Here is a 116377-nt window from a genome sequence, read left to right on the forward strand (position 1 = left end):
ACCACTGAGGGAATGGTAGAAAAAGACTCTCTATGCTTTATATATCTAGCCAAAAGCTTCCCTGCTTTGTCCCCCGACTCAAACTATGACTGTCTTGCCCTGAATAGCTAAAACGCCACCTTTCGTGACAAAATAGTATTATATATGTACAGTATTTCAATCGGGTCAATTCTCAAGTGTTGCCAATATTAATAATAATGTTAATTAATGATCATATAACTTTTTCCCTTTTTTATTAACATATTAGTTTCTATTTCACAGTTTTACACTAAACAAAGTCATCCCTAACAGTTGAGCAATCTACCAAAGCTTTGCGAATTGGTTTGATTGAGTCACGAATCGGACATCACTAGAATGAACCTTTTAGGTGAAAGAATCGTTCTAGTTCGCTTCCATTGACCAACTCACTGAGACAGTTTAAATGCACCACAATATGCTGATTACTCCCAAAAATCAGCTCATTTTAAAAATCAGACAAAGCAAGAAATCTGTGCTTTCATGACATTTGAAATAATCACATTATTCTCTGCTTTTGATGTCAAACTGTGAAGAGGCATGCGCACAACTTATGCACACATTGGATAAGCCGGAAAGAATACCAATTAAGGTGTTTACGTGCAACACAAAATCAGCGTAATAGGCAAAAATGTACACTAGTTGATCGGTCTATTCTTAAGCCATTTATGACCTTACACCGATAAAGGGAAGCTGTTTAATGTGTTTACATGACCACACAAGTTGCCATCTTATTAAGCATAATCAGTGTTAAAATGTGCAAGTAAAGAGGCTTAAACAACTTATTGTTGTTAAATTGATTCAATGACTCATTTATTTCACAGTATACACATTTCTACTAGCATGTAGCTAATGAAACCTACAGAAATGGTTACTGAACACATCAGTGAAAGAATCTCTTAGTGAACGATTTCTAAAGACTTGATTCGCTGAGATGAATTAAAATACCCATAATATCCTTTTTCTTCTCTCTCTCTCTCTCTCTCTTTTCTCCCAATTTCAATCCGAGTAGCGGAGGATGAATCTCAGTTGCCTCCATGTCTGAGTCTGTCAATCCGTGCATCTAATCATGTGGCTTATTGAGCGTTTTACCGTGAAGACGTAGCACGTGTGGAGGCCCACGCTATCCTCCACAGCATCCACACACAACTCACCACGCGCCCCACCAAGAGTGAGAACCACATTACAGTGACCACGAGGATGTTACCCTAAGTGACTCTACCCATCCTAGCAACCGGGCCAATTTGGTTGCTTAAGAGACCTAGCTGGAGTCACTCAGCACACCCTGGATTCAAAGGCTTTCGAGCCTCACCTCACAGGCTGAAAACCCCTGATTTAAAACATAATGGTAAAAAGTAAAACAGTGATTTCTTTATCGGAAATCTTTTTTTAAATAGGCTTTTGGTCACTAAATGTATTTAGGTGAAAATTAAATCTGGAAAGTAGCAATTAAAGATGAATTCCTTCATGAATTGATTCCTTTGGATTCCTACATGATTTATGATTTTTTGTTAATGCTTAGATTCTTTGTAAATTGTGTAATTTATTATCAGACATAAAAAATTATTTAGAACTGAATGTGGGATGAAACACTTTTGTCAGTGCTTGTTAGCACGCCCTACTCCCATGCCAGAAACATCAGTTCCAATCCCATTCGGAGCGGGTCGAGCAGGACCAGTTACACATGCATTAAAAAGTTACACCTGTTGAGAGGATTGGGGGTTATGTATTTTTTTTTTTTAGAAAGCACAAGCTCATTGTCAAATACGTACTCAAACATTAATGTTTTTGTTTCGCTCAAATGGATTATCCTATAAGTGAATGGATTGGAAACACTTTTAGTCTAGAGAATCTGGACCTAGAAATGTTCCTTAGGTTTCGTTAGGTTCACTTACTAAACACAGAGGCAGGAGGGGTGACTTTAATTTCCTGCCATCTTTGAAAACTTAATCAAACGGTTATTTAAGAATTAAAAACTGCCATGCTCAGTCAAATGCACTGGCGCAGGGCCTAAATATATACTGTAAGCCACACTGGCACTCATTAGCTTTACTGAATCACTTTGTTTTAATGACTCGTCAACAATAAATATATACAACCGTGGTTAAACATGCTCTAACTTCACATGCACACACATTCATTGTTGTGGGCTAACAGCACCGAATCACATGTGTGCAGCCACACATATATTCGGCTGCGCTCACATTCAATGAAGTGCATTAACACAGCCAGATGTTTCTTTGTCCCCACAGCTTCAATCTCTCTTTTTCTCGCTTGCGTCCCCCCAAACAATCTACGCAGTGTGTCATGGTAATAACGGTCGTGTTGTTCAGGTCAAACAGAGGAAAAAGGAGAGCTAGAAAAAGAGAGAGAGAGACAGATAGATGCTCCAGCTGTAAGTAAAAACAACAAAACTGCATTTGATTGGGAGGGGGGGTGGCATGACACAGGGTCATTGTTTGTAAAGAGGTTGCGGATAAAGAGACGAGAGAAACAGATCACTCAGCTCATGCAGTGATAAATGATGGCATTACACCTCATTCATTTACAATCCCTCAACCAATAACACTCTTTACAACATGACTCATATGATGCCACACTGTTTTTAAGATTGAAAGATTAGGAAACACTGTCGAACCAGGAATTTATGTAAGATAAAGACATAAAAAGTCAAGATGTTACAACAAATATATACATTTGCCTATTTACATGGTACTCCAAGGTAGCTTACTTCACAGAAAACCATTATATTTTCGTGGAAGTGTCCAAAATTCATGATATTATCATTGTATGTTTTTTTGTAAGTGAAGCACGACATAAAAAAATTATGTAACTTATGTTATCTCTTATGGTAAAGTCAAAACAATCATTAAATTAGAGATAAAAAGGTTAATCTAATAGACTGTATCTAATGGAATATTCAAGTTAAGCTCGATCAACAGAATTTGTGGCATAATATCAATTACCACTCAAATTAATTTAGACTCGTCCCTCCTTTTCTTTAAAAATAAAATACAAATTGATGTTAGTGATGCACTAACAATAGAAGTCAATGGGGCCAAATTCTGGAGGGTTTAAATGGCAGAAATGTGAATCTTATCACTTTAAAAGTTTCACATAATAATAATAATAATAATAATAAGTCAACGAATGACAGCATGTACAAATCTATAAAATTAAACTAAGTAATGAAGTTATGCAAATTATAAAAATAATTTAATTTAACATTTTCTTGCGCAATTACTTTTCATTTTGAAAAACTGTGTTTTGAGCGTATGTGTTTTTCCTCTTGTGCATCTCGTTCCGCGTGCCCTGGTTGTTCACTCTGGGAGCGCGCGCACAGCGCAAGTGAGGGCGGGAGCGCGCAGAGAGGGATGCTGAGCGCGCTTGACGGCAAAGTGGCTCGAGCGCAGCAAAAACCCTCACGGGAGTTTCTTTAACGATTAAATTATTCACCAGCATCTGGTTACGCAGTCGAAATAATTTTGTAGTGACTTGTCGTGATAACACATAAACGAACTTATCGGGGGAAACTGGAACATGCATCCGCCTGACATTCAAAGGTAAAAATCTCCTCAGGAAAAGGTGGGTGCGCGGAATTTAAGGTTTAACGCAAGCAAACGGTTAAATTAGCTGTAGAAAACAGTTATATGAATTGACGAAAGGTTGTTGATATCGAAACGAGCTGGGATTGTCCGTGGTTTGTTTTAGTAAAGATAATTGTGCGTAAAGTTGTTAAACTGGGATGAGAGTTTGAAGCGCACGCGACTCCCGCCGCTCCCGCGCGCCGGAGAATCGATCCTTCATGTTCATGGAGTTTATAAGCGGGAGCCGCTAGAATGGACGTGATCGATGAAACGGAGGCCCTACAGAGATTCTTCGAAGGTAAAACTAAAGTTAATGGATCTTCTATGGATGGGACAGTTCAAGAATATGGAGTTGTACTTGTGCCACAATTCTGCGCGCACAAAATCATACTTTGAGCGCACAAAAAATGTTCTGCGTGCGCAAGAGAGTGGGTGGGAGAAAACAAAATGTAACAATTCTAAGCAAATTCACATTCAAATTTATTCTAGCGCAAAATTGATTTTCGTTCGCTCAAAATGGATTTATCTTTGCAAGTAGATACATTGCTTTACAAAACTGAGATGAAGCACGTGCAAAATAACCTTTTGTGGGCTGAAATTATCATCTTTTGCGTGCAGAATGTTTTTTTTTTTGCACTCAAAATATAATCTTGTGTGTGCAAAATAACTTTTTTTGCACTCAAAATATCATCTTGCGTGTGCAAAATAACTTTTTTTGCACTCAAAATATCATCTTGCATGTGCAAAATAACTTTCTGTGCGCTACAAATATCATCTTGTTCGTGCAGAAAATGTTGTGTGCTCAAAATATTATCTTGTGGTTGCAGGAATGTTTTTGTGCGCTCAAAATATCATCTTACATGTGCAGAACATTTCTTTTTGCACTCCAAATATTATCTTAACCGTGCAAAATAAGTTTTTGTGTGCTCAATTTCATTTTGTGCGTGCCGAACATTTTTGCGCAGATTATTAAAATATTATTTTGTGTGCGCAGAATTGTGGCACATATATAACTCCATACTAAACAGGTAGAATTGTTAAAGTAACGATTGCTCATGTTCACTTTTGACAGCACATAAAATGTTAATTAATAAAGTTTATAAAAATGTTGTGAGAAATAAGTTTAGATAGATTTTTCCATGCACCTGAATGGGAACTCAAGTCTTCACATTTACAAAGTTACAAAAAGGATTTTCAGAGGTAGCCTAATAAAAAAACATCTTTTGTTTTAAGATTCTAAAATGTAACCAAATAATTCTTTATTAACCTGAACACAGTTTACGTGATTTATTTTTAAATGAACAGTGTTAACCATGCTGTTAAAGCTCAACAATTGCTTCCAAGCCTCAGTTGTTTGCATTTCACCAGTTTCTGTTTACATGAAACCACCACATGTCCACTGATAACGTTTTTGTTTAAAGGCATGTGGTTCAGTCATCACTAGTGTAATTGATTTAGAAGTCTTAAATGTGTCATGCAAGGGGTGGGGGGGGGGGGTGGGGGGGGGGCAAGAGACACGAAAGGCTTATGGTGATCCATCCCAGAGGCTGGACAGTCAGAACACGGTGAAAGGATTTTGGAAAATGTGTAAGGGCCAAAAGGTGGAGATGATGTACGGATGCAGGGAGTCAGGGATGGAATCCAGAAAGGAGGATGAGGAGGAGGGGATTGAGGAGAAACACTGGGCAAGACAGTGGAATGTGATAATGGTGTGTTTGTAATAGTTAAAGGGATAGTTCACCCAAAAAATAACATTATGTCATTATTTACTCACCCTCATATGATTCCTCGTGTTATTGTTTTATCAGTGGAGCACAAGAGGAGAAATTCTAAAGAAACTTCAGCACTTTTCACTCTTTTTCATGCAACGTTCATCTGTCAAGCTCCAAAAGGACAAAAAAACACCATAAAATCAGCATTAACATCTAGTCCACAACTCGTATGGTGTTCAGAAGACTGTAAATATATTGCACAAGTTGTATGTACTACTTTTAGCTGAGTAAATAATTACAGATTTATATATATATATATATATATTTATATATATATATATATATATATATATATATCTAAATGCTGGTTTTACTTCTTGATTTGCATTTATAGTTTTGTGTTGGTGTGTGTGCGTTGTTTTGCGAGTACACCACCAAAATGCTATTATATTGAGGGAAAATGTATGAAAGGATTGGTTCACCCTAAAATGAAAATTTAGTCATTGTTTACTCACCGCTGTGTTGTAATAACCCGATATGACTTTCTTTCATTTTCTGAACGCAAAGGGAGAAATCGTGAACAATGTTGTGCTCAGTGATGTCATACAATGGCAGTTTATGGTGACCACCTCTTCAAGCTTCAAAAGACCACAAAAGTATAATTCAGAAGTTTAATAAATTATTCAATGAAACTCATGAGTGTTATGAAAGTATACGAAAAGATTTGGTATGAAACAAACCAAAATCAAAGGTATTATTTAGTGAAACTGTTCACTGACATTTGATCTCCTGCGTTCATGATAGAGCATGAGAGCAACAGTTCACACAGCCCCCTCGTGGCTTTGGGACGTTCAAGCAAAAACTAATTTTATCTAAAAACAGGTCCTCCATAGCAACAACAAAACACAAAAGTATAATTCAGAAGTCTAATAAATTATTCCATGACACTCTTGATTATTATGAAAGTATATGATAAGTTTGGGTGCGAAACAAATCGAAATCTAGTGTATTATTTAGTGAAAATGTTCACTGACCGTTGATCTCCTGTGTGCATTCATTAGTTCTCGAAAATCAAACAGAAACATAGAGGCGACAGGCAGCCACAGTCACACTGTGTCCAAACCTGATGGCAAACGACATGCAATAAAAGGTACATTTTCTTTTTTTATAGAGTTTTTATCCTAACCAGCAGTGACGAGCGACAGCACATGCTATCCATTGCTTGTTTTCTATTTTCGACATCGTGCGTGTAGCTCCATCCACTGTGATCCAAAATAAAATAAAAAAATAAGGCTGGGCATAGAAATGCATAAATTCTTCAACTACAAACTCTTCAGACATGTTTAGTAAGTTCTGTTCTCTGTTTTGTGCAGCTGTGTTGTGTTCTGTTGTCGCTATCGCTGTGGATTACCTGTTTTTAGATAAAAAAAGATAGTTTTCACTTGAACGCCCCAATGTCACGAGGGGGATGCATGAACTGATGCTCTCGTGTCCTATCATGAACACGCACTAAATAATACATTCAATTTCGTTTTGTTTCTAACCAAATCTTATAGGATACTTAACATATACTCATAACAATCATGAGTCTCATGAATAATTTATTAGACGTCTGAATTATACCTTTGAGTTCTTTTGAAGCTTGAAGAGGTGGTCACCATAAACTGCCATTGTATGACATCACTGAGCACAACATTTACTCACAATTTCTCCCTTTGTGTTCAGAAAAAAAAAAGAAAAGTCATATCAGGTTATAACAACACAGCGGTGAGTAAACATTGACTGAATTTTCATTTTTGGATGAACCATCTCTTTAATTTCTGAAATAACTGTACCTTTCATTAATAAACAAAGGCAATGGATTGGTATTCGTGGATTCAACAGTATTTATTAAATTATTAAAGCATTGAAAACTAGTTAATCTATGTAGTGCTTAGGTACATATTATGTATTACATGTGATGTGTTGCCTAGACAATAAATTAGGTGTAGTCGTTATACATGCTTTTTTGTCACTCAAATAATAACAAATACATTTTTTATTAAATAAATTGTGGCATACTTTGACTCTCCGTGCAAAAATTTGTAATCAATTTAATAAGTAACTGGTTGCTTGACCAACACACAATGGCTTTCGTTTTAACAAACTCTTAACAGGTGCTTTATTAATCTGCTGAAAAATGTATAGTGAGTCATGAAATATGATTTTGATCTGTACACCATAATGTCAAACATACGTATGGTCAAAACATCATACAGATCGGAAAGTTTGCTTGTTCATGAAATAAACGGAATATAAAAACAGCAGATGCCCACAAAAAAACGAAACGGGTTCAAATATAATGTGACGCATAGTCAACAGCGTAGATTCAACGCAGAAGTATAAATAGCCAAAGGCAGACACAAAGAGAAAAGGTGACAGATTAATGAATATACTGTGTATGTGGAAGATGTTGGCAAGAAATTACAAAACTGAAAAGAAGAAACTTGTTGTGTGTGCTGTTATGAAAATTTGTCCCTTATCGTTGTCATATTTTAACTACATATCTAAAAATGGCAGCACTGCACTTGGCAGTTACATCACTGACATTTGTGAAGCAATGATTTATTGTCTTCTGCTTCTTTTTCAACTCTTTCCTCTTTTGTCATCTTCCGGAAGTAAAAATCCCATTCTTTGTTTTCTGTTTAGGGGAATTGATTATTAACAATAACTATAAACCTTTAAAGACAGACCTGCCGTGAGCTGCAAGGTTGTTAATCGATGGTATGTGCTTCTGTTGAAGCTCTCAGTCCATGTTATTTCCTCTTAATTCTTTTAGAAATCATGTTTAATAGCAGAATAGCAGTAAAGAACTACACTACCCATGATCCTGTGGGGAAACGATCTAGCAATCAGAGAATCGCGGCGAACAAAGTGCATCAAAAGAGCTGTGCAGCGACCGTCAACTCTCATGAATACTGTAAATGACGCAAACGCGTCAGACTCCCTACACTCTCCCTAAACCACTCATTTATTTGTAACTATCTGCTATTATGTAATATAAAATGTATTGTTTTAAATTAACAATAAACAACTTTAAATCAATAGTTTTATATTTTTCCATAATTTCTAGTCACTTATGTCATGGGATTGTAGTTTATTCCCTCATTAAAAACGTTAAGGACACAGTCTTGTACCTTTGTGTTTTAAATTTATTTTTTGCTTTATATCAAACTTTGTAATGTTGTGATTCACCTCAGAGCTGGTTGATTTGGTTCATCGCTTAGAACTTTGCTATGAAGTACCATAAAATGAATAGGAAAAATACTTCCGAAACCAAGATGGCTGAAAAGTTGGCGGGCACCATTTCAGACATTTTCTTTTTGTTTTCATTAGAAAGGCAGGACGCTTGGTTAACCCCACTATTTTACCTTTTCTTTTGTGTTATTAGAGTGGCGGACTAGTTGATCTCATTCTTAACCGATAAAAGCCCAGTGTTGGGCAAGCTACTCAAAAAATGTAGCTAGATAAGCTACCAACTACTCAACAGAAAAATGTGTTAAGCTAAGCTAAAAGCTGCACTTCAGAAAAAGTAGCAATTTACACTACAATCTACACACCAAAAGTAGATTGCTACATTTAAGCTAGGCCTACTTCATTTTTTGGGGCCTGGTAGCTCAGCGAGTATTGACGCTGAACACCAACCCTGGAGTCGAGAGTTCTAATCCAGGGCGTGCTGAGTGACTCCAGCCAGGTCTCCTAAGCAACCAAATTGGCCCGGTCGCTAGGTAGGTTAGAGTCACATGGGGTAACCTCCTCGTGGTCGTGATTAGTGGTTCTCGATCTCAATGGGGGCGTGTGGTAAGTTGTGCGTGGATCACGGAGAGTAGCATGAGCCTCCACATGCTGAGTCTCCGCGGTGTCATGCACAATGAGCCATGTGATAAGATGCTTGGATTGACAGTCTCAGAACCCAGATTGAGGTGAGTAACTGCACCACCATGAGGACCTACTAAGTAGTGGGAATTGGGCATTCCAAATTGGGAGAAAAGGGGATAAAAAAAAGCTACTTCATTTTTTTTCCACCGCAGATGCACAGAGCATACTGTCATAAACAAAGCACCTAAAAGATGTATTCACACGACGTTTATCAAAGCCATGGTACAGTATATTACGGTTTAGTGCAGAACAGTATACAAGGATACATACAATAGGTGCAAAACCTATGTGCACATAAAAGAAACAAACATGTCAATTCATATTTAGACATGCTACCTATACAAACCCATGTGATCAACATGTAAAATTACCATTTTTACCTTTTATTTTTATATATTTATACTACTACCTCTACAGACCCAAACCCATTTAAACGTAATTTAATTTGGACATTTCTGTATAAAAAAACTGTATGTTCTGAAAGCTTTTGATAAGAGGCCAAATTCCTATGTGTGTGTGTGTGTGTGTGTGTGTGTGTGTGTGTGTGTGTGTGTGTAGCACATCTGGGCAATAACAATGTGAATTCTGATGGTATCAGATGGTATTACCATGGTACTTTGATATACAACTATTTATACACCATTCTGTAGTTATTTGATATATGATTACCATATTCATATACTATTGTATTTACAATAAGGTAATTAAAAAAATACCATGGTACTTCGCTATATTACCACTTTAATATGCCATTGTATTAACATGGTGCTCCCAGTTAATGGTACATGTCTAAAAACATGGTAATGTCTTGGTACTTTAAGTGTTTTTGTGTTGGCTAATAAGTGTTTTGATTCTCTTTTGGTTGGAAAATGTCTTGCAGAAGTCGTTCACAAGCTGCACATGTATTGAACTTAATAAAGACTTTCTTCATCACTGGCAAATGATAGGATGTATTTGTAGGTTTGGTTTCCATTAATTGATTGTAGATCCACTGCAACCATTGATTGTAGAGTGGTGCAATGAGAGAGAGATTGTTTACGGTCAGCTGACCATCATGTGTGTTTGTGTCTTTGGTTTCAGTTTTACATTAAACTATTATTTATATTGTCAAGCCGGTTCTCGCCTCCTCCTGCCCCGTCTAAACCCCTTTACAATATTCTAAACTAATTATGCAAAAAAACAACACTGATCTTGGATCGGTATCGGCTGATACTGAGATTTCCGATATCCGAATCGGATCAGAAGAGAAAAAGTGGTATCGGTGCATCCCTAGTTGTGTCCAGCTGCTCTTCCAATGTTTTTATAATATCGTTCTGGGAAACAAAGGCACCAGATGCTGGTTTATGTGCACATAGGTCTGTTTATGATTTACTTGAGTTTTTGAACAGCTCTGAGAACTCCGTGGCGAATCAGATAATGTTGTTTAAGATTCAGTTGCCTGTGCTTTTCTGTTATTTCAATGTTGGGACACTGTATGTCTGTGCATATACATTTGTGCCATTGAATTGATTGTTGCCTGCCGTTTTAATTTCTTGATCCTGATGAATGCTGAATGGGTTTTTGCACTGTTTGTGTGTGTGCGTGTGGGGGGGGGTGAAATGGACATCCATTGTGAAGTACAGCAACACAAAGCACAAAAGACAAGGAAGATCGAGCTGTTTGTCTGTAGAACTAATCTGACCCTCATCTGTCCACAGTGGAAAATTTTATTGCTCAGAGGTTACTCTTTCATAGCTGAAGAGACTACATTGTTTTGATTCGTTAAACTATAGAGCCTTATAATGAATGAGGAAAGCAGAGCTCAGATAATTTGGTTTTGGAAGAAATTATTAAGAAATATTTCAGTTCATATTGAGACTTCTGGTTGCTGACTGTTGTATCTTGGCAATCTGTAACGCTTGCGTGGAAGGAGGAGAAGGCAGACGGGAGGTGTGGATCCAATTGCGGCTTTATTAATGAACAAATAATAACTGTACAAACACGGGAAAAATAAAAGGTCCACAATGGGAAAAGGAAACTAAAACACGGGGAGACCTCGAGCGAACAAGATACAGGAGCAGCGAACATGAACAAACATCAACATTCAAACAACGATCGACAAGGACTGAACAAAGAACCAGGGTTTAAATACAAGAGGAACAAACAAGGGAATGAGGGACACCTGGGGGAAACAATCAGGGAAGGAGAAGCAATCAGGGGAACACCAATCATAAAAAGAAACTACAGAGGACTACAAAGACCAAACAGGAAACAGGAACTAAACTAAACTTCAAAATAACAGTACAAAACCAAAAGACAACAGTGAACGTGACAGAATCCCCCCTCCTAAGAAACAAGAAAATAGAAAAAATTAAAAAAAATTCAGGGAGAGAGGGGCTAGAAAAGGGGGAAAACAGACAGACAAAAGGGGGCACAAGGGGCACAGGGACAGTCCAAGGAGGCACAAGGGGCAATCAGGCAGTCCATAGGGGCATAATGGGCAATTAGGCAGTCCACGGGGGCACAAGGGACACTGAGACAGTCCACGGGGGCCGAGGGGGCAGGCAGGCAGTCCATGGGGGCGAGAGACGGGGCCAGGGCCAGGTGGCCTGGGGGGCGTCCACCGGGCAGGGACAGTTCCAGGAGACCAGGGAGGTGGCCACAAGGCAAAGACCGGTTCAGGAGGTCTGGGGGGCGTCCGCTGGTTTGGGACAGGTTTAGGAGGCCAGGGAGGCGGCCACAAGGCAAAGACCGGTTCAGGAGGTCTGGGAGGCGGCCACAGGACAGGGATGGGTTTAGGTGGTCTAGGTGGCGGCCACTGGGCAAGGGCCGGTTCAGGGGGCCTGGGAGGAGGAGTGGCCACTGGGGAAGCTGGCGGAGCCAAGGTGGACTTCTGAGGTGGAGCAGTCGTGGCCTTGGGTGGCGGCGCCGAAGGAGGCGTAGACAAGGATGCCGGAGACCCTGGGGGCGGAGCAGAGACAGGCAGAGCCGTGGCAGACTCAGGCGGTAAGGCCTCGGGTGGGTCAGGAGGTGGAACAGTGTTGGGCGGAGCCAAGGGAGGCGATGGCGCAGAAGGCTCAGGAGGTGGAGCTGAAGGAGACTCCGGAGGCGGAACCGAGGGAGGTTCAGGAGGCGGAGCCGAAGGTGGCGAGGGCGAAGAAGACTCTGAAGGCGGAGCCAAGGGAAGTTCAGGAGGCGCAGCAAAGGGTACCTCAGGAGGCGGAGCCGAGGAAGGCCTAGGAGACGGGGTTGAGGAAGGCGGAGCCGAGGATGGCTCAGGAGGCCCAGGAGGCGGAGCCATGGGAGGCTCTGGAGGCTGAGCCGAGGAAGGCTCAGGAGGCAGGGCAGAGGAAGGTGGCGCCGTAGGAGGCTTAAGAGGCGGAGACCTGGAAGGCTCTGGAGGAGGAGCCGGGAGAGGCTCGGGAGACTCCGGAAGCGGAGCAGAGGGAGGCTCAGGAGGTGGGACTGAAGAAGGTTCTGGAGGTGGAACCGAGGGAGGTTCAGGAGGCGGAGCCGAGGGAGGGGGCGCCATAGGAGGTTTCAGAGGCGGAGACCTGGAAGGCTCTGGAGTCTCCGGGAGCAGAGCCATAGGAGGCTCGGGAGGCGGAGCCGTAGGAGGCTCGGGAGGCGGAGCCGTAGGAGGCTCGGGAGGCGGAGCCGTAGGAGGCTCGGGAGTCTCTGGGAGCATAGCCGAAGGAGGCTCCGAAGGCGGAGCCCTAGAAGACTCGAGAGACTGGAGAGGCGGAGCCCTAGGAGGCTCGGGAGGAGGAGCCCTGGAAGACTCAAGAGACTTGAGAGGCGGAGCCCTGGAAGGCTCGAGAGGAGCCCTAGGAGGCTCGAGAGGCACTGGCTCTAGGACGGGCACGACCGCTGGCTCTTGGACGGTCCCGGCTACTGGCGCTGGCTCAGGGACGGTCGAGGCTACTGGCGCTGGCTCAGGGACGGTCGAGGCTACAGGCGCTGGCTCAGGGACGGTCGAGGCTACAGGCGCTGGCTCAGGGACGGTCGAGGCTACAGGCGCTGGCTCAGGGACGGTCGAGGCTACAGGCGCTGGCTCACTGACCTCTGAGGTGACAGGCTCTGGCTGGTTGACCGTGGTATGCTCTGGTACACTGTTCCTGGTTGGCGTGGCTTCAGGCTCGCTGGCCGTGGCAGGCGTGGGCTCAGGCTCGCTGACCGTGGCAGGCGTGGGCTCAGGCTCGCTGACCGTGGCAGGCGTGGGCTCAGGCTCGCTGACCGTGGCAGGCGTGGGCCGGGAGGCGGAAGCCCGTCTTCTCTTCCTCCTCCGGGCAGACGAAGTGGACCGTGCAGGCTCATGGGGAACGACAGGCATGGGGGTTGGCTCGATGGCAGGTGGGGCAGGCATGACAGGAAGCGCCACGGACGACTGGAGAGTCACCACAGTGGGAGGAGAGGTTGGGTCCTCCTCAGCCACACCCACAGTGAATGGCGAGCCGCAGACCAGCAAGGTCTCCTCCACGAATGCCTGGAGAGTCCAACCGCGTGTCGCCGGTGGTAACCGCTCCTTAAGCAAACCGTCCAGATTACCCCTGAAGAAGGCCACAAGGGAGGATTCAGGGAAGTCCGCGACACTCGCCAGTCCAATGAAGTCGAGGACGTGGTCCTCTATAGGTCGGCCTTCCTGCCTCAGGCTGAGCAGCCGGTAGTTAGCCTGCTGGACCGCTGGATCCATTGGTGGTCGATCGTTCTGTAACGCTTGTGTGGAAGGAGGAGAAGGCAGACGGGAGGTGTGGATCCAATTGCAGCTTTATTAATGAACAAATAATAACTGTACAAACACGGGAAAAATAAAAGGTCCACAATGGGAAAAGGAAACTAAAACACGGGGAGACCTCGAGCGAACAAGATACAGGAGCAGCGAACATGAACAAACATCAACATTCAAACAACGATCAACAAGGACTGAACAAAGAACCAGGGTTTAAATACAAGAGGAACAAACAAGGGAATGAGGGACACCTGGGGGAAACAATCAGGGAAGGAGAAGCAATCAGGGGAACACCAATCATAAAAAGAAACTACAGAGGACTACAAAGACCAAACAGGAAACAGGAACTAAACTAAACTTCAAAATAACAGTACAAAACCAAAAGACAACAGTGAACGTGACACAATCTGAGAAGAATTTGAGACATTGAGATATCTTCTTAAACTCTAGAAACTAGAATTTTTCTCAGGTTCTCTCAAGAAAAATCGGAGAACCAGGTGACTTTAGCAAAAGTCTAGGAGGAATTATTTATTAAATAAAAGATTTTAAGAGTCAAATAAAAAAAGATTTCGATTTTTTTCCCTCTTTAATGGGTTGTCAGATCTATTTTAATAGTTTAAATACATTTAAATTCTGCTCATTTATATAATTTCAGTGATCATGAATAATAGACTAATAAAGTTGTCCTACAAATTTGAGCATTTTAAAAATCTACAGTATTTTAAATCACATGTAACTAGTTCAGAGAAATGTACAGTTGAAGTCAGAAGTTTACATACACCTTATCCAAATATATTTAAACTCAGTTTTTCACAATTCCTGACATTTAATCATAGAAAACATTCCCTGTCTGAGGTCAGTTAGGATCACTACTTTATTATAAGCATGTGAAATGTCAGAATAACAGTAGAGAGAATTATTTATTTCAGCTTTTATTTCTTTCATCACATTCCCAGTGGGTCAGAAGTTTACTTATAATTTGTTTACTATTTGGTAGCATTACCTTTAAATTGTTTAACTTGGGTCAAATGTTTTGGGTATCCTTCCACAAGCTTTTCACAATAAGTTGCTGGAATGTTGTCCCATTCCTCCAAACAGAACTGGTGTACCTGAGACAGGTTTGTAGGCCTCCTTTCTCGCACATGCTTTTTCAGTTCTGCCCACAAATTGACCTCAGATTGAGGTCAGGTCTTTGTGATGGCCACTCCAATAACTTGACTTTTTTTGTCTTTAAGCCATTTTGCCACAACTTTGGAGGTTTTGCTTGGGGTCATTGTCATTGGTCATTTGGAAGACCCATTTGCAACCAAGCTTTAATTTCCTGGCTGATGTCTTGAGATGTTGCTTCAATATACATATAACACATAATTTTCCGTCCTCATGATGCTATCTATTTTGGGAAGTGCACCAGTCCCTCCTGCAGCAAAGCACCCCCACAACATGATGCTGCCACCCACATGCTTCACAGTTGGGATGGTGTACTTCGACTTGCATGTCTAACCCTTTTTCCTCCAAAACTAACGATGGTCATTAAGGCCAAACAGTTCAATATTTGTTTCATCACACCGCAGCAAATTTCTCCAAAAAGATCTTTGTCCCCATGTGCACTTGCAAACTGTAGTCTACCTTTTTTATGGTGGTTTTGGAGCAGAAGCTTCTTCCTTGCTAAGCAGCCTTTCAGGTTATGTTGATATCCAGGGCGGCTGTGGCTCAGTTGGTAGAGTGGGTCGGCCATTAATCGCAGGATTGGTGGTTCGAATCCTGGCCCACATGACTCCACATGCTGAAGTGTCCTTGGGCAAGACACTGAACCCCAAGTTGCTCCCAATGGCAGGCTAGCGCCTTGCATGGCAGCTCTGCCACCATTGGTGTATGAATGGGTGAATGTGTCACAGTGTAAAGCGCTTTGAATACTGTTAAGGTTAAAAAGGCACTATATAAGTATAGACCATTTACCATATAGAACTTGTTTTACTGTGGATATAGATACTTTGGCTGCGTGGTCCCATGGCATTTATACTTGCCTACTATTGTTTGTACAGATGAACGTAGTACATTCAGGCATTTGGAAATTGCTCCTAAGGATGAACCAGACATGTGGAGGTTGATTTATTTTGATTTTCCCATGATGTCAAGCAAAGAGTCACTGAGTTTGAAGGTAGACCTTAAAATACATCCACAGGCACACCTCCAATTTAGTATCAGAAGCTAATTGGCTAATTGTCTTGGCTTGACATAATTTTTTGGAATTTTCCAAGCTGCTTAAAGGCACAGTTAATTTAGTGTATAGTTAAAAAAAAAAAAAAATATCTGATATTCTTAAAAAAACTTGACACACAATCATGAGAGTCTAAAGGGTCCTCTGTTTATCTATGGTTTTATGAGAATAATAATAAAAGATTATGCCAAAAAATATTGTACTTGCTTGTTTTGAGTATTTGGGGGTTAAATCCCATAAAAATATCCCATTGACCCATAAATTAATTTTGACTTCTCGCTGGTCTCAAGCCAACAGATAAGTTTGAGATGAATGACATGACATTCTCACCGTAAACAAACATCCCAGATAAGCATCCTCTGTGTTTTCTTCAACCGCTAGGATGGATTGAGGATTTGAGGGTGTTGAAAGGAATTCTGAGAAACGGTGGCTGGCTTCTGTACGGTCAGTACTGTGAGGCAAGCATGGGATATTTTTCACAGATATTTACCTAAAGATAACTGGCACCGAAATCTCCAGTGACATAAGAACACTCAGAAAGCATATGCCCCCTCTCTGAAGCACTGGACCATTCCTGGCATACCAAAAAGACTTTAAAAAAAAACAGAATGAGGTGCGAGTAAAGTTTCTTTTCCCATCACTCGCTCGTGCCTACTCCATTAGTGTGAGAGTGTGCAGACAGGGCGAGCGAGAGAGATAACAGACTTAGGCTCATACACAAATGCACACAGATGGACGAACACACACACTCACACATGCTGTGGGTGGGGTGAGATAAGGGCAGGGCACAGGTCATTCTAACACACACACACACACACACACACACATACACACACATTCATTTACACAATAATCTGGGGATAATAACACATGCACTGTTTTGCAGAGCCAGTGTGTTGATACTCCAGCGTTGGAGGAGTTTATGTTAGTACCCACTCATCAGAAAGAAAAATAACAAAACAAATCTCTTTAATTGTTTCTCCTAAACAGCAATGAGATTAAGTGGAGTGCAAATGTAGAGTTAGAGCTAGTCTCCATCTCAGATGGTTCTCCTGAGAAAAAAACTTTTTTTTACTATTTTATGATTGCTGACTTCGTTATTGGTCAATCTGATCTCAAATTGTTCGCACTTATCTGTCGTCAAAACAGTACGTTCTTTTAGGTATGCATGCGAGTAGTATTAACATATTTCGGACATACTTCATCTGGGGACATCTGCATCGTCTCGTGACCTGAATATATGACGTAATAACAACAACCGCGAAAACTGTCTGCTCTGGTTTTGTTAAACAAGCACCATTTAAACACAAGGAACAATTATCTTGGTATATATAGATAGCACTTACAGTTTTGTATGACGTCGGAGAGATTATGGGATCGTTAAGTGTCTAGTCAAGGGGTTCTCAACGGGGGCGGTACCACTCACATTTTTATCTAGACTTGGAGTATATCAGTTGGTTATCAATTATACAGTTGGTACGCATTTGTACCGTGGTTCCTCTGATTTTGAAGTCTAGCGACGCATCTGAAGTATCTGGTTTAGCAGCGTCAAATACACAGGCAGAGGCACAACCTCAGCTAATGCACCTTTATGACTGTAGATGAATACAGCTCAATGGACAGAGCAGCGCGAGTGCAAAGCTCTTAAAGCGCGAGCTCTTAAACTTGCAGCTTTGGGAGGGTCAGTGAGAAGCAAGGCGTGAGAAGTGGAAACCATTTTAATCACCACCCTTGAATTTACTATAGTAACTAATATTGTCATAGCACCACTTCAGCTCTATTAAATTTGTCATAGGCTATATTAGTGGAGTGAGGGAATATAATACATTTTTGTTACAGCTTATAAATATTTGTATTTTGTTGAGGAGGGGAATGGTTTGGCTGTTGAGCATGGTCTCTCTCATGTAACTTTGTATTGCTGTCACCGGAATGCATTGTTTTTGAGCAGCCAGGCCTGTAACATTCAGATACCAGTTCCTTTACGGCACGGCAAACATTACACACTTTTCACATTTCAGGTGACCGTGATCCGTTTCCCACGTTCTTCTTCCTTGAGTGATTTGTTTGCTGCTTTTAATGCTTGAACAACAAATTCAGTAAATGAAAAGTAAACATAGACTAGAACTTACATTTTCCAAAGAAACTGTGAGTGGTATTTGTCCATGCATGTTGCTATATGGTTAGGTTTCTAGGGTGTTGTGGGGGTGGTTGATTCAACACATTTTGAGCTTTTTTGTTTTTGAAAATAGGACAGTTAACCTAAAGTGTGTGATCGCACCACACCAGATAATCTGACTGCTGACTCTGCATGTTAGTGGGGATTATACAGGGGGACTGGGGTTAAAATAGGGCCAAGATCTTGGCAGTTGTGATGTGTGTGGGGCTGTTACCCTGTTACGCCCCTTTAGAGAATTTGAGTGATTCGTTGGATTCCTTGTCTTTATTTGACATTCACACGTTTTCGTCTTTCTCACATTTTCTGACAGTCTGAAGACGTTCTTTGCTCACTACTCATTTCTTCTCGGTCATTCTCTCTCTCGTGTTTGTGGTTCATTTGTCAGGTAGGTAAGCTGCTCAGGTCGGCTGGTGTGTTCAGTGCTGGTGGGCGACTAGAACTCTGTGTGGTGGCCTGGTACAGCTCTGTCCCATGACTGAGACCTAATCCTGCATTACAACACACACATGCACACACACATGCACACCGGTAACCCTGTACCCACCAGTTCTGAGACAGAAAGGTGTATGCTGTTTGGAAGGATATGAGAGACGTCCTGGGTCACATACACCCATCTTCAGATTTGTATGTTTGTGTCCATCCTAAAACACAATGCTGTGGCTTCGACCAGGTACTTTCTCTCTCAATCTTTGTTGTCTTTTCTTAATGTTTTTTACTTTTGCGTACTTTCGTAAGTGTATTAAGTATTAAACTTTGCAGTGTAACATACAGTCACAGTCACAGCTTGTGCTACACTAATAAATTATACCTCAAATATTTTGGCTTCTTGAGGAGTGATCGTACTTACTATTATAATCCTGCTGAAGGTAAATCAGGCAAGAAATATCCCAAAGACATTGAAGGTGGGATCTGAATTATATCTAGAGACTAGAGTATCATAGCTAATTGGAGGTGGGCTTTGTTGACCTGGGCCAGTAAGAAACACCCTAGCAACTCACTAAAAACTACACCTTAGCAACCGCATAACAAAGCCTTGGCAACTAACATAAAAAATAATATAAAACTTTTTTTGAGGGATTGTTGAAATGTTCAGTAACACTTTACAGTTACTTTTAAGTTTCCATTCGTTAACATTAGTTAATGTGGTATCATGAACAAACAATGTACGATATATTTTCTTTACAGCATTTTTAATCTTAGTTAATATTAGTTGATAAAAATACAATTGTTCATTGTTAGTTCATGTTATTTCATAGTGCATTAACTTATGTTAACATATTCTTTTGATTTAAACAATTTATTACTATATTATATGTTGAAACTAACATTAACCAAGATTAATAAATACTGTAAAAGTATTGTTCACTGATAGTTCATGTTAACTTGTGTTGTTAACTAATGTAAACAAATGGAGGCTTATTGTATAGAGTTAACATATTGTCTTTTCCATCCAATACCAAATACTACTAAGGCTAATATTGACAATGCAATACTTCTCATTTAAACACTATTACTCTATTAAAAATGTATTCTATTAAATGTGAATTTTTTTGGTAAAATGGGCAATTTTAAATCATTTTTTTAAAAGCCGTATTTCGTTTTACAATGATAGGCCTAAACGTAAAATTATTAGACTTCTGTTTTGTTTATCATTTATTAACAACAATTACAGAACATTATCAATGTTTTAACAACTTATAATTTGAATAAACTTCACACAAACCCATTATAGCCTCATAAACGTTGCACTAAAATTTGTCATTAATTAAGCCCTGATACTCATGTTTTTCTGTAATTTCCTCAATTATTGACCAAATAAAAACATCAGCATATCAGTCATAAGAATTAAAACGGCAATATGAAAAACAAATGGTTTATTTATAATTAATTATGTACATTTATTATGTGAATGAAGTTTTATTATAATGTTTTCAGTGAAATGAAGATACACCTATCAAAATCAATGAAATCCAAAAAGTAAAGCATGTTGAATTGCATATGAATTTGTAATATTCTATCTCATTAATTTATCCCATGGACGAATTGACTTTAAATGATAACTCATAAATATTTAAAGACAGACCTACCGTGAGCTCCGAGTTTGTTCATCGATGGTAAATGCTTCCGTTGAAGCTATCCGTCTGCGTTATCTCAACTTTATTGATAAATATCGTGTTTGATAGTGGAATCCATGGTAAATAACAACATTACCCATGGTACAACAGAGAAAGATCCACGAATCAAAGAACTGTGGCCAACGAAACCCACTAAACGTCCCTCAGAGGGACCACATGCTGCCATGACGCACTGTGAATGACGTAATCGAGTCGGTCTCCCTTCACCCTTAAACTACTTGTATGTTTGTACATATCGGAATATTTTGCAATAAACGCAAAATACAACCTAAAATCTAAAGTTTCATATAGTCCCATCAATATTTATTCAACGACATCATTCGCAGTGCTTCATAAAAGATGGTATGTACACAGTCTTGTACCTTTGACTTTATGTCCGATAAAAAAATGTTTTTCCTCAAAACAAAGTTTGTGATGTTGTGATTCTCCTCGGAGCTGGTTGGTTTGGTTCATGATGCACAATTCTTTTGTGAAGGATTTTATTAAAACATAAAATACTTCAGGAACCCAGACGGCTGAAAAACTGGGCGGTCACTGTTGCACTTTAAAAAAAAAAAAAAAAAGTGCATCCCTAATAATTGTATTAGAGGTGTCAATACTTTAGGATCCATGTGCAATGAACGAAAAATACAACCCTGCTGATTGTGATTTGCTGTCATGTTTGAAATGCTGAGACACTCCAGTAAAATGTCCAATAGAAAATGTATTTTCAATTTAGTGACAGTATCTGTGTGTGTGTTTTGTCTGGTATTGATTGGGATTTTAAAGTGCTCTTGACATCACTGATATCAGTTGTGTAACTACCGGTACTTTAGGACATTCATGTTTTCATCTGTAACTCTGTGGAAACTCAAATGAAAGTTGTGTTATTGATCACACTGATGGTGTGTGTATATGTCATTTGTCTCCAGATGTGTTTGTGGGTGTGTGTCTTTCTGGGTAGTGTTTGCCATTTGATAATGTAGTGGACTTTGCTCTATCATACTTTACTTTGGTGTAAATTAGAGCTTAATAATTAACACACTTATAGAAAGAAATACAGTGTGTATGTGTGTGAACAATGCAGAGGGAGGTTATAAGAGATATATGGAGTAGGGGATGTATGGTATAGCGTTAATGAGCTCTCCTGGGAGTGTTCATTGTTTAGTCGACTCTTTAATAGCTCATAATCAACTGTTCTTCAAATGAAACTTCCCCATAACACTGGAAAATCCAAAAAAAGGAAGGGAAACCAATCAATATCTTTTCAAACAGAAAGTTTATTGAGTCTTTCGAACCTGTAACTAAAACAGCAAACGTGGGATATTAATAAAGAATTAAACTGACCACACTCGCGCAAACATCTCATCTTGCATTGTTATCATGTGGACAATTCCGGCATTCAGTTGTTATCCAAACCCCCTTCGTTTTGCTTCAAACCCCTCCACCAGAGAAAACAGCAGTTGAAAACTCACTCTCAAGACTGAAATGTGTTTTGTCACACAACAAACCTCTGTCTGTTTACGGCCACAGCTGGACACAGTCATCATTATCTCAATGCATCATTAATCACATGATTTACCTCGTAGACAGACAGCCCACCTGAGTCCTGACTGGATCTGGTGTCTCTTGTATGTTTGAGAGTCTTTACTACAGTCAGAATTGGGTCAAACAAAGCTATACATTACTGTAATTAGATTATGCAATATTCATTTGAACAATATCAATATTAAATTTACTCAATGTGGCAACCCTCTACAATGCAAGTAAATAACTCACATATTTGAGGTGTGTGTGTGTGTGTGTGTGTGTGTGTGTGTGTGTGTGTGTGTGTGTGTGTGTGTCAGATTTGAAATTTAGAAGAAAAATGTGTAAAACGATCCTCGTAATTATTACAGTGAAAAATGTAAACAATGTCTCACTGGCTCATTTACATTATTAAAGATTGTATTAAATATTCTGAATTATGAACTGAAGCAAGGTCATGCATTATTGCCTGCTGTTGCTATTTTACAACTTTTTAAAGTCCTGCATGTGTAGTTCAGTATATTCTTTGGCTAACAGTATATACAGTGACAATTTAAATCATTCTGTGTTTAAAGGTGCATTTTGTCAAATGCAGAGCTGCTGTGCACGTGTGCTTTATAACGTGTATCACTGTATGCTCATGCTGCATTAATCAAGCACGCGAATCCGCAGTGCGAAAGGCATGTACACATAATGCTGATGTTTAAATGGATTTTTATGCACTGATGTATTACAGCATTGATATAAGAAAATGTATATTTAGAGGGCCTGGGTAACTCAGCGAGTATTGATGCTCACTACCACCCCTGGAGTCACGTGTTCGAATCCAGGGTGTGGTGAGTGTCTCCAGCCAGGTCTCCTAAGCAACCAAATTGGCCCGGTTGCTAGTTAGGGTAGAGTCAAATGGTGTAACCTCCTTGTGGTCGCGATTAGTGGTTCTCGCCCTCAATGGGGCGTGTGGTGAGTTGTGTGTGGATCGTGGAGAGTAGCATGAGCCTCCACATGCTGTGAGTCTCCGCGGTGTCATGCACAATGAGTCACGTGATAAGATGTGCGGATGACGGTCTCAGAAGTGGAGGCAACTGAGACTTGTCCTCCGCCACCTGGATTGAGGTGAGTAACTGCATCACCATGAGGACCTACTAAGAAGTGGGATTTGGGCATTCCAAATTGGGAGAAAAGTGGATAACCAATAAATAAAAAAATAAGAAAATGTATGCTTAAGAACTGAGGTCAATAGAGCTCGTAGTTACAGAATCACCCCGAAACTGACCATTACATAACAAACAAGCCAGCTTTATTCTTATCACCACAACTTACCGCAACATGTTTTTTAAAAACATGTATCTGTAAATTTGTATGCTGAAATTTGCATTTGCTGCTCAAAACAAAATTGTCCCTTTCAAAAATCTCTAAATAAATGACATGTTTATTAACACTTATTGAAATAAAACCAGTAATGTAGCAACAGTAACTTAGCCCATTGTAACGAAGTAAGAGTACATTGTTTTCATTAGAATTTCACTGGAGTAAGAGTAAAAAGTACCAACTTTGAAAACCTACTTTTAAAAGTACATTTTCTCCAAAAGGTTACTCAGAAGAGTGAATGTAGCCTGTTACTTCCCACCTCTGTTCATAAGTAATGAGTAATGTAAAAAAATATATATATATATTTAATTATAAATATATACATGCTTTTCTGTATTGGGACAGTAAAAAAAACCTTACTTTAAAGACTTAAGATTGAAAAACAAAAGATGCATTGTACATAGCGATTACAGCGTAAGCTATTTTACATCTCAGGTCTCTAAAAAGGCTTTGAAAAAATAAGTCAACATGAGTATATAAAGCTGAACAAATTTTAAATATTACACATGTAATACATTTATAAACTAATTGCAATCTAAAAAGGTGATCAGTAAGTCATAATTGATCACTGTTTTGCAGTGCCTTCTCCAACAATGAACAGCTGAACAGCTTAAATCAAACAACTCACGGTTATAAAACTTATCAAAGCTTTCTTTACTGGACAGTACAGAGCATTTGTTTCTCCTGTTTGTTTTATCACCCTCTTCTCTCTCCTCTACTCCTCCTCACCCCCACTCTCGTCCTGTCAGTCATCCTTGCAGCCGTTATCAGTGCTGGCATGGCAGATTTACCACTAGGGAATTGAAACATCTGGATCTTATTTAGTAAAGTTATCCCCCTCCGTTCCTCTCTGCCCTCCTGGCACACATAAAATTGTCCAAGCGGAGAGCCCAACTGCAACACCCATCGAAACATTACGTCAATGTCGCTTTTTCCCCTCAATACAGCCAACACTTCATTTAGACCGATGGGGTTTTGCTGAATGGTCGCTAAGGTTAAAAACACTCAGGACACTTTAGCAACCATTCAGAAATACCCTAGCAACCACCCACCCCACAGTAAAACCCTAGTAACCACCCAGGACACCCTAGCAATTTTTTTTTATTATTATTTTTTTTATAATTCCCTAATACTTTGGGATCTACATAAAATGAAGCTGTGAAAGTTTAGCGTGCATCTGGACTGTGATCTGTGTAATTTTTCCTCTCCTCAGTCAGGCGCGAACTGCGGTGCTGCTCTCGCGCGTCATTAGTTTAATATGATTTCATGTTACGTTAAATGAGATCAAATGACTATACGACAATAGATTTTTCTCGTCATTTTTTTATTATCGACGTTGTTGATAATGTCGACTAATCGTTTCAGCCCTAATGCAAATGATAATATGCTTTTAAACTAATCTGCTTTGGTTGCTTGATTTAATCCGGCTGTCTGTCTTTCAGGTGCTTTATTAAGTTTAATGTGTTTCCTCCTTTCGTCAGAAAATTGCGAAAGCAGCGTTTACAAATAGGTTTTGGCATCTATGATGTTTCCCTTTTCATCAGCCTCAAATACAAACAATTTCCAAACCTGCTTTTTACACTTTTCTTTTCAACAAGATTCAGTTGAGACTCCGCAGCAGCAGCTACTTTGCTTGTCACCATCTTTTGCTTGTTGTGAGTGTTCAGATGTTCCCGACTCTGCATGGGTACCGGGTAGACCCGGTACTCGGTACTCCGGTTGCTATGGTGTTTTGAGTGGTTTTTACTAGTGGTCGACCGATATATCGGTGAAGCCGATAAATCGGCCGTTATTTTGAATTGTTTAATTATCGTAATCGGCGATAAAATTTCCTGTCTGGCCGGTTTGTTTGTTTTTTCATTTTGTTGTTATGTGCCATCATGTTACTACAATAATAGACCGGTGTGCACCACAGTCTCATTTAAACGGTCTGCATATCAGAGCCACGTCAGAGATGTTTGAGCTCATAATATTAAAGTGCTCGCCTGTTTCATTCTCCTGCTCTCTCATCAACAGTTCCCTGTAACAATGAACTGTCTTGTCTAATGAAAAAAATGCAAATATCAATAAAGCTAATATCATATACCATCTGAAAATATGTGCATATCTTGTTTAAACAGATGTAACCTAAATAAAACCTCCCAAAACTTGAGCAAATCCAGCGTCATGTGGAGCGCTCATTTATTTACCTCTAAATCACATATTCTATCAGCCTCTTCTCAGCACTTCCCTGTCACTTTTAACTTTATTTTCCAATAATAAAAGGCAAATATCTATAAATCTTGTATTATACACCATCTGCAATTATGCAGAAATCTCATTTTACATTTATGCATTTGGCAGACGCTTTTATCCAAAGCACTTATTACAGGGACAATCCCCCCTGAGCAACCTGGAGTTAAGTGTCTTGCTCAAGGACACAATGGTGGTGGCTGTGGGGATCGAACCAGCAACCTTCTGCTTAGCAGTGCAGTGCTTTAGCCCACTACGCCACCACCACTCGTCATTTTTACGTGTCATATCTTCCTCTGAAGCACGTATTCCATCAGCCAGAATAAAAAGTTCAGGATCAGGATCAAAATTTCCTCTGATTTACAAATTATGATGATGCATGAGCGCAAGTGCAACATGTCTTATTCACTATGCACTGTATTGATTTGATTCTGTATTTATTTTGTTAACGTGTACATGCCATCTATAGTTGCTGGACTACTGTGTGTACTGTTATTTCCTTCTTCCTTATATATTAATAATTTCTTCATATTTGAAAATACATTTTTAGATTAGAAGTTAAGGTTTTGTGTGAAATTGAGTAAATAAGGAGTGCTAAATAAGAGTTTATTCATTATTTAGCAATTTTATGCTTGTTATTTACTATATTAAATTGTGTGATCTATCGGCATTGTAGTCTCTCTGCATATCGATATCGGCCATTAAAAAAAAACATATTTGTCGATCACTAGTTTTTACTATGTTGTTGCTAGAGTGTTCAGGGTGGTTGCTAGGGTATTGCTGTGCAGTTTGCTAGTTTTTTCGGAGTGTTTTTTATCATGTTGCTATGTTGCAAGGGTGTCGGTTGCTAAAGTATTCTGAGTAAGTCATGACCACAAGTACTGTAGATTTTATTTGCCTGTTTGTACAGCAGACAAAAATCCTCCAATCGCTTAGTAAAATAATAGCATTCCTGTTTTTTATGTTTTAACACACATAGTAACCAGTGTGCTGTGGTAAATAGTGCCGTCTGGGTTGGGGATATCCACTGTGGAGGGATTTGAGCCTTTAAGATCTCAGCCTGTGGGAGGGAGATGGACCAGAGAGTTTTCCCAACACTAACATTGGAATTCTTTACATTTCGACTTCGTTAGTGGCCTAATCTATCAAAGAGAGAGTGGAGAAAAAAAGAGAGAGATCTGGGGTTTAGTGGGTGTGCCTGACTGTTCCTCCACCTGACCCTGGTCCGTTCCCCCTCCCATTCTCAATCCTTCTCTCACTTCTTTGTTACCTTGTCTTGCTCTCTCGTTCAGTTCTTGATTCTGTTGTAAAGTTGGATGATTTTGTTTATTTATTTGACTAGTTGAATGTTTAAAAGTACAAATATTAACTCAATTAATGTGAGACCTGCTATAATAATTATACAAGAATTAGAAAAAAATAATATTTAATAATTATAATTATGATAAGTAATATTTAGTTTTTTCAAAAAAATATTTATTTGTTCTAGATCACATAATAAAATATCAAAGATCATATGTACTACAAAGATATTTTGCCTTAGTGTGCACGGTCAATCGGCTCTGGTGCGAGTGACCTTTAGCAGATGTTGCAATGGATCGATTAGGTCATGTGGGGGAGATTTCGAGAGATTTGGTCAAGAGGTGGAGAAAAGGGTCATACAGAGAACTAGAAATAAGTTAGGATAAAATAACTTAATTAAAAGTTGTCTTCTGTATTTCAATGGGTTGTGTACATGTTTGGAAATTTACTCTTAAGTATGACATACTACTTTCAACATACTCTGATTAGAGATGCACTTATTTTAATCTCACATACTATTTAGTATGTTGTCTTGTCTCACTCTCTCTTTCTACCTTTATAATTCTTATTTATTTTTTCTCTTCAGGTCATGATATTAACAGCTCTTTGGAGCCAACAAACATTGACACCAGTATCCTGGAGGAATACATCAGCAAAGAGGACGACAGCACAGATATGTGAGAACTCCTTGTGTGAAACATTCATCGTTTGTACCACTCCGTACCCAACTCTCATTACCAAATTGTTTGAAGGGATATTTCACCCAAAAATAAAAGTTCTGTCATCATTTACTCAAATCTAAATGTTTGGCAGAATGGAAAGAACTGAGATTTTTTACCTTACAGTTGTTTCACAGAGGTTCACAGTACCCCAGGACCCCAGTATCTCTCGCCCCAGGCCGGGGCATCCTCTTCAGGGGGGGTAGGGTGTGGCGTGAGCCCTCCCATCCCCCTGCGCCAGGGTGCCACCCCATCTCTTGCACAGCACTGCCAGATCCCCTACCCGACTCCACCCCTGCTGGGCCTCCTCAGACACAATTACCCCTGCCTTGGGCAACAGCAGTGTCAAACGCCCCAACACCAACAGCAGGCTGTCAAACCAGACCATCGCGGACAGTACGCCCCAGGGTAAGATATTGAGAAGTTGTACTGTATATCGGATTTAATCTAAAACCGAAAACGAGACAAATGTAACTCAAAGCTTAATTGACATTTGAGAGAGGGAGGATGTCTTTTCTTATTTTTGTTGCTACTTGTGGCCACACCCCCTACCAATCTTGCCATTCCTCATGCCCCACCCCATCAATATGCCACACCTCTTTCTTCCATGTGACCTCAGATAAACCTTCACAATACAAAACAAATGCTGAGTAAGACAGAGATGGGGTGAGCTGTGAATAAGCAGCGAGACATTTGAATCCGTAATGCGGTTGAGTAATTTACGGTAGGTCAAATTGAGCAGGTAACAATATGTGCAATCAGGCTTAAGATTTTTCCTTGGTAAATGATAAACTCAGGCAAAACAATCCCATAGATGAGTCATATCTAGAAACTACAATATCAGAGAGACTTGATGGTGAACTCTTTCATGCCAGTAAACAAACACCTACTAACTACCTAGAACTCCCTAGCAACGGAATAGCAACAACCCACAACAACCTACCATAACCTACCATCATGGCGGCTAGTTTTGTAAAGACAAGCACCACTCACATCTTTTTTTGAAAATGTAAAAATTTAGTTATTTTTAATGTTATTATTGTTTTTACAGAACACTACCTGAGTCCCCTCCAGACTCCAGCTCAGAGCCATATTCCCCCCAGCAAGCCAACGGTAAGTTCAGTCCACCTGAAAAATGTACTTTGGATCGGACCATTCTGCTTTCAGTGAAGGGGTGTAGTTAAATAATCAAGGTTGGAATTATATATATATATATACATACAGTATATTAGAGCTATTAGAATTAACGGGTTAACACATGCGATTAATTTATAAAGTTTAACGCGCTAATTATTCTTAATCACAATTAACGCATTATCATTAATACAGCAAAAACACTTGTTGTAAGGGCTGAACCTTTGCAATGTGTCCGCCCGGAGTCATTACACTGATACACATCACAAAACACAACAGCAATTCTGAGTCAATGATCAAGTGAAAGGAAGGAAGAATAAGAAAGGAGCTCTTAATGCTATTTGATGTACAAAACAAGCCCAGATGGGACTTGTGATAGAAATTAAGTATATTTCAGCCTAAGTCACATTTTAATTACCACAGAAGCAAGCCAAGGCTTAACTATCACCAAAACGCAGAATATCATTTTTGTCTGCAAGCGCTTTTCATGTGGAGTTCAAATCGGCACTTGAAGCTGGCGCAAATCAAGAATGCAACTTCACGATTGCTGTAAAAAAGTGGATAGCCACAGTCTACTGGCAGATTAATATTGTGGAGGATGAGTTTAATGCACATTGCAATGAATACTCAACCGATAGGGGACTAGTTCTTTCAATTAGTCAAACTCAAAAGTTATTCGAATTGGTGATATTTTTGTGGATTTCTATCTTTATACTGTGGCTTAGTTTGGAAATGTTTATAAAGCATTATATTGTTACAAAATCTTTTTTTCTAAGAAGGAAGTAAATAATTTTTACAGGAAAAGAAGTAATAGTCAAATTTCAGCACTTTCAAAATCTGTGCTTAATCGTGATTAACTACAAAATATTATGTGATAAATTGCAAATCTAAAAATGTAAATCGACTGACATCACTAATATATATATATATATATATATGTATAAACTATAAAAACAGCATATTCAATTTTGGCTTGACCTCCTGAATTGACTAACAAAACTTTCTGAAGGTTAAGTACCCTTTATTTAATAGCTTTAATTAGAAAAAGAACAAAAATGCGGCTTCCTTTTTAAAGAGTTTGTGGAAAGTGACACATAAGGTCTTACAGGCAGATTTAAAAAACTAGAAGAGCATAAATTAATCGAGCAATTGACAAAAAAATTTTGTGCCTCTTTATTCTTTGGTCCCAGATCCGCACATGCTCAGGACAATGACGCCCGAGAACATGTGTCACATGACCAGTCCTCCACCTCTCCCCACACACCCCCACTATTCCAGTATGCACCGGGACATGTACCTGAAGCCAGAGCCCATGATCACGCAGTATCCGATCGGCCCTGTCAGCTGTGGGGGCGGAGACATGCAGCAGAGTCAGATGCTTCATCAACTCCTGCAACATCCACAAACACCAGAGTAAGAGAAGAAAATCAGTAATAGTAGGAACTTTGCTCAAATGTTTCTTTTAAAATTTTAGAGACAAATGAGTCAATGGTTGACATATAGTAAGAGTATTCAGCTATGATATTAAAGTCTTAGAAGCAGGAGACTTAAGCAAAGGTCTCCATTTCCTTAGATTTAATCTCATCGCTGTCTTGGAGTAACAAAAATAGATTTAATTTGTGATTTTTTTCTTTGCATGTTGAGAGACAGAGAGTCGAGTAAATGGAGAAAAGGTCTAGGAGTATAAGAGTGCAAAATTCCACATCATCCTTTACAAGTTCTTATTGTGCATGTCCTTGTTTATCTAGTGGACTTCCTGTTCATCCGGCAAAGAAGAGAAAACACTCAGAATCTCCAAATAGCACTGTCAACTCTCAGATACTCACGGGCATCATCAAACAAGAGCCAGGTACACACACTCTTTACATCCAGAGTAACTAACTAATTTCTCAAATGAGTAGCGCTGTAGTGTCACAAAACACTACACATCGCACATTATATTGCGCACACAGCAATGAATCCGAGGGAGTAAACAAACACACTCTCCTAAACCGTTCTCTCTCTCATGTAGCGCTGCAAAGTCCAGTTCAGGTCAGTTCGTATGGATGCTTCATGTAAATGTTCCCATTACAATAAACATTTCACCTACTGTATATTTAGCTTTGGGAACTCCAGTTAATTTAATTAATAATGCTTCATGTCAATGAACAAGTTCACATAAATGATTCACTGATTCACTTGAGCCCTGCGCTGCCTTAAATGGACTTTGCCTTCTCTTCCGCAGGAAAATGTTTCAATAATTGCTGGTGTTTATCACCATATTTTGGCTCAGTGATATAAAATAGTGTTTTCTAGATTTATTCATTTATATTTACTATAAATGTATATGCTTAATTTAATGTTGTCACCCTATTTAAATAATATCATAAAATGTGTATGTATTTCAAAATATTTTCTTCTTTAATTAGTTTCAATGTTGTTAGGTACTTTTTAATAGTAACTTGTAGTGTAGCTAACTACTCTTTAAAAAGAGTAGAATGACTGTAGTTTTACTACTTTAAGCTACATTTACCAAAGCTACAGTTTCAATGTAGTTTCCTCAACACTGTATACATTGGTGATGAGTTCTATGAATTCTTTAACTGCTTTAAAGGAGACCTATTATGCCCCTTTTTACAAGATGTAATATAAGTCTCAGTTGTCCCCAGAATGTGTCTGTGAAGTTTCAGCTCAAAATACCCCACGGATCATTCATTATACCATGTTATAAATGCCTCTTTTTGGGTGGAATCAAAAACATGCTGTTTTCGTTTGTGTCTCTTTAAATGCAAATTAGCTGCTGCTCCCCGCCCCCTTTCAGGAAGAGGGATGTGCCATTTCAGCTCGCGATTCGGTTACTACAGCAACAACAAATCAGAAAAATATGACTAATAAATACCGTAGTACATTCGGAAAGGCGATTTGCAAACATTCTCAAAATATAAAGTGCGATACTTACATCTTCAGTATATAATACTGGAACACGAACAGTTGGTACTGATCCATGCTTGAGAATAATAAAAATGGAAAATCCTGCTTTATATTGACACCCATTCACAAAGCAGTCCGGTGTAAAATTATTTGCACAAACATACACACATTTTTGAAAAAACAAAAGTTGTCACTTTTACAGCCAACAACAGAATACTTATGACACTTACGAAATATGGTGGAGTCCGTCACCAGTCGTGGGCGTGGCCTGCTCTAACGTGACAAATACCGTTCATTTTGACACACAGTTTTTGATTAATACAAATATGAGAAAGAGGAGTGGGTGGACTTTTAACATTGTAGGGTTGGGTACACACACTGCAGACTCACATTTATGAACAAACACCATGTAAAAGTGAATTTTGCATAATAGCTCCTCTTTAAACCTTATGTTGTGTTTGGTCATTTTGACCTGGACAACTTTTTTCTTTTTTTTTTACTTAAATCAATTGGAATAAAATTCACATATGGTATCTGAAAACACAAAAAAAAATTTGGTCTTTGGTCGGTTTTATTTCTCTTTGTTGCACTTGTTTTGTTCCTGGTCCATTGACCGGCCATTGGAAATGAATGGATTATAATACAAAATACAGAAGTATTAAGTGTTCAGGAGCATCCCAGTCCTTTAGATGAGCACATATGTGGAAGTGTATTTGCACACGCAAAGTCCTCGCACATGTGCACACACACAACATACACAAACACACTCACACAACATGTGTTGAGCGCCCTTTTGTGCATCGTGCCCATGTACACTCTTTGAGGAATACTTCAAGATTTTCTCTATTATATTATGTTGTGTTTAGGCTCGTTTGAATCAGGATAGTCTGTTGTAAGTTACAATATGTAATTGTCTATGTAATATGTATGTTTCAGGTAGTTATAAGGAAAAACGTGACAAAAAGACACTGTTTTATTATGTTTATATATGTCTATGGGAATATCATACACTAATACCCACTGCAGTTTGGCCTCTGAGTGAAACAAATTTGCTCATTGGATTCTACGAATTGAGACCTCTCCAACGATATATAAGACATGGCTTTCTCATCTTTTTTTATATAATTCAATATAATTGTTGTGATAACAAATTTGCTAATGATGAGAATGAAACAGTTCTAATTTGTCAGCTAATTAAAAAGCATTATTTCATAATTCTTAGGATCAGCTGTATGCACTGTAAAGTCCAGATACTTGGCTTTAAAATTACACCTATTTTGTTCAGATCAAGCAAGTGTTTATTAATTTATTATATAAATATTATATATTTTTTGTTTTCCGCTGGGAAAACACTGCCCCCCCACTAGCCCGGTATGAGCTCAGTTCAATGAATCCTACCAATAAAAAATTTATATTTTTATATATGTTAAAAAAAGGAGTATGCACTCAAATGAACACAACACTTAACTGTTAACTGTGTTGTCATAGATACAGCCAGTCAGTAATTAGACCGATCTAAATCTCACAAAACTTTCAAATATGCAGACAATAGCTGAGGAGTTTAATTCAGTCTGATCTGTTAATCAGTTTGACCAAATCACTCAAATAAAAACGGCATAGTGTGATTCTGTTTGTTGTTGTGTGCAACCAGTGAGTACAACATAACACAAGATTGTTTTCTGTTCATTAATTCATGTCTCATCAACTTCAATTCAGACTGCACAAAACAGCTAAAATTAAAAATTGTTGTAGATTCAGATGGAAACACTTTCTTACACATACACACAAAACAGGATTGACACTAGATGACGTTTGTGTTCATGTTTTCGCAGGTTTGATGGAGGATGCAGAAAACTCATACCTGGATCCAAACTACCAGTGCATAAAGTGGCAGCCGCACCAGCAGAACAAATGGACTCCATTATACGACAGCAGTGGAAAAGAACTGTGGGTGCTACCCTGTTCTTACACACCTCTGCACCGAGATTTATGTCAGAGAGAGGAATGAGACATGTATTCAGGGCGAGAGTGTGTGAGTGTGTTTGGGATGGATTTAACGGGGCATAGGGAGGTATCAGGCAGTACTAAAAAGAGATTGAAGAGAGCGAGATGGATGGTAGAGGTCAGTGAATTCCATTGAGGTGAACAGTGTGTAGGAGTGAGAGCAAGAACAGAGATTTGGCTAAAAGAGAGAGAGAGAGAGAGAGAGAGAGAGAGAGAATGATCGTGAAGAAGTGGCAGTGATGCAAATATAGGTTTTCCGCACAGATAAAAGTTTCATTTGTTCAATTTCTCATAACTTTGGTCATTCTATAATTGCTACGATAAACTGAAAAAATGGTGTATAGCTTTATTTCATAGATAAAAAAACATGATCAAACTAATATCAAAACATTGATGGAAATGTATTTAATTACTATTTTTTTTTTTTAGATTAGCCAATCACACTCAAAACTGCCCAACCACTTTTTCAGCTGTCTTGGTTCTGGAAGTATTTTTCCCATTCTTTTCTTCCATAGAGGTTTAATAAAATCATTATAATCCTTCAAACACTGATTTGAAGCAAAAATGTATTTGAAAATCTGACAAAAAGATAAAGCTAAGACAGTGTATTTAAAGAAGTCGTATCGTATTGGATTACAAAAATGCAAAAATCTGTGTTACATTGAGGCTTTTACAATGGAAGTCAATGGGGCCAGTTTTTGGATGGTTTGAATGCAGAAAAATTAAGCTTATCATTTTAATAAAAGCACTTGCATTAAATCTTCTGTTAAAACGTGTGTATCATTTGAGCTGTAAAATTGTTTATATTGTTTTTATGGTTAATTAAGGGTTTTAGGGTTTATAACGTCACATCGTTATGTCAACAAAGTTATAAAATTGGATATAACTTTACACAGAAAAGGTTAGCAAGTGATTTTATCACAATAAAATCAAGTAAACACATATTTTTTACGTCTTGTTGCTATACTTTTGAAACAGTGAGTATTTTTGCATTTACAGATTGGCCCCATTGACTTCCATTGTAAGTGCCTCACTGGAACAGATTTTTCCTTAATTTTTTGGTTGAAGAAAACAGGGTTGCTGCAGAGTTTTTTAAATCTAATTTAAACATTTTAAGACTTATAAGGATCTGTGGGAACCCTGGAAAAGCAGGGACAAGTCAAAATAAATCTGAATGCGGTTGATTGAGCTTAACTTGTATTGAGCCCGGAATATTCTTTTAACGTCTGTAATGAGGGAAAGAGTTACAATCACACAAAGCATTGTGGATGATGGAATTGAATTACAAACTATTTAAAAATATGAAACTATAGATTAAAATTGCATCATGGGAGTGGACCGTTGATGCAGAACTCTTTAGAAGCACTTTGTTCGCCACAGTTCCTGTTCTTGGTGGATTGTTTACCCATAGGATCACGGGTAGTGTAGTCAGATACTATTTAGCAGAGACAGGCCACCTCTATTAAAATGAATGGGAGAAACTGAAATACCCAACGGATGTAAAAAGGAAGTCCCACCTTACAGTTTAAAGAGCCATCGCAGTGGTGAATAGAGAGGACCCAAACATAAGATGGCAGATAAGGGCTTTTATTAACAAAATAACAGAAAACAAACAAAAACTACCCCAGAGGGGAAAACTCAACAGTCCAAGACAAGACAGTCCGGGACAAGACAGTCCGGGACAAGACTGGCTGGGACAAGACAGTCCGGGACAAGACTGGCTGGGACAAGACTGGCTGGGACAAGACAGTCCGGGACAAGACAGTCCGGGACAAGACAGTCCGGGACAAGACTGGCTGGGACAAGACAGTCCGGGACAAGACTGGCTGGGACAAGACTGGCTGGGACAACAGGAACTGACAAACAGACACCTGACAGTGAAACATTCACATGAACATCCACAATAAACTGGCATTGCACAGAAAGCACATTGAGGTTACATTGGGAAGAATACAAGGAGATAATAAGGAATAACCGGTGGGAACAATCAGCTAATAATCAGACAGGTAATAAGACAAACGAGTGGGCAGAGTTATCACTGAAGACAGACAAGAATGCACAAGGGATTCAGAAAACAAACCCAAGTGAATTCACACAGCACGAGACAAAACACAAGTGCCTGGACTTAGCCACAGAGTAAATAAACCAAACCTACCAAAGTTGCTGAATCCAGACAAAAGACATAAAACAGACATGGAAACACTTACATTTCAGGGCTCATCCACAAATAGAAAAAATCCAAACCTAAGGGCAGAACCCTGACAACCCTGTGTTGTCAGATTTTACTGCTGATTTGAAATATGTACCTTGAACAGCCGTTTTTGAGATTTCGGTCTTTCCCCATTCAAGTCGAAAGGAGGTGTACTTTCATGACAGGAAAGAGCTTCTCAGGAGCGTTCCAAAGATGACTTTGGAGTTCACAGCAGGTCTGTCTGTAAAGGTTGATCCTCATTTTTCCTGAGCAACAACTGGGCCACGTCATGATGATTCTAATTGCCTGTTTTCGGATTCTGGTCTCGAGATACAATGTAAAACTAACTGAAACGAGCGATCCAGATGGAGAACAACAACCATTTAAATGCTCAACTTGTGCAGTTCTTGGCTATCATAACAACTCGAAGTAGTTAATGATATCAACATAACTAAACTCGGACCATCGCTTCATGTCATCTTCTCAGATGAAAAAACGGTCATCTTGACTCTGTGAAGTATCGGCACTCTAGAGCCACGTTTTTGTTTTTAAATTTTGACGATTTCTAAACATTTTACCTGCTAAGAATAAATGCAGATGTGGTTGAAAACACCGGAGACCGGAAATTGAAAACTGCCAAACCGTGGAACACTTCCATGTTCAGGAAGTAATGGATAATTTAATGTTAAAAATCTATTTGCCTATTAAAAAAATGTGTCAGATTTGTACTTCTGGAACCAGACTGTTGCGCTCAACTGGAAATTAATAATTAAAAATAAATAAACACATGCCACACTTTAATACATTGACAATATAATCACATAAGTTATTTAATATTAAAAATATACAATATTAAAACATTTATATATCATTTTGTCCTGAGGTTCAATGTTTAAGTATCTTAGTCTCATGTTCTTCATCTCTTTTCTGCTTTTAATGCAAATTAATTTCTCTCTCTCCAGTCCGATGCCTACCTACAGAGTGGACGCAGATAAGGGTTTTAACTTCTCCTTGTCTGACGACGCCTTTGTGTGTCAGAAGAAGAATCACTTCCAGGTGACGGTGTACATTGGAATGCCGGGAGATCCCAAATACGCGAAGACCAGCGATGGACTGCAGCCGATCGAATGCTTTTACCTGAAACTCAATGGCGTCAAGGTGAACATTTGTACAAAACGACACAAAAAGTTCATAATTATATAGACCTTATTCACAGCAGCGCCATCTTTGATTTTTGACGAGAATGACAACAAGGCTCTGAGGGATAGACGTACAGTTTTTTCAATGGGTTGTACTGCAATTTAAAGTGTTTCTGGATCATTCCATGGACAAAAAAAAAAAAAAAACATATTTTCAAGAACATTCAATAGACATAAAACTTCAGACAACATGAGTTGTGGAAAATCAGATGTGATCTAGGAGCATTTTACAGCTTTATACTGTTCGTGCCACTGAATAGATGTAAGTTTATCCCTCACAGCCTTGTTGTCATTCCCATTAAAAATCAAAGATGGCGCTAGTGTGAATAAGTTCTGTAAGATCATCATAAATAATTGATGAATATTTACGGAACTCGGAATTGTCAACATTTTATAATTCTACTTCCAGTACTCCTACTAAAAGGTATATTACTGTAAATGTTGTCTATTTTAACATAATACATTTTATTGTGTGTATTCCAGTTGGAAGCGATGAATCAGGCCATTAACGTGGAGCAGTCACAGTCTGACCGCAGTAAGAGACCCTTCAAACCAGTGCTGTAAGTGTCTTTTAGCTATTTCTGTGAAATATTAAATTTGAACAGTTTTATGAATGTGGATTTGAGATGTCATGTGATATAAATGTTGACCGGTTGTTTCACAGAGTGACACTGCCACCAGAGCAAGTTACAAAGGTAACCGTGGGTCGCCTGCACTTCAGCGAGACCACATCCAATAACATGAGGAAGAAAGGCAAGCCGAACCCCGACCAAAGGTACGAAATATGATCTTGAGAAGAAGAAAAAAACTAACATTTAAAAGAATATTCAGAGTTTATTTTTGTAGCATAAATCCCCTTAAACTCGATGGACCCGCTGACGGGTCCAAAGGGGGACGCTATGTCTCAAAACAAGTTTACACTTACAATATTAAAGTCTCTGTATACATAAGTTAGGCATATGAGGTATCATTTGAAAGCTTAGAATCTGAACTTTTCAGAGATAACATAACTTCTGCATTTATGATACATAAAATAACAAACCAAGGCCTCAAAACAAAATATGCTATCCAGAAAAAAGCATGCTAAACAAATCATCAGAAAATATGTTTTCGACTATTGATGTTAAAATGTTATATATATCACCACAAAGGAGAGGATCTCAGCTTTCTAATGTCCTAGATTGAACTTCTAGTCCACTGAGAGGCCGAGATATTCAATTAAATAACAAGGGTGGTGCTTGAACTGAAAATTAGACTGAATGTCTATGTACGAGCACATCCGTGAAGGCTAAAACATTTAATATCTGTATATTGTGATGTAATGTGATAGAGAAAATGTATTTTCTTGCTGCCATCTAGTGGAATAAAATAAGACTTTTCAAAGTGAAGTAGAGTGAACAGAACCAGAATTATGTTTACAAATTAGGATAACAAAAAAATACCCCAATGTTTTAGACCAATGTTTTGCAATTAGTCCACAGTATGTGTGATTTGTGAACTTTTATTGTGAAAAATTGTGAGCCCAAAAATGCACCATAGTAAGGGGTTAAGAGCTATTGACAACATCTGTGGCATGCAATCGTTTACCACCAGGAAATGTTTTCTCATCCTTCAGTTTTTTTTAAAACGTTAGGAAAATGCATACAGAAATGAAATCTTAGCAGGCGAACACACAGCACCACGAATAAACTTTTAAAACATAAAAAACAGGCCTAATACCAAACACTTAATCCTTCACATCTAGCTGTAAAATTAGTCGCTCTTCAAAAAGATAATTTTAGACTTTATAAGACTAAACTTTATAGCTCAAATAACTAAATGTTTTACTAAAAAAATCTTGTATGTGCTTAAACAAAAATGCAAGCTTCACATTTCAGCTTATAACCACTCTGAAATACTCCCTGCTAGGCCTTCATTTGAACATTTTACTGTAAACACGTTTCCCATTCGCTTTTACAATCTGAGGGATGTTCAAAATACCCCAGAATATTCATTTAAAAACAAAAACTCTCATGACGTTTCATTAATAAAACATTTAAATATATATTTTGCGTCTGTGTGTGTAGGTACTTCATGCTGGTTGTAGCTCTTCAGGCACAGTGTCACAGTCAGAGCTTCACGGTGGCTGCTCAAGTCTCTGAGAGGATCATCGTCAGGGTAACCGCTGTCAGTCTGGTCGTGTCTGACCGACCTCCTCCAATCACAGCCTGTCTCTGTGTGTCAATTATCAGACTCTGACCAATCACTGTCACTGTATACAGGATTCTAAAGATTAGCATTTTCTTGTCTTATTAATTAAGTGTTTCTGTGTAATCGATTTTTATTAATGTTAGTTAGAGATAATAGAAAATACTGAAACAGATGTTTGCAAAATGATTATTTGAAGCTGAAATTAAAGTAACAACTTGCTTTCTCAGCTAATATACTTACATTATTGTTCTATCACTCAGCCCCTTTCTTTCTTTTTTTCTTTCTTTCTCTAGGCATCTAACCCAGGTCAATTTGAAAGTGACAGTGAAGTGTTGTGGCAGAGAGGGCAGCTGGCAGACTCAGTGTACCATCACGGCCGGGTGGGCATCAACACAGATCGTCCCGACGAGGTCCTGGTCGTCCACGGCAACCTGAAGGTCATGGGTTCCCTTGTGCACCCTTCTGATATTAGAGCCAAGGAGAATGTGAAGGAGGTAGATTTGTATTTTTGTGTATGTGTCTCTATTCATGTACACCCACATGTGATAATTTGCACTTTGCTGATTTCTTTCTTTAGTTTTTTTCTGTTTGTTTTTTTTTCTCAGGTGGACACCACCGATAACTTAAGGCGGATTTCCCAAATGAGGCTGGTGCATTATCAGTATAAGCCTGAGTTTGCAGCCACAGTGGGCATTGATGCGACTGCTGAGACTGGTACTGTCACCACAAATTATAATCCCAGTCCCAATAGTTCCGGAATATAAGGGTGAATCTCACAAAATAATGTAAAAATGTGCCTCGGTCACCCCAAAAACAGCTGGTTTAAGATTGCTTTAGCTGGTTTAAGATGGTCTCCCAGCCTGACAAGGTAAAAAGTGCTTAAAGACTCCTCTGAAACCAGACGGCTGATCTGTCAACCAGTTTTTTTTTATTCTTTTTTAATGTAGACTTTTTTTAGTCACATAAATTTCAATACATTTTTGCATTATAGTAATTAGAATGTATTGTATGTGTTTATTCCTTTGATTGTGGGATGAAATATGACCTGGACTTTTTTGTGACATTCACCCAAAAAGTATTTTTTCAGATACAGTTTAGAATGTAAGAAACTTTAACATAAATTTCACACATAAAGTCCACTTACAATCCACTCAGGCAGTGACAGGTTAGTATGTGTGTGCCATCAGGGGTGATTGCTCAGGAAGTCCAGCAGATTTTGCCGGAAGCTGTGAAAGAGGGCGGAGACGTGTTGTGTGCTAATGGAGAGACCATCCAAAATTTACTGGTTGTCAATAAAGTACGAGAACACACACACACGCTCATACAGACTTCAGCACACTGATCGTTTCATGAGTGTGTTTGTAATTCTACAGGAGAGAATCTTTATGGAGAATGTGGGGGCAGTGAAGGAACTCTGCAAACTCACCGATAATCTGGAGACTCGCATTGACGAGCTTGAACGCTGGAGCCGAAAACTCGCTAAACTGCGCCGGCTGGACAGCATGAAGAGCACCGTCAGTGGAGGCACAGTAAGGTGTGTGTGTATGTGTTTGTCTGTTTGTGCACTCACAGGTGGATTTGTATGAGTGTATTCAGAGTGAGGTCTAAAAAAAAAATTGCTCTTTATTTTCTAGCCTATCAGGAAGTTATTTTAGCAGAACAGGAAGTGGCCCACTCAAGAAGAAAACAGCCAAGCCAGGAAACAAGGTATGATTTTAAACATATTTCACTGTTAAAATAAAAAGTATATAAACACAAGAATTGGTTTGAATGGGATGGGAATCAAATGGAATAATATAGAACAGAATGGAATGTATTCGAATAAGATGGAATAGAATGGAATTTGGTTTAGGATAGAATGGTTTGAGATGGAATGGAATAGAAAGTAATAGATTCAATTTGAATGGAATGGAATTGAAAGTAATGATAATGCCAATATTAGTTATTTATATGCAGTGCAGGTCATGGTTTAAAATTAGTCAACTAAGTAAGTGTTAAAGTCCAGTGTTTAAAAAAAAGATGTAAATTGGGTGATGGGGCAGTTTATAAAGTAGGTGACAAATATACTAAAAGCTGGGTCCAAACTGCCGTACTGATATTCAGACAAATAATTCTTAGAGGACGGAAGTCAATTGGCTTTCTCTCATTTCAAGAATGGTTCACCGAATGGACAGGGTGACGGTATTTAAAAAGATGTCATTTAAACAGTTTGGCATATTGGACACTTTTGGTAAGAAATGGGACAGGCATTTTTTCTTTCTGGAAGGCTCTCAGTGTGGACCATGTGGAGAGAAACTAAATTATCATGCTAATGTGGTGGTGGTGTAGTGGTCTAAGCACCATAACTGGTAATCTGGTAATCAGAAGGATGCTGGTTCGAGCCCCACAGCCACCACCATTGTGTCCTTGAGCAAGGCACTTAACTCCAGGTTGCTCTGGGTGGATTGTCCCTGTAATAAGTGCTCTTTAAGTCGCTTTGGATAAAAGCGTCTGCCAAATGCGTAAATGTAATGTTCTACCTGCTCCGTACTGGACTTGAACCAGTGTCTCCAGTGTGAGAGGGGCGGGTGCTTTAACAAGGAGGCTAAAGGCTACAGCCTAGTGCACCTCTTGAGGTCAGGAGAGTGGGGTTTACACACTGCACAGCTCTCTACCAGCTGGCTCCTGTTACATGTGCATTGTGTAATTTAGGTTTTGTTGAGGGACAGGGTGTTGTTGGGGGTGGAGGGGAAATAATTAAAGATGATTATATATATATATATATATATATATTCTGTTTTTTATATACAGTATATGAATAAATAAAAAAAGTGTTAATAACAAAAAAGATGACATGGAATTTAAAGTGAGGAATGGAGTGGAATAGATTAAATTAGAGTGAAATGAAAAGTGATGGACTGGGATGTGATGTAATGTGATGGAATTGAATGGAAAGTAATGGAATGGAATAAGATGGAATGGGATGAAATGGAATGGAAGTGATAGACTGGAATGTGATGGAATAAGATGGAATGGAAAGTGATGGAATGGAAAGAGATGGAATTGAATGGAAAAAATGGAATGGAATTGGATGCAGTGGGATTAGATGAGATCGGATAAAATGGGATGGGATAGGATGTACGGAGTGAGCTTTAAGAAATAGAATGGAGTGGTTGAGATGAGATGAGATGAAATAATTGTTGACTGGTGTGCTTTTGCAGACGTCCGTCCCAGAGCGGGGCTGCCTGAGTCTCAAATTAATGCAGGGCACCATCCTGGCACTGGTCATCATCATGGCATTTAGGTGAGAAACTATAATTTCACCCCAAATCATTATTACAATAGTATTTCATGCTCACTATCATCTCGCTTTGTCTCATTCCAAAGTGTCATCTCCATGTCCATCCTATATGTGCTCAATCTTCAACACCGTGGAACCATAACTGATGGCGAGGGGTATGTACACACACTCGCAAACACGTCATGTTTTTTCTGTCTCTTTATGCCTATATACTCTTGTTTTATCTCCTTACTCATTCTCTCAGTGTATTTCCTGTTATTTGTAGCTCTTCACCCCGCTGCCTTCTCTTGGTCTCTTGGACGCCCTTCCTCACTGCAACTGTCACATTCTGTCCATCCTTCTGTCTGTGGTACGCTCACCACTCCTCTTTCTCTCTGTTCCTTTGTATCACTTCATCCTCCTGTTCAGCACGGAACGATTTCATTCTGCATTTTAAAAGATTTTATGAGGAAATCTCTGACTTTGGTTTGCAGAATAGGTATCTTTGCAAATCTGAGCACAGTTTTAGTCATTGTTGAGATCCCTTTTGAAACTCTAGAGGAGATGTGAGATTACTGAGGTCTTTTTTCTCAAGAGAAGCATCAGAGAAGTCTCCATTTGCTCTCCATTTCACCTCATTGCTGTCTATGACAAACAATTGAGATATTGAAAAAAAAAAATTCTATGGATTATTAAACAGGTCTCGTTCTGCTCTGGGATTGGCTCATCAGGCTTCTTTCTCCCCTCCCAAAGTAACCACGTCCACTCTTTCTCCAGGTACCAGAACAACACACACAAATAATGCAAATAATAATTATTTCTATATGTACTCTATACATATTCGCCCATACATTATTATTATTTTCAAAGTTGAATTGAAGTTTATTGTTTGTACACAGAATCAACCTCTCCATCTCTGTCCAATCACCCAGCCTGCTGCCCTCCGACACCTGCGACAACCAACCAATCAGCCACCATTAGTCTGTTGCCAAGCAACAACCAATCCACACCAGGTACGACAACAACACCAGACAAGTTTAAAATTATGACAGATCCTCTAAAAGGACTGGTTGGAGAGTTTCTTCATTAGAAGGTTTCACTTATTTTTTATAGGCATCGATATATTGCGTTCAGTTCATAATGTGTGGTCAATGTTAATGCTGTTAAAGCTATACAAAAACACATGTAGCTTGGAGGTGCGTTGACTTCAACATCTGAATCACTGAATCAGTTTCATGTATGAATCAGTAAATCAATATGTTGAAATAATTTTGGTCATATTATTTGAGTTCTCAAAAGCTGCTCTGTGCTGCCCGTGGCTGCTCTTAAGCCAGTTATTGTTGATTTATTTTTATAGTGGAAGAACTCATTCAAACATTGCTGCATCCATCTATATTAAGTTTATATACAATATCCTTTTTCTCTCTCAGACTCAAGCACAGCTGTCCCCACCCAGGCCACTATTAACAAGAAGGCAAAGTCACGGCCACTGGACAAAGACAGCCGGAATAAGAATCGTCTGAGTCACACGTCTGCACCTCTATTCCTTAACAAATCCAAACGGCCCCCTCAGCCACCAGAACTAAGCGGAGCCACCAAACGATTGCCTGGAGGACAACAGCCACCACCCAGAAGACAACGCAGTTTAAACACACAGGGTACTCATATTTGCGTAATCTGTGTAAAAAATATTCTACATGAACTTTTTTCCTTCAAACATCACTTGTATCATATTTTATCTCAAGCATGCGATTTACTGACACTTTTGTCAACTTGGTTAACAAGTACACAAACTTTGGAAAAAAAAAGAAAAACGTATTAGGCACAATATTGTTTGTTGTGGTGGAAATGAAGCCACAACTGTGGGACAGTTGTAATTTTAGTTTATAAGTAATAAGTTTCAAACATGATATATATTTTTATACTTAATTTTCATAGTTTAATATTGAAAGTTCTGGGATTAGGAAGCACCCACATATACAGGTCCAAAAGCCTGAGAATACTTGTGAAACTGCTTAATTTAATCAATAAAAAATTGCCTTTCAAATCATATTGTTAGCATAAGAATTTGAGTAAAAATATTAATTGAAAATTTGCATGAATTTCAGCGTTAACATGGTCATTTGCTTACCTTTAATGAGTGACCTAGAACTGTTCTTTGTTTTAAATGTTTAAAATCTTTGTGCTTAAAAATGTTTCATAATTTTAAGGTTTCTTAAACTTTAAGGTTTAAATTAAAAACATCATCATTGTGTTCTCAGACATTTTGGACCTCATAAAACTTTAAAAGTTGCAAAGTTTACTTTGTATTAATGGCATTTTACATGCAGATGGAAATCCACCAGCCTGTCTGAGCAAACTGCACATCCTCGAGCCGGATCAGGAGATGAGAACACTCGATTGTTCCACACCTGAGAGCTGCAGGTGTGTGTTTTTGTGCTAGTGAAGAAATCATAAACATAATGTGTGCCTGTTTTCTGTGGTGTTTTCATGGGCCCCTGATATTAATCACTGTTTGTGTTGCTTGACAAATAACATGAACATTTTTAACATAAATATTTTAGGGTAAAAATTTAAATGAATGTATAAGGGAAAGTACTGAAATATATATATATATTAGGGCTGTCAATCGATTAAAATTTGTAATAAAATGAATTACATGGTGTCCCGATTAATTGCGCTAACTAACAATAAAGAGGAAAACAATTTCTTTTAGAAATACCTCTAAATTACATTCCCTGAATTAAATGGAAAAAAATACTTTTTATTAAGTTTAATTCAGTAAAGAAATTCACTGCAAAAAATCCCCTTGTTATCACATGTTTTTGTCTCGTTTTCCATTTTAAAATGTTTAAAAATCCTTAAAACAAGATACATTTAATTAAGAAGCAACATATAATATATTAACACTTGCTTTAAGAGAATGTAGAAGTGTATTTTGTATATAAGTGTATATTTTACTTGGTTATACTTCTGTGAGTGCAGTAAAGACAAAATATATTAATATTCAAGATCTATTCTCTAAAAACAAGTTTAAATATCTTATATGCTGCTTCTCAGGTGAATGCATCTTTTTAAAAGGATTTTTAGATATTTGTAAATATTTGTATTTTTAATATTATATTCAACATTCTCATAAAACAATTCCTCTGCAGTATAGCTGCTAAACATGTTGATGTTTTTTTAAAGGAGTTTTATATATTTAAATTGGAAAACAAGCCAAATCAAAAACATATTTTGTTGCTATGTATAATGGGGCGAAGACTTCCTCTCTCACCGTTCTGTTCACTTCAATCCATCTTTAACTCACAAAAAAAAAAAAAACTCTTGGTGGTGGCGTAGTGGGCTAAAGCACATAACTGGTAATCAGAAGGTTGCTGGTTCGATCCCCATGGCCACCACCATTGTGTCCTTGAGCAAGGCACTTAACTCCAGGTTGCTCCGGGGGAATTGTTCCTGTAATAAGTGCACTGTAAGTCGCTTTGGATAAAAGCGTCTGCCAAATGCATAAATGTAAATGTATTAATAAAGCTGTGAATGGACAATGTTCTTCATGATAAGAAATGCACAGTGACACATATATTATGATTCAATAAGTCGCGAGTCATCACGTTATATTCCAGCTGCATTAAGCGTTCGTGCTCGAGGAACGAGCGCCCCGTGACAGTGTCTAAATCAGCCGGGTGCAGTTTCAATCTCTCCCCCTTAGATCGGGACATTCATGCAACTCATAGAAGAGGCGCTGACCGCACAGAGAAATGCCAGTGACGGAGTTTGTAGTTATTTACATGATCTGCTTCCATATTATTTGATCTTTAATAAAGCTATAATGCATTAAATATAACTGCATTAAATATGTAACACCAGGGGGTTTCTTTAAAGAGCTCCGGCTCCACTTATGCCACAACGAGACTGCATTTACTTATTTGTTATTTCTGTATAATTTCCTCATACTTTGGGATCTACATCACCTTAAGCTGTTTGGAAATTTTAGAGTGCATCTGGACTGTAATTCTTCCTCTCATCAGTCAGGAGTAAGCTGCAGAGTTGCTCTCACACATAATCATTATTGTTTAATGTGACCTCGTGTTACATTAAATAAGATCAAACGACTATTTGACAACGAAAATTTGACGACAATTGTTTATTGACGACGTTGTCGATAAAGTCGACTAATCGTTTCAGCCCTCGTTTTCATATGAAAACTTTTAGTGTGGTCGTGGCCTAGGAAATTGCTAAAACTACCCATGTGAATTCTGTGTTGGGATGTTTAATCAGTGGTAAATGTAGAAATATGATATGTGTCATACTAATTATTGATGTTTTGTATTATTTGCTTGTAGCTTCACAATGTTTCCGCGTGGTGAGAGAAACTCATCTGTGTCGCATGTTACAGTACACATGATGTAAGTACAAGCAGACACGGTGAATTTGGTTCCCACAATGAGGTAAAAACCTGCTCCACCTGTACTAATACACTACTTGAAACATTGAGATCTCTTGTTCTTCTTAAAGCTCTTCTGAGGTTGTGTGGGTATGGCAGTGTGGAGCCACTAGGGGGCCTCTGTCCGAATCACCCAGAAGCTACTTTATTACTAGAGCGGAGCGCTTACACAACGGTGAGCTTATTGTTTTTAATTTAGAAATAAATTCTCTCCCTAAAAAAGCTACATTTGACACGTACATAATTTTCTGGTTTACAGGGAACCAGTCACCTGTGGTCACTTCCTGTTATGCCGTTCCAAGAGGTCACCTACCATTTCCAAGTGTCACGCTCTGTGAGTGAACCTCAGACGTCTCTTACTTTTTCATAGTGTAATAACCAGATGAGACATGACAAATTCCCAGCATCAAAGAATTGATGAGAAAACAAAATGATGTGTGAAGCCACAAAATCACAGCCAGTTATAACACACACATAAAGTGTTACTGTCATTGTATGTTTTTGCTGTCATCAGAGGCTCTCAAACCGTTCAAGAGGTCAATAAAAATGGTTTGACATGAAGCTTTAATGTAAAAAATGTTTAGTTCATTCCGACAGGAGGATGTCCACCACTATTAACCTTATGTGGTTCAGTTGAGAGCATCATCAGCATCATATGTGAAACTTCTCACGTAAATCAAGACTGTAAGAGTAATACAACTAATACAACCTCCCTTGCAACTGGAAGAATCTTCAAAGTAATTGATAGACGGCCAGAAGAAGGTCTTTGACTAGTGCTATAAGCTAAGACAAGACTTTTTCTATTTTTTCTGTTGTGTTTTATACTCACCTCCAAGCTACATGTGTTCTTGTATAGCTTTAACAGCATTAACATTGACCACACATTATCAACTGAACGCAATATATCGATGCCTATAGAAAATAAGTGAAACCTAAATTATAGAGTTCTTCTAATGAAGAAACTCTCCAACCAGTCATTTTAGAGGGCATTGATTTTCACTAACATTTCGGAGATGGGGTGAACAGAGCCAGATGTACATGCTTAAGTATGCACGATTAAGTATGAACAACAGCAAAAAAAAAACTGTGTAAAAACTAACCCTGATTGTATGTGATTTAACTGTATAACTTCTCTGTTCACAGAGTAAAACTGGATGTAGCGGAGAGGAAGATGATGTCGTTACACCCCAGTTCACTGAGTACCGTTTCCACATTCAAACCACATGCTAAAGAGCTTTTACAGCATTTCTACTTCTCGTGTGTGCTCGTATCGCCGCCCCAGATTCAGAGACTGTTTTATCTGGGTGGACCGATAAAGACGTCTTATCTCTGTTTGCTCTTTAAAATGCATATTTGTACAAGACGAGAGGAAAATGAGCATATTTAGTAAATATTTGTTGTTTTCAGCACACAGAGATCACTTAGCCTTGTTTCGCTGAGATATTACAGCTTATATACACACTTACATGTTAAATGTATATTGATTCGCCAAGATATAATATAAACAGGTACCAGTGTGTAGTCGTGAGGTGATGTTTTGCAGTTGTTGTTGGATATTTTTAGGTTAACTCTTTTTTTTGGAAATTAGTTTTTTGACATTGATTATATACACACTGGAAATGGCTTTAACTGAACCAACAGGCTCATTATTAATTAATAATTATTCATTAATGTTATTTACCTCATGTTTTGTCATTTCTAATGTAGAGTCTGTTCAAAATATATGTGTCCACTGGAGCCAAAACGGGAAAAACTGGCATCAACAATTAAGAGATACAGAAATGTCATAAACGATATGGAAAGTGAACATATTGAAAAGTTAGCTACTGTAGTAAATATATCAGGTCATCTCAAAAATTAAACAAGTAACACCATAAATAAAACCACTGGATTTCTCTAGCTTGCAAAAACTGGAATTAATTCACACTGGAATCTCGCTTTGAAAGTCAAAAGCACTGGATCATCGTTATCATCATTTTAGATAAATATACGCTCAATGAAAAATGTCAGGAACCACATTGAGTTTAAACAATGTTACTTTATTCGTTACGTTCCTAACCTGCTTTTACACTGTATATTCTTTCAATTTCTACCTATATTTTGCATACTTAGAAGGCCTATTTACCATATGTAGTATACAATATATACGTGAAAATACATCTTTGAAACAATATATACAGTAGCAGTGTAATCTTGTATAGTTTTATAAATATTTGTTTTCTTAACTCTAATTGTAAACAGGCATGTTAACATTAAATCACTGTTGCTCAAAGAGCAAAACAGCTCTAAAAATAATTTGTTAGACAACTTATCAGCTTCATTAAACCAAAGCCAGTAGATTTACTTTATTTCATGGTCATTTCTACTCTTTTTTTTATTTTTGAAAAATGTTTCCCTTCTTTATTTTGTAATCCAGCACTATGTACATTTGGATTCACTTTTTAGTATTTGCCTGAATCGTATTCTTGTATAGATAACGTTTTGATGTCATAGATTTTTATGAAATACTTTAAGCAATAAGGTAAGCCATAATGAAGTTGTTGTGAGGCTGGATGATATGTGATTATGTTAGTCGTGTATTCACGGTGAAATAATGAACTGAAACAGAGAAGTGAAATTTTGTGCACTAAAATTACAATTTTCCTAATTTACCACTAATGGATAATGATTTTGAGTTTTAAACAGCAGGAGAGGAAAATAAAAACATTGGTGATGATTATCTGAAATCTATATATATATATATATATGGGGTTTTTTTAAACAACAACCTCACATCTGAATAAAGCAAAAAAACAAACAAAAAAACATGTGAAAACACAAGGAAGCACTTCCAAACTATGCACTGTAAATAGTTTTCTAATGTTTTTTCTGTGGCATCTAAAACAATGATAAAATTCTCTGTAATATATAAAACTGGTGAGAATGTCGTTTGGTTTTTATTGTTAGTTTGTAATAACTCATATTTCCATGATCCTTTAATTATTTTCTTTTCACTCTTTTACAGACATATTATGGTTAGTTTTAATGACAAGTAATTTGACTACAATTATGGTATTAATCATAACACTTTAGATTGAAAAACATTTAATGTTTTATTTAAAACATGTTTTACAAAAATGTTTTGTTGATATTTGGATGTTAATCTGTGGTATAAAATGTGATACCACCAATGGGGCAGTATATATATATATATACATTGGTGGCCAAATGTTTGAAATAATGGACAGATTTGGAAGGAAATTGGTACTTTTATTCACCAAAGTGGCCTTCGACTGATCACAATGTTAGTCAGAACATTAATAACGTTACTATTACAATTTGAAAGAAATGTTCAGATCTTCTTAAACTACTTCAAAGAGTTCTCATCAAAAATCAACAATGTGCAGCAATGACAGATTTGCAGATCTTTGTTATTCTAGCGGTCAGTTTGTCCAGATACTCAGGTGACCTTTCACCCCACACTTCCTGTAGCACTTGCCCTTTCACCCCACACTTCCTGTAGCACTTGTCATAGATGTGACTGTCCTGTCGGGCACTTCTCACGCACCTTACAGTCTAGCTGATCCCACAGAAGCTCAATGAGGTTCAGATCCATAACACTCTTTTCCAATTATCTGTTGTGCAATGTCTGTGTTTCTTTGCCACCTCAAACCTTTTCTTTTACTTTTTCTGTTTCAAAAGTGCCTTTTTCTTTGCAGTTCTTCCCATAAGTCCTCCTGAGTCTTCTCTTTACTGTTGTACATAAAACTGGTGTTGAGCGGGTAGAATTCAATGAAGCTGTCAGCGGAGGACATGTGAGGCGTTTATTTCTCAAACTAGAGACTCTGATGTACTTATCCTCTTGTTTAGTTGCACATCTGGTCTTCCACATCTCTTTCTGTCCTTGTTAGAGACAGTTGTGCTTTATCTTTGACTGTAGTGACACCTTTGTATGAAATCTGCAGTTTTTTGGCAATTTCAAGCGTTGTTCAGCCTTCATTCCTCAAAACAATGATTGACTGATGAGTTTCTAGATAAATCTGTTTCTTTTATGCCATTTTTGACCTAATGTTGACTTTAATACATGCCAGTCTATTGCATACTGTGGCAACTCAAAAACAAACACAAAGACAACGTTAAGCATCATTTAACAAACTAAATAGTTTTCAGCTGTGTTTGATATAATGGCAAGTGATTTTCTATTACCAAATTATCAATTTATCATGATTAATCAAGGATAAGGTGTTGGAGTGATGCTGCTGTCTAGATTTGATCATAAATTACTTTTTCCAGACAGTGATGATGCTGTTTTTACATCAGTAATGTCCTGACTATTCTTTGTGATCAGCTGAATGACACTTTGATAAATTAAAGTACCAATTTCCTTTCGAAAACAGCAAAATATGTTCATTATTCCAAACTTTTGGCAGCTATATATATATATATATATTATTATTATTTTTTCAGTTGTCTGTCTTATGTTTATCTTTAAGGCTTAAAGCCCAGTAAGCACTAAAATATATTAAAAGAAAAATCGAAATTGTCCATTTACTAATGTGTATATCTTCTAGAGCATGTTCCCTGCTCCATTCTCCAGCTTTCTGAAAGCCTCTTTTGTGTCATAATCATTTTTAGTTCGACTGCATAATTTGTTTCACTTTTTTTCACATGTATGTGATGCCATAATACAAATGGATGCAAGTATGATGCATAAATTAAATAAAAGTTTTTTTCTGGATACTAAATGAAAATGAACTTCCTTGTATTATGTGTTATATATAATTCATATTCAAATATATTATATCCGCCGATCATAATATGTAATTGTGATAATTATTATAATGTAATAGTTTATTAATAATAATAATACAATTTATATATTAAATATAATATACATTAATATATATTCAATCTATGTATTTACAGTTGTGGCCAAATTTCTTTATTTTTCCTTTTGATCTTTCATTCAAAATATTCACAAAAATATATCTTCTAATGGAGATCAAACAATTGCAAACACAACACAAGTTTTATAAAAAAAAATATATATATCTTTTGTCAAATATATGTGACAATTATTGGCACGCTTTTATTCAATACTTTGTGCAACCTCCCTTTGCCAAGATAACAGTTCTGAGTTTCCTCTTATAATGCATAATGAGGTTGAAGAACACCTGGCATTCATATTCAGAGGACCATGTTGGTGGACTCTCCTCTTCAGTTCACCCCACAGGTTTTCTATGGGCTTCAGGTCAAGGGACTGTGATGGTCATGGTCAGTGAACTATTTTTGTGTTGATTTTGATGTGTGTTTTGGATCATTTCCTGGTGGAAGATCCAACCACGGGCCATTTTAACTTGGCAGAGGCAGCCAGGTTTTGATTTTTGATCTGTTGGTATATGATAGAGTCCATGATGCCATGTATCTGAACAAGATGTCCAGGACCTCTGGCATAAAAACAGCCCTACAACGTTAAAGTTTCACCACCATATTTAACAGTGGGCACGAGGTACTTTTCCATATGGCTACCTCTCTTTTTGCTGCCAAAAAGCTCTGTTTTTATTTCGTCTGACCATAGAACCTGGTCCCATTTGAAGTTCCAGTAGTGTTTAGCGAACTGAAGCTGCTTGAGTTTGTTGTTGGATGAGAGCAGAAGCGTTTTTCTTGAAACTCTATCAAACAACATGTGATGTAGGTGACGTCTGATTGTAGTTTTAGAGACATTCTGACCCCTAGAACCAACTAATTCCTGCAGTTCTCCAGTTTGTGATCCTTAATTTAAAATATGAATGTGAATACACTTCAGATATATTTTACTCATAAGAATTTCTAGGGGTTCTAAATATTGTGGCAAACGTGTTTTGATTTAAAATATTTGATTATTAGATTTTCCCCCCTTTCATTTAGATTTTTGTGAATATTTTGAATGAAAAATAAAAATAGTATAAAGATATATTTACCAAGGGTGCCAATATTTTTGGCCAACACTGTATATCATAATATGTCATTGTTATAATTATTGTAAATAATGTAATAATAGTTGATTTATAATAATACAATTTATAAATGACATCTAGTATACAGAATAGTATTATATATTATATTACAAATATTTGACTAATATATTAATATCTATTATAATATGTAATTGTAATACTAGTAAAACAATCTTTAAATTATAATAATAACAACATGTATTTATTACATATACAGTATATTGTTATATATTATAAATATATTATTATATATATCTATTATAAAATTTTATTGTAATAATTATTATAAACAATGTCACACTAATTAAATTAATAATATGAACAATATATTACATACAGTATAATATATTTCATATATAAATATATACTTAAAATAAAATATCTTGATATGTAATTGTAATAATATAAGTAATGTAATAATAATTGAATTATAATAAGACAATATATACAATTCAATATATATATTATAAAATTTATGATTAATTTTAACATATATTCTATCTATCTGTCTGTCTATCCACCTGTCTCTCTGTATATCTATCTGTTTGTTTGTCTGTCTGTCCATCATATGTCTGTCCGTCTGTCTGTCATCATCTAATTTGAAACGTCGAGAGGACTTTTATTTTGTTTTCTATGATCAGTTCCTCCTTTTCCGGTCACGCTGCAGTTACGTGGCTGTTCCTGCTCTTTCCGGTCGGACAGATTCTTCTCTTTCTGTCACACAATGGTAAATTACACCGGTTTCTACAGCAATGTATTGTATTTATTAAACGTCTGCATGTCCAAATACTCATTTTGATGAGAAATAAAGTGTGCAGTATTCGTTTGTATACAGTGTTTTGTAACGTTGTGCAAAAGCTGCAGTTTGACAGCATTATATGATTCACTGTCTTGCACTATTCGCAGCCATTAAACTTAGACATACATTTGTATGTTGTACAAGCTTTATAAAAAGTCTGTACAGAAAGAAATGTTTAACTAACAGCTATATCCAGTTTGTATCTGCTTTGTTCCTGTCATCACCTTCCAGTTGTACTCAGAGTTTATATGTGTCTGTAATAGATGTAATATATATATATATATATATATATATATATATATATATATATATATACATTTTTTTTATTTATGTTTATATATATATATATATATATATATATATATATATATACACACACACACACACACACACTCTCTGTCTGGACAAAAAAATAAGTCACTGTTTGGATTTAAATAATGGTCTGATCTGGGGTTGCTTCATTTGGTCAGGTTTAGGCTCAGCAGTGTTATGCAGCAATAAAATGAAGTCAGCTGACAACCTGAATGTACTGAATGACCAGGAGAGTCGAACCACTCCAGCATATCCCAAAGATTTCAATGGGGTTAAGGACTCTGTCGTGGTCAGTTCATGATTCCTCATGCTCCCTGAACCACTCTTTCCCAATTTGAGCATGATAAACCTTGCCATTGTTGTCCTGGAATATGCCTGTGCCGTCAGGGATTAAAAAATCCATTGATGGGATATCCTGGTCATTCAGTACATTCGGGTAGTCAGCTGACTTCATTCAGACAGTGCGTAATGTTATATCTCTATATATTGGACAGGCCGATAAATCAACAGATTTTTGGCTTGTCAGTTCTAACATTTTCTGTTTTAATGTCAATTTTGAGTACATACGGTGTAAATTAAATGTTTTATTTGTCTTGTGTTTGTCTCGTTTAATTAAGTACTCTTGATGATGCGAAAATAATGTTATTCTGCAAACTTGGTTTAGGTTTTTTTTCTTCAAAATCCTTAAAATGAGACTTTCACGCTAGATCCACCAAAATTGGTACAGACCTTTAGACTATTCAGGAATAGGGTGCCATGTCGTTTCGTAATGATCGGACACACTGTTTTCGCTCAGCGGACAATCAAACATCACAAATGTAAACAAACCCACAAAAGGCCTTTGATCTGCTTAAAGTCATTCTAGCGAGTCGGTCCACTGTCGGGCATCTTTGGAACGCTCTCGGGAGGTTATTTCCAGTCATGCCAGTGTATCTCCTAACTATTTGAATGGGAAAAGACCGAAATCTCCAAAACGGTTGGTCAAGATTACGAGCAATGACATATTTCAGATCAGCAGTAAAATCTGACAACACTGGTATCATAAATGGTGCTTCTTCACCACAGATTATGCTAAAACATGCCATTTTCCTGGCTTGTATAGCTAATGCACCTATGCGTTCTAGAGTTGATTGACAGGCGATGTCGGTTTCTAAAAGGTGATTGGCTCTTTAACCTGTAAGGCGGGACTTCCATTCTACATCCGTTAACTGTTGTGTGCTCAGAGCCTTTTAGTTGAGCATTCCAATTTCTTCCATTAATTTAAATAGAAGTGGCCCGTCTCTGCTAAATAATCTCTGGCTTTCAATTGTCTGATGTTTGATCAGAGCAGATGGGTGAATTCATGGTATTCTCTGTGCTGTATGTGTTTTGTGCAGGAGTTGGAAGCCATGACGAGATACACCAGCCCGGTGAATCCGGCGGTGTTCCCTCATCTCACTGTAGTGCTGCTGGCTATCGGCATGTTCTTCACAGCCTGGTTCTTTGTGTATCCTTCAAATGTGTTTTCCAGGGAGCTTAAACCTCCTTGGTATTATCCGTCCCAAAGGCATCTCCAGTGACCATTTTTGGGAGACTTCTGGATTTCGTGACCTCGCTGCATGTTCATGTTGGATCACCTGAGACAGATGTTCATACCAGGTGTAAACAGGGTCTCTCAAAGTTACATTTCTGTATATTGAATCACAGAATTACATTTTTTAATCTCATCAGGCATCTTGTGAAAAGCCTTTAAAGACGTTTAGATTTGCATCTTTAACACTTTCTCAGATATGAAGTCACATCTACAAAATACACACGAGACGTGTACAAAGAGCTGCTCATATCTCTGGTTGCGTCTCTCTTCATGGGCTTTGGCGTTCTGTTCCTTTTACTCTGGGTCGGCATTTACATCTGAAAGTGAGTATGTACAGCATGAACTGGGTCAAAATGTACATCAGCATTCAATCAATTTAGCTGTTTGTCTTACTGTTTCAGTAGTCAAGCTGTAAAGTTTGATTAATTGAATTTATACTCATAGTTGATAGAAATTCGTTGTTTTTAACTTGTATTTATCATGTTGTTTTTCATGATAACTTGTGTTTGTCAGGTTGAGGAAAAGACGACTGCATGTACAGTTAAAACATTCCGGGTTGATCCGAGCATTCCGGGGACGAGTGCTGGAATCTGGGGTGGAGTTTGCACTGGCAGAATGGCGGGATTGTGGGTTAATATTGCACCAATAAAATCAGTTTTTGTTAGAAAACCAAAAATGGTTCTGTGCTTTCATTTTATTGTATCATTGCGAATTCATACATTTTCCTTTAATGGAATTATATTTTTGTCTGTATGGATTTATAATTAATGGAAATCTTACAAATTTTCCTTATTTTAACTTTCATCCATAATGAACCTCACTTTGAAACTGTATCTTGTCAGGCGACACGTAGTTAAATACATTGAAGCTATTTATAGGGAACCATTTATTTGATCAGAATATATCATATTAAAAAGGAATATTCCGGGTTCAATACAAGTTAAACTTAATCGACAGCATTTTTGGCATAATGCTAATTACCACAAAAATAAAATTAGGCTCGTCTGTCCTTTTATTAAAAACCCCCCTTCAAATTTAGGTTACCCTGAGGCACTTATAATGGAAGTCAATGGGAAGCTTAGGCAGAAATGTGAAGCTTATAATTTTATAAAAGCACTTACTTACATTACATGCTTTACATTGTGAATTATTTGAGATTTTAAGTCGTTTAAATCATCGTTTTAGGGTTTACGGTGTTATGTCGTCATGGCAACAAAGTTGTAACCTTGGATATAACGACACCCAAAAGTTTAGTACGTGATTTTCTCACACTAAAATCATGTTAACACACATTATTTACGTATTGTGGCCGAAACTGTGTATTTTAACATTAACGGATTGGCCCCATTTAATCCATTGTAAGTGTCTTTTTAAAGGAGGGACGAGTTGAAATGACTTTGTGTGTTAATAAACATTATCCCACAAATGCTGTACATTGAGCTTAACTTGTGTTGAACCCAGAATGTTCCTTTAACATAAAAACACGGCGAGAATCGCAAAGTTGTTTTTGTAAATGCTGACAATTCTTTGGCATGTAGGTCCATTGAGTTCTGTTATAGAGGTCCTGATCCTCAACAATATATAACAAAACAATGAACACACACACATAACTAATAAGGCCAACCTTTCCTAAAACATCTACTTCATAAGTTCCTTATGGTTACACACATAATAAGAAGGGTGAGTTGGCTCTGGGTGCTATTTGTGTCCTGCAGGCTGTTTGTGGTGCGTAAAATCCCAACTTAATCCGAGAGATCAGAATAGAACAGTCTGTCATCGTAAACATCCACGTCCGTCTCTGAGCTAAAGCCGTGAAATAACCTGCAACTATGAACAACAGTGAGAATGCAACATGACCATTCTAGAACAATTTTGATTGGAGTACCGCTAAATGTGTAGTTGTTTCAGCATGCATGTGCATGTATCATAATATTCGATTTTCACTTGTAAAAATGCTAATTATTGATATCAGGAATGTAATTACTACTAGTAATAGTTGATATCAGAAGTTACATTGTCACAAGTAAAAACGTTAATGCTTGAAATCATAATTGATGTAATTTAAATTCAATTTAAACTAGGAAAAGCCAAAAAAACTTTATATCTTTAGCTGCATTTTTACTAGTAGCATTTTTAAAATGATCTCCCATTAATTCCTATTTAAAACACAATTAAAGATGTATCTATAATCATTTTGTACTAGTTGCAATTCCAATTTCACATATCAGCGATGATCTTCTTATTGGTAAAAATTATAATTGTTGATATAATTACGTTAGTAGTAAAAATATAATTCCTGATATCAACATGTTAGATTTGGTATATGGAGTGGTGGTGGCGTAGTGGGCTAAAGCACAGAACTGGTAATCAGAAGGTTGCTGGTTCGATCCCAACAGCCACCACCATTGTGTCCTTGAGTAAGGCACTTAACTCCAGGTTGCTCAGGGGGGATTGTCCCTGTAATAAGGGCTCTGTAAGTCGCTTTGGATAAAAGCTTCTGACAAATGCATAAATGTAATTAAATATATCTTAAAGGGGTTTTTTACTAGTTACAATCAAATTACAGATATCAGAAATGAACATTGCCACTAGTGAAAACCAATTTATATATTCTAATTTTAAATTACTATAATTATTTTTACTAGTAAGAACTGCATAGCTGATAATGTGAAACTGGAATTTCAGCTAGTAAGAAATAAATGTTGCATATCTGTAATTGTGCTTTGAATACGAGTGAATGATCATTTTGAAATTCTACTATAAAATGACAGAAATTGAGAATTCGAGTTTGTACTAGTTAAAAATGTATTTCCACAATGACGTCATTTTCTTTTTATCAAGAATGAAAGTTTTTACTTTAGCAAATGCAATTACTGATATCGAAAATTAGCATTTTTATTAGTGAAAACTGAATTTGTTGATATCTATAATTCACATACTGCACATGATTAAAACTCAATTCGGCTTGCCATACAAGCATGCACAAATCTGTCCAATGGAAGATTTTATTATAACGTCAGCAACGACACAAAATAGATGTACAATATTTGCCAGAAAAAGAACATTATTACAGCATTCACATGCGCTGTCGCAACTGCACAGTTTATTCGCTTTCCGTAATGTTTACCATAATGACTTTACCACGAGGCACTTTGTTTACACTTTGCTGACATCTGTATAATTTGATTAGTTTGCTGAAAATGCACATTTACAAACAAAATGTTAAAAACTTGTTGACACATATAAAATTAAACCATAAAAACAATGGTGATTCCTCAAACCAAATCACACTCCACTTCTCAAAAGGCAAACTGAAGTTTATGAAACCTTTCTTGGGTCGTCTGTGCAATCAAACCACTGTAACTAGCCCAGACATAACAACATTGGCTCAACCAATGGTGCGAGTTTAGGGTGGGGCTACCTGCTAGACTGACCAATGGCAGATTGGGGGAGTGTTATAAACGGTCATTGTTTTGCAATTTTATAAGGTGCACTAGCGGCACATTTCAGCTTCAAAGTGATTGTAAAGTCTTGGAAAAGCTACAAACATCTTTGTATGCAAGAGAAACACGTGCTGTCATCTATAAAAAGACAATACCTGTATTAAAACTGCTTGATGAGATTTAAAGAAATTCAAATGACAGTTTTCACCTCGACGTCCAATGATCGCACCAATTTCTTGTTGATCCCAACATCGGTTATTTCAGAGATGGGATTAAATCTCCATTTGTTCTTCTGCTCAGAGGCTTCTTCCTTTGCAGTTCAGCCGTTTTTTAGTCTTTTGTTTTCGTGCTCAAAGGGTGTATTTAGTTTTCCTGAAATTCCTGGTCATTATTCAAAGAATTGTAAAAACAAGTCACTTCTTTGACGTTTACGGTCGTCAGTAATGTTTTTCTTGTACCACACTGTAATATCTCCATTTTGGCTCAAGTTTAAGGAGTTTCTCACTATCTGAGCTCACTGTCGCGCTTTAGCGAATGCGTCGCGTAGCCACGGGGAATCTTCGTAAAGTCTGGGGTCTCCCAGGTACTCGGTTGTGCGTTTGTAGAAGTAGTAATACAACACAGCAGCTGGAGATACACAAAAACAACACACAGTTATTTTGTTTTTTTAAAATGATATTTAAAACCCACAACTGAATACAAATATATACGAATATGTTGGAAATTTGACATGCTCCTATTGATGAAGCATCAGAAATTTCCAGTAGAACAGATAGATAACAAATTTTCTTTTATTAGAAGAGATGTTATATATCTCTTAACACACAGAAAGGGATTGAGAGGTTCTTGACGAGATTAAGCGTGACCTCTGTGTGAAATCCAATTCAAGGTTTGGCTGACACATGCCGGCTTACCCAGTCTATGGAAGACAAAGAGAACCTGCAAACCATCCGTCCATATGAAACGATTGGACTCCATCCACCTCAGGTTCTGATGGGGAAAAAAGCAGTACATAAAAATTACTTCTATTATTCTAAAACGTTTTAAGGCCAAAACATAGTCTACGCAAGTACGTGAAAGTTGACGATTCGATTTTGTTCGTAGTTTTGTTCCAAAATGTGTCCGACCACAATTCATAAAGCAACGCAAGTATGCGCTGCATTCTCAACGTTGCCACAAGGGCCGCTATAGCGAGATTAGATCGAACTGACTGCTTCAACGGTGAGTTTTTGCTTTAAAGTCAACTACTGTCATGGTGAAGCAACAGTTTGAAGAGAATATTGTTGGGCAAATAAGATAAAGTCAAGAAGGAACTGTGGTTTGTTCCCACCACTGTAACGACCGGAGTGTTTCGGCCTTAAGAACTGACCTGTACAGGATCATCTTTACATTTACATTTATTCATTTGGCAGACGCTTTTATCCAAAGCGACTTACAAAAGAGGAAAAAATAAGCGAATCATCTTAAGGAGACATTTGTATGGAAAGTGCCATATTACAAAGTTTTACTAGCATCAGAATAGTAATCAAAACAGATTTAAGTGCAACAAGAATTATTATTTTTATTTATTTTTTTGTGACTGGTTAAGTGCTCTTGGAAAAGATGTGTTTTTAGCCATTTTTTGAAGACAGAGTTGGGAAGATCATTCCACCAACGTGGTATGATGAAGCTGAAAATCCAGGAATTGTTTTGGTGCCTCTTTGTGTTGGTACAACAAGGCGATGTTCCTGGCAACAGGCTTCTGGCAGTGTAGATCTTAATAAATGATTTTAGGTATGCTGGAGCAGACCCAGTGACTGTTTTGTATGCCAGCATCAGAGCCTTGAATTTAATGCGTGCATCAACCGGCAGCCAGTGGAGAGAGACAAAGAGTAGTGTAACATGTGCTCTCTTTGGTTCATTAAAGACCAGACGTGCTGCTGCATTCTGGATCATTTGGAGAGGTCTAACAGCACATGCAGGAAGGCCTGCAATGAGAGCGTTACAGTAGTCCAGTCTAGTTATGACAAGTGACTGAACAAGCAGTTGTGTGGCATGTACAGAGAGGAAGGTCTGATCCTTCCTGATGAGTGTAAATCTACATGATCTTGCAGTCTTTGAGATGTGGTCTGTGAAATGTAGCTTGGTTACCCCTAGATTTCTATACCCTTTGGACTCTATATTACCCATTTCAAAGTTCTGGATTTATATTAGTTCTATATTATACATATATGTGTTTGTGTACACACCATGACCCAACAGTGAAAGCAGATGCTGAAAGTCAGGTAAAGTGCAGACAGCATGAGCAGTGCTCTGAATCGCTCCAGTAACAGGGACACCAGTCCCACCTGAAACACGTATGTGTTAAACATCATGAGAAGAATGATGATCACGTTAAACAGGATGCCAATGTCCTGGATTCTGCAGAAAGAGAAAGAGCAGATGGTTAATAAAATCGTGTCTTTTTCCCCTGCGTATATAACATCAGTTTACAAAGACTTACATGTTTCATCTAAAGTATGTGGTAATGGAGAGCGTTTACAAAGAGATATGTTTTAAGTGGAAGAAAATGGCATCTAGCGAAATGAAAACGTTTTATTGTAGACGTGGCCTGAAGCTATACTGTTTTGCCAGTTGTTTTTGTTCGATTGTGTGATATACTATTTACTTGCTCAGTAAATCCACGTCCATACTAATACGTTTTCGTTTGAAAAACATTGATTCTCTTACGAGAGGTTCTCTCGTATTGCGTAAGCTAGCTTACGCTACGGGAAAGATTCATCTTTTCTGAGATATTGAAGCCAAAAAATTATCCTTAATTTTTGTATCCATTGTCAACGCAGTGCGGCAGCTGCAGACCTTGAGCGGGCTAGCTAGCGAAGCTCATAGGTTGCTCTGCGGCAACTGCTGCAGCCTATAGACGAGCTTGGGCGTAACTCGCATCCAATGAGAGGCGTCCCAGGCTCACTGCATCAAAGCCCGCCAAAAAGGGCGTGACTAGAGTGCATATAAGCGTAGTTCAGTAGGCTGGAACCCTGATTTTCATCTCTTCAGCGAGCTCTCCGCATCGCTGACCTGGAAGCCGCGTCGCCGTTTGAGGGGCATCTAGCAAGCGTGGGCAGCGCTAGAAGAAGCCGGCCGCCTCAGCCACCTTCAGCCATCCTGCGAAGCTACGCCATCCGACGACGTATCCTTTTATTAAGCAAGCTAGTTCTCAAGAACTATTCACAAAAGAGTACGAGCGTCTTTTCAAGATGCCTCGCTCCACTTGCGCCTCATGTCGCCCTTCTCAGCACAGGAGACCGCCACATCATCTGGCGCCTCTGCCTGGGACTGGGGCACGCAGAGCTCGCCCTCACTGAGGGCGGATGCGATTTCTGCGAGGAGCTACCGATGTCGACCCTCGCGGGCTCGACTCGGCGATCAAAGCAGAAACCGCCACGCCTTACCCTCAGCCAGCGAGGAAGAACGCCGCCACAAAGGCTGCCGGAAACTGTGGTTGAAGCGACTGCCTCGCCGAGCCTCTCCCTCGAGCATCGCTTTCACCCTCCCGCCCCGGGACGCGCAGTTGCCGCCGAGCGGCCGCACTGCTGCCATCTCGGATGACGGCCGGAGGATAAGGGCTGCTGTTCCATCATGGCTTCGGACAGCGAGGAGTGGACAGGCTCCCAAGCCTCCTCCTCAGCCCAGGAATCCAGCAGGACCCGCGCCGAGTCGAAGGGAGTTAACACGCCTCCTCACACAGGCCGTCGACCGCCTCGGGCTCGAGTGGTCACCGCCCCTGAGCAGGCACCCAACAGACTTCGACGGCTGCTTTCTTCAAAGCCATCGCCGCTCTACACCCGCGGCCGGGCCGCTCCCTTCCTGCCGGAATTACATACGGAGCTTGCAAAGTCGTGGAACGCTCCGTTTTCAGCCAGGACCCGTTCACACGTCTCCACCTCTCTCGCGTCGGTGGACGGCGCCACTGAGAGAGGCTACTCCTCCATCCCCGGTCGAGGACTTCGGTAGCAGCACACCTTTGTCCGCCCTCGCGAGATGGCGTTCCAAGCCTGTGCTCCGTCTAAGGCCTGCAGAGCGACTTCCGCCTATGTTGGCCGCGCCTATTCCGCCGCCGGCCAAGCGCATCTGCTCTGCACTCAATGGCGTTTACAGATCCTACAAGCAGACCTTCTTCGGAGTGGGATGAGAAAGGCAGGCACCCAGAGGCTGTTACTGATCTACTGGCCGACAGACCTCGCCCTTCGGCTACCAAAGCTGCAGCCCAAGCTCTAGGGAAGTGCATGGCCTCGCTGACTGTGACCGAGACACTTATGGCTAACACTAGCCGACATGGGAGAAGCAGAGCGCTCCACGCTCCTCAACGCACCGCTCTCCAACCGGTCTCTTCGGCTCCGCGGTGAGTGGCATTGTTGACCGCTTCTCAGAAGTCCAGAAAGCCACCCAAGCCATGAACCTCTTCCTGCCGCGTCGCTTAGCTCCTCTGCAGGCCGCTCACGTGATCAGCCTCCTGCACGAGCCTCTTCACAGCCCCAGTTCAACAATCTCAGACTTCTCAGCGCCGACAGGGCGCCGCCCTTGATCAGGCCAGACAGCCGCCGAGACCGCCGCCTCGCTGGCCTCGATCTAAGGTAACGCTGAAACCCGAAAGCAGCCGAAGTCTTCCTAACTGTGTTGAACAAACGACGGCTCAGTCCTGCCGCGCCGGACCACTGTCAAAGCTTTACCCCTGTCAGTCCCCTTCTCTCAGGCTACTACAGTGGTGAATTTAGCAGCCAACAAGCCGGTGACACTGCCCGCTTGCTCAGACTCAAACGCCGCTTTCACGGCTAATCCAAATAAATCTTGTAAAGAGCAAACATGTCTTATGTGTAGAAAAAGTGCCCACAACCCAGTGTTCGCCTCTACACACAAGCATAACACATCCCGTGCCCCTATCAGAGCACGCTCTCATAAAGCGGTTACTGAACCGCCGAAGGCCAGAGTCAATGAAGGCGCTCACAAATGCGCAGGCGCTACCATTCTCTGCCCGCTCTGTCACACCGACCAGCCCTATGTGTAGAAAATGTGCCCACAATCCAGTGTTCACTTCTGCACACAAGCACTGCATGTCTCGTGTCCCCACCAGAGCACGCCACATAAAGCGGTTACTGAACCGCCGAGCGCTAGAGTCAATAAATGCGCTCACAAATGCGCGGCGCTACCATTCTCTGCCCGCTCTGTTACACGCCAGCAACCATTCCTCTGTGTGTAAGTCCCGCGCTCATGACTATGCTTAGCGATCACGTAACAGATGTGACTCTTTCCCCATTCATTCCAATCGGAAGTCACTCACAAAACAGCCTGTTCATGCTGTCTCGCGAGCAATCATGCATGAACACACTAAACGCGCCACACATTTTGTTCAGCTCTGTGTGCGGCAATCAGAGCTTAATTGGCCATTCACCCTCTAGCTGCTACGCTTCAAAGCGTGGGAAGCTATTCCAGGGATATCCAAGTGGGTGTTAAGCACAATACAACAGGGCTATTTGCTACAGTTCGATCGCCGCCCTCGCTTCAGAGCGCGCTCGAAACCACTGTGAACACGGAAGCAGCGTGCATGCTTCGCTCAGAAATAGCAAGCCTTCTGTGCAAAAGGGCCATAGAAAAGTGCCACCCTCTCTGAGCTGAAGTCGGGCTTTACAGCCGTTATTTTCTTGTTCCCAAGAAAGACGGCGGCCTCAGACCCATATTAGATCTCAGGGTTTTGAACAAGGTGCTTGCAAAAAGACCGCTCAAAATGCTTACAATCAGGAAACTCCTCGCGCGATGTGCGCCAGGGGACTGGTTTATTTCTCTCGATCTGAAAGATGCATACTTTCAGATTCAGATAAATCCCGTCACAGGCCATTCTTGAGATTCGCTCGACGGCCAGGTTTATCAATACACCGCCCTTCCGCTCGCTCTGTCCTTAGCACCTCGCACTTTCACAGGCGCATGGATGCGGGCGCCGCACTCCTCGCGGAGTCAGGGTTTTGCAATTCTGAACTATTTGGACGACTGGCTGATTATGGCTCAGTCACATATGGAGCTTCTGTCTCACAGAGCAGTTCTCCTCAGCCATCTGAACAGTTTGGGTCTTGCAGTCAATTGGACCAAGAGCTCACTACAGCCCAGTCAGACCATTTCCTTCCTGGGAATAGAACTAGACTCCGTGGCAATGATCGCTCGCTTATCTACACAGCGCACGACGCCGTGTTCAGCTGACTAGCCACATCTTTTCAGATGAACAGCCTCACGCTCTGAAGAAATTCCAGAGAGTGCTAGGTTACATGGCCTCAGCCGCAGCAGTACTTCAGCTGGGTTTACTGCACATGCGCCGCTTCAGCATTGGCTAAACACCCGCTGCCTCGCCGGGCTTGGGCCACAGGCCGCCAGCCCATCAAGGTGACTCAGACCTGCATATCAGCTCTGCAGCCCTGGACAGTGGCCGAATGGTATCAGCGGGAGTGACAATGGGAGCTGTATCTCGCCGAAAGTCATCTCGACAGACGCCGCCCAACACGGGTTGGGGCGCGGTCCGCGAGGGCTCTCCGGTTTTCGCCTATGGTCAGTTCAGGAAAAGCTCCTTCACATAAATTGTCTGGAAATGATAGCGGTCGAGTACGCCGCGGCGCTTTCTCCCGTCATTCAGGGTCACCACGCCCTGGTCCGCTCGGACAACAGATCTGTGGTATCCTACCTAAACCGCCAGGGCGTGTCAGATCCAGGAACCTCTTCCATCTGACAAAACGCATACTGAGTTGGTCCCAGTGCCACCTGCGCCGCTGAGGGCTGACGCGACGTGCCAGGCCACCTGAACGACGGCCCGGACAGACTGTCCAGAGACAATATTCCCCAGGGGAATGGTCCCTGCACGCTCAAACAGTCCAGACGCTATGGCACCTATTCGGCAGAGCAGAGATAGACCTCTTTGCGTCCAAAGAGAACTCTCACTGCCCAGTATTTTTCTCGAAGCGAGGACGCCGCTGGCCCAGGACTGGCCCAGACGCTCGCTTACGCTCTTCCCTCCCGCCTCGCTATTGCCACAGGTAATGCAGAGGATCAGGGAAAGCGCCACTCGGTGCTCCTCATAGCCCCGCGTTGGGAGAATCAGACATGGTTCCCGGAGCTTACGCAGCTGTCACTGACAGCGCGTGGCCCATCCCAGTGAGAGCAGATCTCCTCTCTCAAGCTCGCGGCACAATCTGGCATCCCCACCCAGAGCGCTGGGCACTGCATGCGTGGTGATCAACGACTACCCGCCGCTCTGCCAGAAGGAGTAATAAACACCATCATACACGCTAGAGCCCCTTCCACGAGAAGACTCTATGCGCCAAAATGGTCTGTGTTCTCAAAATGGTGCACCGACAGAGACCTGGACCCACGGACATGTGGGGTGTCGTCGCTGCTCGTGATTTCTACAAGAGCTGCTGGATGAGGGCAGATCCCCATCCACGCTCAAAGTGTAGTGGCGGCCGCTGCGGCGCTCGCTGAACCCCTGCACGGCCAGTCATGGGGTAAAACGAGCTGGTCATCCGCTTCCTCAGGGAGCTAGAAGGATGAACCCCCACGCTTCCATCGGGTTCCTATCTGGGATCTTTCTATAGTTCTCGAAACTATGAAAGCCCCCTTTCGAACCACTTCAATCCGTGGATTTGAAATACCTTTCACTCAAAACCGCTTTTCTGACTGCCCTGTCATCAGTCAAACGTGTGGGAGACCTTCACGCTGTCTGTCAGCCATGCGTGTCTTGAGTTTGGACCAAGTGACTCCAAGGTCATTTTAAAGCCTAGACACGGCTATGTTCCCAAGGTGATCGGTACTCCTTTCAGAGCACAGGTCATTTCCTATCGGCGCTGCCAGCACCTGATAGCGAACGCGACGCCAATCTCCTTTGCCCGGTCAGAGCACTGAGATTGTATACTGCACGCCCGCTGCTTTCAGACGCCCGAGCAGCTTTTGCTTCGCTCGAGGGCGCACCAAAGGTCTCGCCTCAAACAGACACTATCTAGATGGATAGTGGACGCTATTGCTGCTGCATACGCGCCAAAGATCTGCCATGCCCGCTGGGCATTAGGGCTCACTCCACTAGAGGCATGGCATCCTCGTGGGCATGGTCCAGCTGAATTTCCATTCACGACATATGTGTGGCAGCGGATGGACTTCCCTCCACCTTTGTCAGATTTTACAATATGGAAGTGCCCGCCTGCAGGCAAAACTACTAGCGGTTTATCACGCCACAGCTCCCCTGGTGAGCTGCACTGATGGGACACATTCCACACAGACCGCACCGCCGCCTGTCGCTCCCTGGCCCTACTATGTGCTTATGTATTACACAATCAATGACCCGCATTCTTGCCGCCAAATATTATTTCCCCACTCATAAGGGCTCCCCGGTCCCCCTTAATTCCCTGGGGCTCATACAGTGGATGCTTGAGCAAGACGGCGCTGACAATGGGTCTCCGTAGCGTAAGCTAGCTTACGCAATACGAGAGAACCTCTCGTGAAGAGAACGTATCGGTTACCTAACGTAACCCTCGGTTCTCTAGATGAGGGAACGAGTATTGCGTAAGCCGCCGCGTCTCGCTACCACTAGCTTACTTTTCGCTTCAGTCAATGAAAACCAGGGTTCCAGCCTACTAACCACGCTTATATGCACTCTAGTCACGCCCTTTTGGCGGGCTTTGATGCAGTGAGCGCATGGACGCTTCTCATTGGATGCGAAGTTCGCCCAAGCTCGTCTATAGGCTGCAGCAGTTGCCGCAGAGCAACCTATGAGCTCGCTAGCTAGCCCGCTCAAGGTCTGCAGCCGCCGCGACTGCGCTGATAATGGATACAAAAATTAAGGATAATTTTTTGGCTTCAATATCTCAGAAAAGATGAATCTTTCCCGTAGCGTAAGCTAGCTTACGCAATACTCGTTCCCTCATCTAGAGAGAACCGAGGTTACGTTAGGTAACCGATACGTTTTCTTACATTATCTCATCCATACTGTAAAGTACATTTTTCTCCACTTCAAACGGAGCGTTTCGATAACAATCTACATAACCATATGTACCATACGGAGCGCAGATGGACAGACAAACATCAGTTCAGTGTATACCGCCCTCAATATGTTGTCGGGTAAAAACAGAACATTTGACCTTACACGGTGTCTAAAAAGCGCAGTGCTCCTGCACTAGACGCCAAAAAAAACAATGGACGTGGCACAATGGTTGAAAACGTCTGTCTAGCAAAAATGTACATAGAAAAACAATAGAAAAAGAGCAAATGGAAACAAAGACGTGTTAGATATGTTTCCAGTTGAAAATGTTGTTTTCCGTTTCTGACGCCATTGTTAAAAGTTATTTCCTCTGTATTATTTAAACTCACCAAGCACTTTATTGGGCACACCTGTCCATCTACTTATTCATGCAATTCTCTGATCAGCCAATCGTCTGGCAGCAGTGCATTGCATAAAATTATGCAGATACAGGTCAGGAGCTTCAGAACAAATTTGATCTCACTGGTTTGGACTGTGGCATGATTGTTGGTGCCAGACGGGCTGGTTTGAGTATTTCTGGGATTTTCACACACAGTCTTTACTCAGAATACTTATTGCAGATATAAAAAAATCAACAATACATTGATACAATTCTTTAAAAAGGCATGGTTGCTGACTTTTTAGAGGCATAAATTCCATTCAATGTATAAGTGTTTTTGATTCACTGAAAAGAACCGGCTCATTAATGGCACTTTTCCACTGCATGTTACGGTTTCACTCGAATCTACTCGACCGCTAGATGTTAGCTGCTAGCTCATTGTGCTGCATAAAGCAGTTGTTGCATGGTGATTTTACACAAGTGTAACAGTTAAATTGGCCTGGTTGTTTTCAAGCAGAGTATAGAGTTACCGTAACAAAACGTACCATCCTCCATCGTGGCTGAGTCCAGGGCTCTCACTCCCATTGCTCGCCAGTGTAGATAGCGTTAATTTGGTTGAACTACTTCCACTTTTTCTTGATGGTTCTGTAGTAAATTTGACGTTTTTTTTAACTTTTCCCTACACTGTTGGTAGGTCCGGTGGAAGCCGTGTGCGCCAACAGCTGAGACACTTCCTAAAATCCTTTTTTGTTTCGCTTTTGTGCACCTCGCTTATTGACCACGCCATGGTTTTGCACACAGCCATTTCTTTTACAATTCGAAAATGATCGCGTGAACAAATGATACCGCTATCGCTGTAGCTAACTTTAAAACTAGCGGTTGATGTCCCATGTCACAAATCCAGTGACGCTGATAGTGACGATTCTCTCTGACCAATCAGTGATCTCCAGGGTTTTGATGTCATATTTAGTGTCGGCTCGGCTCGCTTGGAACCTCGACCGAGGTGGTACTAAAAAAGTACCAGGTACTATCCACAGTGGAAAACCCCCAAAAAGCGAACAGAGTCGAGTTGTAATGTGCAGTGAAAAAGCCCCATAGGAGTAATTCGTTCAGGGAATCGGACTACACTGGACGCGCTGCGTGTTTCCCGCTGCGGATTCCTTGGGGCAGCGCTGGCGCTGATTTGCATAGCAGTAAACACTGTCAGAGTAATTTGGTTCGCATCTGCGAAAATATGAACGTGCGAGAACCGTTAACAGAACCGAACGTCATGAAAATCAAACAGTTCTGGTACTTTTTTTATTTTATGGAACCGGTTCTGAAAGAATTGGTTCTTGGTTCCCAAACCTATAGACTAGCATAGAAAACTTTTATTTAAATAATGGCACGGCAGATTGTTTATAGACTTGCACATCAAAAGTAGTGAATATTTCACAGACATACAGTACATAAAAACTCACATGAACAGCACCAGCTGGATGACCGGTGCGGCCCTCAGGAGTTCACTGAAGGAGTTGACGAACAGGTCAAAGGTCAGCAGTGCTAGCTGGATCAGCAAAACCAGCGAGTAATTATTAGTCTGGAGCATTTCTGCAGCGAACTGGACCTCTTCGACCCAGACAAGAACTCACAAAAGACAGGTAACTCCAGAATAAACCAGCACACAGCGGTGCCACAGCACTCCTCTATAGAACACACATCAGACAGCGAGATTATCTCGTAGTGACTGTATGAAAAGCACAGGGAGGAAATTCCATCTTATTTCCTGCTTCTCCATGAAAAACAGAAAGATATCAAGGATAATTCCTGGAACTGTTGTGTAGACTGTTTGATCCAGGTGTCAGCCATGCTGGATTAAAAGATGAGTAAACCTGAGGATCTTTGGATAAATATGAAGTGTTCTTTTGAGAGCGCAGAATTCTTCATAAGACCGTTTTCACATATTGTAGATCTTCAGCCATGTTGCACCTGTAGGGAAGACAGAAATGTTTAAAATCAATAGATATAATGTCTCTCTGTCTGTCTGTCTGTCATAATGAACGTTCTATCTATCCGTCTGTCTGTCTGTCATAATGAACGTTCTATCTATCCGTCTGTCTGTCTGTCATAATGAACGTTCTTATCTATCTATCTGTCTGTCTGTCATAATGAACGTTCTTATCTATCCGTCTGTCTGTCTGTCATAATGAACGTTCTTATCTGTCTGTCTGTCTATCTTAATGAACGTTCTATCTGTCTATCTGTCTGTCTATCTTAATGAACGTTCTATCTGTCTATCTGTCTGTCTATCATAATGAACGTTCTGTCTGTCTGTCTGTCATAATGAACATTCTATCTATCTATCTGCCTGTCTGTCTATCATAATGAATGTTCTATCTGTCTGTCTTTCTGTCTGTCTGTCATAATGAATGTTCTATCTGTCTGTCTGTCATAATGAACGTTCTTATCTATCTGTCTGTCTTTCTATCATACTGAATGTTTAATCTGTTTATCTATTATACTGAATGTTCTATGTATTCGTCTATCACATTGAACATGCTATCTATCTATCTGTCTGTCTGTCTGTCTATCATATTAATTGTTCAGTTTAATCTTTCTAATCACTTTTCAAGCCATCTGGAGAAAGTTTATATGGATTCCTGAGAAAGTGTGCTGTGAGTCAGAGTCTTTCAAGGTGTTCTCCAGGAAGAGCAGCAGCAGAGGTTACTCATGGGATTACAGTTTAATATCACTGAGTACTGAGGGAGCTGAGACGTTCTTGTCCTGTCTAATCTCTGTCCACAGACTCTAAACATAGAGATTACTTTATAAAACAACAGATTCTCTAATCATGTGTGACTTTCACTATAGAAGAACTACAGTATGTGACAGCACTGGTGTGTTGGATGTGGGCAGGTTGTGTACAATGACAGAGAAAAAGTGATTAGTTGCTTCACAGACTCAATCCAATCCAGCACTGTATGAACTGACGATGATTAATATGCTCAACATGAGATGGTGATCAAAGATCTCTATCTATTTATAATATTGAATATTCAGTCTGTCTATCAATATATGATATATATCAACACATTGTTAAATGCATAACAGGAAATCCTGAAAAGAGGGAGACATTTTTACTCTAAAATCAAATGAGGTGCTTGATTATTCTGCTCTACAGGAGATTTAACCAGCTAATATGCTAACTGCTAACCAAACAGACAAAGCATACACCATATATATTAACATTTCTTACCCGTATGAGACTGCAGTATTTTTGTCCCTGAAATATCCTGGAATCCGTCTGAATCGAAAAATCGTCCTGATTTCCCGTGATATTAAATGACCTGTTCTGATTGAGGTAATAACAAGAGCAACAGAGCACGTGCGCTGCCGCGTCTCCCATGGCAACGTCGCGAGGACTCGCTTACCGTAATGAATGAAATATAAAGGGAGGTGTGTTCTGTCTGAATCATCAGAAGAATACACCTAAAATAATAATAATACAAAATGTGACCAAAAGTCTCTGGACACCTCCAATTAATCGGCACGAGCCCCAGTTAAATTTGTCTGACGAGGCATATCACCGTATTCCGACCAGAGAAACATTTTCCTTGACAATAGAGCGCAACGGTCTGGTTCCCGGAAGTAAAAAAAATCCCATATTTTTTTTACATAGTCGAATTGATTTTTAATAATAACTCATAAGTATTTAAATACACACCTAGCTCCGAGGTTCTTCGCCAATGTTATATGCTTCTGTGGAAGCCATCAGTCAGTGTTATTTCTACGTAATGTTTTAAAAATCACGTTTGATAGTGAATTCCTTATGAATAACTACATTACCCATAATGCAGCAGAGAAAGATTCACCAATCAGAGAACCGCAACCAACTAAACCCGCGAAACTTTCAGCGCTACCGTGTGCTCCCACTGTATAACGTAATCCAGTCGGTCTCCCTTCACCCTTAAACTACTTATATATTTGTACATATCGGAATATTTAGCAATACACTTAAAATATATTGTTTCCTAAAATCAATAGTTTTATATATTTCCATCTGTTTTTATCAGATTAAGTCATTTGCAATGCTTCATGTGATTGTAGTTCATGGCCTCATGAAAGATGATTAGTACACAATGTTGTACTTTTGTCTTTTAATACGATTTTCATATCCTTTTTTGCTTTAAATCAAAGTTTGTACCTCGAGTTCACAACACTTTTATGAAGTTTTTTTTTAAAGTCTATGAAATATACATAAATATAAATATATATAAATTAATGGGGAAAATTACTTCCAGAACTGCCACGGATGAAAAAACCACCTGGGTTCCAGAAGTATTTTCCCCATTCATTTCTTCCATGGACTTTTTATAAAATCCTTCATAACAGAGTTGTGAGCCATGAACCAAACCAACCAGCTCAGAGGAGAATCACAACATAGGCCAACAAAATAAGGCTGGGCATATAAATGCATCAATTCTTCGACTACAAACTCTTCAGACATGATTAGTAAGTTCTGTTCTTTGTTGTGTGCAGCTGTGTTGTGTTCTGTTGTCACTATCACTGTGGTTGACCTGTTTCTGGATAAACAAAACAATAGTTTTCGCTTGAATGCCCAAATGTCGCGAGGGGGCTGCGTGAACTGCCATGTCAGGAACGCGTACAGGAGATCAACGGTCAGTGAACATTTTCACTAAATAATACATTAGATTTCAGTTTGTTTAACACCAAATCTTATCGTATAGTTTCATAAAAATCATGAGTCTCATGGAATAATTTATTAGACGTCTGAATTATACCTTTGTGTTCTTTTGAATCTTGAAGTGGTGGTCACCATAAACTGCCATTGTATGACATCACTGAGCACAACATTTATTCACAATTTCTCCCTTTGTGTTCAGAAAAAGAAAGAAAGTCATATCGGGTTATAACAACACAGCGGTGAGTAAACAATGAATGAATTTTCCTTTTTGGGTGAACTATCCCTTTAAGTTTAACCTCTGCAGGTTCAGCTTTTGAACCAATAAAGGCATGAAAATGCTTTTTTTATTACAATGATTACGGTAATCTAAGAAGTTTGTCTCTCTACTGTCACCTGGGGGAGGAAAGAGTTACTGATTTGTTAACTTTATAAGACACCTGCCACTGTCTGCAACAAGTGACACGCCGAACACCTGAGGAACAGCGTATCCCTGGTTTGGTGAGTATCGTTTCCTTCTTTCATTTATTAGATTTATTGCTCTATTTACTACATTTAACAAGAGTTTCTTACGTTTTAAGGTCGTCCAGTATTGCTTTTACGAATTCAATGCTGGTAATGCTGACATATGGTTTAAATTATGGATGACACCAACATGATACTTTGTCCAGACTTAAGACATCGATTTTACTATTCATTAACCGTGTGCAGTAAAACTCTATTAGATCACAACAGTATATGTGTCCTTTTATGGTCCATCTCCTTTACCATGGTATATACATTGGAGTACCATGTATGCACCGTGGTATAGTAACATGGCAATTGGTAGTAACACATTGATTTAGTGCTGTTATATCAAAGTGCATTGGAACCACCACAGTACTGTATGTAAGTGCTCCCTATCCTGAGGTCACACAATAGTAATGTATGAAACACTAAAAGTAAATTTACAATACTCTTAAATGTTGTAGTTCTCTTTAAATTCAGTTATTGCACCTGTATTCACTGATAAAGTGTTTACTTCCCAGGTTTGCCGATTCACCATAACTGATTAATTATTTAACTTGCCTCGTTGGAATTTGGCTCGACTTTTCTTCTACTTGATTTAATGGACCATGTTGGAAAAATAAAATTAAGTATATAAAGCAGGCTCAATTCTGTTTGATTTCTAACTAATTTCCAACTTATACAAACAACATAAGAGAATGCATGTGTGAACCGTTCAGATGTTTCTTATCTTATCTGACATATGGTTGTCAGACTTTATCTCTCAGGTCATTTTCGTGTGTAGTTCTAGTAAAGAAAGTGATGCTTATACTACCTTGAGTGTCGCAACTTCTCTATGACTTTATTGTAGGTTTAAATATGTCATGCACACACAGTATGTGTTGATGTGTGTACACAGTATATCTCATGTACCAAATCAACAGGTCTTGTGTTAGCTGAAACAGTAGCCCATAACTGCATTACATAACGAATATCTAGATGAGGTTCAACCAAAGTATTATTCAAGAAAGTTCTTTAACTGTTGGGTTCCTGATTGTAGTCTTTCCAAACTGATTCAAATCACATTTGATCACTCTTGAACATATCCGCACTAGGCCGGTGTTGTTCCGACCATAAACCAAACCCTAATTCATTAAGAAAATATTCCATGTTGCATGTGATCTGTGGTCATTTATTGTGCATTTCCCCTGTGCTCAGACCTCATCCGCGTGGGCAACACGAAATCGTGATTGCTGGTAAGAGTGCAGCATAATGCCTATGTAAACTGAGCTAAAGACTTTATTTGCATCTCAATTTGTTTCTGTACACACTCCCTCTCCGCACATACACAGTCATGTCACATGACTCCATCCTGTTCTGCTATGCACATCCTGGAGATCTGCAGGCAAGAAAACAAAAACATAGGAAATTGTGTATGTATGCTGCCTTATTTGGCAGGTTACCTCATGTAGAAGTTTATTATTTGCTTGGTTGTAGAAATGACCATTGTTTGCGAGTTCACGTATTTGTTTATGGCCTAGGAGGGAGTGTCTCTCCAAGCTTGTTCATGTCTTAATGCCAAATCCATTTATCTACAGTGTGTGAAATGTGTTTGTTGCCACCATATGCAACATGTTTCCTATGAGAGTGCTGGTTATATAACACTTTGTCACCTTGTTCGGCAGGTACATATCAACCTGAAAACTTCTACTGTCCTCTTAATATATTTTGTGACAATTTTTTTAAATCATTTTCAACTTCACTGAGTATGGGTATCATATTTATGGGAATTGACTTAAACTGATATAATTTTCCATGACAGTTTATTAGCCAATGTTTGATATCATCGCCACTGGATATACATCGGTATTGGCCTATAATTGTGCCAGTTTGGCCGATTAACAGTAGTTTGAAGTTTGCATGTCATAAGCCTTATCAATTAATAATGAGAAGTGTTCAACCGATATAACGGGCAGGCAGATTAATAAACCGATATTTGGCCATTTTGAGATTATCGATTATAATCGAGTTATAACTGTGCCTCATTGGCTGATTAAGAGAAGTTTGTCAGGTTCGAAGTCTGTCAACATCCTTGTCAATGGATAATGTATGGAGTAAACCGATATATCAGCTGGCGTATTAATCAGTCGACATTTGGTCATTTTGAGATTATCGACTTTATAACTGTCTCTGATTGGCCGATTAACAGAGTTTGTCAGTTTCTAAGTCTGTCAACATCCTTGTCAATGGATAATGTATAGAGTAAACCGATATATCGGCTGGCGTATTAATCAGTCGACATTTGGTCATTTTGATATTATCGACTTTATAACTGTCTCTGATTGGCCGATTAACAGAGTTTGTCAGTTTCTAAGTCTGTCAACATCCTTGTCAATGGATAATGTATAGAGTAAACCGATATATCGGCTGGCGTATTAATCAGTCGACATTTGGTCATTTTGAGATTATCGACTTTATAACTGTCTCTGATTGGCCGATTAACAGAGTTTGTCAGTTTCGAAGTCTGTCAACATCCTTGTCAATGGATAATGTATGGAGTAAACCGATATATCGGCTGGCGTATTAATCAGCCGATATTTGGTCATTTTGAGATTATCGACTTTATAACTGTCTCTGATTGGCCGATTAACAGAGTTTGTCCGTTTCGAAGTCTGTCAACATCCTTGCAAATAGATAATGTATAGAGTAAACCGATATATCGGCTGGTAATTAATCAGTCGACATTTGGTCATTTTGAGATTAACTTTATAACTGTCTCTGATTGGCCGATTAACAGACTTTGTCAGTTTCGAAGTCTGTCAACATCCTTGTCAATGGATAATGTATAGAGTAAACCGATATATCGGCTGGCGTATTAATCAGCCGATATTTGGTCATTTTGAGATTATCGACTTTATAACTGTCTCTGATTGGCCGATTAACAGTTTGTCCGTTTCGAAGTCTGTCAACATCCTTGCAAATAGATAATGTATAGAGTAAACCGATATATCGGCTGGTAATTAATCAGCCGAAATTTGGTCATTTTGAGATTAACTTTATAACTGTCTCTGATTGGCCGATTAACTGTAGTGGTCATTCCACCTAGTGTTTGTTCCAAAATCTACCAACAGATTTGCTAATGCATAATGTGCATTTTCTGTTTTTAAATAGTTTTTAGTGAATTTGGAGTTAATATTTGTGCAAAATAAGTGTTCAATTAAATTCTGCAATTTGGTGGACATCTAATTTGCATTATATATGTGGCATTATGTAATCCATCCGCCACCCTGCTATCTAGATATTGGTCTCATCCAATAAAACAATATTTATTCAACTAATGAACTTTTTCTGTTTTAAAAAAACAATCATTGTATTATCAGCTTTTTAGAAATCAGCATTAGAAATAGTTATTAAAAACCCATATATATTGGCAGTTAGGATTGATGTCGTAAGGTTTTCTGTGCAGAAATGGAGTAGGTCACTTAAACAGGCTGGACATTTACCAAGGGAGGAGTTCTGTTTTCTTTAGCTATCGTTCGAAATCACAAAACTATCCATGTGATCACAAGTGCTGCACAATATTAACACAAGCACAGATGTATTTTAGATGTGTCGTGTGTGCGGGGAATTCCAGCCAAGTAGATAGAGCATCTCAGTTTTCCACCTGTTGACTCGTTTGGTGTGATGCCTTGTGACTTAAAATCCACAATTGTTCAGGACTTCGAGGAGGGGAAAACCTCCTCTAAGGTTCTTGGATTGAACTTTACATTTTTTTAGCTCACCTTAGTTAGTTTAGATGGATGATCTGCTGGACAACCAGCTGGTGAACCTGGTTTTCAGGTTGGTTAGGGCTGGACCACCTTAGACCATCAATAAACCAGGTGGCATGTTCCAGAAACCAGCTTGACAATCTTAAGCTGGTAGGACCTGTTTTTTTTCCAGCAAGGAATTTCAAGAGGTCATGACTTCATGTACAGTTACAAACAATTGCTTTTATTAATCTTTCTAAAACTTAACTAAACAATGAAGGGGTAGAACCTTTTCCCAGAAATTGAATACATCTAGTATAGAGATCACAGTTTATCTGATACACCCCTTGATAGTCCCATGACCAAGGTCGCAAAACATCACACCTGTGTAAAGAATTATTCAACTTCCTGGTTAATGTTTATTTGGAGTTATTTTATGAGGCAAGATTTTTAGTCGTCCTCCCATATTCTACTTATAAAGCTGATTATTAACCAACTGACTTAAGTGGCAATTTAATGAACTAACCACTGTAAAAAAGTAAATATTGGATTCTTCCTTTCCATCTCTCTCTCTGTAGTTATGTCAGGCTGGTTAAAGGACGGGGTGGTATTGGAGGGGACGGGGAGTGGTCAGATGTCCCCAAGCTCCAGACAGCAGAATCCCTTGCCAAGTCGGATAACGAGGTTATCATCCAGCAGCACGGGGAGCAGAGAACCCTCTCCTGGCTCGGACAGACAGGACAGTATGAGTAAAGCTAAAGAGCTCTTTGAACTCTGTGATAAAGAATATAAAGGATTCATCACAAAGAGAGACATGCAGGTAAGACTAAACAAGGCCAGTGAAAAAAAAAAAACTTTCAACTGCTTTTATTTTCAGCAAACTTAACATGTTGTATCTTTTAATGTTCCTACAAATATTTACAAAACTAAGACAAACTGAACAATTTGGACAGAAATGGAATAATGTGTCCCTGAACAAAGGGGCGGTCAAAATTAACAAAAGTAACAGTCAGTATTTGGTGTGGCCACCAGCTGCATTAAGTTCTGCAGTGCATCTCCTCCTCATGGACTGCACCAGATTTGCCAGTTCTTGCTGTGAGATGTTACCCTACTCTTCCACCAAGACACTTGCAAGATCCCAGACATTTATGAGGGATCGGCTGTCCTTCCTCCACAGATCTTACTAAATATCTGTGAAGACGATGTGTGCCGTGTCTTTCGGAAGCAATGGTCAAGGAAGCCTTCAGGCCCAGATGGCGTCTCGCCAGCGTGCCTTCGTTCCTGTGCTAACCAACTGGCCCCCATCTTCACACAGATCTTCAATAGATCACTGGAGCATTGTGAAGTCTCATGCTGCTTAAACCAACTCCCTGTTCCCACATCTATCTGTTAGTGGATTACCAGCTTTCTGACGGACAGGCAGCAACTTGTTAGGCAGGGAAAATTCACTTTCACCACCTGTACCATCAGCACTGGTGCCCCCCAGGGATGTGTGCTCTCCTCACTACTCTTTTCCCTCTACACCAATGACTGCACCACCAAGGATCCCTCTGTCAAGCTCCTGAAGTTTGCAGATGACACCACTGTCATCGGCCTCATCCGAGATGATGATGATGAGGTTGAACGGCTGGCTGTCTGGTGCAGTCATAACAACCTGGAGCTGAACACACAAAATGGCGGTGATGATTGTGGACTTTAGGAGGAACACCCCAACATTGTCCCCCCTCACCATTCTGAACAGCACTGTGGCAGCAGTGGAGTCATTCAGGTTCCTGGGCACTACCATCTCACAGGACCTGAAGTGGGAGATACACATCGACTCCTTTGTGAAAAAGGCCCAGCAGAGGTTGTACTTCCTTCGCCAGCTGAGGAAGTTCAACCTGCCACAGGTGCTGCTGATACAGTTCAACTCAGCAGTCATCGAGTCTGTCCTCTGCACTTCAATATCTATCTGGTTTGGTGCAGCTACGAAATCAGACATCAGAAAACTACAGAGGACAGATTGGACTGCCGAGAGGATTATTGGTTGCAATAATTCACCCTAAAGTCAATGATCTAACATGTTATGATATTAATAATGCATGTTGCTTACCCTAAAATAAAGGGGCTCATTTGTGAATGAAGTGTCTAGAAGGGATTCGGGAGATTACAGGGGGCTTTATCTCTGTACTCCAACCAGGTTAAAACAGAGCATTACACTAAGGAAGTTTCATTATCACAATAGGGCATTAATGTGAATGACAAAATAAGTAACATTTTATTACATTACAAATTAGATTAGAAACATAAGAAATGTAAACAATAAATATCTTTTAATTTAAACCCTTTGGGGGGGTGATTGCGTGATTGTATTACATACCGCTTGTCAAGCGACCGGATCATGTTTTTAAAACCCTCTTTGGTAAACGTGTTAATTGGTACCATGTCTTTCGCAAGGTGAAATGTTACTGAATCTGTTTTTTTTCTCTGCCGTTTGGAAACTTCTCGTATGGTGTAACACTGGCAAAGACATCTGAAATAGATTTTAGCTTTGGACGGCATTTAGATCTGGCTTTGCACTCAACATACAAAGATTTCTGGTGCTGACTTAAATGATCAAACAAACTGGTCATGTTTCCTCGTGTTGTGGCAACAATAGCAAGACACTCCGACAAAGTACCTGTTTTTGGTCAACATCATCCTGTCTGTAGACAAAATATTTCCATATAACTGACAATGCATTTTTTTTGCCTGTTCCTCGCTCATCATTTCATCAAGCGCAAGCAGAGCCTGAACGTCAACAACGTGCATCAGTTAACGTTTAAAAAAAAAAAAATCATAATAAACTGTGTATCTATGAACCCATATATCGGAGTAAATTACGTAATATCATTTACATTTACATTTATGCATTTGGCAGACACTTTTATCCAAAGCGACTTACAGAGCCCTTATTACAGGGACAATCCCCCCGGAGCAACCTGGAGTTAAGTGCCTTGCTCAAGGACACAATGGTGGTGGCTGTGGGGCTTGAACCAGCGACCTTCTGATTACCAGATTACCAGTTATGTGCTTAGACCACTACACCACCACCACTCACATATATCAGACACATATAATGCTACTTTTCCTATTGGAAAAAAATACTGTAGACTATGTAGTAAGATAAACATCGCACGTTCTGCAATGTCGATGCTGAAACGATATATCGTGCAGCCATACTTTATATAACGGATTTGTAATAGATTTGCACTACGTGTGTGTATGTGGGTATGTATGAAGGTGAGTGTATGTACGTATATGTATAATTATTTATTTGTATTATTCTTTTTAGTTTTTTGTTTTTAATTATCTATGCTGCTGTTTTTGTATTGTGGTACACTGGAAGCTTCTGTCACCAAGACAAATTCCTTGTCTGTGTCTGCATACTTGGCAATAAAGCTGATTCTGATTTATTGCCCTGGTCACATCTGCAGTCCTCATGCCTCCATGCAGCATGCTTGAGGCACGTTCAGTCAGTCGAAAGGTCTCTGTGACCTTAATTGTCTACCGTCTGTAAGCTGTTAGTGTCTTAACGACCGTTCCACAGGTGCATATTCAGTAATTGTTTATGGTTCAAGGGACGTTTCTATTTTTGATGAGTTTATATATATATATATATATTAGTTTCAGGATGTAAACATAGCTGATTTGTGAGGTCATATTGGTGACCATATGAGTATCGGCCAATATTAGCATTTTTCCTTTCAATTATCAGAATAGGTTTGATTGGGCCAATATAGGAAGCAGATAATGTCAGGGCTTATTTTTTATTTTTTTAAACAAATAGGAAATTTGACTTCGAAAAAATACTTTACTAACAAAATAAACAGTTTTTCATCTCTTTTATTGTACAAGTAGTGCTCAACCGTTATGGGTTTTTCAATTACCGATATCTAGATTTCATGGTGGCCGATTCAGAGCCAATATATTACAGTTATTTCACTTTAGTAGCATATGTGAAAATATGTATATTAACACGTATTTTCCACAATATTTACTCAAAATGAATTAAAAATAATCCCAATACTCTTGAAATGGTCAAAAATCGGCCATTTAATTGGCAAATCTATCTCTAATTTGAACATTTTGCCATTTGATGCCTTTTGAAAACCGCCCATAAAATACAAATAAAGTTGTCTGTATCAAGCAGTATATACTTCTCTGTGTTTTACACTCATTATCATGTGTTCTCTGTGTGTGGGCGTGCATGTGTGTGTTCGCTAGCGGTTACAAGGAGAGTTGCCTCTTTCTCCGGAACAGTTGGAGTCTGTGTTTGAGAGTCTGGACCGAGACCGGAATGGTTACCTCACCCCCCTCGAGTTCCACACCGGCCTAGGTTAGTGTGTTATTGTGTACTGTTTCACCAGCTGCTTTTAAAAATTAGTTGGCAGTATACAGTACATACTGTGAAGTATGCAGGATGCTAGTATTCCATACTTAAATTGCTTCTCTGAACTATCTCAGGAGAGCTGGTTGGTTCTGGGACTCATGAGAGTTCTGGGGCGGAGGAGAGATTGAGGAGAGAAGAGGGAGAGAGAGCCATGGATCGAAGAATGGAGCCGGCGGAGATCCGATTCGCGCAGATCCTCATGGAGCTGGGAGCTGATAAACTCTTTAAAGAGTGAGTTAATAAACGCTATTGTCACCAACACCATGTAACATAAGATAACAGATAAACTGTGCTTGTCTATTTGAACTTTAGATTATTATATTGCCTTCACAATGCAAACATGCTCTCTTGAAATTATCCAGGTATTCAAACTAAATAATGCCTGTATATCATTCAAACTTTAAGACTTAAACTGTTTTTAACTTTCAGGCGAGGCTTTCTCAAGCAGACATAAAGGCTTGACAACCTTTTCTCTAAGATTGTTTATTCGAGTGATTGCTTGTCTATGTGTGTGTTAGTCAGTGGGAGTTGTGTACTCTTTGGTGTGAGCTCCAGAGAGACAAACCTGAGCTGTTGGAAGTCTTGGAGGAAGTTCTCTCTAGCACAGTGTCTCATCTTCAGGATGCACTCAAAGAGAGAGACAATTTAGAACAGACGCTACGCAGGTCAGTCCTTACTGATGTCCTCAGACCACATTCTGCTCAGCTATACCTTTTGATGCTCATTATTGCTTGTTTATGTCCATGAAGATCTGAGATGAATGAAGCAGCTCATTTGTACTCTGAGACTGAAGTGTTTAAATGTCCTGTAGGAGAGAAGAAGATCATGACAGAGTGGTTCGGTCCATGTATGAAGACATGGAGAGTCAGTTAAAAGAAGAGAGAGAGAAACGACAAGCTCTGGTAAACATACACATACATACTATAAATATTGGAGCACAGGTTTAGGCTTTGATTTATATTCAACATGGGAAATGTGGTTATTTTGATTCGAGAACAATGCTTGTATTAGAGGAAATGATTATTATAGAGATGTGATGATGATGATGGTAGTAATGATAATGATGGTGATGTTATGATGATAATCCTATTTATGATGGTGATTTTAGTCATGATGTGATGAGCATGATGGTGATAATTATATTGATGATGGTGATTACAGTCTTAATGTGATGGTAATGATCATGATGTTGATAATGATACTAATGATGGTGATTTTGGATGTGATGGTGAGAATGATATTGATGGTGAGGTTGGCCATAATAAGATGGTGATGATTTTGAATTATGGTGATTGGTTATGATCTAGATGGTGATAATGTAATGATATTATGTTGATTATGGTAATGATGTGATTGTGGTTGTCTTGATGGTGATAATGATATGGATGATGGTGATGGTTATGATGGTGAGTTTGGTCATGATATGATGGTGATGATTTTGAATGATGGTGAAGATGATGATCATGACGGTGATAGTGTAATGATATTGATAATGGTGATTATGATAATTATTTTGGTCATGATGTGATGGTGATGAGCATGATGGTGATGTGATAAAATATTGATGATGTTGATTATGGTCATGATGTGATGGTTATGATGGTGAGTTTGGTCATGATGGTTATGATGGTGAGTTTGGTCATGATGGTTATGATGGTGAGTTTGGTCATGATGGTTATGGTGATGATGATGATCATGATGGTTATGATGGTGAGTTTGGTCATGATATGATGGTGATGATTTTGAATGATGATAATCATCATGATGGTGATAGTGTAATGAAAATGATGATGTGATTGTTATGATTTTGGTCATGATGTGATGGTGATTAGCATGATGTTGATTATGGTCATGATTGCGATGATGATATTAAAGATTGTCATTATGATGGTGATTTTGGTCATAATGTGATGGTGATGATTATGATGATGATAATGGTATGAATGATGGTGAAAATTATGGTAATGTTATGATGGTGAGTTTGGTCATGATATGATGGTGATGATCATGATGGTGATAATGATAATAATATTGATGATGGTGATCATGATAGTGATTTTGGTCATGATGTGAAAGTAATAATGATGGTGAAGGTTATAATGGTGAGTTTGGTTATGATATGATGGCTATAATTATATGATGATCATGGTGATGTAAAGGTAATTATAATGAACATCATGGTCATCCTGATGTGATGATTGTGTTGATTTGATGGTGATGATGTGATGTTTGTCTGTGATGAAGGACAGTGTAAGGCAAGGAGACAGGAAAGAACAGCTGCTGCAGGAACTAAGGACCCGAGAGCAGGAACTGGAGTTCACACTCACCAAACAGAGAGAGGTACAGACTCGTCATTCACTCAACACATCTCATTTATCAGACTTGAGGGAGTTCGGTCTTATCTCACCTGTGTGTGTGTGTGTGTGTGTGTGTGTGTGTGTGTGTGTGTGTGTGTGTGTGTGTGTGTGTGTGTGTGTGTGTGTGTGTGTGTGTGTTCAGCTGGAGAGTAGGATCAACACTATGAGCAGTGATCAGGCTGACACTCGTGGGGAGTACCGCAGATTGCAGAACCTCAACCAGCAGCTACAAAATGAACTGGATCAGAATCGAGAGGAGCTGCAGCATGCCCTGAGTCAGCTACAACAACTGCAGAACAACATCAAACACCAGCAGAAGGGCAAAGAGAGGTATGTGTAAGCTCCGGCCATTTCAACTGCGTGTCATAATCAGGTGCACTGTGATAAATCACATCTCTTCCGTGTTAGTCTGTGCAGTCGCGACTGTGACAAACTAGTGACGCAACTTTCTGTTTCTGATGTGTGTTGCTGGGTTGCTCCGTCCACAGTGAAATCTCATTGGTCCAAAATCTTGCTTTATCCTACCTAACTGTATATTAACCATCACATGTTTTAATTAGCTGTGAATTTTGTCACTTTGTGCAGCATTTGAGCATTCAGTGAGGATAGAATAATTACATTAGAGACTTGTCATGTCCTGGTTAGGATATCATATATTCGACACAATCAATCATTTGAAAATATTTCCTGCTACTAGACGTATTTATTTTTCACATTTGGCTGTTTATGTCTCCAGAGAGGTCCTGAAAGTGTCCCGAAACATGCAGAAAGAACGAGAAAGCCTGATGAGACAGCTGGACCTGCTCAGGTAAGGTTATCTGACTGTCCTGATCACACCTTTAGCATGCAGTGTGATGGGTGTTTAAAATATAGGGTGTGTTTTATGTTTTTATCTGGGAGATAAGGCCACAAGACTGGCACATTTTAGCTTATCACGGCCCATTCGGCTCGTTTCGCGGCTGACCCACCGGCCCACTCGGTTCTCCCGATGGCCAGTCCGCCCCTGATTGGCCCCAAAGTGAGTCGGCCCACTGGGAAAACGCCTGTCAATTGGCCAGTCAAAACAGAAATGAATATATCCTATAAGGAGCGTTTACAACAAGGATTAAATCCGGTTTCATGAATGTGAGACGTTGATAGTCTTTCTAACTGATAACTAGAGTTGTTATCGGTGTTCAGAGGCTGTTATCTCCAGTGGATAAGAAATCCAAAATATAACTATAGCTCTGTTGTAAAGCCTAGTGAGCTGCCTTGCTGTTTACTTGCTACACAGGCAGCTGCCTTCTAAAAGCAACATTCTAACCATATTGGAACCTTTACAAGTGACTGATTTGGAGCACTAAATAGGTAGCAAGTTGAGGTAGCATCACATAAATAGCACTCCACATGTTAGCATGTTGCTAAGCTAATGACGTGGAACTCCGATCAGTGTAAAATACACCACACACTCAATTATTGAGTAAAATAGTACATTTTTCATTAGTTGAAACAATTTTCAGTATCGAATGAAATGGAAGAAATAGAAGTATATTTCTAATCAACATTTCTGCTATTTTGGAACGGAGGTTATATTTGCTCTCTCTCTCTCTATGTCTTAGGGATATGAACAAGCGCCTTCGGGATGATAAAGATGCCCACCAAGCTCAGATGACGGTTAGTCTAAAATATCCCTTCATGAACCCTACTCCTTACCCACCATGCCGCTGTGTGCACGCCTCCTCGCCGTGGGCACGCTCCATTTACCCGTATTGACCTTCGCCCTCAACATGTCCATGTAGCATATCCCACATCACACAAGTTCGGACAGTGCAGCTAAATGTGAACGGATGCATTCACGTAACCATATGTAAATATCTGGGTTTCCGCAATCCCGTGTTCTCATGGGAATTCGATTGATTCTGGATGACGGCAGCCACACCTTCTTATGGAATAATACAGAAGTCTGAATTCATAAACATTTTTGTATTTGCCATATGCAGCTGTGTTTATTTTGTTAATCTGGAAATGGGCTCTTAAAGGAACAACAACAAATGACTTTAAGGAAACTTTGAACATAATAACGTAAGTCATGATGGAGCTCATGTGGAACATTTGAAACTGTTAGTAGGGAATTTGAGCTGCTCCTCTCGGAATAAACGGGATGACAGCGGGAGAAAGATGTTTTCCATTTCGGTCTGTTACTGTGATTCAATTACAACCAATTAAATGTTAAATTACAGTGTCAGTTGGGACTTTGTTTCTCTTTATCATTGTGATCTCTATTAAACAAAATAACTTCCTGTATGAAAGAAAAAGAAAGAACGTTCCCTTAAAGAAAAGTACTGGTCATATTTTCCCTAAAATTAATAGAGAAAAAATAAGAAATCAAATTTTGCCTATTTTAAAGATTTTTTTTGTTTTGCATTGTAACATTGTAACATTATTTCTTAACTATCATATTACAAAATGCATTGCATAATATAATTTCTTTGTTTTTTTAGGTGAAATTTGACACGGATAATTGTTATGCGATTCATCTAAAATAAGAATGAATTGCCAAGTTAATTACTTGGTTGTTGACCAGTTACATGTAATCATGTCAGGACCCTGAAACAGGGCAGCTTACCTCATTACCTCTTGTTTTATGTCTTTTTTGTAACTTTTTTTTTGTAATATAGTACAATTTTGTTTAGAGGTTTCCTCTGTATTTCTTTTGAAATGAACAGTTCTGTCAAATGACAGTTTATGTGTTTTTCTCTGAGTGACTTGAGAACAAAATGTAAAGATTTAATATAGAGATGAGATAAATCTGAACAAACATGTTATCAATCATTGTGACATTGAACAATAAAAACACTTATTCATTTTGATGTGTCCTCCTTCAGAATGATCTACATACATTGATAACTTAAGTTAAACTTGCTCATTTTACTTAATAATGTCTGTTTAATGTACATAAACAAACACCCAACCCTAACCCAGTTAAACCTGATCATTACAATATTCTGATATAAATATTATATTATTAAATGTGTCATTATTATTCATTATTTAACATAGAAAAATCTACAAAATTATATCAAACATAAATAAGCTACAATAACATCTCATATCTCATCACATGTTTCTCAGACAGCTAAAGAGAAAAGCCCTTTACAAAGGAAGGAATCCATCCTAGGAGACTATTTCCCGCTGAGAAAATCCACTAAAAGGTTTGTAACTGAACCTGTAAAATACTTTTATATATATATATCTATACAGTATACAGGACTGTGCAAAAGTTTTAGGCACTTGTGAAAAATGTTGCATGGTGAGGATGTCTTCAAAACTAGTTTTCATTTGACATTTAATGTCATACAAAGTGTAGTAAACATATAAAAGCTAAATCAATATTTGGTGTGACCACCTTTGCATTTAAAACAGCCCCAATTCTCCTGGTTACACCTGGACACTTTTTTCGGCTGTCTCAATTGCTTCTGTCTCTTTATGTAATCTCAGACTGACTCGATGTCCAGTGGGGGTCTCTGTGGGGGTCATGACATCTGTTGCAGGGCTCCCTGTTCTTCTATTCTAATCATTTCTATTTGCAAAAGTCATGTTTGAGAGTCTAACATTTATATTTATATAGCTGTATTCAAATGATCTTCTTTCTCATTAATATTAAAGGCAGCTGATGAAAACCTCACAAGATGAGCCAGAAGATGCTTCGTTAAACGACTCCAGTCCGAAAAGACTCTCTATAGCCGAACATAAAGAGGACACAACAACCAGTCCATCAGAGAGAACCGCGGTACTGATCTCATTCATTTTTTACTAGCTTCTTTCTCTCTTTCTCTCTCTGTCTTAGATGCAAATGATGCACCTCAGACATTTGCCTGACAAAGATGACACGTTCTGTAGTTTCACTTCCAAACACTACAAACGATGTCTGCCAAAGACTCTTTAGCCCGAGCCGGAGCACTTGTATTAACGTAAAGGGGTGATATTGGAACAGCCAAAATGGCGGATGTAGAAACGAAAGTCCCGCCTTACAGGTAAAAGAGCCAATAACCTTTTAGATACAGATATCGCCTGTCAATCAGCTCCAGTATGGGCATGTGCATTAGCTAGACCAGCCAGGAAAACAGCTTTATTAGCATTATCTGATGTAAAGAAGCACAATTTGATGTCAGATTTTACTGCTGATCTTTCCTTATTCAAGTAGATAGTAGCTGTACTTTTATAGCTGCCTGGCAGCGTGCCAAAGATGGACGCCTAGAGGACTGACTTGCTTAAAATGGACTTTATTGTTCTGCTTATAAATTCAAGATCTTATCAATACAAATACACATTACTGATTCAGCTTTTGGTTTCCCAAGAGTCTATTAATTCTTGGAAAAGCTTTCTGAAAAATGTATTTCTCCTACAGAGTGTTATAAGCGATCCACAGCGTGTGTTTAAGGTGGTGTTTTTGGGTAATTCTGGAGTGGGAAAGAGTTCCTTCATCCATCATTACTGCAGCGGTCAGTTCCCCAACAACATGGCTTCAACTGTGGGTGAGCTTGTGTCCAACTGTGCCCTGACTTTACCTTACTGCCTTTTGTATGCTGACGAGTCATGTGATGTCTGATTGACAGGGATGGATTTCCAGGTGAGGAGCGTAATGCTTGATTCTACACCTGTCGCTTTGCAGCTGTGGGACACTGCAGGACAAGAAAGGTCAGACATCTTTTGCAAAATATGGAAAATTAAAGGTAAAGCGTGTATTTATTTGCCACTATAGAGGCACCAAATGGAAGAAAATAGTAGGAAGGGAACTGATTTGGAGTGAGGGGTTAAAAACTAGCAGGGCTTGGTGGCGTCAGCCTAAAAGGAAATGTATTTCAGGGGCAGAACCAGTTATTGCATTTTGATTAGGGATGCGCCAATGTATCGGCTACCAATATTTATCAGCCAATTATTGACCAAATTAAAACCATAGGTATTTCAGTAATAAGCATGAAAACGCACATATGGAAAAATGCTTTGAAACCAGCAGACTATGACTTCTGAGATATCTGTACGATTCGCGGACGTGTAAAAAGGCTCCATAATGCGTGGAGCTGCCGCTCTAAATCGCTCTCTTATAAGGCACCTTTTCAGTTAGGATGCTGCCATAGGAGACGGCTGCCTATGTAGGCAGGAGACATCAAGGCACCTCACCAAGTTGTGGAACAGACCTGATGTTTGTATCTTGTGTTTATACTTTTAGTGTATTTTAATGTGTATGCACTGGCTTCATTCACTTCCGCTGGACGTTCCTGAAGCTGCGTTCTCACTGCCAGCGACACACAGCGACAAATTACCTCATCTCATTCATTTTCAGTGAGTGCTGGCGACATGAGCGACGGCGACCGTTGGCGAACGTATGTGGGCATGTCTAGTGACGCGACAAAGTTGAGAAATGTTTAACTATATGCAAATGAAGAGCGACTTTTGGGAGCGACAGCTAATACGAGAGAAGACAGTAGAGCTCACGTGATCCTAATATTTTAATAATAATATTAATTGTAAAGAAACAGTGCTGTTTAGACTCTCCATACACACACTAGCGACCTAACCGCCAGACACTGGCAGTGTGAACGCAGCTTTAGTGTAACCGTGATTTTTGCTTTGTTTTAAAAAGGGTCAAAATAATTGTTTTGATGTTGTTTAAGCTTAACTTGTTTTGAAAAGGAAATATTCCATTAAGGAAGTAAATAGGGTCCATTTTGATTTCATGTTGTCTTTAACAAAAAAAGTGACACCTTTTATGTATTTAATGCTTAAAGGTGCTGGAAGCGATTTTTTTCATGGAGAGGTATGCAAACAATTGTCCTATACTCACTGAAGATATATATATATATTTTTCTCCCCAATTTGGAATGCCCAATTCCCAATGTGCTCTAAGTCCTCGTGGTGGTGTAGTGACTCAGTTGCATCTTATCACGTTGCTTGTTGAGTGCGTTACCATGGAGACATAGCGCGTGTGGAGACTTCACTCTACTCTCCACGGCATCCTCGCACAACTCACCACACGCCCCACTGAGAGCGAGAACCACATTATAGCGACCACGAGGAGGTTAACCCATGTGACTACCCTCCCTAGCAACCGGGCCAATTTGGTTGCTTCGGAAGCCTGACTGGAGTCACTCAGCATGCCCTGGATTCAAACTTGATTAATAACAGCTATGCTTGAATTCACAAGCTCCTTATCGTGTCGCAGGTGACTGAGCCAAAACCCTGATATCACACGTATGTCACCCAGACATTTACATCTGGAAGAAATATTTGTAACATTGTTTGCTCATCTGCAATACATCTATAAGACGTTTCCAACCTCTCGGATGCCAATAAGATATTCATGAGATGTCTTTGGGACGTTTATGATTTAGAATGTTTGTAAATCTGATCTTTTTAAGATGTTTAATAGACGTTAAAAACAATTTGATATTTTCCAGATGAAAAGATCTAAAACAGACATCTTGGAGATGTACGTGTGCTTTCTGGGAAGTGTCCCAATGTTCAGTGGATGAACACCCTTGCCAGTGCCTGAATTCATGTTCACGATATACTGATTCACAAGCTAGGGAACTGATTGAGACACACCCAATGTGTCAGTGGACAATGTTGGCTCATTCTCATTGTAATGTAGATGCAACGAATTATTGAAGCTTAATGGCATTTTTAATCCATGTTGTTCATAATATTTGCCAGTTGAGGGCGCTATTTTGCTGCTGTTGTTTTTGACAACCATTTTTGCATGATGTCAGTCTCCATAAAGCTAATTTGGTATCTTTGGAGTGCGGGTTCTGGAAAGAAGGGGTGTGGCTATTTCAATGGCTCAGTCTCATAGACTGTAAAAAAGATGGACGACGCCCCTTCGCTCTTTTCCATTGGTGAGAACTGAAGCCGCCAGTGTCCCGATATGGCGCTGACATCTTGGGACTTGAGTCTGCGCAGTTGCGATTTCGGGACCAGACCTGCGCAGTAGTGAGCAGGAAGTAAAGCAGCGAAATCAAGGCCCCGCCCTCACTCTTGCTCAATCGCAAGCACACGCCCCTGCACTTTTGACTTATGACGGTGTGAAATAATTAATTATAGAAATGTAGATATTAAATTTAAAGCTCCAATCTCCTCAGTCCTCCGAAGATCCCGAAAAAAAGTCAGTTGGTGCTTCAGTGACTACTTCGCTCAGAGAACCTGTCAATCACAGCTGTCAATCATGATGTCACAGCACCGTTTTATAGCATCAAATAACTAACTAAAAACTTATTTTGAAAACAAACACTTGAAATTACATCAACGTGATAGAAACTACAGTAAATGACAGAAACTATCTTTGTAAAAAAGATATGTGAAGTGTAATTTGGTCTCACGTCCCTTTGAATAACATGGGGAGGCGGGGTTTATGACCTATACTAGGACCAGCCACTGGGGGGCGATCGAGACGTTTTGGCTTCACTTTTGAGGGCTTGTGCGGCACACTTGGTCAGTCTCATGGAAGTAGAGCGGCTGAAATCGCCTACAGCACCTTTAACAATGTTTTATTATCAAGACTTTATTTTACATTGACAATCAGCCCCTTCTTGTGCCCCCCGTCAGATTCCACAGCATCACCCAGCAGTACTTTCGCCGAGTGGATGGAATCATCGCTATGTATGATGTCACCCAGGAGACGTCTTTCAAAGCTGTTCGCCATTGGTTGGACCAGGTGCAGGTGAGTTTAACCAAAGTCTTTCTAGCAAGTCAGTCGTCTGGTGGCCATCTTTGGAGCGCTCTCAGGAGGCTATTTCCAGTCATGCCAGTGCAGCTCCTATCTACTTGAACAACACTGAAATCTCAAAAACGGTTGTTCAAGATTACCATTAAAGAACATATTTCAAATCAGAAATAAAATCGGATAATATTGGATTCATAAATGGTGCTTCTTTACATGAGATTACGCTAAAATACGCAATTTTCCCATCTTATATAGCATATGCATGCGCGTTAGCGAGTTGATTGACAGGCGATGTCTGTATCTAAAAGGTGATTGGCTCTTTTACCCGTAAGGCGGGACTTCCTTTCTACATCCGTTGACCATTGGTCGCTAGAGCTTCTTGGTTGGGCGTTCCGATTTCTTCCATTAATTTAAATAGAAGTGGCCTTCTCTGCTAAATAGTCTCTGGTTTAACTTGATTCAACATTCAGTTTACCTTCTGGAACCAAGTTCCACAAGATAACATTTCTTCAATTTAAGAGGCAAAAAAATTAGCTTGCTAGGAAATCTGCTTGACGGATCTTTAGCTGGTCAGAATTGGTGATGGTCCAAGCTGGTCTAAAAGGTTGATCCATTCAGGGGCGAAAATGTCATCATAATTTGGGGGGGGGGACAATAAACATAACAATTCTCAAGAGCAATTTTTGAAGGGGACACCAAGGGTTTTTTTTGTTGTTGCCCCGTTTGCATTTGTATTATTTTATTTCTTAAACAATTATTTTAAGAATATATCTTTATATTATTTACAATACACATATTTTAATAATATTTTAGGGGGGGACAACCCTCAGATGGGTGGGTCCTGAACCCCCGATTTCCACCTATGGATCCATTGATGGTCTTAAGTGATGGATCTGTGTTTGACCTGGTAGACCATCTTGGTCAGGCTGTTTTAGGGATTGTAGACCAGCTGTGGTGCTTTGCATAGCCTACACATTAGTAACTTTGATTTAAGGTTTACTGTGAAATCTGTGAATCTGATTTAATCTGTTAATGTTGACTGCATTGAGAGTATCATTGTGTGTGTGACTGGCAGGAAAAGATGAATGAAGAGGCGTGTCTATTGTTGCTAGGCAATAAGACAGACCTGGTGACTGTTGACAGGAGGGAGGTGACCGCGGCACAGGGCCGGATGCTGGCGGAGGTGATGAATGACCTAGTTCTTTATTTCTGACTGTTTTTAGCCTTTTGCATGTCAATTTCAATGTGTTTGTATGCTGTTTTTGTTGACAGCAGTTTCAGGCTGAGTTCTATGAATGCAGTGCTAAGAGTGGACACCAGGTGGAAGAGGCCATGACACACCTGACCAGGTGTGAATCTAGATTAAAGTACTTTGTCGCATATTTTTTGACCATAGGTGTAACTCCCTCAGTATTTTGAAACCGCATCACAGTACTGGTGACTGTTTTATTTGTGTATATTAATAAGTATGGGTTGTAATTGCTTGTTTTGATTATTGGGGAGGGGTTACCTACGCCCCTGGTTAAAAGGGTCCATTACATTTTAAATTCACATTGAATAATTTTTTTATTTTTATGAAAATGTAATGTGTTTGATAGGTTTAGAAGTTTGTATTATTATTATTATTTCTCTCTTATATTTCTAAATGTATTTATCTCTGTCTCAGGTTACTCGCCTCACAGCAGGATAATCAGTGCGAGTCTGCGCTCAGTCTTGAGAATTCTCCCAACAGAGGGCGCTGTTGCAAATAGGCGGATCCTCATTTCCGAATTCAGGCTTCCTCATGAATATTAATTATGGCTGAATTGCTCTGATTATTCATGAGCCAATGGATTCCTAAACATACGAACCTCTAAATTCAGAATGTTCAGGAAATATGTCAACTGTAAAAGGTTATAAAATATTATCTGGAACAATTATAAGATTCATTTAAAGTTCAATACAAGTTAAGCTCAATTGACAGCATTTGTGGTATAATATTGATTACCACAAAAAATGATTTTGACTTGTCCATCCTTTTCTTAAAAAAAGGAGAAAAAAATCTGTGTTACAGTGAGACACTTACAATGGAAGTGAATGGGGGCCAATCCATAAACATTAAAATACTAATTGTTTCAAAATTATAGACACAAGATGTAAACAATATGTGTGTAAACATGATTTTAGTGTGATGAAATCACTTTCTAACCTTTTCTGTGTAAAGTTATAGCCAATTTTACAAATTCATTGCCATGAGGATGCAACGCTGGAAACCTAATGATCATACAAATTACTGTTTAAACAACGTCACAGTCAAAAAAACAACAAAAAAATAAAACAAAACACAAGTTTTAACAGAAGAATGAATTTAAGTGCATTTATAAAATTATTAGCTTCACATTTCTGCCTTTAAACCATCTAATATTTGGCCCCATTGACTTCCATTGTAAATGCCTCACTGTTAACACAGATTTGTGCTTTTTTTAAAGAAAAGGATGATTTTTTTTTTTTTGTGGTAATCAACATTATAACACAAGTTCTGTTGATTGATATTAACTTGTAATGAACCTGGAATATATTTTTAAGATTAAAACACTCCAACAATGTATTACACCAAATTAACTGTTTACACATTTACAACTTTTTTATTCACTGAAGTCAGCTACTTATTTTGATTTAACAGAGTATACTGTTAAAATTAAGGTCTGAAACAAAGTTAGTATTTAAAAATAAGTATTTATGCATTTTATATTAATCATTTTGCGGGCTTGAGGCAATACATTATATAAACAACATTTTTGGAAGTACAGAATTAAATGTTATCTGCCAATTTTACATATTCAGGCTAAATTTTAAACTGTGAACTTACAAATATTATTTTTGTATTTGTAAACGGAAGTATGCATCATAAAAGTTTTATTATTTATATTTTACTGTTGTAACAATTATGTCTTCTTTGGGGTTTCCGAGCAATAAATATGTTACATGTCCGACAGCTCCCTCTTTCTGCGCTTTGTGGTATTAACGCAGTAAGTACTGTGGGTCGTGTCTAGAAGGTAACCCCTCAGTTACCTAAAGTCTCGCTGGAGTCGCATTGGATGTTCACGCACTGTTAACTTCTGTGTTTATTTAGAATCCTACATACACCCCACACCTACCCCTAAACATAACCCTAACTTTAACCAGACCACTAAATATAACCCTAAACCCAACCAGCGAATGAGACTCTCGCGAAACTTAGGCGGCCGGCGGGTTACCTTCTTGACACAGCCCATACTGTGGCATTAGAAGACCCTATGACGCGCGCGGGCAGCCTGTGCCCACAACAAACACTGGCAGAAGGGTCTCTCAAACATAACTGAAAAAGACTAGATTTATTTTCTCGTCTGTTTATCAGGTGAGTCTTTTATTCTTAGCATGGTTTATTTTTATTTTTAGGACATTTCGTTTGCAGGTCATTAATTGACATATAGCGGGATTTATAAGTTTATTCAGAAAATAAGTGCACGCCTTAGTTTTTGGCATAGGTATATTTTGCTCTTTATATTTTTTAAGCTTTTCCTTTAGTTATTTTTTAGCCTTAAAGTGTCATAAACTAGATAACAATACTTTGTGCCCGTCTTGTATTTTGATACATTGTGAGTTGCAGGTATTAACGGGATCTGGAATAAATTCCTCGGATTCTTTAGATGGTGAGGTGTGAGAACTTAAAATGAACCAGCCGACATTAATGCATTCATGGCATGTGCAATATGAGAAACAGATGATGCTTTCGAACATTTTAAACAACAACCTATTCACATGATGACCTGAAACACAGTCTGTTTCTTCCGTAAATCAGTGGCCTAATGAAGAAATTACAGAATACATTTAACATTTAAAGGTGTAGTTCACCCAAACATTTAATTCTCTCATAATTTACTCACCTTCATGCCATTTCTGATGTGTAACATTCACTGTTGAAAGTTATTTAAAGTTCAACAATGACAAACCATGGTTTACATGGTATAGCTTTGTTAGGCCAAAGGGGATGCTTACAGATGTGGGGATAAAATATTGTACAACCAGGCCAGAAACACACTGACAAAGGAAATCAGATTGGCTAAAAGAAGCTACTCTGAAAAGTTTGGAAAAAAACTTTTCAGCCAACGAGCCTGCATCAGTGTGGAAAGGCCTGAAAAGCATCACCAAGTATAAGACACCTCCCCCTCACTCATTAGAGAGTCAACTAATGGCTAATGAACTGAGAGTGTTCTACTGCAGGTTTGAAAATCCGAGTCTTGCACCCCACACCGACTCTTATCTTCACTTCACACACACACACAAACACATCCTGCAACCAGCATTTATGGTCTGTGAGGAGGATGTGTGCCAGGCCTTCCGGAAACAAAAGACTGAGAAAGCTTCAGGCACAGATGGTGATTCACCTGCCTGTCTGTGGTGACCAACTGGCCCCCATCTTCACACAGATCTTCAATAGGTCACTGGAGCAGTCCACCATCATTCCGGTCCCCAAAAACCATAAAATCACAGGACTTAACAACTCCTCGACAGACCTGGGACTTACGCATGGATCCTATTTCTGGACTTCAGTTCAGCCTTCAATGCCATCATGTCTGATCTTCTCTCAACCAAACTGACCCAGCTCTCCATGCCAACCACAATCTGTCGGTGGATCAACAGCAGCTAGTGAGACTGGGGAAAATCACATCTGGGATCCTCACTATTAGCACTGATGCTCCTCAGGAATGCGTTCTCTCTCCACTGTTCTTCTCCTTGTATACGAATGACTGCACTGCAAAAGACTCCTCTGTCAAGCTACTCAAGTTTGCAGATGACACCACTGTCATTGGCCTTATACGCGATGGTGACAAGTTTGCTTACAGACGGGAGGTTGATCAGCTGGCTGTCTGGTGCAGTCACAACAACACATACAAGTGTAATGTATGTGTAACTTATGTGTAGCTTATATGTATTTTCTCAGGCACTTATTGAGCTTAAATAGATGCACAACTTACATAATTTCAGTAGTACACCCAAATGACAATAGTCAAATCAAACTTTTCATGTGAAATAACATGTATATTATGTATGTGTGCATGCATATAAAGTATTGATAATTCACCATTGCTGATAGTTCATCAGCTCACAGAATGTGAAGGCTCATGCTACTATCCACGATCCACGCACAACTTACCACACGCCCCATTGAGAGCGAGAATCACTAATCGTGACCACGAGGAGGTTACCCCATGTGACTCTACCCTCCCTAGCAACCGGGCTAATTTGGTTGCTTAGGAGACCTGGCTAGAGTCACTCAGCACACCCTGGATTCAAACTCGCAACACTAGGGGTGGTAGTCAGCGTCAATACTCTCTGAGCTACCCAGGCCCCCATGTGGCATAATGTTGATTACTAATAAATAAATAAAATAAATAAATATAATAATAATACAAGTCCCTCCATTTCTTAAAAAAAAAAAAAGGACAAATCTGTTACAGTGTGGCATGTACAATCAAAGCTAATCCATAAATGTTGAAATACTCACTGTTTCAAAAATATAGCCATAAGAGACAAACAATATGCATGCTAACATGATTTTAGTATAATAAAATTGCTTATTAACCTTTTCTGCGTAAAGTTATAGCCAATTTTACAACTTTGTTGCAATGACAATGTAATACCATAAAGCCTAAAACCCTAAATGACTATTTAAACAACTTTACAGCTCAAATAATACACAAGTTCAATAGAAGAATTAATGAAAGTGCTTTTATATGATTAAAGCTTCACATTTATGCCTTTAACCCTTCTAAAAATTGGCCACATTCACTTCCATTGTAAGTGCCTCACTGAAACCTCGATTCTTGCTTCATTATTTTGTAAAGGAGGGACGAGTCGAAATTAATATTTGTGGTAACCAACTTTATGCAACAAGTTGTGTCGATTGAGCTTACCTTGTATTGAACCCAGAATATTTCTTTAAATGTTTACATGTTATGTCGGAACTACTTACTGCAGTAGCGGTTTCACTCGGAACTTTAAAACAGATGGACGACGCGTCAAAACAATCATGTGATCAATTGATATCGGTTCTGTGTATGTTTAACAAGAATTAAATACATTTATTGCTCTTTATTTCTTTTATTTAAGTGGGGTTTGTTGCCCTGTGTGTAGCGTCATTATTGCTCTTGATTGGTCAATTTCCGAGAAACCTAGAAAAGTAGTAAATTAGGTGATATAAAGCATTTATAATGACATCTAAACCCACTTGTCTAATTGTGGCCAGTGCAGCATCTGCAGGTAAGACTGAAAAATATCATGAGAAATGTCCTCAATGCGATCTTGTGCTAAATAATTTCTGTATCTTTTTTCTTCAATAGATTAATCAGCGCAAACGTGTAAAATTCAGTGCACAACTTATTAATGTACGTCACAAAAAACTAAAAAACACAAATGTAAAATGAAACTGATTAAGGAGAAACGATTAATTAAATGGAAACAGACAGTTATATATATATTAACAATATTTAGGTGACATAATTTAAAAAGTAATACTCTTCCATTCTAGCTCTTTTGGATATTTACTATTTTTAGTGCATTTAGCAAATTAAATATTTTTATTAATAGAATAAATAAGTTTTTGTTCCTTTATGTCAGTGTCAGATTTTTTTTTTTTTCCATAAAGCGTCAATAATTGCCTCCTGGATTTAATTTTCAATGGCATTTTTTTTTTTTGTCTTTATGAGAGCGTTTTTTTTTTTTTTCGTCCAAAAAAATGTATAAATACAAAATAATAATAATTTAAAAAAAAAAAAAAAAATATATATATATATATATACTTTGTGATTCTTATATTGAAATACTTAATTTATATACGTTCTCAAATTGGATCATTAGGTTAGATAGAACATATTTATTACATCATACCAATAAAATTAAATCAACATCAAATTATATTTTATGTGATAACTATTTACTTAGTTTAGAATAGAATGTTAAGAACTATTTCAGATGTTATAAATAAAATGTAAAACAAAATGATAAAATAAAAAACAGAAACTGGGTCATTTTTGCCCCCATATTTTAGGGGCATTTCTGTCACTTTTGGGGCATTCTTGCCACGAGCTCCCTTAATATCTGACCCTGACAGTGGTAATACCATTTCATTGCATTGTTTTATTTCAATTTTTCTCTCTTTATTTAGACTTTATTATTCATTTGAAACCATTTTCACATTAAAGTTTCATTTATTTTAATATTCATGGGTTATTTTAAACTTGACTTTTTCTTTTATTGTAATATGGTGTATTTATTTTTACATGTCATAATAAAAAGAAAGGACAATTGTACTTTTTGGGTTGTGGTTTCTGTTTATGAATGTAAAATGTGTCCCTAAAGGTTGTTTTGCTCCTGCAGGAGTATCAGCTCGTTCATTCCATCAGTGTTTCAGTCTGTGCAGTTCAGTGTTTAACCTGCAAACAGCGACACCTGGAGTGAGTGAACAAACACTGCAGCATCCTCATCTAATCATATCAATGTTTATTCATCAGTCTCTCTGAGCTGAAGGTTTCACACCTTTTTGTCTTTTTGTCACTTAGGGGAAGCCCATTGAGTTTGTTGGTGTGGATGAGAGCACATCACGATGGGTACAAGAGTTCAGCATCAAACCGTACGCCAGCCCGGCCAAACTGGAGTCTATTGATGGTTATAAAACTCACTATGCTTTCGTTTGCAAACGTGTAATAGGCAAATGGATCACTAGATACTTTCATGTTCATAAACAAAATATGTGTACATTTCTGTCCAAACAAATAACGGAAATATTCAAGACGACAGTAAAATTACACGTCAAATCAATCTATAGGTACATTTATAAACATTAAAGGTACAGGTGTGTGTTTGTAATGTTTCAGGTGCTCGGTACCAGGCGCTGTTGATTCCTGACGGTCCGGGGGCCCTGAATGATCTCGCCCACAGCGGCTCCCTCGCCAGAATCCTGTCACACTTCATCACTCAGCAGAGTGAGAGTCGATACAATACAATATAGATATTTCAAACAGCATTTTATACATTTTAAGGGCAGAAACAATGACACGGTGTGTTTGATTGTGGTGTGTATGTCATAGAGCCCGTATGTGCTGTGGGTCAGGGTGTCGCTGCGCTTTGCTGTGCCACAGAGCAACAGAAGTGGATATTTCGCGGCTACAGCATGACTGGGGTGAGAGTACATTTTCTATAGATCAAAATGGATTGATGATGGAATAGTGAAGCTATGGCAAGCTGAAAAGACTTTAATTATAGATACCAACAATTAGGTTTTAACTAGTTAAAATGCTAAATCTTGATATCTGGAATGAAATTTGCATTACTAAAACTTTCATTCTTGATATAAAAAAATGACATCATCACTTGCAGAAATACACATGCTTGATCTAAAAAATAAACTAAAAAAATAAACGTACCTTTTTATCTCTGCAATTGTATTTTCACAAGTAAAAGTTCACAATGATCCGTCTGTCGTTCGTGGGCATCTTTCTTAGAAAAAAAATAAATCAAATCAAAAATTTTTATATCAATAATTACGTACTAGTACAAATGTTTAGATTTGGTATTTCAGATATCTGGAAGTGGATTTCAGATATCGATCATTTGAAGAGTAATTAAAGATATATTAAAATTAGAGCAGGCATGGTGTCCCGATTAATTAATCGCACATACAAATATTTTAGGGGCAGTGGTAGCTTGGTGGTCAAGGCTGTGTGTTGTTGACCTGAAGGTCAGGGGTTCAAGTCCCAACGCTGCTAAGATCCCACTGTTGGGCCCTTGAGCAAGGCCCTTTACCCCACCTGCTCCAGGGGCGCCGTACCATGGCTGACCCTGCGCTCTGACCCCAGCTTAGTTGGGATATGCGAATGGGGCAGTGGTGGCTCAGTGGTTGAGGCTCAGGGTTACTGACCAGAAGGTTGGGGGTTCAAGCCCCAGCACCACCAAGATGCCACTGTTGGGCCCTTGAGCAAGGCCCTTAACCCTATCTGCTCCAGGGGCGCTGTATCATGGCTGACCCTGCACTCTGACCCCAGCTTAGCTGGGATATGTGAAAACTAATAAATTTCACTGTATATATGCAAAAAAACTGTGTGTATAATGTGTGACCAAAATAAAGGATTCTATTCTATTCTATTCTATTCTATTTTCTGAGAAAGCCCCTCATATAACAATAATTCAATATATAATGATGAAATAATTATACATAGTTACCTTTAAATATTACAAAAATTATATATATATATATATATATAATAAAAATTATAAATGTTATACATTTTAGGTCACTGTGTCAAGTTAAATATAGTTTAATACTTAGATCACATCTTGAGATCCCTTAGTTCAAATTTGCGCTCAAGTGTTTTGAACGCAAGAACGTAACGCATGTTTGTGTTGTTGCTGCTGAAGGGTTGTTTTCTTCACTGTATAAACTGTGTGATGCTCACACAGCTGAAGTTCCACTTACTGCCCTCTGGAGTAAACAGGTGGTACTACAAGCTTCCTTATTACGGTCCGGGGGCATTGCGATTAATTGCGTAAATGTTTTTTAATGTGTTATTTTTTAATCAAATTAATCACACTGAATTAATGCGTTAAATCGACAGTACTAATTAAAAGGGTTTCTTACTAGTTATGATCATATTACAGATATCAGAAATCAACATTTCCACCAGTAAAAATAAAATTATAGAGATACAAATTTTTAATTTTTAGTAGTTGCAATTTATTTGAAGATACATTTGCATTACTTACAATGTAATTATATAATATAAAAATTATCATTTTTACTGGTGAATTTGAAATTTCAACTAGTAAGAAATGAATTAATATTTGTAATTGTGCTTGAATAGTCGAATTTACTTTTAATCATTCTCAGGATATGAATTGTTGATATCAACAATTACATTTTCACTAGTTAAAATGCGAATTCTTCATTTCAGGAATGCAATTACTACTAATGAACGTGATCATTTTTTTAATCAGTAACTACATTTGCAAGAGTGAAAACATTCATTCTTGATGTCAAAAATGTAATTTCGACTAGAAAATGCATTTTTTTTACTAGTAGAATTTCAAAACGATCTCTCATTCACTCCTGATCAAAACGCGATTAGAGATATCTGTTAGGAGTTTTTTACTAGTTGAAATTCTCATTATTGATATCTGTAATTTGATATTAACTAGTGGCAATGTTTGATTGTTACTAGTAAAAAAAAAAAAGCCTTTTAGATATCTTTAAATACGCTCCAATTTATTGATATACGAAATAAATTTCCAGATATCAGAAATACCAAATCTAACACGTTGAAACACTTTTACAAAAATCTAAAGTTTCACCATTTCTAATAACATTTTTGTAACAATGCAATTATTGATATAAAAATGATAATTTTACTAGTAGGAAGTGCATTGCTGTTATGTGAAATTGGAATTTCAACTAGTAAGAAATCGATTATAGAAATCTGAGCTTTGAATAGTGAATAACAGCCCATTTTGAAATTCTCCTAGTAAAAATGCAGGTACAGATATAAAAAAAAAAAAAAAAAAGATTTTTACTAGTACATGTTTTATATCAAGAATGTGTATTTCTGCAAGTGATGTTAGTTTTGATATCAAGAGTTAACTTAATTTTTACTAGTGCAAATAATTACTGTAATTGTAATTAAAGGTGCACTCAGAACTTTTTTGTGTCATCTTGGGCTTATAGTGACGCCTAGCGACTTGGATGCGGCATCATTTAAAATCAATAGTTTCCAGTTTCAGATGGCATTGTAGAAATGTAGCTTGGGGAAATATTTTAGGAAATGACTGGAGTTCTGCCGTGGTTTTATGGTAGATTTCTGTTGTTCTGTCTTGTTAACAGCCCTCAGTGTTTGAGCTGGTGCGTTCTCCAGAATTTGCCAATCTGCCACTGATTGTGGAGGATTTCATTAAAGACAGCGGTGGATCTTACACAGGTGATGAGGTTTATATGGAGTGTATTCAAGCGATAGTTCAAATATTGCCATTTACTCACTGTTGTTCCAATCCAAACCGGTATGACTTTTCATGCTTCTCTGGAACAATAAAAGTTTAGCAGAATATGAGCTGCTTTTTCCATACTTTTAAAGTGAATGGTGATTTATACTGTCATGCTCCAAAAATACAAAAATCACCATAAAAGTAATCTGACTTGTATGCTATATTCTAAATCTTCTGAAGGCATACAATGAACAAGCCAAAATGTAAAGGCTGAAAAATAGTCTTTGCAAGTATGTAGATACTTCTAGCAACGCTAGCTTGCATTGTTACGTTCCAAAATATGTCAAACCGCAATTCATAACACAAGTACGAGTTGCATTCTCAGCGTTGCCACAAGGGGTGCTATAGTGGACATTATTATGAACTGTCTGCATCTACAGTGAGTTAGCAAAGCGAGCGTTTCGCGCGGCGCGATTACATACAAAGTCAATGCAATGACGCAACTCGAACATGCAAAATCGCTTCATTCGCGTAAACATTTGCATGACACGTTGTCGCGAAAGCCTATCAGCATTGAGATTGTCCGGATGTCACTGACGTAGTAGCAGAAGAAATCTGGAAAAATGGATGAAAGAATTGTTGTAGCGGTATGTGGGCACCCGGAATTGTATGACACAACGTCATACATGTACAGAGACCGGACAAAAAAAAGACATCGCTTGGAGGAACGTGAGCGAGGAAGTTTGACTACCTGGTAAGTTCTGAAAATACGCACGTCTACTTGATTCCAGCTATTGGTTGAACTTTACGATGAACCAAGTAGTAGAAGCCCCTCCTCCTGTCCTTTTCCGGAGGAGAAGGGGGAATACTCGCGTGAACGCTAGTTTAAATACAAATGTATAATCCAGCGGTCAAACTAGCTTGAAATTAGATATTAGTGTCAATATATTTATAGCAACTTACCTGAATAATAACTCATCCAGTTTAACGGCACAAACTTTTAAAGGAGACTCTATCGCCCCTTTGAGGACTGAAGTTTATTACCGCCACAAGAATGAACGTTTCAACGTATGAACGTATGTTCAACCAGACAGCTAATTGGAAATGCGTTTCCCAAGCGCATGACTCTGCGTATGTGTGTTTTTTAGGTCTAACTCATTGCTCACTGATAATGTTGCCTAGTAGATGTTGACAAAATGTTCATTTTTGGACTGTAAGACTGTTTTTCTTTTATATATATATAAAAGAAAAACAGTCTTACAGTCCAAAAATGAACATTTTATGAACATCTACTAGGCAACATTATCAGTATATATATATATATATATATATATATATATATATATAAAAGCATGTTGATGCTGCAAGTTAGAAATACTGTTTTAACAAAATCTGACCTTCACAGCAAGCATCGAGGACGCTGTACACGTGGTTCTGGATCGCCACCTAGTGACGGGGCAGAATATTCAATCAACAACTGCGGCCGTCAATAACCTCATACTCCTGTGTAACAGCAGATAAACACTTCACCTGTTCAGGTGTGCCAGAGGAAATGAACAAGGGACCAAATCACAAAATGAGCCTTAAAGGGATAGTTCTCCCAAAAATGAAAATTCTATCATCATTTAGTGCTCGCCATACTGGTTTGGAACAACATGAGGGTGAGTAAATGATTTGATTTTCATTTTTGAACGAACTATCCCTTTAAAGTATTACCAAACATATAAGCACATGACAATTATGACAAGACAACAGTCAGTGTGCACATTCGTCATTACTCCAGAGTCTGAAGTGTGTTTTAAGTTACTTTATATCTGTAAAATGTGATTGTTGAATTATAATGTGCTTAAAAAAGGCACAAAATGAAAATACTTGCATTTTTAAATGTTTATAAACCTTTCATTGTGATTCAGTTTTATTTCTATGTACCGAGGGATTTCCGCAGTGTTACGATATTTAAAAAATGCAAGCAGAGATCGGCAGTTTAACACAGGAAATGATGTGTCATTATAACTGATTATGTAGATCTGCTGATATATATAAAAAAAATGGCCAGGCTTTTCTGAGAGATGCATTATGATCTTTATGCATTTTTGTTTGTGTTGTACAATTTGCCTCTGAAAAGGAATTAAATAACGCATGTCATGTAATACAGCATGGAAAACCAAATCTGTCACGTCAAAATTTTAATTCTACATAATAAACTAATCGCATTAAAATTCGGATCATCTTGTCAAGAAAGCGTTGGAAAACTTTGACGTAATTAAAAATGGTTTTATTGACATGCTCTTCAATAGTTGTCATGAATAAATCACTTTATTATTTAGAGTCAGATTAGAGACAGGACGAGCAGGTCACAATAAGTCGTAGAAATAGTCCAGTCCTTGTCCCAGCTCCCACATGGATATTCCTGTGCCCAATTCAGATGCCAAGTCAAGACGTAGCTGGAGAAACTGGAGACGGAACAGAATTCCAGAACTGAATAACACCCAAATTCCACTATCACACTCTCTTTTATCAGTATTGACTGTCGGTTACCTTTAAAGTGGGGTAGTAAACAACATGTCTCGCTCCATTACTCCTGAAAGACAAAGAGAAACAATGATAGTAAAAGTTAACAAAGTTAAGAGTTTTTCTGTAGTAATATCTGAAAATATGAATTGTTTTTGCTGTGCCAGCAAAATTATACTCATCATAATCTTAATTTAATCTGGTATGATTTAACTATCAGCATCAAGCAGTTGTATAGAAGTCGGCTAATCAGACTGGATCTTGCTAGTTTTAGGAAGATTTTGCCATTTCCGTGTGCAATATGCATCAGATGGTCTGTGGGACATCATTCCAGGTGTAACAGAAAGATGAGTGTGTGCATGTGTGACCTTTTATAATTGAAAAAATGTTCTCCAGCATTTTCGTCCCACTGTAGTTTGGGCTTCAATTCCTTCAGCAGTTCTATATACCTGTGTGAGAATGAATCATTTGTCAAAATATGAAATTTATTACATTAACAAAAATCTGCTACATGACTAAATGTAGTAATAAAGCCTTAAAGTCCTACTACATAGTGTGTATATATATATATATATATACACACATACATACATACATACAGATGAGCCAAAACATTATGACCACCTGCCTAATTTGCTGTTGGTCTTCCGCGTGCCGCCAAAACAGCGCCGGCCCGTCGAGACTCCTCAAGACCCCTGAAGATGTCCTGTGGTAACTGGCACCAAAACATTAGCAGTGAGGTGGAGCTGCCATGGATCGAAATTGTTGGTCCAGCACATCCCACAGATGCTCAATCAGATTGAGATCTGGGGAATTTGGAGGCCAGGGCAACACCATTGAACACTTCATCATGTTCCTCAGAGCATTCACGAATATTGTGTGCAGTGTGGCATGGAACATTATCCTGCTGAAAGAGGCCACTGCCATCAGGGAATACCATTGCCATGAAGGGGTGTACCTGCTCTGCAACTATGTTTAGGTAGGTGGCACATGTCCAAGTAACATCCACATGAATGGCCGGACCCAGGGTTTCCCAGCAGAACATTGCCCAAAGCATCACACTCCCTCCCACTGGCTTGTCTTCTTCCCATAGTGCATCCTTGTGCCATCACTTACCCAGGTAAACGGCGCACACGTACACGGCCGTCCACATAATGTAAAAGAAAACAAGTCTCATCGGACCAAGTGACCACCTTCCACTGCTCCAAGATCCAGTTCTGATGCTCGCATGCCCATTGCAGGTGCAAGGGTCATCGTGGGCACTCTTACTGGTCTGCGGCAATGCAGCAGGGTGCAATGCACTGTGTGTTGTGACACATTCCTCCCGTAACCCTCATTCAAATTGGTTCGGAACAGACGGGATTGCGCCAGGGCAATGAGGGCTTCGACGATCCTTGGAAGCCCAACACCCTGTCCCAGTTTGTGGTTTGTCCCTCCTCGGACCACTGTCAGTAGGTACTCACCACTGCTGACCCGGAGCACCCCATAAGCCTTGCCGTTTCAGAGACGCTGTGACCCAATTGTCTGGCCATAACAAACTGGCCCTTGTCAAAGTCCCTCAGGTCTTTACTCCTGCATTCAACACGTAGAGTACGGGAACTGATTGTTCGCTCACCATCTAATCTACCCAGACCTTGACATGTGGCCTTGATAGGAGATGATCAACATTATTCACTTCACCTGTGAGTGGTCATAATGTTTTGGCTCATCAGTGTATAAAGCGGATGCATTTAGCTCCACATATATGTACACCCATTGATAACGGAGATATATAACATATGTCACATGACAATATCATACATGTATAACGGAAGCATTTACCTACACACACACACACACACATTAATCCTGTATATATACTGTACATACACACACACACACACACACACACACACACACACACATAAACAGTATATATATATATATATATATATATATATATATACACACACATACATACACAAATACTATACCGGACATATATAACATGTCATGACAATATCAGGAATATATAGTTGAAAAATCTACCTCCACATATAAACATATATAGGGGACATATATAACATATATGGCAATAACATTTGTAGTGGAAGCATGTACCTCCCCCCCAGCAGTGGTTCTGCTCCACCTTGGCTGCTGAAATCCAGTCCGTACATGTTGATTCCTAGCAGAATCTTGTGTCTCCACTGGTTCCGAGGAGCGAGCTGCAGCACACACTCACTGACCCACGACAGCGGAGAGCTCGGACCAGGCCTGAAATACAACAGACCTGTTCAGAATCATTATCAATCTGCCATCCATGACAACATTACCAGTATTAGTTACTGCGAGACTGTGTGTTTGTGTGTCTGACCTGCCGGGCCCGGAGTAATCATATGTCATGAGGCTGAATGCATCCACCACAGGTGCCAGTTTCTCAAAGTCTTCTTGTCCGAACATGCCAGGCTGACCCGAACTGACCACAACACAAAGCAACACTGGATAACACAGCTGCATTTGTTCAACAACATAAACATGTAACATAGATAGTACAAATAGTCCAGTGACAGTGCAGTAACGTTCTGACTTATTTACCCAGGTGCGACTGAAGGAGGGATGACCAGCACACAGGTTAACTTTTCAGCATTAAGAGTTTCACACAGGTGTGTGATCAGGTGTGCCAGCTCTCTACAGCACACACACACACACACACACACACACACACACGCGCGCGCAGAGAAACAGATAATATACTTATAAAATACAGTACTGAGATTGCAAAGCTGTTTGGTCTAAATAATTCTAAATAAGGGTTTTTCAGACTTCTACTGTTTTTATATAAAGCTCATTATTATAAGCACATAATAACGATCCTTTGAATTCAAAAGAAAACATTTTTACCTTTGAAGACAACCGCAAAAGAAGATTTTACTCACTTTCTCTTGTTTCCCCCAAGCTGGCTCCACAACTCCAGCGTGTATCCATCAAAACCTTCAGCCTGGATTTGACACATAGCAGCAAAATTACAGAAAGCTCATGATTCTCAAAGCGAGGAACTAAAAACAACAGTATTAAAGCAGTGTAGCCTTGATTTGAGAGTTATGCATACATAATATATCACGCCATCACCCTAAATAAATACCAGTCAGTCAGATTCAGACTTTTGGCTGTCGGCATCAAGTCTGGACGACTCTGCAGCTATAAAACCATCTGAGGCAGAAATGAAATAAATACTGCACCTTTGCTGCTTCCAGCGCCTCTCGACCCAACTCCTCGATCTCATCCTCACTGTCAAAAACACTCATGAAGTCCTGATAGGACCATCCATCAAACAACAGTCGAGGAACTGAGAGAAAGAGACATTGAGATCTTCATCCATCCATTCAACAACTTCATCCATCAAGACGTTAAATACACACTCACGTATTTTGTTTTTCTTATTGGCTTTCCTCACAGCTTTGACCCAACCTGTAAACACACACACACAAGTTATTCATCCTTGAAACAAAATTGCTGTTTTTTTCCATTAAGTGTTGCCGGTTGTCAGAGAAATGTTTTAACCGGGGTCGTGGTCATGCAGTCCGGTGATGTGAAAACTCTCAGGTCCTCTCCGTCTCAGCTGAAGCCACACTGGAGACACGGACGTCAACTTGGGACCAAACAACTTGGCGATGTCATATCCATGAGAATTCCACTAAGAAACGGGACACAGAGACAGATAAACAATCTTAGGAATATTCCAGGTTCAAAATATCATTTGTGGCATAATGTTGATTACCAAATAATTTCAACCTCCTGAAACCCGACCGTGACTACAGTGTGCACTGTGTTTATTAGGTACATGCAAAAAGAAAACATTTCTAGAGCTAATCGTTTTCCTAAATAGTGATGTCCACATATGTGGACAGCAGGACTAAGTTGTGACATTATTTAATAATACCAAGCTATAGAAAGTCAAAAAAAAAAATATTTGTTATGTGTACAGGAGTGTTGGTTATTCATGTTTTTGAGATGTTGCATCATAAATTAGCATAATTAATTCAGATTCAAAGTAATGACCAGCATCATCCAATCACAGTCAACCATGTTAAAATAAAATGATCCATTATAAATTGTGACTCTATGTACTGATGATCATCATCCCATGTGTGTCAAACCTGTTGAGTGATCCAAACATCATCTGCAGCCTGAAACTGAACTTATGATCAGATTTTAGGAGTGAACACACTTAACTGCATAGAGAGCTATAGGATGCTCCCTTGCTCCCTATTTAGTGAATGACTTACATTTACATTTACATTTATGCATTTGGCAGATGCTTTTATCCAAAGCGACTTACAGTGCACTTATTACAGGGACAATCCCCCAGAGCAACCTGGAGTTAAGTGTCTTGCTCAAGGACACAATGGTGGTGGCTGTGGGGATCGAACCAGCAACCTTCTGATTAACAGTTATGTGCTTTAGCCCACTACGCCACCACCACTCCTCCACCACTCCACCACTTAACCTCCAGTGTGCTGTCTGTTTGCACTGGTCTCAGAACAGTTCGAAATGCACATTATTTTCATCCTAAATGCCTAGCCCTAGAAAGTCTCATAAAGTAAAATTTTTCAGCTTTTGGATGATCACATTGACTATGCACAGACAGTGAATACAGAATTTGTATGGAAAAAGTGTGCTGAAGTACACATTAGTGTACACTGTGTTTAACAGTGTGCCGTTTCTCGACCAATCGCTCAAATATTAAAAATGGCGTATCGGATGAAACTAGAGACTCTAAACTTTTGACTCAAATAGACTTCTATATAAAAACGTAATTAGGTTTCTTATTTTGTTGGCGCGACTCCCAAAGACAAACTCCGCTGTGGTCGGCACCATGTTGTTTTGTCACATGAAAGTTTAACCCTTTACTGACAGCACAGATTATCATGAACTGAGATCAGTTGATTTAAATGAATTTAAATTATGTATTGCGTATAGCGAAGCCAAAATACAACATCCACGCATGTGTACGCAAGTTTGCGCAAGGTTAAAAAAGGCGAAAATCTAGTTTACAGTGAGGCACTTACAATGGAAGTCAATGAGGTCAATTTTTGGAGGGTTTAAAGGCAGAAATATGAAGCTTATAACTTTACAAAAGCACTTAAATGAATTCTTCTGTTAAAAGTTTTGTATTATTTCAGCTGTTAAGTTGTTTTAGGGCTATGACATTATGTCATCATGTCAATGAAGTTGGATGTAACTTTACACAGATGCGGTTAGTACGTGATTTTATCACACTAAAATCATGTTAACACGCATATTGTTTATGTCTTCTGGCTATACATTTGAAACAGTTCATGTTTATGGATTGGCCCCATTGACTTCCATTGTAAGTGCCTCAATGTTACACAGATCTTTGCCTTTTTTAAAGAGGAGGGATGAGTCGAAATACATTTTTGTGGTAAGCAATATTATGCCACAAATGCTGTCGACTGAGCTTAACCCAGAGTATTCCTTAAAGTGATAGACTATTAGATTTGCCTGTGTTTCTCATTAACCCAGCAGCATCACTCACAGGTGTGATGTAACCCAACACCGCTCCTTTAAAGTGTCGTGTAGACACAGACTGCGGGCTGAACCTCTTCTCTTCTCTCACTACATCTCTCCACTGAGGGTCAGTCACCACCAGACCCCGATCCTGAACCGGACGCTCTGCCAATGTCGTCTATACACACACACACACACACACACACGCACACAAATGAGTTTAGTGGGATCAGCGATGTATATAGCTTCTACATTTAAGTATGCACCATCTCCCCAGAAGACTACACAGACAGGTCAGAAATCATACTTAATAGAAACAGAAATGTATTTTTGTGTTTTACATGGTCTCACCTCTGCTTCCTGGTTCTTACTGGCTTTTTTGGCATCTGTCTTTGATAATGTGCCTCTGACAACCTGTACCAGCAGACAGATGTGTAGAAACGTCAAATCTGCTCTCATTTCAGCGCCGCTGCTCTTTGAGGAAGAAAATATAAACATTTACAGTCTCATAATAACCAAAGTGCTAGTCTGTAGACTAGCACTACCATGTTACCATGTTTTTTTAGACACTATCATAATGGTAAGACCATAGCATTATTTCTAAGTACCTTAAAGTAATGTAAACATTATAGTATATTAATATGAGAGTCATTCAATACCTTGATATATACCAAAGTACAATGGTGTTACCCAGTGTTGGTGTACTACATTACTAAGTAATTAAGTTACTTTTTCCATTGCAAAAATGAAAATTCCTTATAAAGTAAGGGATTACTCTTAATTTTTCAGTAGTTTAATTACAGTTACTGATGATGTCATTGCAGTAAATACTGTATACTCTATAGAACAATTCTATATAAAATAATAGTGAATTTAAAATAAAAATTGAACATCTAATGTTAAAATGTATGTTTTCTAATTTAACGCCGCCCCCTTAAACTCTTTGGCCAGTTCATGAATAATTAATTTTGATTTATTATGATTTATTTGAAGGAATTAAAAGAACAGTTTCATGTATATCCTTGTATTTTTCATCGGGTCGAAGCTGAACACGGTTTTAGAAAGTAATATGTAATGCGATTACTTTTCAGATAGAGTAATAAGAAGTTAGTAATTAATTACTATTTTAGAGTAACTTATCCAACGCTGGTATTACCATCTGATACAATGATACCGCTTCCGACATCACTGTATCGTGTTATTATATTGTAATCACCAAGATTATAATCTAATGATATTTTTTTTTGTCTGACCTAATCTGCCTCGTTTGCACTTTTAAATGCACCTGTGCTGCAGTTTAACACGAGAGGATGCAAATAAAAGCATGTCCGTTTAAACGTTTGAAGTAAATGCAAAATCTTACCAGATATTTGCGTGATATAAGCGTTTATTCTGTGATAATAATGTTAATGGACTTCATCTGAGATGAGCTGGACATTCTGGTTTGACAGTGTGCATTGACTGTCACGTGACCAGAAAAGAGCGCTTGATTTCAAAATAAGAGTCTTTAAAATCAGAACCTGCCACAATGGCTCATTTCTATGAGTACATCTGTTCATACAGACTGAGAACATAACAGAACAACCTGTGATTATGCTTACAACTTCAGTAGTAAACAGGAAAAAGATTCAACAAATGGTGACAAAATAAACCCATATTTGTCAAGTTTTTGGCTAGTGAATTTTGCATCACTTTTAACACATCAAAATGTAACGACAGTACCATATTAAAAGCACGCAGCTGGGGTGATGTTTTTAAGAATTTACATTATTTAAATCAAAATAAATATTTTTCTCTTCCATTATTGTACCAAATTTCACAACATCCCTATAAATAATAATAGGTATAACAGACTAACCACTAATTGCATCTTTTACATTGTAATTAGATTACTGTACTGTACCAATTACTCTTTCTCAAAAGTAATTGCAATACATATTACTAATTACATTTTAAAACCTCGACCAGATGGAAAATACAAGGATAGACATGAAATTGTTCTTTTAATTCTTTCAAATAAATCATATAAAATCTAATAAATTATTCAAGAACTGGCCAAAGAATTTAAAGGGGCGGCGTTAAATTAGAAAACATACATTTTAACATTAGACGTGAAATTTAGATTTTAAATTCACCATTGTTTTATATAGAATTGTTCTATAGAGAATACAGTATTTAACACAATGACATCATCAGTAACTAACTATATTACTGAAAAATTAAGAGTAATCCCTTACTTTATTTTAAATAGAGTAATTAATTACTAAGTAATGCATTACACCCAACACAGCGTATATGTCATTTATAATTTTTAAGTGCACCTCTTCTCATTTTAGGCCAATGGGAAACGAGAAACCTTTACTTCTAATTTTACTTTACTTTACTTTACTTCCTTTTCTATTATGGTAGAAGAATGTAAACTTTCCTTATGGGTCCCGGATAACATTCCTGAATGAGACATTTTCTTAAAAATTTGTTATTGCATTTTTTATCAATGAAATTGACTTGGTGTATCATGGAATCATGTACTTTGTGGATTGCCGCTAAATATTTTAAATGTTTTTTTATCAACCCAAGCATACACACTTGCAACCAGGTAATTTACAGGAAAATCATTGGTTCGCCTTTCCTGTTAAATGTACCAAATGTGCTGTTCACACATACATCAATAAGGAAACTTATAGGTAATGATACAACTTTGCATGAAGGAAAATTGCCAGTATTTTCAAAAGGGTCGTGCTCACACATCCTCTAAACTGGAAATTGTAGGTAATTTTCTTGAAAAGGGTGTATTTTTGAACATGACTATTGGTACAGGAACATAACACAGTGATGGAACCAAATTAATAAGATCATTCAATCACTTATTTTTTAACTTAACAAATGTAAAAAGAAAAAAAAAAGAAAAAGAAAAAGTACTTTAAACTCTTCTTCCTGCCCTGTAGGTGGCCATATGCACGAAGGTGGCCAAAAATGTGAAAGTGAAAGTGGAGATTTATAGTAAAAAAAGTACTTAAATATTGATCTGTTTCTCACCCACACCTATCATATCGCTTCTGGTAACATGGATTAAACCACTGGAGTTGTATGGATTACTTTTATGCTGCATTTATGTGCATTTTGGAGCTTCAAAGGTCTGGCCACCATTCACATGCTTTATGAGGACCTACAGAGCTGAGATATTCTTAGAAAGATCTTTGTTTTTGTTCTGCAGAAGACAGACAGTCATACACATCTGGGATGTCATGAGGGTGAGTAAATGATGATAGAATTTTCATTTTTGGGTGAACTGTCCCTTTAAATCAACCACTAGGCTTAAATTTAAACGCTTGCAAACAACACTAAACTAAACACTAAAGATATGTTATATTTTGTTTTTAAAATAAAATAATGAAGCTGGAGTCAGGGAACACCCAGGGGGTGCTATGGGGTCTATGGAAAAATTTAGAGAAATAAAAACTGTTCTTAAATAAAATAGATCAATGTCAGTTTAATCAAAAGGTTTTTATATTTAACAAATATTGTGTAAAAAAAAAAAAAAGGATTCACTTTCAACTTGATACAAAGTAGGCTAAATATTCTTTTCCAGGTAATATTTTCATCATTTCTTTTGGCTTTACTACAAGAACAATATAAATGCCAGGTATTTAAATTGGTCTCTATACCTCCTATATCTAGGAAGGGGGTTCCTCACAAAACAACACTCATATTTGGGGATCTTTAGCATCAAAAAGTTTGTAAACCCCTGACTACATGTGCAGAATATCAATATACAGTGGAGAACGTGACCACAGTTATTGTGATCTCTATTTATTATTCATGTTAAAGCTACTTCTCCTTTAATGTGGGTTGCATTAAACTCCTCATTAGGTGCAAATGAAGGTCTTTAATAGACCTTGAAGGTAAAAACTCTCATTTAATATTACTGGAACTGTGCGATTATGATTCGTTTTATTACCATAAAACTGAGACATTAAACAACCAATAAGACCAGACACATTTTCATATATATGTATATATATAAAAAAAAGTTTTATTTTCTAATCCAACATGATATTGCCTAAAAAATTTCAGATAAAAATGGGAGAGAAAAGAGGTTGAGATGACAAGATCTGTCCTAATAACACGAAATCAGCCTCTCTCATTCTCAGATCCAGATTTAGCGGTGACTGAAGAAGCCCTGGGGGTGATTGAACTTGAAGGGCTTTAGACGACTGGGACCCCTGAGAAAGAGAGACAGAGAGGCTTCATTTGTAAGTGCATTTGCTATGAAGACGTTATTCCTTCTTTTTGACAAACTGAAGAATCTGCGGTGAACCCAGACTCCATCCATAGAACTTAAGAACAGAAAACATTAACCTCTTACACTGTGGTGCATTTTCAGGGCAAAATAAACAGTACAGCCACATTTCTGAGAATGAGCACTTTCATTTGATATATGACTTGTCCATATAGGTGCTATGTGAATTATTTTCATATAAATATTTCTATACCATTACCTCTAGGAGGCGCTAGTTTGCGACAGGAAAGTTCTCAGGCCTTATTTCGTTATTTTAATTAACAAATGCAGAAGTGATGGTTTTTCTGAAAAGTTCAGATTATACGCTTTCAAATGATACTTCATATATCTGACTTGTATATACATTGACTTTATATTTTACACGTAAACGTTTATCATGATATAGCGCCCCCTTGGGGGAGTTTAAGGGGTTAACTGAATATCACAGTGTTTGTCTGTGGGTTACCTGGCCGTGCGCAAACACATCTTCTCTCGAGGGAATTCTTTAGGTCCCTCTGATCCATCACACACTTGACTCTCAGTTTCCAGATAAACATCAAGACACACACACAGACGCTGGATCTGATTGGTCAGGAGCTGGAGGCCTGGGCGTGGCCCCTGCAGCTCGGACCGAAACATATTAACCTCGCTCTCAATTGCCTGCAAACAAAAACAAAATCATTTAGAAAATAGTAAATATCTAACCGGTACTACACCATGTGCTCCAGCTGTGATGCCCTTACCCGCAGGTTATCATCAGTCTGGCTGCTGCGTTCTCCTTTCCAGTGCAGAGAGAGCGAGAAGAGAGGCGTGACCTCTGGGTAACGAGGGTTCAACACCACAGCGGCCAATAGACGAGCTGAGAAAGAGAGAAGAATTTTAAAGCACTTTGCAGCTTGTGAGGTTTGTGGCAATTCATCTTGCGTACGTTTCCTTATGGACATTAGAATATTCTGTTATGGCTGGATTTAAGATTTCCAGCCACTAAACATCCTGTGTAACACTCAGTAGTAAATATAACTAAGGCATCCTCAAGCACACCTGTGCACATGCTCTAAGACTTACCTGCCCTTAGGCCTAGTTTAGCAAACATCGATTGGTTGTTTTACACGAGTTCCCTCACCTGTGCCTCTCTCCACAATGGCCATGAAGAACAGATCTGTCTCGCACACCAGACCAGCCTTCAACACGTGCTGCACGAAACCCAGCTCCTGATGAATGAGAACCAAAGTACACTGAGACACGTCTACTCTCAGGGAACACAAAAATATAGTAAGAATCTTAAATTAAGGAATTTTCAAACTACTACTTGGAAA

At 38.8% G+C, this 116377-nt stretch overlaps 8 protein-coding genes across 8 annotated transcripts in view; 5 read left to right on the plus strand and 3 right to left on the minus strand.

Moving 5' to 3' along the window:
* Positions 1 to 3422: 3422 nt before the first annotated feature.
* On the plus strand, positions 3423 to 51644 carry LOC127638651 (myelin regulatory factor-like). Its single transcript, XM_052120268.1, is given in 28 exon segments — positions 3423 to 3900; positions 27464 to 27554; positions 27723 to 28004; positions 28648 to 28709; positions 29921 to 30143; positions 30479 to 30579; positions 33473 to 33587; positions 36798 to 36993; positions 37518 to 37594; positions 37699 to 37809; positions 39101 to 39191; positions 39518 to 39718; positions 39830 to 39938; positions 40412 to 40521; positions 40598 to 40758; positions 40859 to 40931; positions 42425 to 42507; positions 42591 to 42659; positions 42770 to 42853; positions 43184 to 43260; positions 43383 to 43496; positions 43914 to 44141; positions 44814 to 44907; positions 46827 to 46889; positions 46999 to 47043; positions 47045 to 47102; positions 47187 to 47261; positions 48071 to 51644. Coding segments are annotated over 28 exon segments (3126 nt in total). The 5' UTR covers positions 3423 to 3854; the 3' UTR covers positions 48158 to 51644.
* A 1902-nt stretch (positions 51645 to 53546) lies between these two features.
* LOC127638621 (transmembrane protein 258) lies at positions 53547 to 56254 on the plus strand. The gene is made up of 4 exons (XM_052120223.1): positions 53547 to 53629; positions 55390 to 55499; positions 55781 to 55909; positions 56100 to 56254. The coding sequence occupies exons 1-3, from the start codon at positions 53627 to 53629 to the stop codon at positions 55905 to 55907; spliced, it is 240 nt and encodes a 79-aa protein (XP_051976183.1). The 5' UTR covers positions 53547 to 53626; the 3' UTR covers positions 55908 to 55909; positions 56100 to 56254.
* Positions 56255 to 58582: 2328 nt separating this feature from the next.
* On the minus strand, positions 58583 to 71771 carry LOC127638420 (transmembrane protein 138-like). Its single transcript, XM_052119940.1, has 5 exons — positions 71627 to 71771; positions 69852 to 70359; positions 61258 to 61429; positions 59944 to 60019; positions 58583 to 59656 (listed from the first exon to the last, which is right to left on the minus strand). The coding sequence occupies exons 2-5, from the start codon at positions 69977 to 69979 to the stop codon at positions 59544 to 59546; spliced, it is 489 nt and encodes a 162-aa protein (XP_051975900.1). The 5' UTR covers positions 69980 to 70359; positions 71627 to 71771; the 3' UTR covers positions 58583 to 59543.
* A 1722-nt stretch (positions 71772 to 73493) lies between these two features.
* cracr2b (calcium release activated channel regulator 2B) lies at positions 73494 to 86911 on the plus strand. Its single transcript, XM_052119916.1, has 10 exons — positions 73494 to 73573; positions 77886 to 78127; positions 81553 to 81664; positions 81793 to 81949; positions 82237 to 82383; positions 82530 to 82620; positions 83963 to 84058; positions 84218 to 84405; positions 84812 to 84883; positions 85674 to 86911. The coding sequence occupies exons 2-10, from the start codon at positions 77888 to 77890 to the stop codon at positions 85825 to 85827; spliced, it is 1257 nt and encodes a 418-aa protein (XP_051975876.1). The 5' UTR covers positions 73494 to 73573; positions 77886 to 77887; the 3' UTR covers positions 85828 to 86911.
* LOC127638290 (ras-related protein Rab-13-like) lies at positions 85956 to 94739 on the plus strand. The gene is made up of 9 exons (XM_052119762.1): positions 85956 to 86015; positions 87187 to 87266; positions 87721 to 87844; positions 88463 to 88589; positions 88671 to 88752; positions 91657 to 91771; positions 92850 to 92957; positions 93047 to 93123; positions 93441 to 94739. Exons 1-9 carry the CDS (start codon positions 85956 to 85958, stop codon positions 93523 to 93525), a joined length of 858 nt encoding a protein of 285 aa, XP_051975722.1. The 3' UTR covers positions 93526 to 94739.
* A 3075-nt stretch (positions 94740 to 97814) lies between these two features.
* gatd1 (glutamine amidotransferase class 1 domain containing 1) lies at positions 97815 to 104312 on the plus strand. Its single transcript, XM_052119631.1, has 7 exons — positions 97815 to 98056; positions 99173 to 99249; positions 99355 to 99460; positions 99670 to 99777; positions 99883 to 99974; positions 102666 to 102759; positions 104169 to 104312. Exons 1-7 carry the CDS (start codon positions 98008 to 98010, stop codon positions 104282 to 104284), a joined length of 642 nt encoding a protein of 213 aa, XP_051975591.1. The 5' UTR covers positions 97815 to 98007; the 3' UTR covers positions 104285 to 104312.
* Positions 104313 to 105067: 755 nt separating this feature from the next.
* On the minus strand, positions 105068 to 112266 carry chid1 (chitinase domain containing 1). Its single transcript, XM_052119630.1, has 13 exons — positions 112146 to 112266; positions 111134 to 111256; positions 110811 to 110960; positions 108815 to 108947; positions 108677 to 108721; positions 108493 to 108599; positions 108190 to 108251; positions 107849 to 107941; positions 107628 to 107729; positions 107375 to 107527; positions 105643 to 105723; positions 105302 to 105344; positions 105068 to 105216 (listed from the first exon to the last, which is right to left on the minus strand). Exons 2-13 carry the CDS (start codon positions 111239 to 111241, stop codon positions 105118 to 105120), a joined length of 1176 nt encoding a protein of 391 aa, XP_051975590.1. The 5' UTR covers positions 111242 to 111256; positions 112146 to 112266; the 3' UTR covers positions 105068 to 105117.
* A 2541-nt stretch (positions 112267 to 114807) lies between these two features.
* The window catches only part of LOC127638333 (THO complex subunit 5 homolog), a 14785-nt gene continuing 13215 nt past the window's right edge, over positions 114808 to 116377 (minus strand). Inside the window, exons 17-20 of the mRNA XM_052119811.1 lie at positions 116185 to 116272; positions 115805 to 115920; positions 115528 to 115721; positions 114808 to 115005 (exon numbers count right to left, since the gene is read on the minus strand). Of these exons, the coding sequence (XP_051975771.1) occupies positions 114942 to 115005; positions 115528 to 115721; positions 115805 to 115920; positions 116185 to 116272 (462 nt within the window). The 3' untranslated portion in view covers positions 114808 to 114941. The remainder of the gene's footprint in view (positions 115006 to 115527; positions 115722 to 115804; positions 115921 to 116184; positions 116273 to 116377) is intronic.

Source organism: Xyrauchen texanus, chromosome 46, assembly GCF_025860055.1.
Source record: "Xyrauchen texanus isolate HMW12.3.18 chromosome 46, RBS_HiC_50CHRs, whole genome shotgun sequence".
NCBI classification, from domain to species: Eukaryota; Metazoa; Chordata; class Actinopteri; order Cypriniformes; family Catostomidae; genus Xyrauchen; species Xyrauchen texanus.

What these genes read in the sequence shown, in the direction of transcription:
- LOC127638420 (XM_052119940.1), bottom strand. Translation starts at nt 69,979, where the DNA reads ATGCTCCAGACTAATAATTACTCGCTGGTTTTGCTGATCCAGCTAGCA. An exon ending in ATCCAGCTGGTGCTGTTCAT is followed by an intron (nt 61,430 to 69,851) that starts GTGAGTTTTTAT and finishes CTCTTTCTGCAG; the next exon opens with AATCCAGGACATTGGCATCC. An exon ending in CTTTGTCTTCCATAGACTGG is followed by an intron (nt 59,657 to 59,943) that starts GTAAGCCGGCAT and finishes GTGTATCTCCAG; the next exon opens with CTGCTGTGTTGTATTACTAC.
- gatd1 (XM_052119631.1), top strand. Translation starts at nt 98,008, where the DNA reads ATGACATCTAAACCCACTTGTCTAATTGTGGCCAGTGCAGCATCTGCA. An exon ending in GCGGCTACAGCATGACTGGG is followed by an intron (nt 99,975 to 102,665) that starts GTGAGAGTACAT and finishes TCTTGTTAACAG; the next exon opens with CCCTCAGTGTTTGAGCTGGT. An exon ending in CAGCGGTGGATCTTACACAG is followed by an intron (nt 102,760 to 104,168) that starts GTGATGAGGTTT and finishes TGACCTTCACAG; the next exon opens with CAAGCATCGAGGACGCTGTA.
- chid1 (XM_052119630.1), bottom strand. Translation starts at nt 111,241, where the DNA reads ATGAGAGCAGATTTGACGTTTCTACACATCTGTCTGCTGGTACAGGTT. An exon ending in GTAAGAACCAGGAAGCAGAG is followed by an intron (nt 110,961 to 111,133) that starts GTGAGACCATGT and finishes GTGTGTGTATAG; the next exon opens with ACGACATTGGCAGAGCGTCC. An exon ending in CATTTTTTCAATTATAAAAG is followed by an intron (nt 105,345 to 105,642) that starts GTCACACATGCA and finishes TTTGTCTTTCAG; the next exon opens with GAGTAATGGAGCGAGACATG.
- cracr2b (XM_052119916.1), top strand. Translation starts at nt 77,888, where the DNA reads ATGTCAGGCTGGTTAAAGGACGGGGTGGTATTGGAGGGGACGGGGAGT. An exon ending in GAGAGAAACGACAAGCTCTG is followed by an intron (nt 82,621 to 83,962) that starts GTAAACATACAC and finishes TCTGTGATGAAG; the next exon opens with GACAGTGTAAGGCAAGGAGA. An exon ending in CACTCACCAAACAGAGAGAG is followed by an intron (nt 84,059 to 84,217) that starts GTACAGACTCGT and finishes GTGTGTGTTCAG; the next exon opens with CTGGAGAGTAGGATCAACAC.
- LOC127638290 (XM_052119762.1), top strand. Translation starts at nt 85,956, where the DNA reads ATGGGAATTCGATTGATTCTGGATGACGGCAGCCACACCTTCTTATGG. An exon ending in TCTTATGGAATAATACAGAA is followed by an intron (nt 86,016 to 87,186) that starts GTCTGAATTCAT and finishes CATGTTTCTCAG; the next exon opens with ACAGCTAAAGAGAAAAGCCC. An exon ending in CTGAGAAAATCCACTAAAAG is followed by an intron (nt 87,267 to 87,720) that starts GTTTGTAACTGA and finishes TTAATATTAAAG; the next exon opens with GCAGCTGATGAAAACCTCAC.
- LOC127638621 (XM_052120223.1), top strand. An exon ending in TTCACAGCCTGGTTCTTTGT is followed by an intron (nt 55,500 to 55,780) that starts GTATCCTTCAAA and finishes ACACTTTCTCAG; the next exon opens with ATATGAAGTCACATCTACAA.